This window comes from Seriola dumerili, unplaced genomic scaffold, assembly GCF_002260705.1.
Source record: "Seriola dumerili isolate Sdu_G_001 unplaced genomic scaffold, Sdu_1.0 BDQW01000068.1, whole genome shotgun sequence".
NCBI lineage: Eukaryota > Metazoa > Chordata > Actinopteri > Carangiformes > Carangidae > Seriola > Seriola dumerili.
Window position 1 is genome coordinate 7,847,949 of NW_019174323.1, and position 144,179 is coordinate 7,992,127.

At 39.3% G+C, this 144,179-nt stretch overlaps 5 protein-coding genes across 9 annotated transcripts; 2 read left to right on the top strand and 3 right to left on the bottom strand.

Annotated features, from left to right (window-relative positions):
• The first annotated feature begins 612 nt into the window (after positions 1–612).
• Positions 613–51,541, top strand: adamts14 (ADAM metallopeptidase with thrombospondin type 1 motif 14). Its single transcript, XM_022742540.1, has 22 exons — positions 613–1,022; positions 1,456–1,883; positions 15,105–15,261; positions 19,189–19,385; positions 25,302–25,385; positions 28,397–28,553; positions 30,968–31,073; positions 36,388–36,531; positions 36,716–36,848; positions 37,202–37,315; positions 37,479–37,627; positions 39,033–39,205; positions 39,432–39,565; positions 40,639–40,762; positions 41,055–41,135; positions 44,933–45,096; positions 45,193–45,358; positions 45,910–46,042; positions 46,266–46,473; positions 47,709–47,838; positions 48,941–49,048; positions 49,152–51,541. Exons 1-22 carry the CDS (start codon positions 944–946, stop codon positions 49,712–49,714), a joined length of 3,732 nt encoding a protein of 1,243 aa, XP_022598261.1. The 5' UTR covers positions 613–943; the 3' UTR covers positions 49,715–51,541.
• Positions 51,542–52,236: 695 nt separating this feature from the next.
• On the bottom strand, positions 52,237–55,765 carry LOC111220315 (steroidogenic acute regulatory protein, mitochondrial-like). Its single transcript, XM_022743369.1, has 7 exons — positions 55,702–55,765; positions 55,494–55,601; positions 55,273–55,409; positions 54,998–55,156; positions 54,508–54,692; positions 53,671–53,764; positions 52,237–52,341 (listed from the first exon to the last, which is right to left on the bottom strand). Exons 1-7 carry the CDS (start codon positions 55,763–55,765, stop codon positions 52,237–52,239), a joined length of 852 nt encoding a protein of 283 aa, XP_022599090.1.
• Positions 55,766–74,645: 18,880 nt separating this feature from the next.
• Positions 74,646–85,284, bottom strand: tbata (thymus, brain and testes associated). Of its 2 annotated transcripts, none has more exons than XM_022743354.1 (9): positions 85,237–85,284; positions 80,892–81,118; positions 78,935–79,105; positions 78,729–78,817; positions 77,799–77,948; positions 77,431–77,512; positions 75,924–76,089; positions 75,791–75,831; positions 74,646–75,132 (listed from the first exon to the last, which is right to left on the bottom strand). In XM_022743354.1, exons 2-9 carry the CDS (start codon positions 81,082–81,084, stop codon positions 75,041–75,043), a joined length of 984 nt encoding a protein of 327 aa, XP_022599075.1. In that variant the 5' UTR covers positions 81,085–81,118; positions 85,237–85,284; the 3' UTR covers positions 74,646–75,040. The 2 variants fall into 2 exon arrangements, with proteins under 2 accessions (XP_022599075.1, XP_022599074.1); XM_022743353.1 differs by lacking the exon at positions 85,237–85,284 and adding an exon at positions 81,400–81,446.
• Positions 85,285–91,938: 6,654 nt separating this feature from the next.
• On the top strand, positions 91,939–100,911 carry qrfpr (pyroglutamylated RFamide peptide receptor). Its single transcript, XM_022743441.1, has 6 exons — positions 91,939–92,305; positions 93,787–93,945; positions 97,252–97,313; positions 98,398–98,633; positions 100,306–100,403; positions 100,514–100,911. The coding sequence occupies exons 1-6, from the start codon at positions 91,939–91,941 to the stop codon at positions 100,909–100,911; spliced, it is 1,320 nt and encodes a 439-aa protein (XP_022599162.1).
• A 3,411-nt stretch (positions 100,912–104,322) lies between these two features.
• polr3a (RNA polymerase III subunit A) lies at positions 104,323–127,314 on the bottom strand. Of its 4 annotated transcripts, none has more exons than XM_022743519.1 (32): positions 127,165–127,314; positions 126,590–126,725; positions 125,966–126,103; positions 125,224–125,395; positions 124,937–125,091; positions 124,286–124,525; positions 123,624–123,786; positions 123,105–123,241; positions 122,911–123,014; positions 122,664–122,805; positions 121,878–122,018; positions 121,677–121,746; positions 121,238–121,365; positions 121,020–121,158; positions 119,844–120,008; positions 119,448–119,620; positions 117,731–117,842; positions 115,481–115,599; positions 114,897–115,034; positions 114,084–114,254; positions 111,864–111,977; positions 110,968–111,003; positions 110,519–110,605; positions 110,344–110,426; positions 109,425–109,595; positions 108,860–108,953; positions 108,612–108,704; positions 107,471–107,635; positions 107,055–107,219; positions 105,500–105,631; positions 105,275–105,407; positions 104,323–105,184 (listed from the first exon to the last, which is right to left on the bottom strand). In XM_022743519.1, the coding sequence occupies exons 1-32, from the start codon at positions 127,206–127,208 to the stop codon at positions 105,036–105,038; spliced, it is 4,209 nt and encodes a 1,402-aa protein (XP_022599240.1). In that variant the 5' UTR covers positions 127,209–127,314; the 3' UTR covers positions 104,323–105,035. The 4 variants fall into 4 exon arrangements, with proteins under 4 accessions (XP_022599240.1, XP_022599239.1, XP_022599242.1 ...); XM_022743518.1 differs by having other exon boundaries at positions 121,238–121,383; XM_022743521.1 differs by lacking the exon at positions 110,968–111,003.
• Positions 127,315–144,179: the final 16,865 nt, after the last annotated feature.

The window sequence follows — 144,179 nt, forward strand, 5'->3', positions numbered from 1 at the left end:
AAGTTGATTTCTTTCCAAACAACTCCCACTTTTCTTTAAGCTTCTACATTGAAGACCTTTCACTTCTGCCTCCATTGTTTTATTGCCATGTTATCACTGCCTCATGTGCGTTTGTGGACTAATGTAAACATCTATAAGTTACTGCCGACTACTCTGGCAGAGTTTTCACTCACTTCAAGAGAGTATTAGCTGTGGAGGTGGACTGTTTTTGCAGGATATGATGATATAACGACTCCAGTTTCTTTTTTTGAGTTGAAAAAAAAAAAAATCGCTTGGCTAAATATGTGGTTGTCTAGTGGAGAGAAGGCGCTCCCACTGTTGGCTGGTAGTGGCGTCAAGTTGAGCAGTTGTGAGTCCCGCAGCCGAACCATTGGTGCGTAATGGTGCACGACTGGACGGCAGATGTTTCACCACCGGGACACTCTGTCTCTGCACACTTTATCTGAACCCTTCCGACTTTTTTTTTCCTCAGCGTAGGCGTGCGTTAACTTGCTCTCCTGCCTTTTTTTAAAAAAAAAAAAAAAAAGAAAGAAAAAAAAGTTATCTGAGGAAGGAAAGAGAAGAAGAAGAAGAAGAAGAAGAAGAAGGAGAAGAAGAAAAGAATTGGGCTACCTCTTCAAACCGTCCCGGTTTTTACCGGGGGAGTTGTCGTCATCAGCACCCTAGATATCCCCCCCTTAGCTCCCTAAATGGATGGGGCAGTCTTGGTCTATGTAGTTCAGCACAGGCCAAAAGATTGGAAACAACTTGTGAATATCCGTCAGTTTGGCGTCTAGAGGGAAACGCTCAGAAATGCCCGGTTGCTTTGCTGGAGCTCAACTCTGAGGACATTTCTCCTGCATTTGTGCTCTTTTTTTTTCAGGAGGAAGGACTCTGCTCAAAGTTTACAACAGACAGGAAAACTCAGCGCTGAAGTGGCAGCTCTCACACTGTAGCCCTCGCTATGGATTGTATGTATTTATTGATGTGCTTTTCACTCAGTCACGTATTTTTGGAGCATATTTTCGCTGCAGAAACACATGGTGAGTTATCCATTTATTTTCTTTTTATGCTGTGCTTTTGTCCTGTGTGTGTAGAAATACACTCCAAAGTCTAAATGTGTTTGAATAATGATTAATAAATAAATAAATAAATTATGGTCTATTTTTTTTATTGATAGGTCAACATACAACGGTCTGACAGCTTTACTGTTCTGGATGAACAAAATCAATAAATTGTATTGAACTACTGGATGTCCTGGGATGTCCACAGTATTTATTCCTTATAATGCCTCTGTTTCATAAAGAGAGCTACTTTTATATGTTTAACATAATCATATATGTTTAAAATCCTTTCTATATTGTGCATGTCTTTTTAATCATTCAGCTTACTTTGCTTTATAGTATTTTTCCATCGGAACATGCCTGCCATAGGTCTGTGAATGTGATTCTCACTTGACACTATCTGTCTCATCAGAAAAACTCTCTGGAAAGTTAAGTGAATATGGTCTTATCGTGCCATTCAGCACAGACTCCCATGGCCGGTACATTTCTCACGTGGTCTCTGCTGGAAGTGGAAGTAAAGGTGGTGATGGTGCTGCTGCTGCTGCTGATGCCCCCTCAGACTTTGGCAGTAAAAGAAGGGTGGCCCGCGGTGCCCCCGAGATGCCCTCGGTCACCTCCTCCTCGACTCAGCACTTGTTTTTCAATGTCACTGTGTTTGGGAAAGAACTGCACCTCCGCCTGAGGGCCAACAGGAGGCTGGTGGCCCCAGGGGCTTTTGTGGAATGGCAGGAGGACTTTGAGGAAAAGGCCAAGGAACGTATCCAGGGGTACTGTGTTTTCACTGGGGATGTGAGTGACATGCCGGAGGCGTCGGTGGCTATCAGCAATTGTGACGGACTGGTAAGTCATCAATGTACACTTGAAAATGTGAAGTCCAGTAGAGAGAGATGTAGCAGGAGGAAAGATTCTTTCTTTGTGTCAGACAGAATATGGGGTGTTATGGGTTGGCATGCATTTATTCATATACATTTGCATGCAGTTATTCACATTTATATTTTCAGACTTTAGCTAAAACATGTATAACATCCTTACGTAAGACATACTCCATCTGAAATCCACCTTGTAAATACCAAACAATCAACACTGTGTAGGCTTGAGTGTCAAATCAAGTCAAGTCAAACTTTATTTATGTAGCGCCAAATCATAAGAAGTTGTCTCAGGGCACTTTTCATATAAAGCAGGTCTAAACTTTACTTATTAATCATAGAGACCCAACAATTTCTACCATGAGCAAGCACAAGAGTGATAGCTCTTTGCTGCTGTCACATCAGTAACCATGGATTCTAAATGTGACCAGTCTTTACTGTATTTAAAAAAGTATCAAAGCCTCCACAGAGACTTCTAACCACTCTTGCAGCATAATTTCTATGCTGTCCATCTGTATGCTCAGTGTCCTCCAAACACTCATATTTTTGCCAACAAACAAAAACATTGGTCTGTACACCAGCAGGCACATGTGGCAGTTTGAGTGTCTGGATCCTGATCTTCTATTGGCCAAGAGTTTGTCAGGAATCTAATGACTGGGCTAGAATAGAGCGGGTTGTGAGAGAGAGGTTGTGCATGAGAAGTGACACAAGAACAAGTAGGGTTGGGAAATTGAAGATGAATCCATAATTAAATCTGGTAAGCAAATCTGAATCCTTCCATATTTCTTTCTCTAACAACCGCCCTTTGGCTGAGGATGGCTGTTGACTTGTATATAGCACAAAGCTACACAATAACAAAGTTTCATTTTGTTGATTAAACCCTCATTCATTGCTTTTGCCCTCTTGGGGGCAGTTAAACAAGCACCACACTGATACACTTTATATGGTCATCATGCAGAGTAAGATTAGCATGCATTTGGAGTCATGTTTCCTCCCACACCGCAAATGTAAAATTGTGTTCACTTTCTTTTTAGCTTTTGCTGTTCTTTTGTCTCCATTTACCCCTGAGAAAAATATCTGTACATTTAGCTGCTAACTGCTGTTTTCACTAGCTAGTTTTAGCTTTTCACTACCTATTTTTGCCAGTTGTTTTCACTAGCTACTTTTAGCTTTTCACTACCTATTTTCGCCAGTTGTTTTCACTACCTAGTTTTAGCTTTTCACTACCTATTTTTGCTAGTTGTTTTCACTAGCTAGTGAAACAAGCTAGTGAAAACAGCTGAGGACGGATGTTCTCAGACACTGTTGAGGGCAGTGAGAGAGAGCTAAAATCGTGTTGTGTGCTGTAAAACCAAAGCTGAGCTGAAAGATGCTAAAATGCTCTGTAGAGCGTCAGACATGGGTAATAATTCTCTGTGCATTCAGCTACATGAGTTATAATTAGTAATTTCATCAGTTGTCAATATTGAAATATTGGTTAAAGCAGCTTTAAAGAACTAATATTTATTATCTACAACTGATGTATGGTAACTTCCGTCAGTGACGTTGTCATTTCAGTTGGTGAAAGCGACAGTCAGCCATGGCTGAAAATCAGGAACTTGCTATATGAATGTTTTGTAAATTGCTCTTCCAGAGGTAAAAGATTCTTTATGAGACTTGGTTTTCATCTGCGCTTAGTGAAATTCTAGTGTTTTGCCAACCTTGAATCTACTCAGACATTGACTCTGCTATCAAAACCCAACCCTAGGATGCAGAATTAACTAAAATATGAGTGTTTGGAACATATGAGCATATGAATGGACAGTGGATACTTAGACGATATTAGAGGACTGGTTTGAAAAGGTTGTATAAACATTTTCACTCTATATATTGGAGTAAAGGTCTCATTCAATGAAACCAACTTAAACCCAAGTTGATGTTTGGCTCCATCCTCAGTGAAGAAGCAAACTTTAAACGGCGCTTATTTCATGAATTATCAGGGTAAAATCAATTCAAAATCAATGACCACAGTTCCAGCATACCCATCCAGAGCATGCGCGTCTTCCTCCTCTACCACCATGTATTCATCATTCCGCCCTAATGCAGTCCATTGGTGTCACCTCTGGCTTTAAAACCGTGCTGCGCTGTGACTGTGCAGACCGATGGGAGGTGAGCTGAGCCACTAATGGATGTTTGCAGTCAAGCAAATTAGAGTGAATTTTCAAACGCACATGTGACATTTGAATTGGAGTCAGCTCTCTGAACTGTTCTGACAGAAATAACGTGTGGAATGAGAGTGCAGATAACCTTCTGACCCGGCAGCTCCAAATGAGACAGAAACACACACTTTCACTTTTCCAAATTGTCACGCACTCTGACATTTCAAGTAAGAAAGCTCAAGTCTTTGATTGAAGTCTGTATTTATCACCAATTAAAACATTTTTAACAAACCCATAATTTTATTTCTATGCCGCTTGATGTGTTTGTTTGATCAGTACAGCTTTTTATGTTCATCAGCAGAACACACACATACTGTCATAATTTTTCTGTATTAACACAACAAAGCAGGCTGAAGCTGAGAAAACTAGTCATTTCATTCTTCTCAATGTCATAACAGGGAGTTGTGTGTGGACAAAGCCATGCTGTGCTTGCTTACAAAGTAATTTCCTGAAAGGCAACTGTGTGTGCCCTTCAGTGACTTAGGGCCAGAAGTGACGCACTGCAGAACAAAGCTGTATTCACCTACAAACATGATATGAGAGATTTAATGCATTCTTTCTTACAAACCTAAGTGCACAAAAGATGGCTGTCTTCATCTCAGCGTTCTTGAATTTTAAACAAAGCCTAACGCTAAAAGCTATAATGGTTCAGGAATTATGACTTTGTCTGATAACTTTGGGTCTTAATGCCGCATTCACGCCATATGCGTGGGTAGAGATGGGAAAGACACTCATGTTTATGACTCCTGACTGATGTTGATGTCATTGGAGAAGTCGAGATGAACAGTCCTGACGATGTACACCCAGCTCATACTAATGCAGTCAATGTATAATCTTCACGATAGGAGGATTAATTGAAAGATAGCCATATCATACTTATTTATTCTTAAGTGTACCTTATTAACTGGCAACTGAGTGTAGGTTTATTCCCGATAAACGATTGAGATTGGCATGACGTGAAGCATCGATGTTTGTTTAGTTTTCAGGGACTTCCGTATCATGTAGTAGGTAAGATGGACGTATTGGAGCTGTCAGATAAATCCTCTGTTCATAGTTGTAATTATGAATTGGATGTTGACATAATTGCTATTTACAAATAGGAATCTGGTAATTATGGTAACTCTTGACATGAAAATAGCATTATTCAGGCTCTTATGGGTAGCCTATTTTAGTATTTGGAGCCAGCTCACATAGTAGTCTCAAAAGCAAAGCTGAAATATGTGTAAGGTAAAAGCCAGTAGTATTGTTCAATTATTCAGGAGAATCCATCATTGCTATGTTATTGAATAAAGCCATGAATATATGGCTGTATATGTTTCACTCTGCACAACAAGATACTGAAAGCAACCGATCATGTGCCCCAATTTGTAGTGTAACAATGGAAACAAAGACAATATTGACGAAATGAGACACTGGATCAATGACCAGTCACACCATCCGAAATCAGGCAGCAAATTAATTGTGTCACAGCAATCTTCTTTACAATTTAAATCCCAGCAAAAGCCAAAAGATAAACCAAAGGTTAATTGGGCATATTGGAAGTCTAGAACCAGATGTCTGAGATCCATCTCTATACATGTGTAGGTAAGGCTTGGTTACGTTCGTCCTCTGAAGCATGTTATCTGACATTTCTTGGGATTTGCTTCCCCATATGGCACTCATTGTGTTGTTTCAATTATGTTAGATGCTTGAAGTATGACAGAATGGTGTGATATGTATTTCCTTCAAAGGTTTGTTCAAACAAATCATCAAATTTTGTTGTCAGTTTTCAGCAATTTTTACCCGTAGTAAAAGGCAGTTTCCAGGTTACATTTCTGTCATTGAGGTGTGAGCATTATGTAGTGTTTCGGGGACATTGTGTCCAGAAAGACGTGCTGCTGTTGACCTTTTGCAAATGTCAGATTTCAAAGCTTTACGAGCATCAGGAACAACACTGCATTCACCTCTATTTTACTGCGTTGGTGGCAGAAGTCTCAGACTAGGCAAGCAAAACCACAACTATCCGCAAAGATACCTAGATCGCACTCAACGCACGCGTGGAAAGATGTTTTCTTGTGATTTGGGCTAACTCTTCCTTTAAGCTGCAACTACACAGACAGAAATATCATCCATGCATTTCCTTGCATCAAAGCCAACGTAAACATAGACGTGTCTGTGCCTGCAGGGGTGTTTTGGGAGCATTTGAAGGTGCTCAGACAGCTCGCAGGCAAATTATTTAGTCTGAAGTGTCTGCTTGATGTTGAGGCGCACGGAGGAGATCATGTCTGATGAAAGGAGTTTGAAAGGAATAAGAACGTGAATCATTTGCTGAGGTTTCCGCATGCGGGCCAAATCTCTGCGATGGACTGTACTGTATACCTACGTACCACCCGCACTACATCTTCAAAAGTATGTTTGATGGGATCCCTTATAGAAAACAGAAACATATTGTAATGGAGCATTTCAGCAGATTTACTGTATATCACAGCTGCATAGAATTTTTTTTTATTTTTTATTATTCCCATAACGACATACAGACTTGAAGAACACTCCTGCAGTCATCACAGCTCTTAACCGTGCTTCGATACAGCTGAATTTCCATGATAAGCTTTGCTATCTGTGTGTCCTCCGCAGAGGCCCTGCTCCCACAGAGATGATTCCCAAATACTGAGGCATGACATCACCAGTAACAGATTATGTTAACTTTCTGCCATGTGCCCGGAGGTGCAGGATTTATGGCATTCCAAGCACATGACAGATAATACATGCATATGGTGAAGCTGCAAATGAATCTAATATCTTTATTGGGCCTCACAGCACTGCCAGGCTGTCAGCTGAGGTTGCAATGAAAGTGGATAGAAAATGACTTGACTTACACTTTCAGTTTCATTTTTGATACAATTCATGTTTAATTGACCAACTTGTCAGCGTTTGAAATATCTTTTTCCTCTCCGGCTGTAGCTCCTGCTAGATGGCAACAGCTGCGCGCCCCAGACCGGCATGAACTATTGTTGCGGAGCGATGAGTGATGGCTATGATTATACCGGAGCTCCTCATGTGTTGGGAATTAGCGCAGATGACGGGCTGATTGAATTACATGTGTGATGGAAACACGAGTGCCTGATAACCGCAGTCGGAAGAGCGCTATTTCTGTGTCCATCGGTTAAATAGAGAGAGAGCCACCTAGCAACAGTCAACAGTCAGTCAGCTTACTTTTTTTGGGGGGGTGGGGATGGGGGGGTGCAGTTTTCCATCCATCGGAGATGGAAAATGCTTGCATAAATTGTTCTATTCATGAATGTTTGCAGGAATTCTGTACAGGGCTGGTCCCACTCCAGTATTCCGGTATCCTCTGGTGTTCCAGTACTCCGCTGGCACAGAGGTGAAGTCACTAAATTAAGCGCTCCATCAGCGGAAGCCCGACATCTCAGCCAATAATGTGATTTATTTCCTCTCAGTCTAATACTGATTTGCAACAGGTACTGTACGTCTGTTTCATTCAAACACTGAGATACAGGACATGCACACACAATATACACAATATTGAGAATCACTAGTCACGACTAGTACAACAACTGCTGCAACTTCTACAACGACCACTACTACTACGACAACATTACAACAACTTTTTCCTCTAGGACTTACCTAGTAACTACCTCTACTACTACCACTACTTCTAGTAGTGCATCTTTCTTCTACAGCATTACAGAGCAAGAACTACTTTTTCTTCTTTTGCTACTGCTGTACTGTTACTTCAACAGCTTCTGCTATTTCCACTATTACCACTGCTAATATTACAATTACTTCTTTTTCTGCCACTACTGTTAGTGATACATGGAGTGGCATGCAAGCCATGCAAGCAGCGGTTGACCAGCTAAAGATAGAAATATACATCAATTAGAATGATACCAAAGTAGAAACGATATCTCTCCTTACAGTGTTGTGTCCCATTTGCGCGTTTGCATGTCATCTTGTAATTTACTGCCCTCTTCTCACTACAGCTAGGTTGACTACCATCTATCGTTTCTGTCATTTTCATGGGCGGGGCCATGTCCTGTTGACAAAATCTGGGTCTAATCAAGGAAAGGGTGGAGCAACATTTTTTTTGCACATTTGCAAACGTACGCTGTGGCAAATCCTCGGATCTTTGACGGGTGACTAGCTACAGCTACGGTGTGCTTGTCAAGCTGCCTCTCGACTCAGCTTCCACTGTTCTGACATCAGTTGTGATGTTGGGCGCACTCTTACACACATGCACAGATGTATGTGGAATGTATGTTAGAAAAAAAAACAAAACGATTTCAACAGTGTTATCTCCTGAAGCGTTTACGAGGTAGCAGTAGCATCTAAATTAACAAATTACACCATGAGTTATCATCTTAAATCACCTCAATCTAACCAGTCACCTCGGTCAACATGTGTGATAACGAAGAGATAAGGAATACTACTACTACTAGGAATCTTCCTCTTCTTCTACTACTACTGCTGCTACAATCTCCCCCTCTGCTACCACTTCTTCTACAACCCAGCTACTACTACTGATGATAATAATAATAACAATAATCATCATCATCATCATCATCAGCATCATCTATCCTTTTAAACAGAATAGTTTTTGTATAAAAAGCAATTACCCATTCATAGTAGCCTGATAATCCACTACTTCAATAAAGTGCTCTACTTCATGGCTAATTTATTGTTTTTTTTTCTTCTTTGGTATCAGTCCCATGCAGATGAGGGGCAGTGATTAGAAGCCCAATTTTCTCTTCATAATCCTCATTTTGATCTCCAGCTATGCATGCCCTTTGTGGCCCAGCACAGTGAGATGTGAAAGCTGATAATAAGGAATCAAGTAGTAATCCCCTGCTCCCACAACCTGTCTCATACGATTATTTCAAACCCACGACTCTGCTGAGCCATGATTTACTCCCCTGGCTTATTGATCTTCCTGCTTGTACCACACATGCTTTTATCTAACATCAGCAATAAGAAGCATCTGCATGTCTTGTGTCTCGTACATGGATATTATATCAGAAGTCTCATTTTCTTCCACTCTGAGAAATCTTGTGCCTAAAGTTCATAATAGTAAACCGTGTGACCTCGCAAAAATTAGAGTGCATACCTTGAGCTCAGTGGCTGACAGTGGATTACCTTTTTTACTCTCTCCCTCCTCTGTCCCTCGTTTACGGATCAACAAAGAGCGTGCCTGGGACCCAAATGACATGTTTCTAAACAATCCGCCACAAATTACAGGTTAAGCTCCTGGAATGATGGCTGGACTTTGATTTCCTTGCACGTTGCAGCTCAACCATCCGTGGCCTGTGGCACTTGTTCCTATTTTTAGATTGTGTTTGTCCATCATGTACCTCCATCAGATTACCTCAGGAGATGATGTAAATAGACCACCATGTTTGATGTGTATCCCCGCAACTTAATGCCAGTGGTATGCTGTGACATTGTTTTTGTTTGCCACTTACATACATTTATTCATGTGCTGAGTGTTGTGAAGAAAAAGTACTTCTTCTTGGCTGTTTTTGTTCTACTCACTTTTATATTTCCCCATTCAAATCGCTCTGAACCTTGTTCTTTACTGCAACAGTCCAGATGAAAGAACATTTGAGTTGATAGCATGTTGACACACTCATCTGAGACACCTTCATTTATTACCATGCACTCATAGCTTGAGGAGCAGCAGCAAGTGGTTCAGGCCAGTGCTCTCATGTCCTTTTTTGCCCTGGGGTCTTGCCTTTCAGGCTGCATACTGGCTGTCCTATCTTATTGCTGGAGGTTGTCGGGGTAGTATGCATCCTGAAATGACCTAAAGACACCAGTCAGGGCTGAAAAAGTGTCTGTTTTTTTTTTAAGGTTAAAAACATCACTTAATCTATATTTGAATTTAAAGTTGCCATTGTTAAAAAAAAGATACTTAAACTGAACATCAGTAAAGAATAAGATTGAAAAGCATTATGCTCATAGTAGTAAAAATCAGCAAGTATCAGATAACAAAAAATGATTTTAAGTAGGGTTATGATGAAAAGGTGAGAATATAGCATTTCTAGTGTTTGTTACACTTCCAATATTATGGAAATTAGAATAACCAATAATCGTGTAATTTCTTATTTAGTCACTTAATTAAAACACACATGCAGTGAACTCATATTTGCCCTCAGTATATGTGGGTGTCTGGGCTTAATTAACTTAAATGGTTTTTAGTGATTTAGTATTTCTTTTTTGTTTACTTCATTGAACACCCCCCAATTTCTGAAACCAAAGCTACACCCTTTATCTGTGAGCGTATTCATGCATAACATATTTCTTTAATTTGAAAACTTCCTGCAGTGAAGTGATTTCTCCCCTGCTCCCACCTCATTTGTTCTTTGTCTCAATGTTTATGCTGCACTGAGCAGGTGACAGTCTCCAGCTGCTAGTTTGCAGAGCAGAAAGAAGTCTCCCTGAAATTACATACAGTAAATATCCACCTTCAAAGTTGCTCTTACCAATGTGTGGAATTTAGTGCACTGGTGAGCTTAAGGGTTAGCTATATTTGCCCCTTTTTTTTTTTTTTTTTTTTGTACGGTGTCATTGATGCTGCTGGATGCCTCACTGCCTTGACTTCAGAGCGTTTTTCAATGCAGAGGCAGGAGGAGCTGGCTGTAACCTCACGCTGATGTACATTTTATCCGCCACTAAGCGCTGCAGCGATTTTTATAATGATCCCAGTTGCATGCACGCTCACATCACATCACCAGCTGTCATGATCCAAATGAGAAAAGCGCTTGAGTTAATAACAAGAGTCTACAGCCATGCTGATGGCTCTGTGAGGTGCTTTGAGCTAAATGCTAATGTGAGAGTGGCAACAATGACGATGTTAATGTTTAGCACGTATAATGTTTACCATGTTCACCATCTTACTTTAGCATAGTAACATTTGCTAATTAGCCCTAAACACAGAGTTCAGCTGAGGCATCTGTTTGTCATTAGTTTTGCTGGTATTTTGGTATAAGTAAATGTCTGTTGACCGGTTGGGATTAAGGGATCACCAGTGTTATTGCAATTCATCCGGAGTCGACTATAAATGTATGTACCAAATCTCATGATAATCCGCCTGATAGTTGTTGAGATATTTCAGTCTGGACCGAAGTGGTGGATCAGCTGATCGCCCGACATTACCATCCCTGAAGTCACGCCACTAACACGGCTAAAAATACAGATACTATGTTCATGTGTGTCACCTTCAAAAGCGTGGGTACTTTTTGCCGCCCTGGGTTTTGCCTCTCAGGCTACAAACAAAGCTTTCCCAACTGTTTGATTAATGCAGTCTGCAGACATTACTTGGGGCTGAAAAATGTATGTTTTGATTTACAGGTGACAATGTATCTATAATGTTTACCTAAAAGATGTGATTTTAAATCAATGAAACGGTCCATTGAAGTTCCTGGGGCCCAAGCTGATGTTGTCAAAAATGCTTATTTTGTCAGACCATCAGTTCACAACCCAAAGATATTCAATTTATAGTGATATGATACAGAGAGAAGAAGCAAATCCTCAAATTTGAGGGGTTGGAATGCGCAAATGTCATGACATTTTTCTTGATAAATTACATTTCATGATTCATTTTCTGTTAATCGATTAACCTTGTTTCAGTTCTAAATCAGTGCTAGGGCGGAGCTCTTGACGTAGTTATTGATTTTAGGTCATAGATGCAAATACATAATCATTTTCAGGTCTTTATTACTTATTACTTACGGATGAAGCCGTTAATAAGACAGAAATGAACCTTCAATCTAATAACTTTGTGCCTCCTCCCCCACATCTGACAGCAAACCTACGTCCTTGCCTAGCCCAGACTTTACCATGCCGCGTACATATGTTTACATTTGGTTCCTCTGTAGGCCCTTCCAGATGCGGCTGCTCTCTCTCCCCTCACAGACAGACCCGGCTTCACTTTCCACCCACTGCTGAAATAAGAGACCACAGAGGAAGTATTCTAGCATGTCTTACTTGGCATTTCCTGGTCAGGGGCTGGACAGATTCTTTCACTCCTCTTTGCCCTCACTGTCATATGTCTACCCTTAAGTTCATGGCTCTTGTGTTGTCAGTCCAGAGCAACGGCTTGCTGAGGATTTTCTTTCTTTCTTCCCAGGCACAATGTTCTCTTTGCTGCACTGTATTTAGATTTCTTTTTGCAGCTGTAAATACACACATTCTTGCCAAAATCTTGTTGGTGTGCCTTCTTCATGAGTATAATGATAGGCTGGATGGATTTTTTTTTTTTTTTCTCAGTGAGGAGCAGGAATATGAGAAATGTCATTTGCAGCGTGCTGTGTGTTCAGACAGCACATTTTGTGCTCATTAACCTTAATGAAACAAGATGGTGACACAAAAGAAATGTGTCAACTACTTTTGCTCCACACTGGTCACATTGGGTTATGTGTTCTTCCTTAATTAACAAGTACAAGTTATTACTTACATGTTAATTAATTAGCACCTCTGGATATTTTGGTGCACTTGGTCTCAGTTGGGCACAGTTCATGGTACTGTGACAGGAAACATGATTGCACAATGTTCCCTGGATGCATTTGAGCACCATCGCACCATTTCTCCACCAAGACGCTCCATAACTACATTTTCACGAAAGTACCCAAAGAAGGAAAATGTGTTACAAACATGTGGCCTTTCTTTGTGTCTCCGTGGGTTTCCTCTTTGCATGTCTTGTGACTTTCCTCCCACTGGAGACATGTAGGTTCGGTTAAGTGGTGTGGATGTAAAATGTCTGTCCATGTGTCACCCGTGTAATAGACTGGTGATCTGTTTGAAGCGCGCCCTGTCGCTCCCCCAGTGTGGGAGCTGTGATCATCTCTGCCCTCCCGTGACCGAACAAATGAAAAGGCAGAAGGCGCACACACTAATGGATGGTGGTAGAAACTTTCTACAAAGGCTAATATAGCATACACACACAGGCTATAACAGGGAGCAGAGGTGGCATGTGTGATTTTCCATTAACCCGGCGTACAAAGCAGAGAGATACAGTATGTCATGTCCAGTCGGCCATAGACTGTGTTGGACATCATCTTCCAGCACTCTCACTTACATAAGCAATTATACAACTTGGAGGGAAAAGTTTTATGTGCAAGAATGTATACTTAAAGAAGTATGTGGCCACTTGGGGGCAGCAGGAAAAAGTTTGGAACACAACACTGACATATTATCACCTTTAAAGTTAGCAAACGTTTTTGTGTTTACAACATCCAGCAGTTATTGAGCGACATTATCATTCATTTGAAGTTGTGTTTGTGTCCACCCTGTGAAAGTGAGTGGAATATTTGCTGTCTTTTAGCTCTGTTTTTGGTCTCTACCAACTCCTGTTTGGCTCTTTAGCTGCTAAAAGCTCCGCTGTGTGCACCAGCTGGTTGCTAACTGTGTCTGTCTGTTGTTTGGTGCTGAGAAGGCGATGTACAGTGGGTTTTTCAGAGCTTTTTTGCTGCAGCTGCTGTGGTTGAATATGATGGTTGGAGAGTGTGAACCAGAGTGAACCAGAAGAGAAAAGTTGTGGGCGGGACAGATAAACAATGAGCTGAAACTCGCTATGAAGCTCCTCTTTCACTTTGCCACATTGTTTTTTCACATTGTCAATTGATTCGTTGTTATTATAAAATTATCAATTTGAGTCGCTTTAACTTTTTTCTAGTAGATGACGGTGAACACTGACCATAGACCTAATATTGCTCACAACATTACCCAGTAGGATTATCTGCTAAACTACTACTGTTGTGTTGATGTAAATCAAATACATGTGACACAAAATCACACAAATCACAGACGTTTGGTCATTGCCAAACATGTTTGCAGAAGGCAGAAAAAAACAGAAGTAGAAAAATGCCAAAAATATGTGTCGGGAGAAATTCAACTTAACTTAATTGCTTGATTACACTGTAATAATGAGGCTCATCAATGGGGCTGCAAGAGTCACCAAAAAAGAAAGGACTACTAACAGTATGTCAGCTTTGCACAATATGTTTTTACATTTTCAAAATATAACGTTATGCTTGTGCTGAATCAATGCAGATTGGTTTAATATCTGAAATACCTTAAACCGTACTGTTCATAGATGCTTATATCATGATGTTTCACATTAAGTATACAAGAGACAAGCCTGAAAAAGAGGATGTTGACTATTTGGAAATCAATGTGTGTAAATATCAGCCGCATCCTCTGCCACAGTAACATATATTATTAAGTGTCAAACCACATGCCATTATGTCAAAGAAAAAAACTATTTAACTGCAGTGTTTCTTGCATTTCATGTGACATTTTAGTGAATTATAGTGTTTTTTTCTGTGATATTTCCAGTGAAGTCACAGCTGAATTGTTGTAGTTATGAAAATCAGCAGTAAATGTCGGCATATGGTCACTGCATCACTATATGAAAGAGTACAAGGCCCTCATTACATAGCTGCCACTGGCATTCAACAACCATTCAGTGAGGAATCCACCTTAGAGGGAGCAGACATGACAGTTTTTCCTCACCCTTATTCAGTGTGACTAAAAGAAATGTTGAGTTTTTGAATTAGGGGATTCTGAGAAGTGTCAGAGATCGCTAATTGAAGGGGACCATGCCAGGAAGTTTGAGAGAAAGTGAGTACGTTAGAAAGTAAAATTTAAAACTTCAATATAGGCTTTGAACATGGCAGATTGATATCAGAGCTTGTGAGAGTATCCAATCGAAGGGTTAAGTCTGAATTCATCAAAAAAAAAAAAACATAAAGCAGATGGAAACGTACGGTTGAATTGAGACATTGCTACTCATCATCTCGTTCAGGGTGAAATCACGGTGACACTCAATAAATCTTGGTGAAGGTCTTGAAGGGCCCCAAATTGTGTCTACCTGCGTCATTCCCCATAGCCAGCCCTTCTCTAAATCCTCCAATTGATCAGGCACACTATAATTACTGGCTCCAGTGGAATTACTGTCCTTTGAAGGAGGAGGGGTGCACTAATTTGAAGCCCTCTTTTTCCAGGCAGGTCTGATCCGGACTGATAATGGGGAGTTTTTCATCGAGCCCCTTGAGAAGGGCCAGCAGGACGTGGAAGTGAAGGGGCGTGTCCACGTGGTCTACCGCAGGTCGGCCATCAAGCGGGAGACGGGCCAGCGGCGGCAGGACCTCCACAATGAAGGTAGGCAAGGAGAGGGAGTGTGACGTCAGTGGAAACAGAAAGCACTGTGTGGGTTTGTGTGTGTGTGTGCGTGTGTGTGTGTGTGTGTGTGTGTGTGTGTGTGTGTGTGTGTAGCAAGAATTATTTCATAGATGGATAGATATAATAGAGTGCAGCTTCACTGTCAATTAGGAGGGAAATCTGTCCTCAGATCACACATTAAAGGCACAACAGCATTAAAGAAATAGAACATTGCACCACTGCATTTAAAGCACCAGTGGTTTTGCATGTTTTTGCCCATTTATTTAATTCATACTTTACACCACAGCAGAAAATGAAGTTCAAATGTAATTGCTATCATTTCTATATGATATGAAAATATAAGCATATTAGCATATAAGAATTTCTCCTAAAAATGAAAATGAATATGAACTGTCTAATAATTGTTCATTTAGGTTTCATTATAGTAATGAGGTACAACATGTTTTTTGTTTGTTTTTTGACACTTAAATAGATTCTAACTTAATATGATAATAATAATTAATAATAAAAATGAAAATAGTGGAGCATTTAGATGTTTTTTCAGGAGTTGGTGGAGAGAGAAACCAGAGCTAAAGGTAGAGTAAATATTGGACTTAAATTCTTCAGATGGCCAGAGACATGACTCCAGATGGATGCTGATGTTGCTCTGTGTGTGCTGGCCATCCAAATAGAAAACTATTTGTAAACACGTTCTCAACTTTAGAAGGTGATAAAACTGTATGTCAAAGTTGTAATCACAGCTTATTTTGCTGCCCACAGGTTGCAAAATATATTAAAAAAAACACAACCGCAGCAGCAGGTTTAAGAACAGCAGCAGCTGTTCCCCTGCTGAACTACAACCTCAGACTATGAGCCTAACTATATCATGATGTTTATTTTCTTATTTATCTGTACTTATGACCCTGCTACATACATTCTATTCCACAGTTTCATCCTAACCCATGATATTATCATTTATTTATATTTCTCGGCCATTTAATTATACGTTTGATTGTTACAATGCACTTTTGTTTTACATGTACTTTGTGCAATGGCAACAAAGAACAAAGATCTAATATAAAATAGACATTGATTTACACACTGAAATGAAATGAATGGAAACCTAAAGACACACCAGTAGAGTCGCTTAACCCTGCAGCGTTTGGTGTGTCTCTTTAAAGGCTCATTTATGCTTCCTTTTACGTACAAAAATCGATGCGTACGCTTTAAACGTTATAACCGTCACTGACCACACGGTGAGGTTAAACAATGCATCCACTAGAGGGCGCCAGCTCAAATCCAGTTCCCGTCCAATCTCCGTCCAGCTGTTCTGTAGTAGTTGTCTATCCCTGTGCCCCAGCGAGGTATCATCATATACTGTATATGTTTATAATTTCTCACCAACTCGCACAATCTTTCCTCAAAAAGTTCTGCCATTTTCCAAAGTTTTCTTCTTCGCTGTGTTTTGCTGGTCTGGCTTGACCTGTGGGCTACACTGCTCGACACCGCCCCCACGGTTTCTGGTGGTACTGCTACTTTTGGTCCATATCCATAAGCTTCCAGGATACGGGCAGAAATACACACGAAATGAACGGACAGTGTACGGACAGAAGGCTCCGTCCGTATCCGTATGCGTATCTGGCGTAGAGCATAAAAGAGCCTTAACTCTGCAGCTTTTAAAAACCCTATCACTGCTCTACGTGCATTAGCACATGAGGCAGTGCTCACTAAACCACCTGGTGAAGTGAAGGAATGCTGGGCTCCAGTGGTAGTACTGGGGGGAGCCAGTGTGGAGAGAGAGGGGGGTGGGGGTGGGTGGGCTGGGTGGGGGGTGGGGGGGGTGACCTTTCCTTCACAGTCAAACGACCAAACTCCATCATGAATTCCTCTTCTGCTCCTTCCTTGCTACAACAATAGCTTGAGCATCTGGTGGAAGATTTTCGCTATACACACTAATTCACTCACATTTCCCATTGTCTGCAACTGGTAAAAACCTGATGTATGGGTGTTTTCATTTTGCTCCACAGCCGTCTCGCTCTCGTAGATCCCGCGCAACAATTTTAATCAAGTCTCTCATTCACATTTTCCAAGTAATTTTTTTTTTTTTTTTTTTTTTTTTACCGCCATTGTGAAATCCGTTTTGCTCATTTTTGTCTTTACAGGCTACATTCTTCTATAAAGTAATGCAGCTGTCTGATGTTGGATCTGCATCCAGCTTGTGAAAAGCTTTGACTAATGTTGCCATATTTACCTTTTCCATTCCTATACCTGTGAATAGTAAAACAATACCTTGAGTCACTGGCTCACTCTTGTAAGATGTTATTCTGAGAGGAAAGCTTTAGTGTCCTGTATGTGCGGTGTTGCTCAGACTGTTACGCCTTTGTTTGTTTTGTGTTTTTTTTTTTTTTTTTTGTCTGTCAGATATTTTTCCTTCACAGTACTGTTCATTCAGGCTTAAAACAGGTGATGGGGCTTTTTCCACACTAGCTAACAGTCTGTAGAATAATCTTCCCACAGCAAGTCAAAATTTCACATGAAGTGAAATGACATTTTACGCTCCATCAATCTCATTTACAGTCTTTATCCATGCTTCAATCATTGTTATATAAGAATATGTGGTATTAATTTCAGTTATAGCTTTGCAAACAATTATTTTGTTTATTGCTTATGAAAAATAGTTCAGTCTTTGCAGTTATTGTAATTTGCTCTACCGTAACTGTTGCTAATGGACCTATGTTGTCACTCTGTGCAGGACAACATGTTGTGCATTTATTTAGAATAAATAGCTTTTCAGGAGATTTACTTGGAGCCAGCTGATATAATGGGTTTTTACAAAACACGGCATTTATATTTGTTTTCATTTTTCTGCACTCTATTTCTGAAAAAGCCTTGTTCAGTGGATTTTCTGGTATGCATAAGATAATCTGTCATGTCTCCATTTGTATCTGGGACGTTTGAATCAGTACCGTCTTTACAAAAGATTGCAATAATTCATATCTTCCAGCAACACACCAGGCTTTTATGATGCATGAATGTTTGAACAAGGCAATTTACTGCCAGACATGTTCTTCCTACGATTACATGTGAGCATATTATTACCCCCATCAAAGAGATTATGCATGGGTTTGTTTATGTGTTCGGTTATTCATGTAACAGAACGTCACAAATTTGCAACAGATTTTAATGAAAATCTGGTCTGCTGATAATAATTGCTGCATGTATCTCATAAAGGTCTATTACTGTGCGTGTTTTCATGCAGATCCAGGTGTAGACTACACATTTTTAAAACATCGTGACTGTGCAGCTTTGGCAGTGATGCACTCTCTCTGAGTGCTTTCTATTTATTGCCCCTGTGGTGTTTGTTTCACATGATAGTGATTCAATTTACATTTTATCAAGTGTGTGTTCCAAACTTGTGACATGGCCTGAATGTGTAGAATCCAAATTCACACAGTTTAAATCTTTTTTTTTTTTTTTTTTTTTTTTTTTTTTGTGTGTGTGTGTGTGTGTGTTTTCATATCTGACATACAAAGCCACAGATGCTTTATGACATGAATGAATTGTTTGGAATTGGTGTGACCCATTTGGGATTCACTCTCTGAATGCGCACAAAGTTTGGCTGAATGTGGAGCGGAGAAGAAATAGACCTCTGACTCTCTAGGCCAACGATTTATGAGTCTGAGGGGAGGATTTTGACTGGAGGTCGAGTAGCTTAGAAAATATAGAGTCTGCAGCCCAGTCACAAATCCCAAAGGACTCCCCCTGCTCATCCTGGGACTCAAAGACAGAATTTTGTTTTTATGTAGAGTTTGATGCTGAAATATAATCACTGCACAGAAGCCGAAATAAGAGAAGAAATATCATACATGCGTCATGGGTCCCGCAGTCTCTTCATTGACTTGTTTATGTGCTGGTCATATTTTGCAGTTGCAGACTTTGGGATCGCAGACCTCCCCGCGGCTCTGGATCTTGTCGAGCATAAACTGTCTGAGTCTGAGCGCAAGAGGAGGCACGCGAAGAAAGATGACTACAACATCGAGGTGCTGCTGGCGGTGGACGACTCTGTGGTGCGCTTCCACGGCAAGGAGCATGTGCAGAATTACGTTCTCACACTCATGAACATAGTAAGTCTGTATGATTTTGGTAGAAAATGCTCATCAAGTACTCACCACCTGCTGCCTGTTTCCAACATGAAATATTATCTATCTATTATTTTCAGTATTGATTAATCTGCAGATTATTTGGTCTATGAAATCATAAAATTGGTCATAAAATTGTATTCTGTATATCTATAAATACCAATCACAACTTCATTAAGTCTAAGGTGAGTCCAAAAATCGAAAGATATTTAAATTGCTGTGAGATAATACAAAGAAAGTCACTTTTGCTTGGAAAATGAACTAATTATCAAATAGTTGCAGATTCATTTCCTTGACATTGCAGCTGTATAAATATCCTTGTGGCTGAGTTTGTCGATCTTTGTCTGTTTTTATTTACCTGTTGAGATATTTTCGCCTCCTTGTCCTCCCTGACATCAGACCTTGCCACACTTCTCCCCAGACCCCCGCTTTCTTTAGCTGTTTATGGATTACCACTGAGATGAGGGGGAAAAAAGAAACTCTCAGCTCATTCATTACGGGTTCCACCAGCTCCTACCACCCTAATCTACTTACTGGGCCCAAATCCCCCAAGTCAGATTTTCACAGGGTGCTGGTTTCACTCTGTAACAGTTACCATTTGGACCCTGCATGGTGGTCTGATTAGCTGCACTAGACCAATTAGAAAGTTGACTGGGAGCAGTGCTGGGCAGTCATGGAAACCAGTGCCAGAAGTCCGCTTGCACTGCCAAGCTCTGCTTACATGGAGTGATGTGTTTATTTAATTAGGATATTACATTCACATTCTATCCCCAAATGTCTTCAGCAGGGAGAAATGTCTGATTTTTAATGACCATTGGTGATTATATATTATACTATGAAGTGGCTGTGAGAGCGCGTTCTATAATTGTCAGTCCTCCTAAGTTTTTTAGGCAGTTACAAGTGTTTCAGACCACTTGCAGGAAAATGATTTGAGGAAATCCTTAGAGATTAAATTGAATGAGCAAAGAAGTGGAATCAAGTAAAATTATATCCATATAACCTCATTTATGCTGAGTAAAATATGATGAGAGAAATGTGCAACTCCCAGAAAGAAAGGTGCAGTTTAAACAAACGAGGGTCAAAACTCTTTAGTTCCACTCGTAAGCCACAGGCTTGCTGTGTCTGAAAGAGCTCTGCCCACTCAAATCCCTCTGAATCCCTGCTCCGTGGCTGCAGAATGTGTAGTACCACCTGGAGAAACTCTCCCTGAGGGATTGATTACTGAACATCCTGTCTGCGCGAAGCCAAGGTGACTGCTGAGGTGCCTGCCGCACAATGGCCGTGTTGTTTGAGCGCCGACCAGGTTTTGTCCACATCGATGTGATGCTGTACACAAGCCAGTGACACCTAGCGCCTGTAGCCCACAGCTGCTTCTCTCATTTTCAGCCACAACAGTCCCAATCCAGCTCTCCGTGTGCTCCTCCTGGTTTTGTAATTATCCCTGTATATGTGGGGTTAACCCATCCCTCAGCAGGACTCACCAAAAAGCTTTTCAAAGGTTCAATGCATAAACCTGAGTCCTGTCAGGAGAGAAATTTTTACTTCTGTGTTTACAAAACTTGCCACGCAACTTTTATGATGCTATTTTTTGATGCTTTCCTAATTTGTCCAAACAGCTTCTCTGTTTCAGGTCCGACATGTATATAGGTCAGCATGGACCAGTCTAGGAATTTGAGTTCCTAACAAATCTGGGAGAATTTGGGGTCACTCGAGTGCTCTTTACAGCATTTATTGACCTGAAAAGGCTCCTGTGAATGGAATATTTGCTTAAATGCCTTGGGTGTAACCCTGCTTCCCAGAGCAAATTTAGACTTAAGCCAAGATAGCCTTTCTTTAGTGGCAGTGCTTTTGTTCTACATGGTCATAATTTTTCCCCCAGAGAAAGCTAACTGACGCACACTTGTGGGTGTTTTAGCGAAGAAGTAGCACTCTGTTATTTTGTTTGCTATAGCTGAACCTTCCAGACATGTCAGTCTCTTATGAGCTTGTATAAGAACGGATACTGAAAGAGTCTTGAAGATAACATTTTGAGATTTGACAGTATCACTTTTCATATTAAAGGTCCCATATTGTTCTGTAACTTTGTGATGTCACAACTATACAGTCACTGCCCTCAACTATGTCCCCAGCACGTCCCACCTGGACCCACCAGGATTTGTTTTTGTTTTTGTGTTTACCCGAAATCTGCTACATTTTTATTCAGTCACTCAGAAAGCAGTCAGCCAATCAGAAGAGAGGCTCCAAAGCTCTGAGGCCTGTATGTTCATATTGGTGTCAGGGTTGTTATTTTCATAAAGCACAGCAATACTTGATCTGTTTGCATATGCTTTCATCATTAGCAGCAGGAGAGACTTAAGCTTTCAGACAGAAATAACATCACAGCTGTTGGGTGGCCCTGCTGCCTCATTAATGAATACATTGGACTTCACCTCAGGGCTCTTGTGAATCGTCCAGCCACACCAATTAATCGATGACCTTTGGTAGATCAGCGTTGCATGTTATTGACAGGATGAGAGGTGATCAACGGAAAAGTGATACACAACAGTATGATCAGTTTGATTTTACACTAATATTGTTAAGCGTGTAGAATTCATTTATTGTAGCCATTTGCAGCTTGTAATGCGAGTAACCTTTATTTCCACTGTACCTTTGGTATAAGAAATGCTATTAAAGGAACATATTTTGAATTAAAACACCCAATTTGTTACTCAAGTTGAGTAACAAATGTGTAAAGATTTTTTTTGAATATGGCATTGACTGTTGATATTACGCTGAATGGGAGGCTGTTCGTAATGTTGTAGCTGCTACAGTGAAAGAATGATGTTCCTTTGGTTTTAGCCTGGATCAAATACATATACATAGGTTTTACCTCCAGATTTTGGGCTTTAAAGATCAGAGGTGAGGGAGACAAACGGTAGAAAGGTTGAAGAGTGATGAAAAGCGCCTGAATCATGTGGGTAAAGTTGTGGAGCTGTCATATAACATATTGATTCGTGAGTTTTAGAGGGGCTGGTTTACAGATTTGTTTTTTAGCTTTGGAGAGAGCCATGCTATTTGTTTTCCCTTGTCTGCTGTCTTTGTACTAAGCCAAGCTCACCATATTTCGATATATTATGATACAGACATGAGAGTGGTCTGAACGTCTAACTGTATTCTGTAAATATGCTAATTGATTGGATAATGCCATTCAGTCTTTAAAAGCAGGAAGCCTCTGGTACGTGGATATTGTTAAGACTTTATACATAACACACGGTTTGGTATCCTCAATATAACAGTGGTGACCATGAGGCAGTGTAGTGAATAGAACTGAACCCTGTGGGACCCCACACAAAATAAGGAAAGGAAGAAACAGAATTACCAGCAGCCACTTTAAACACCTTGTTGAATAAGAAAACCAATTTAACGTAGTTCCATTTACACCCACCTAGCGCTCTCTTGTCTGACGAGTAAAATGGCATCATCGGGGGCATCGATGGCTGCACTTAAAGCCAGTGATATTAAAATGATGTGACGATCACAGTCTGCACTCGTAAGGACGTAATTTGTGACAAGCGGCACTGCACTGTTGGTGAAAGCCAGATGGAAATTTGATGGAGAGATGGAAAAAAAAATGATAAGAGTATCTGTATGGAAGTTTTTTTTGTAATTGCTATATTTATCAGTGCAGTTCAGTCAGTTGTCCTGTCTAATGTTAAAGGCTCAGTTTAGCCAAAACACAAAGGAACACACATTTATCCCTCACTTACCTCATTTTTGGGTAAAAAAAAAAAAAGAAACTAAAATGTGCATGGTTACACCACGGAGGTGTTGAACGGTAAGATCTCTGTAACTTTATTATGATGTAACATTCATGTATTTTATGGCCACCAGTTTAAATTATTTCAACTTCTTTTTTGAGAAATCATGTTTTATCTGTTATTTTGGCATAGCTAGCTGCTCTAAATACTATAATACCCATGAGCCCCATCTACCATTGTTCTGGAGCAGAAGAGGTGTGAATTAGAGCAGCAGTGAATTCAAAACCCTGAGTTGTTTCAGATGGGAACTAAACACAGTGTCATTGTTGCTGAATTCATCCAAAATTAACTCAGAATACAAAAGTGAAATCATTTAAGATGCAAATTATATTATCAATTTTTTATAACGGCACAATCTTTAGCTTCAGATGGCTGTTAGCTGTACAGCAAAAAGATGCTCTGTGATTGAATCTTGCCAAATTCCCCCAAAGTTTTTAAGTACTTATCTCCAAAATTCAGGTGTTTTCAAATACAGTTTTTTATTATGTTTTGTAGTGTGAGAGTTTTATGCTGATGTAAGCTTTGGCAGGGACGCAATTGTGAGTCAGGTAACATTGTCTGTGAAAGAAATGAATGGTACTTTTACTTCTGGAACCAGGCTCTCCTTCCACTCACAGGGATAACTGAGAAAATATATGGAATTTTTGTAATTGTGGTGAACTGACCCTTTAATAGTTAAATAGTTTTAACTTGGTAGGAAGTTGCAGAAGAAAGCTGAGCTGATATGATAAGAGTGATTTATAAAACCTAAGTAGATGAGGGTAATATAATGCTGCATAAAAGATGAAGATGACGATAAATAATACAAAGATGTGGGATAAAATTATTTTCTTTGATGACATGCCAAGTTAAATATGAGTTTGTCACACTCACAGCATCAAACCCACATGCCTTAAATTGCCAGCTGTAAAACATATGTTTCCTCTCAGTAACAAGTTCACAAGTCACGTGGAGTTATGTGAGGGTGGTTTGTGAAGCTAAGTGACCATGTTTACCAGTCCAGAGTGGCCCCGGTCTGTTTGTCACGTTGTTAATTACAATCCATAACCAACACGTCCCAACTGAATGACCTGCTGATTTATGGGGAGAGAAATATTCACCCTTTATTTTCCTCTGAACTTTACTTTTCAACCGCAAAGCGAAGCAGCTGATTGACTTTATGGGGCCGACATGTAGAGACTATTTGATGAAAATAAAACACACTCGTGGGAATTGGACTTGGGATTTGAATGGGATCCTAGCCTGGCCCTGGGTTAAGCATTTACATACCGCAGCATTATTATAAAGCCAAATAGCAATTGACACATTTCTGGGTCAGGCTTCGTTGCCATTGCATAATAACATTGGTTTCATTGGATGGTTGCCAATATCTTAACAACATATTTCATCATGATTCCAAGCTTGTTATAAGAGATGAAAAAAAAAAAAAACCCTCCCCCATGGTTAGGCGGCTGCTCCTGAGGCACTGCACCTCACAAATAAAATCTCTGACCACATGACCAAGAACATCATTTATCTTCTCTTAAAAGCTGCAAGCAAGTAAAATACTGATCCCCAAACAGCATCGGTGCTCAGTTTGGGGGAAAACTGTATCCACCAATGTCTCCGTTACGTCTCTTATCTTCTCTGTGCCCTTGGCAACCCTTTGGCTGTTGTGGTAAACATGAGCTCACAGTCTGCAGTTTGACAATGTCGCTGGACAGATTTGTGAGAAGCAACCTTTAATTTTCTTGCTTTTCAAACATTTTGAAGCCATTATTCAGTATTCTTCAGTACGTCATTACTAATAAACCGCCATTTATTTCTTGGCACTGTATCCCTTGGAATCTTGTTCGTTAGAAAGTTAGAAATGAACCCAAAGACCCCACACTAAGTTTAGGTTTTTTTTAGTTGCAGCACTATATTTTTCTTCCCACAGACTTTGGCTGCAGTTTGTTTGTGTTAATGCTCTGCCTTGAGGATAGCCATTGTGCTTGATTGTGTTACTGGCCTGTACGTGCTCTGCAAGCTCAATACTGTGAGACGTTTTCAGTCACCTTCATTAAATGTACTGTGTTCCTTTCATCTCTCAGATCAGTGATAGATACTGTTCATTTCCTTTCAGGTTGATGAAATCTACCATGATGAATCTTTGGGCACCAACATCAACATTGTCCTTGTCCGCATGATCATGGTCGGGTACCGCCAGGTGAGCTATGTCACACATTGTTATTTTCTATATGTGAAAATACAATTGCAAATATTCTTCAAGCTAAAGACATTTGGTGCAGGACTGGGTTTGAAACCAGACATAATTCCATATGTTGCCTGCCACTGTCGATTCAGTGATCTCAACAATGATCGAAACCTATACAATATTACACTGCTGTTACTGCCGCCCACCACTGAATAGAAAAATAATAGAACATCACACACTACATCAACCAATGAAAAAGATGTCAGTATACTGAATCAGGGCCTGAAGAAGGATACAATAACCCTCCACCCCTTCAAAATAAAAGGTTTAATGTTGACAGGAACAACTAACTAACCATTTATGACAATTAAAATGACTCAAATAAAGAATAATACTACAACCAACAATACATAATTGAAATAAATACTACTGTTTTGATACAGTGTAATTCATATGAACAGTACAAAAATCATATTTTTAACACAAGGTATGGTGTGATGTGATGATGAAACGTGTTAATTAGTGACCCTTGAAGGTGCTGATAGGGGGATTTTGTTAACAAGCTAGCTGTTACCCCCCTGGTTTCAGTCTCTGCGCTAAAATAAGCTAACCAGCTGCTGGCTGTAGCTTCATTGGTATCAACAGTGGTGTCAATCTTCTCATCTAATCTCATCTTGTTGGCCAAAATGTCCAACTATTCCTCTAAGACTGTTTCACATAGTGTGCTTACATGCAAGTAACTGGGTTACAGTTGGCTTTCTACAGTAATTTGAATTTTTTAATGTCATGTATATGAGAAACCAAGCGTCAGATAAAAGGGTAGGAGATTAGAGAAACCTGAGCTACTTTTTTTCTGTAGAAAGACAATTTCTTGTCCATGTATATATGTATGTGGATTTCTAATCTGCCTTTTATATATGAGCATGTGAATGACAAAGATTTAAGACGGAGGGGAAGTGTCACTGTGGAAGGAGGGCAGCAGAATTAAAAGAAAAGATCATTACATATTGCGATACATGGACCTAATTATTCAGAATGGCCTGCTGTCTTGTGTGCATGCTAATGCACTGAATGATTTGATGACCACTACAAAACCCAGGAGCTAACTTACCAAAAAAATGATTTGTTATATATCTGAATTATGTTGGGTGTATCTGTGGTTAAACTAAGACATAAAAATAAAAAGAGAGAGCTCACATTTTTAATGTATTCATGGGGCCCTCTGGTTGGTAACGCGCCTTTGCAGCGTGTGCTTTGATTACGCCTTGAGCTAGAATCTGTTCTGCACTCGCCGTTTGATTGACAGGTGCAATTTTGGAAGCACCACTGTAAGAAAATCAACAACACCGAAGATGATGCTAAAAAAAAAAAAAAATCCCAACATATTTAATCTCAGTGCCAAAGACCTGTCAGGTGAACTTTAGGTGAGAAGCTGAGAGGTGCATAATACATAATACTGAAAACACCGCTCAGTGCTGCATACATACTGTACGTTAGCTCAGTCAGCAGGGACTGATACTCTGCTTATGAAATAGACAAATGAAATGTAATACAGAGCACAAACATACTGAAAAAGTCCCATCCGGCTTTTATTACCATTTTATTACCTCAATGCTTGTCATTTCTAATTGTTTGCTGGTGATCATAGTAAAAAACATGCACAGTATTTGCATTTTATTGTACCGTATGTATAGACGAATTTGCTTTTCCCTTCCAACATTGCTGCAAAAGTTACTAACCATTCTACACACGGCGACAGACACCACATTATTTGCTGTACTCATGTGTCCATCTTTCCTCAAGTGACTTTTAATCCACATAACTGACTGATGCTGCCCGGAGACTTTGCATTTGGCCCGTCCTGTCTGGTTGCCAAAGCAGAGAGCTTCTGTTTACACAGCACCAATTAGATGAGCTCAAACATGTTGAGTGTGTCACCAGCCCTGCTTGCAGCACACACTGGGAGAAGACAGCTTTCTTTTTCTCCTGGCCTCATCTGCGTATGAACAGTGTTGTTGTTGTCAGTCACCACTCTCATTTCATCCTCGACTGAGTTTTGTTGTCCAGTTGGATCTGACAGAACAGAAGAATAATTCCATTTCCACTTTTTATTTGTTCTGCTGTTTCTAGCAGAACAGTTTCCACTTGGAAATCATCTGTCTGCAATCGTTATTCAGCTGTGACACCCCATGCCAGTTTGAGAAAGAACACACACACGTGGCAGGTTTTTATGTTCAAAATGCAAATCGGGTACTTTTGGGAACACGTCGAGCAGAAGAGAAACAAGGTCTGCTCACTGTGTCATTTTTGAAATTGAGGTTATACACACACACATATCTGAATGAAGTGCCATTCAAATTGAAATGAGGACTTCATTTCACTTGTAATGGTGGTGCCAATCAGCCGGCCTCTCATCACAAAACCACTGGGCAGTTCAAAGAAAGAGGAATTTTAAACCCTTTTGATGTACAAACCATTAATTTATCTATAATTACTGGAAATAATCCAGTGATACCCAAGCAACATAGATGTGATGATGACTAATCAAGCAGCACAATGACAATAATTACTGGCTAATATAAAAATAGTTTTTTATTCTAAGATTTTATTGAGCTAACACATGTTTTTGAAAAGGCACAGGAGCTATGTTCAATACAAATGAGAGCTTTCACACTTTCTACATTACAAATTTCTTATTTTAATTAAATTTCTAAGCTTTCAGTAAAACTATTAAGTTATAAATAATCTATTCTCAGTCTGTTGTCTTCGTCACAGTCATGAGCATAAAGAGGAATAAGGGGGGAAAGGTTTTGATGAATTCAGTATGGTTTTCAGCTGTACTGCTCCAGTATGTCAGACAGTTGGTATGACTTCAATGTAAGAGTGAATGTGAGAGTCCATGCACACCTATAGTGATGGTGTAATGGTGAGAGGTCGCGCTCTTTCACCTTACCAAGAGCGTTGCCTCACCTATTCACAGTTGGAGTGATAAAACATTCTCCCCGCTCCTTGTTTTTCTGCAGTCCATAAGCCTGATCGAGCGTGGCAACCCATCCCGCAGCCTGGAGCAGGTGTGTCGATGGGCCAACACGCAGCAGCGCCGTGACCCAGAACATGCGGAGTACCACGACCACGCCATCTTCCTCACAAGGCAAGATTTTGGTCCCGCAGGTATGCAAGGTACTGTATTTTTCTCGATCGAGGCCTGTGCAGACTGAGTGCTGATATCTGCTTCCCATTCACAAAGGGGTTGGCTTCAAGTCTTGCCCAGGTAAGGTCAATGGAAACTTAAAAGTGGAGGCTGCACCTGCAGGTCACGAACCCAATTCTGCCAACGGTGATCTCACAGGAACATAATTACAGAGTAGCCCTCCACAACCTTGCTGACTTGACATTGATGCCACCCTGGATATGAAAAATTGAGATTGATATTGCTTGAAGAAGGTTTTTGGCATGTAGAGAAAAAACAGAAATGTTTGTTAGATTGTCATTTACATGAACTAACTGTTGTTTTTTAGTTCAGTATGAACTTTTTCTTCACTCATGAACAATCAGTAGATATTTCTCAATCCTAATAATACATGTATGCAATCAGTAGGAGAGGTTTTGTACCATACATGTTGTTCTGTCAGTTTAGCATTTGTCTCATGCTGTATTTCTTCTTTTCAGCCCTTCAAAACAAAATTTGAAGTGAGCAGCCAAACCGCCAGAGAAACTGGGTCCAGAATGAACAAACATCCTCTGTGCTCAAGCTCAGTCTCATAGCATTGACCTGTGTATATTTTTAACTTTTAAAGCACATGTGTCATGTTTAGAGGACGGACCCGAGGCTACCTGGTTTGCTTGTCACACCTTTGGATGTTGCCATAGCTGCACTCATGTTGTGTTCATAACAAGCCCAGTTTCTATGGCACCTTGCACTGTGCTGGGCTGGACTCTATGCTGTGTCTCAGGGTCAAGAGCAGACATCGCACTCTCTTGTCAAAGTTTAGCTGTGAGATGGTAGATTCTATATCCAAATACAGATATTGTGCTGTGGGATATATAGAATAAAATCTGTGTAGTTTATGGTGCAGTTGGAAAACATTCTGAATCTCTTGAGGTGATAACGAGGTTGCCATGTTTACAAATGCACTGTAATCAAATCATATGATTGATTTTAAGTGTTTTTGATCCTTGTCACTGATTTATGTCCTGTGCAGTATGTTCAGTGTTAAACAGAGACCACCTCTCTCCTCACTCATGACATCAGCAATAGAGAAATACATTTTTGAACCCAGCTGCTGCTGCTGAACCTTTTTCGCTTCAATGTGTAAAGCTCCCAGTGGCCTCTTCATGAGAATGTAATCTGCATTCTCCTGAAGTCCTTTTATCTGCCTCTAAGATAAAGGGTCCTGCTCTACAACTGCTTCCATGTTTCACTGTTTCCCTCGCAGCACTAAATACGCCCATCAGCCGCAGAACCATCAACCATGTGGATCAAAAAGACCTTCATAAAGTCATATCACACTCTGCTACGACTGAAATAACATGCTGCAGACATTTCTCTTTTCAGCGCCACCAAAATAACCTGATACATACATGCTTTTCAAGTGTCTTTATCACCGGCTGTCTGTCTGCTGCATTTTCTGCTTTTTACCTGCATGCCAAAAAAAGGTCTTCTGATCAGGTCAGGAAGCATGAAAATTCTCTCAAAGCCCGCCAAAAGAAGGCCGGAACGAGCGTGCTTCTGAACCAAACCGAACGCGCTAAGCTGAATCACTGCACACCTCTTGATCGAGTTATGTTCAATGTTTGTGCTTTGCTTTAAAAGTGGTGTTGTCCTGGGGAAACTGTGTGAAATGTTGTTACGCTGGGCGGATGTCTGCTGGTTAATGATGACAGGCTTCCGAGCTTTCTGTTTACTTTGGGACTTTCTTTATCTATAGAGAGGAGATGTGCAAGACACGAGCTGTCACAAAGGAGCTCCAGGCTTCTTCACACCCCCCTCCATTTATTAAAACTCTATTGTCTGCTTTTCATTAGCGTTAAGCAAAGTACTTTTAAGGTGTTTTAATACAGACAAAAAGGCTATTTGAACTTGCAAGTCCTTGGCACAGCCTGGAGATGTCCTTTATAATCACTGAATGGCGTCTGGCTCTGAATGCAGACTTACTTCAAACATCACTGACACTTCATTACCCTTAATTCAACATGTTTATGTGTTACATCATGCATTGATACTTTCACTTAGTGAAAGCATTGCCCTCTCCTTGAGGGTTTGTTTTTAAGATTTTGAGTATTAAGGTCCTAAAAGCAACCTAGTGAATCAGATCAAAAACAATTCATACATAGAGATATGTCAGTTTATAATTGACAGAGACTAAGTAGAAGTATTATCTGAATTCCAGATTCAGTGTAACAGGCTGTCATGCGCCAAGAAAAGACTGAGACCTTCACAATGACTGCAATGACGTCATATATAGCTCTCTAAGTTCAATAATTTCACATCGAGAGATAATTTTCCACCCCGATCATCAGCACTGCATGAGAATGTCACGACCTTCATCCTGATACTTCATTATTGGGGCTGTGTGGTCTTTTCTGTTGCCCAGGTTATGCTCCAGTGACGGGGATGTGCCACCCATTGAGAAGCTGCACTCTGAACCATGAGGATGGCTTCTCCTCCGCCTTTGTGGTTGCTCATGAAACCGGCCATGTGTGAGTAATGGCATGATGATGAAAGGACCAGTGGAGTCTCTTAGGATCTTACCTGCATCCAATTAAGCTGATAGTTTTGCATGGTAACTGTAGTCTGTAATCAAAGCCAGAGTCCTTTAGCGTGGCTCTGTTGTCTCAACAAAACAAAGCATCAGGTTGCCTCAGCATGGGCATGCAGGTACTCAGCCAGACAACATGAGCTTATTCAGCTTTGTTGTTGTAAAAACAGCGCACTAAGTGCATGTATAAATATCACATATGAAAATGTGTATGCAGGCATGTACATAAAAAGGCATGAACTAGCATATATTTGTCATGTATATGCATATACACTCAGTGTCCACTTTATAAGGTACACCTGTACAGTTAAATGCAATCCAATATAGCTGCTCTACCATTATATACATCTACTTTTACAATGCCTATAATGTTTAGTTTTTGTTGACAGTGTCATAGTGTTATTAATTATAGGTCTTAGCACTGAGGTCATTGCTAGTGGCTGAAGTGTACTGGACTGCATAATATTGAGAGCTATTTCTAATATCTTGTTCCTCTCATGAACAAAAAATTAGAGACACTCTTCAATATAATGTAGTCCACCTTTAACTATGAATACAGCAAGTGCTTATTGGGGTTGGGGAATCAAACCTCTATACATTTTGAATATCCACTGGAATAAGTCAGTAGCATCAAGTATCAAAACTGTCAATTTCTGAAAGGTGGCTTTGAATGCTTGGTCATATTCTTATGGTAGTTTCATATTTACTGTACATAAATGAAAATGGTATTGGTTTACTCATCTCAATTCACGGCTAGAAAGCGAATAAATATACAGTACCTGTCATAAGTTTGGACACAATTTCCCATTCAAACTTTTGGTACTGTATTTCCCAATATTAAACCTATTCCTGTAAGTCTTAGAGAAAGTAGTTTGTAACCAACTTTTTCAGGTCTTGGTCAACAATGATCTTTTTGATATAGTATATAGTATATAAAGTTCCAGTCTGTTTTTTTTTTTGACCGAGGCACAGCACTGAACTGCTCTACTCAGGGTGTCTCCTCATCTGCTCCATTGACTTATGGTGTTCCTCAGGGTTCAATCCGTGGTCCTATTATTTTGTCCCTCTATATTCTTTCCCTTCGCTCCTTAATTAGTCGTTTTTATAGTTTTTATGTGGACAATACACAGCTGTACTTCTCATTCACCTATCAGCTATCAAAAGTGGATGTCAATCAACTTCCTCCTGACAAAACAGAAGTCCTCATTATAGGCCCTGAGAGTAGCTCTGATAAATACAGCAGTATGTTGGTCCATTAGCAGCAAATATTAAGCATTAAGCAAAAAAGTCATTTTTGACCAACACATTAAGTTTATGTTGCACGTGAAATAAGTGCAAAGTATCTATCTAGTAATCTGTACTATCCTTTCAAGATCTGGAAAGAAATCATTTATGTTTTTGTTTCCTAACGTCTTGGCCTCTCTACATTGACTGCCCATTGACTTCAGAATTGATTTCAAAATTCTCTTCATCACACGGGCTGGCCACACCTTACATAGCTGAATTGTTGCGTTCCCTGGCCACAATGAGATCACTGAGTTCTCTCAGGTCTTCTAACCCAGGGCCCTTTGGCTTTCCCGAAAACTAGGCTAAAAGGCAAGTAACAACAGTTGTAGCTTCCACCCTCCAGAACTGTCTTCGCAAAGTCAGTGGATATCTTTAAGAAACTGTTAAAAACTCACTTGTGGTGTTCTATATTTTTCTGTTTGAAACAACTATTAAAATTATTTTCTCTAAGTAAAGCCCATGAGGAAATGTATTTAGTTCCACCTTTGTCCAGCTCTGTGGTTGATTATTTAAGTGTAGTGTAATAACGGGCTGCGTTCTCTCTGTCCATGAGCTTGTGGAGCTGCAGTCTGACTCATTACCAGCTTCTTCCTGCAGTTGTAAACCAGAGTTATCATGTGTAACTACTGCTTTTCACTTCAACTTCACTTATTCTCCTCTAATGGGGCTTACAAAGTAACTTCTGTGAACTCTGCCTCTCGCTGTGGCACAAATATCGAAAATGGACAGACAGACCTGATTGACCATCACATCACACAAAAGAAGTGAAGAACAGGTCACTCACCTCTTCATCCTGCTACCAGTGAAAAAAGTGAGCAGTTACCATGCTATTTCTGTTGATGCTCAGAGACCTGGTCAACAAGCATGACTAACTCAGTGATTGAATTCAATTCAACTGGATGACATCAACACTCTAATGGTGTTTGTTCACCAAGTACATCTGAGTGCTTTTTAAATTGTTTTCAACCCTCAGACTGACTGGCTGAGACACACAGTTGAAATGCACACCATAAATCTCTGTCAAAACAGCCTTGAAAGAAAACACCTGGAACTTCTGTACCATCTGATAGAAATGATGGCTGACAAAAGTCCAGGAGGTCAAGAATTTTTTTATCAAGGTTAAAGGGAAGCCACAATTGGAACAAGTCTGAATAAAAGTTGGATTGTAAAAATATAATAATCCGCATTTTAGTGGATGATCAGCTTTTTTCTTTGCATCTTTCTCTCCTTAGAAGCGTATCCTTGCAACAAACTGTGGTGAACAGTAAGAAACAGAACAACTTGTTGATTGGAACTGGGAACAAAAATCAGGGTTAAAATCAGTGTAAAAGTGATCTACTCTGATCTACTCTGTCACCACAGCCTAATTTATCAGAATATGAAAACAGAGTGAAAATAAAGAACAAGAGATAATGGACATTGTGTTACTTGCAGAAACTATGAATCGAAGCATTGCTAAAATCAAGACAATACTTTATTAGAAATACTAGACATGAAATATCTGATTGATATGATGAGGAGTCACATTGCTAAATGAATCTTATTCTTCAGTAAGGGGGAAGATGTGCACACCCAGTACTTTTGCTGAATGTCTGAATTTGTCTGAATGCACTTTATTGAAATTCTCTTTGAAAGGAAAATGTCTTATCTCTTTCGCTTATTCATCCAAAAACCTAAATCAGCAAACTGGCTCAGACCCTTTGTCCAGGCGGTCATTTAAGAAAAATGCAGGATGTTTGAATGCTGTGTTGTACAATCAGATGAACACACTCTTACCTTTCTACCTCCTCCATCAAATTATTGCAGGTGTCTTGTGTGATGTGTCTTGCAAATATGTAACCTCAACCTAACCTAAAAGCTAGTAGTGGAATTATTCTCAGTAAGGGAATGACGTTCTGAAGGGCATTGCACCTTTGGAAACCCCTGTGGAAAAATTATACTTTTTATTTTTTATTTGATTTCAGAAACAGCCAGATCTGAGCAGCTGTCCTTCCATATTAACCAATTTAATTTCAAATGTCTCCCTGTCATATGAGGCATGAATTTCACTTCACAGATCAATTCATCACACAAACTCTAAGCATTTTCTAAGATATGTTTGGTCTTCTTTTGGTATGTAAGGTCTGTTCTCGGTTACAGTTGTGGCTGGTGGAAAATTGTAGAGTCCTGAGTTGAAACCAGACCTGACCAGCTGTCTGTCTCCTCATGTCTACGTGGGTTTCCTCTGTGTGCTCTGGCTTCCTCAGTCCAAACACATGCAGTAGGTTAGGTGAAATGAACACTATTAATTCCCAGTAGGTGTGAATACTCCGCGTCCTTCCACAGGCGATAGACTGGCAACCTCTCTGTGCTGTTCTCTCCCTCTTGCCCTGGGCATGCTGGGATAAGCTTCAGCTTTTCTTGGCCCTGAGGAGGATGAGAGAGAGCAGAGGTTTGATGGGTGGATACACACAAGAAAGGGAATCCCACACTTTTTCATTGAAGTACAAAAGTTAAAAAGGCCTTTATTACACCTGTAATCACTGATAACATGATAACATGCAATACACTGATTTCCAGTTAGTTTATTGACTATAATCAGTCATTTTTCTTTATATATTAAGTTATATTAACAATGGATCTACCTCAAGGTGAAAGTATTTACTTAAAGGTAGCGAATCATCACTTGACTCATCAGCTCTGTGTTTCAGCATTTTTTTGCTCATTATTTTTATTTCACCGCCTGCAACTTTTGATGTGGCCGCAGCATCCGGCAGCTGTTTACAGCGAAAAAGCTTTTAAAGAAGCGCCAAATGGCAGGCAAAGTAGGTGACTTGCTTTTGAACATACACAGTTGCCAAATTATTAGGTACTTATGTACGAACTTTGAGAACTTGTGTGTTGTCAGATCCCTTTGGGATGACAGATGACACATCATAACACATCCTAGCCCCCTGTAGACAGCATTTCAGTTCACTGTCACTACAAAGAAGCGACAGATGCCAGCGGCGCCACAGAGAGCCGAAGTCCTGCCCCCGCTCTTGTTCCTCTAGCTTCTGTAGCTCAGTGGGCTTTCTCGTTGAGGTGGTCTTTGATTAGTCTCTGTGAACACATGAAGCATGTTCCTGGGGTTTTCTGTCCATATATGCTAAAATACATGAGCACTTATTCTAAGGCCAAGTAACATCTAAACTTGAATCATTTCACCAAAGAAAAAAGTTATGTTGGCATTCAATAACTACAGCCTCCATGATCCTGCGAGCTCAACCTGAATGTGTATGGGAATTATTATGGAAATTTCACTGTGTTAGAGTTGTTTCACCAACAGATCTATAAGTGATAGAAGCCTTTTGCCTAATTACATCCTAGCACCCTGTAGACAACAGTTTAATTTATTTCCACACAAAGAAATGACAGATGCTAGTAACACTAAGGAGAGCTAAAATCCTGCCTGTCTGGCCTGTTCTATCAGCCTCAGTCGGCGGCTAACTTAGCGTAGCTCAAAGACAGGACACAGGGGGAACAGTGTCCAAGAGATCCACCCAACAGCGCCTCTAAAGTTCAATACTTAACTCACTGTATCTCAACAAAACAACATTTGGCTGTTTTACACAATATTATGAGCCCAGCTATTTCTTGGCCCAAAACCAGTTGCCAGGCAACCTGTGGAGACTCCAGGAGGTTATTGGTTCCAGCCATGTTTTTGTCTTTAGTAAAATGTTTTTGTCTCAGTGCATCCATCATTAATGATGTCTTCACAAAAAAAAAATACAATAGAATATAAAAGAATAAGCATTCAATACCAACTTTAAGTAGGTGACAGTTTTTGATGGACACACTTCGATCAGTGCTCAAAAGGCCTTGAGAGCCTTTTTGTTTTTTTGGTAGTTGTTTGCTGTGACTTTGCTGGTCGTTATTTGCTTATACTGCATGCACCTCCTGTTCAGTAAACCTGTTTTTTTTTTTTGTTTTTTGTTTTTAACCAAAAGGCTAGGTATGGAGCATGATGGCCAGGGAAACCGCTGTGCTGATGAGACAAGTATGGGGAGCATCATGGCGCCACTTGTCCAAGCAGCTTTCCACCGCTATCACTGGTCACGTTGCAGCAAGCAGGAGCTCAATCGATACATCCAGTACATTCTGCTTCTACGATTCCCTAATTTCTCATCTTCTCTTGACCCCTTACGGGTGTAATGCTGCACATCTTATGTGTAAAGCAGCTCAATATGTTATTGATTTTTTTTTTTAGAACTTCTTCTTATTTTGTCCAAATATCCCACATTATGGCACATTCTATTATTCTCATCTTTTCCTCAGCTCCTATGACTGCCTGCTGGATGATCCCTTTGAACACAAGTGGCCCAAGCTTCCCGAGCTCCCTGGAATAAATTATTCAATGGATGAGCAGTGCCGCTTTGACTTTGGTGTTGGCTATAAAATGTGCACTGCTGTAAGTCTCTTTCTCCTCTTTAATCGCCAAAATATTGATTTGAGTCCCTTGCAAGTCAGCAGGAATCCTGAAGCCCCTGTGCATAAATTAACATTCAATACATGACACGGCATTACAAGAGATAAAAAGTAATATGAATATCTTTACATGTGAGATTTTGTCAAGGCTCAAGGGAGACATGCTACTATAGGAAGTCAAGAATCCAAAGGGAACTAAAAAAAAAGCATACACCTCTTTTCGGGTTTAGCTCAGCGTGAGGGTGGATTCTCCTCCAGCAGCATGACAAAGCTGAATAAATGAGTTTGTTTCCAACAAGAATAACTCAAGATCAAATTTGCTGTTTCCTTGTTTAGTTTCGAACCTATGATCCTTGCAAGCAGCTGTGGTGCAGTCACCCTGACAACCAGTACTTTTGTAAAACTAAAAAAGGACCTCCAGTGGATGGAACTGAATGTGCACCAGGAAAGGTGGGAAACGTCTCTGAATCTGATTTGAATTATAAGTTTTATTGTAGAATGATTGCAAAGTGGAGCTTTCTGAAGATAGAAAGTAGAGAGAAAATGATTTCTGATAAGGCTTTTCTTTTCTCCTGTCTTTGTTGTGTTTTTTTTTTTTTTTTTTTTTTTACAGTGGTGTTTCAAGGGACATTGCATCTGGAGATCCAGTCAGCAGCCTCAGGGCCACGATGGAAGTTGGGGCTCCTGGTCAAAGTTTGGCTCTTGCTCCAGAACTTGCGGAGGTGGCATTCGCTCCCGCAGCAGACAGTGCAACAACCCTCCGTGAGTACTGATTCTGGGTGGCATTAGGAGCGCACACTGAAACAAAATCCACTACCTATTCAGTAGCCAAATAGTTTTTATGATCTGTGAGCTCATCCAACAGATGACGATATACTGTAAAAGCGTGACTGCAGAGCTGGATAGCACAACCAGTTTCTGATCCAGCATGGGCTCACTTGAAAGTGTTCAAGAGTGTGAGCTCTGCCATTTGGTTTCTTTTTTTATACTTTAATACTTTAATGACATGACATTTTCACTTAACATTTTCCATTTTTTTTTAGTTCTTCCCCCGAGTACGTAATGAAACATTTATCTTAATTCAAGACCTTTCCAGAGTTGTGGTATTTGGAAAGTAAATGGGAACAAAATTATAACGCCACACAGGAAGTTGTGTGTTATTTACAATTAGTAATAATTTAATATAAGAATAGTTCATTTGTATAGCAAATCATTTGTGAAGAGAAATGACAGAATGCAACCAAAAAGGAAGTTGTTACCATTCAGCATGGGTTTCTTAATTCCGCTGAAGCACAATGGTCTCTCACAGTGCAATACACAAAGGGAGTGGATTAGTTGCTCATGGCTAGAAGAAAATAACACCCTCAAAAAGCTTAGAAAACAAAACAGAAGTATTAAATTTGCAGAAAAATATTTAGTGTTCTTTTTATGCAGGCATATTGGCAGGGCAATTCGGATTTCTTGTATACTTTCTACGAGAGTAGTATTATTATATAAGACATACCGTATATATTAGAATGTAGTATGTGTCCAGCCTTTATCACAGACGTATTATTGACATGTGGCTGTAGGAAAACACAGGTGCACATAATAAAATCACTGTTGGCTGAGTTCCATGTAGCTGTTTCCGTTTCAGACTCCTTGCATTGCTGGCTCGCTTCCACAACTGGCCTGTGTTACTGTGACACTTGAATACAACAGAGCCATTGTTTGGTGCTGCGTAGTAACACCTGTGACAAGTCAAAATCTCTGCTTTGTACACTTAATTAACTTTCACCTTCAAAATCAGCATCCCAAACCAGACCTTCAAAATATAAGGGAGGAGGAGAGACACAGTTGGGTTATTAAAGCTTACATTGCCACTGAAATGGCAGCGTTTTTATGATTTTTGTAAAAACTTGAATATAATATCAATTACTTTATTAATTAATTAAATTAAATTAAATTACTTTATTTCAGCTCTATTTCACTGTAACAACACAGATTGTCTTTATCCAGTTTATCTCCTTTATAAATTTGGGCTTTTGGAGTCTGGGTACATTTGCTCTATCTCATAAAGTTTCCATACTCTTTCATTGCCTGTGTTGGAAGGACAGCCTGTGAAACTTTGAGAATACCATGATGGAAAACATTTTTAAGGCATCATTTTGTGTTTGTCCTTGATCAGACCTGCCTACGGTGGTCGAGATTGCCCCGGCTCAGCTTTTGACTACCAGATGTGTAACACCGAGGAGTGTGCTGGCCCTTACGAGGACTTCCGTGCTCAGCAATGTATCCAGAGGAGCAACAAATACCACAAAAACATAAAGCACACCTGGCTGCCATATGAGCACCCAGATGGTAAGTCTATGAAGTGTAAAGCAAAGTTGGCTCCCTCTTTCAGAGGTGAGTGTAAAAGTTTCTCGCAAAGTGAACAGATGATATTTGCAGGAACAACTGCTTGCACGCACATTCAGACTGAGGTGGGTGTTTTCTGTCCACTGTGTCCCGTCACGTGTGCTGATGTTTTTTATCAGATTCGGAAGATATTTGGATGAACCCAGGTGTGTGTTTTTTGTGTTTTCAGAGGGTCGTAAGTGTGAACTGAGCTGTAAGTCAAAGGAAACAGGAGAGGTGGTGTTCATGAACCAGGTGATGCATGATGGGACCCGCTGCAGCTATGAAGACCCCTTCAGCGTGTGCGCTCGGGGAGAGTGTCTGGTAAGTTTTTACTAAAACTGTGTGCACCCACAACACAAATCTTGGCATCTTTAAGACATACAAAACACTATGTTTAATCCAGAACCTATGAATATGCAGATATTTTTCATTTAAAAAATTGAACATGTCTTAAACTCAGATTTAAGGTTCAGCACAGAGAAACTTTCGTCCTTCAGCAGATGAATGTTAAAGCAGCTTTTTACTGTCAAACTCACATCATTCTGTAACAATGCAACAAGTAAAGTAACATTAAACAAAACACACTGGTTGACTGGAGGAGGACTTTAAATGTCACATTTTATTCTAAGTGACAAAATAATAATTAATTTTGATAATTTAATTATCACCTCAGTGTACAGGTGGACATTTTGTAAATGGCATTTACATGGTAAAAACACATCAAAATATAATTTCAGCTTTTGATAACACAAATCTCATTGTTAACATTTAAATACTGCATTTAAACTACAAAATAAATCTGATTTGCAAGTGCAATATTTTTATGTTTCATTAAACACACAGTGGTGCCTGTCTATGCCAGTGTTATGCCAGAGACAACATCTTTTAGTTTATTTAGTTTACCATCATTTAGTTTATGAGATTTAGAGAATATTATATATTATATAATGTATTTATAAACTAATAATAAATAGCACTTCACAAGAAGCTTAGAGAGGAAATGCTATTTTACCATAGTGCCTTAACCTTAACTAGAGTGCACTTTGATGATGAAAATAGTGGCCTAGAAAGAGTTACACAGATATTTGATTACTAAACTGTAAATAACTGTGAAGGAAACACTACACACACAGAGACATTATTTTGTCTCAATATTCACCTTGGGCATAAAGTTGTGACTTTCACTGCTGTAGCGCAGTCACTCAGTGTTTTGGCGGCACTGTTATGTCTGCCTGTGTTTCCAATATGCATCATCCTACACGAGGCTCCGAACCAGATGTATGCTGCGATTTCCCATGGCATCATTGTCCCAGCAGAGTAATCTCAGTCTGTATAAAAGCCAGAGGCAGTGTTGCCCTGATTTGATTGACTGTCCCCCCCCCCCCCCCTCACAGCATGTTGGCTGCGACAAGGAGGTCGGCTCCTACAAACAAGAGGACAAATGTGGAGTGTGTGAGGGGGACAACTCGCATTGTCGCACCGTGAAGCTGACACTCACCAAGACGCCCAAAAAGAACGGTAATTATGTACTATGTGGAGAGAAATCAGCTGCTCTGCTTCAAAGGAGTCATTATATTACATGGCTGTCATCATTTAAGCTCAAAGCCACTCATCCAGAGGCCTTAAATACATCTCCTAAGGCTTCTAAGATTGACCACTGTCTATATTCCACACTGTCATCAAACAAAGGACTAAACTTTCTGTCTCAGTGTCTTGATTCAGAAATAATTGGCTGCTATTACACCCCAGAGTAAGTACCCGCTGTTTCAGCCTCCCAACTGTATCATGCTCTGTCTCTTTGCCTTGTTAGGAATGCTGAAAATGTTCGACATCCCAATAGGAGCCCGCCACATTGTTATAGAAGAGAACGAGACCTCTCCTCATATAATTGGTGAGTGTGTCTTACATCCTTCTCCAGACGTGGAAACACATGAAACTGTTGGTACTAAGAAAAAGAATTGGTTTGCAAGATTTTCACAATTTTTTCACAATTTTGTTTTCAAAATGTTACACATTTCTTGTCTGTGAATGTGTGTGCGCCAACACACTACCCAACAGTGGACTTTCTAATTGTCACACTCACTAACAGTGGACTGCCAACAGGGGACTCACAGTTTTTCACCACATAACACCCCACCTCTCTCTCTCTCTCTCTCTCTCTCTCTCTCTCTCTCTCTCTCTCTCTCTCTCTCTCTCTCTCTCCCTCTCTCTCAAAAGCTCCAAAAGAAAGAGTAAAACAGTGCTTAACTAAATAGCTTGGCATGTTAGAGGACTGCTTGGAGGTTCTGAGTTTCGGTTTGATGAGGCTCAGTGAAGTCCAAAGTGAAGACTCAAAGGCTCTAATAAATGCAGCAATCATGAGTCTGGCCCATTGGCCCAGGCTGCTAAAGGATTGTTTCGAAGTTTTTAGGTTGTGGGATCAGTTCTCAGTTAAATTAGTGGATTTTTGTTGTCTGACTTCCAAAGAACCGGCTCAAGGAGTTGGAGGACTACTGAGAAGTTTTGAGGTCAAGGGCTTGATCATTGTGATGCTCACTATGATCAAACCATTGAAGTCAATGTCAATAACAAATACTGGTCAAGTGTCTTTTTACAATTGGCTCAGAGTGTTTGGAATTTTTGTGGATGTGGGTTTGAGCCTCCAACAAGTCCAACACCCCAAAGATTCAAATGCTCTACGAAATACAGCTCAGAAATGCCTGACCAAATGTCTCAGGGTGTCTGACGATTGCTTTAAAGTTTCTGAGATTGTGGGTTCAAGTGTCTCAGACCAAATAACTCAGTGTGTTAGAGGGCTGCTTCAAAGTTGTGAGGATGCCGACCCCTCTCCACCACCCAACAGAAAGATAGAAGCAGTGGATTGAAATGTGGAGCTGTGACAAAGTTTTTCAAAAAGTTAAAAGATTTTTGCAACTATAATAAAACACTAGTACTGAAGTAGCCACTACTATATTAGCTTACTACATTAATAACCTCTAGGTACCCTCTTTGTTAGGTTGACATGTAGGGTTGCAAGTCACCTCTTGACAGTTTTTAAAAGAAAAGTACAAAAGCAGTTTTGCGGTTATGTTGTGAAAGAAGACCTGAAATAAAAGTGTTGTATTTCTGTTTTGTTTTCTTGAAATTACTAGAAATAGTGGTCCATACTTGGTGGGTGTAGTGTGATAGTCCACTGTTGGTAAGGTAGGAATGTGTGTGTGTATGTGTGTGTGTGTGTGTGTGTGTGTGTGTGTGTGTGTGTGTGTGTGTGTGTGTGTGTGAGAGAGAGAGAGAGAGAGAGACCGCATCACATGATTGTATTTGCTGGGTTATTTACCTTGTCAGACTGGCTGCATAATTTCATTGATTGTTTCAGACCAGAGCACAGGGTCACCAAGTTCAACTTCTTTATTCAATAAAGAAGAACATTAAAGGGTCAGTTCACCCAAAACACACTCAAAAATACTAACAGCTTTGGCTTCATTTGTAATTGAAAAAAATTCAGCAGCAGCATAGAAGAAACACTCATACAAACAGATTTGTTCTTAAGTGGCATGTACAAGTTTATGAAGTTAAGACAGTTTGGGGAATCAGACTTTGAACACATACAAGCAAGCGTCACAGAAAAAATAATTAAGATTAAATTAAGAAAATGTTCATGCATTAGGCACATTGTGCTGGTTACTTTGGAAATACATAGACTCCACTGTAAACAGTTTTCATTGGTACTACTTTATAATGAAGTTGTGAAGCTGAATTCGCAACATGCTGTTAAATGCAGAAATAAAGAATGGGCTATAACTCCCTATTTACTATATAGTGTACTATATTTACTGTCTATAATTTTATTTGACCTATCTGAGTGTCGGCTTCAAAAATTGCATGTAGCGTCCATGGCATGTGTAATACTTTCAGTTAACAATCCCACAATGCAATGCATCGCATGTAATAGAAGTGAAATTAGGGGGAGTATTAAACGAGTTGACAATGAGGTGAATTCAGAACCAGCCAATGTGCTATTTAGGTGCAGCAGTGACTTGTTCTGCCCTCTTCTGGCACCTTATAGATTTTTTATACAATCTTTATACATTAAACTTTATACAATCCAAACTACTTATGGTAAAAGTAATAATATAAAAATATATTATAATAATGAAAAGCTGGTATGCATGCAGCCCAAGATAAAAAATAATACATTTGTGGATGCAATTGTGAAGTGCACATTGTTTCAACAACAGTATATGACATGAATAATAAATGAAACCGACACTATAATCTGAAACCAACTGAAGATAAATCTCGTCAAAGACTTATATTCCAAAGTAGATATCTCACATCGTCTTTGAGGTCTGCACAGACAACCACAGGGTGAATACATTAAAAGAATACTGCACTAAAACTCTATCTCATGTCTATCAAATAATCACCCTATGTCGGCTTAAGAACATAGAAACGTGTCAACCCTCTCCTGAAATTTCCTTGCTGTTGATCATGTTCAGTATGTTTTGCTAAATACACAATTTTACACTACCCTCATACAGTATAGAAGTTTGCACTTTTTAGGCAAAGTGATGATTTTTTGGAACAAAGTGAACATAAAAATCAGTGGTGAAGAATAGAAGTATGCTGCAGAGGAGTCCACTGTCTGAAATCCACTGTGACTGCTGTGACTGCTCTGGCTACATCTGCTTTCTTCTGCAAGCAACTCTTCAGAGCCAGCTTTCAAGCATAAAGGGCATATTTGATGCCCCAAAAAAATACTTTCAGTAGAGTATTCCTATAACAGATTAAACAGAATGCCAGCCCAGGACACAAGGTTATACATAATTAACATACAGCACATATAGCTAGAAGGGATCTCCCCTGTGGTGTTACGACTTTTCACACAGTTTTCACACAGCGATGTTGTCAGAAACGTCCTTCACTTTTACACTTCACACGCTGTTCAATACAGGCTTTTATGACACCCCTCCTACTGTAAAGGAGAAATCAATTAGCATGTTGTGCAGTGTCATATAATCCATGAGCGTCATCATCAATGTGACAACTTTTTTTTTTTAACTAGGAACACTACAAAGATAGTCATCACTTATTTCTCCTGGTAGAGTATTACAGATGTCAGTGCAGTTATCACAGATGATGAGTCACATCACAGGTGCTATTGTAGTGATGTGAAAAGAAAGAAAGTGGGTCCTGTTAATTGCTTTCAATTTGAGCTGCATGTAGATGATTAGATGGAACAATGTGTGTGAGAAAGGCTTCTTACGTACACTAAGTGCAATTTTGCACAGTGAAGCAGAATGTCTCCAGGTATGTGAAAGGATGACAGACTCATATCTTTCTGCTTACAATAGCTCTCTGTGCAACTGAAGAGGGCGAGTCAAGATCACCGTGGCGTTCAGCCAAACCCTTCCTCTCTTCTCTTTTTCTCCACTCTTTTCCTTTCTGGCTTTTATTAGCTCATGGGACGAAGAGATGACACACAACTTGGGAGGAATTACTGTTGGCTAACCACAACGCCAAACATCTCAAAATACATACTGACACGATCCCCTTCTTAAAGGAAAATCTTTGGCGAGGGATGGGTTGATCCTGAATTTCTGTTCAATTTTTGAGATTTTTAATGAATGAAACTAAAAACTACATGGTGTGCACACATTCTTTCCCACCACACATGCATAAAATGCTTTCTCTCTTCATCACTGACAGCTGTGAAGAATCAAGTTACTGGAAACTTCATACTGAATGCAAAAAGTGAAGACGCTGAATCAAAGACCTTCATTGAAAATGGTTTACAGTGGGAGTACTCCATGGATGGCGAGAAGGAGACCCTGAAAACAACCGGTCCTCTGCATGAAGGCATTGTAGTTCTGGTGAGTGAGATTGGATCATCCATTGTCACTTATTGTTTTCCCAAAATTCATTGTGTCATCATCTGTGTAATAAACTTTTTTCTCTCTTCGTTGCAGGTCATTCCCCAGGAGGAGGACACAAAAGTCAGCTTGACATATAAGTATATCATACATGAGGACCTATTACCGCTTATTACCAACAACAATGTGCTTCTGGCTGAACTGGACACCTATGAGTGGGCACTGAAGAGCTGGTCTCAGTGCTCCAAACCTTGTGGGGGAGGTCAGTGAGTGTATGTGTAAAAAAAAAAAAAAAAATGTGAAAAGCAATTACAGCTACAATGTGCATTTAGATGACAGCAAAGATGAATCTAGTCAGGTGATTGTGTCAGGTGAAGTTTTTTGAATGCAATCGATGAATCTATTAGTAGATTCACAGGATATAAATTGGCAACAACACTGACAATCATTTAAATCATTTTGCCAAGTGTCAAATGACAAAGATTTGCTATTTCCAGTTTTTTCAATTTTTCAATTTAATTTTTTTTCTTTAAATTTTTTTTCTCTGGTTAAAATTTTTATAAATCCAATAAATTTAGATATTTGACTGTTGGACAGACAAAACAAACAGTTTCCTCTAAATTGAAATTGGCTTTTGTCTTTTGTTTTTTTTTACTATATTTTGACATGTTACACATCAATAAATGCATTGATGAATGGAATAAATGATAAAGAACGGAAGGCAACAGTACATGTTGAGAAACGTTTGAGTTTCAGTTTTCTCTATTTATGATCTCACTGGAATATTCATTATATCCATCCTCTCTCCCTCAGGCATACAGTACACAAAATATGGATGCAGGAGAAAGAGTGACAGCCGTTTGGTGCATCGTAACTTTTGTGAAACCAGCAAAAAGCCTAAACCCATCCGCAAACGCTGCAATGTGCAAGAGTGCAGCCAGCCCACGTAAGTGACCTCGAGTTATAGATGGTACATCCATGGCTTTATATTTCATTAGGTAACGCAGCATGAAAAGTGGTAATAGTAGCTTTGCCTCCATATTTCCATCTTGTCATACTTCATGCCAATTTTAGAGGCAATATAGGTACTAACTTTGAATAATGGAGGGGAAAAAAAGCTCAATTGTTGCAACATGGAAACCTTTTAAAAGAGCCTGCTGTGCTGACAGGTGGGTGGTGGAAGAGTGGAGCCCCTGTAGCAAGACCTGCGGGAAGCTCGGCTACCAGACCAGGCTGGTGCAGTGCATGCAGGCGCTCCACAATGGCACCAACAGACTTGTCCACAGCAAACACTGCACTGAGAACCGTCCCGAGACTAGGAGAGCGTGTAACCACACCACATGCCCCGCCCAGTGGAGGACAGGGGCGTGGTCACAGGTGAGTGAGTTCTTAGGGTCAAACTTGACTTAGTTTAGCTAACTTAGATTTACAAAATTAAAACAGATAGGAGCATACAAACTAGTACGTAGGTAGAGATCAGTTCCTAAATATTTACACCTAGTACCTGCCAGGTATAACTGTTGTGTAGCTAACTGAACTAGCCAACTGGCAGCTAATGTTAGCTTGCTCATACATGTTTTGTTTGGACTGAAGAATAGAAGACGTGCTGTATGTCACCAGGCTCTTGATTTAAATTGTGTAAACTGGAAAAACTTATGAGATTTCACAGAAAGAAATCACCACATAGCATTGTTCAGGTTAGCTTAGCATTAATCAGATATTTCCCTCTCCCTCTTAACTGCCTGACTCCATGTTTTTAATGTGAATAAAGCTAAGTCATGTCTACATTTACAAAAGCCTGGCAGTTAAGTTTAATATATCTTGCCCCTGAAAACTGTTGGCTTTTATGTCATTTAAGTTTTCTAACATGTAATGCTGTTTTACCTTGGTACATGAAGAACCAATTATTTATGTTTTTATTGAAAAAGAAAAAAAAAGAGAAAGAAATTAAGCATTTTTATTTTGAATTTTTAAAAACAAATAAAAATAAACAAAATAGAATGTATAATATAAAACCTTTATGGAAAAGTTTTTGCAACATGCAGTTTTTTCCATTTCTCATGTTTAACTTGTACTCCTGCAAAGATGATTTTGTTTATTGGAAACTACAGAGGTCATTGTCTTCTTGCAGCAGGAAAAAACAAAACCACTTGTACACAGAGAGCCAGAATGAATATAGATTTAAACTGATCCTTTTCTCATAAAAAAAAAAAAAAAAAAAATCCAGGTCCTTTTAAGTCAAAAGGACGACCCAAAAAGAAAACGAGCATATGCCAAATACAGTATATGCCAAGTCTTGAAAGTATAGAAGGATGTAAAGACTTTCTGTTGAAGGGGGTATGAATATTCTGGCATAAAACAAAAGGACCGTCTTCGTTGCTCTTGGGGTAAACATGTCATGGGCCTCTACATGATCAAACAGCTTGGATGCATGTGTCAAGATTAAACTGGCACATGTGGTAGACCCTGACTGTGGCTGTCACGAGTTTGGAAGCTTAAATAAATATATACTGAACTGCTACTACACTGCAGTAAGAGTTTAATACATTTCCTATATCTTTAACGTGTGTGTGTGTGTGTGTGTGTGTGTGTGTGTGGTGGTTGTGTGTTAGTGCTCAGTGACCTGTGGCGAAGGAATCCAACAAAGGCAGGTGGTTTGCAAGGCCAGCGACAACACCATCGGAGAATGCGAGGGCGAGAAGCCGGAAACAATCCTTATTTGTGAACTAAGTCCTTGTCCAGGTGAGATACATGTACAGGTCATTAGGAAACAGTTGATCAATTCACCAGCGGACCAGTTTTCTTACATGCACCTCTAAAGAAACTGGGTCTGTGTGATCGAGTCATTTCCGTTCTGTGATGGATGCAGGAAGACTGACTGTAAAGAACTGGCACAAACATTTATATGTTTCTATGGACGACTGTGTGGGTGGTTCATGTGCATCCTGCACATTTAGTCACAATCCCCTGAGAACAGATTTCAAGCAGGGCCAAATGAGGATACTTCACTTAGTATATAATGTTCTTGTGACTCAAAGGTAATCTCACAGCCAGATCAAACTGAACAAGTGGTCACACAATAACAGCCTCATGAACATGAGCAGGATTTAGCCAGAACTAACAGTTTGAAATTGCAGATTTTATCCACAGAGAAACAATAAACCTATGTCAGCAATCTCAAAAATTGGCACAACAAGCCCAAATTGTAGGCAAAAATGTTTTATCACCCTGGGACACCATTTACATAAACATTATGTCACTGACTACATTTTCTGCTTCCACGGTGAATCACACCAGCTGTTCGAACTGCACTTTGTCCAAGATCTTGGTTACTCCGTCTGAATACCCTTTTTATTTAATACTTTTATTTACCATTTCCCTTTTCTGTTTCTGTAACGTTTGTCCTTTTTTATTGATGTACAGCATTTTGTGTCTTTGAAATGTTCGATACAAATAAACTTTACCTAATTACTTAATGTACTAAAGGACAAAGAGCTCTCAAAAGGGAACTTTCTTAAGTGAAAGATATTTCAGCTTCTTTGTCAAAACATTTCTACATTGATGCCCTCTTGCAGCTTTTACCATGTTGTTCCCCTTTCAAAGACCTGAGTGCCACCTTGTTTCCTCCCTGTGCAGGCAAGTGAGTGGAAAATGGAGTGGTTATTGTCAAAAACATGGTGTCCAGGTGTGTTCTGTAAATAGCACCAGGCTTTATTAAAGGTCTCTTAACAACACAGCTCTTGTTCCTACAGTTGCAAGAGGTTGTCAAGAGTTTTTCTTGGTTCTTATGGCTCCTGTTTAACATCTTTAGCCTCATTTTGTCCTGTCTTTGCTGTTATACCAGGACAGCCAGTGTCTTCTCTCACTGTTGAAACAATGGGGAACTCTACAATACAAGATGAAGCTATACACCAAAGGGTTCCTGAAAACCCTGTCCACAAAATCTCTTCAAGTAAGTCAATATGTAATTAGTTTCAGGAATCAGTATTAAACTTACAGTAGAAGTGTTTTTTCTTCTGCTCTGCTCTCAGTAATGTCTTCTCTCTTATTACTAGATGAGCCATGTCTTGGGGATAAATCGATTTTCTGTCAAATGGAGGTTCTTGCCCGTTATTGTTCCATCCCTGGATATAATAAGCTTTGTTGTGAGTCTTGCAACAAGAAAGAAAACCTCGCCACTCATGCTCCTGACCTCCAGAACACAGTGGCCTCAGTAGAACCTGAGCCCTCTTTTCCTTCTCAGCCTTCATCACCCATGGCTGCTCTACCCACTACGACCCAGAGCCCGCCCCAAACCACTAAAGCCATCAGCAGACGGCTACGGTCCACTGCCCCAGTGCCAACCACTGTGACCGCTGCTGAAGCCTCGCCATCCACAGGTGCTGCTCTGCCCCAGGTTCCCACCAGCAACCCCTTCCTCACAGCTGGGAAGGGAGACTCAGACCCGGGGCCTCTTCTACCTCCAGGGCCGCCACGGCCCACAGCAGACTCCAGTGGAGGTGCCTCTAAAGAGCACAGTCCAAACAGCACTTTAGGCCCAGTCGCTGCCAGGTCAAGAAGGGACGATTTAGGATCCGAGAGGGACTCGACTCACAGAACCCTGTCAGCTCAGAAATAATGAACAGTGAGCGATGTTGTGAACGTGCTGCTCAGTGAGACGGTCTCATACATCAGCTCACCCTTTGCAGCATCTGATAGACTTGCAGTTTTGCTGCAGATATTTTCTTTTGTTTTTTTTTGTTTGTTTTTGAAGAATTTTTTTTTCCATGCCAGTGAACTGACCAGCGATGGTTACCTCATCAAATCTCCAGAGTGACCTGCGTCGCTCTGCCCTCTGTGCTTCAAAAACGAAATGGAAGAAAAAAAAAAAAAGTTGTCAAAACGAAGGTGCTGTAAACTAAAACGACTACAAGACGTGTTCAAAATGTGATGACTGCATTGCTACATTCATGTTTTTATCTGTGTACAGTTGTGTAAGCCTGTTTTTTCAAGTGCATTAGAACTACTATTGAACTGGTATTGTGAACATGAGGAAAGGTCAAAGGCTATGGTTGCAAACCACCTGCCACTGTTGGCCATGGAGGTGCACGTGTCCCTATGGAGTCTTGAGTGTGCCGACAAAATATCTGTAGACCTTGGGAGTGTTCAGTTAGAATCAATTCATAAATTGATGTATTTTTAAAAACAATTTTATCTTTGCTAATTAGATTAAAATTGAAAGGTCTTAAAGGTCTGTTGAATAGTAAAATTTAATTGCAAAAATTATTTTAAAAAAGGTTTTTACATTTTATTTTCGGTCTTTACATTTGCTAATGAGAATTCATCCACAGAGAAGACTTCATCCACCTGTTCTTGTTTTGAGTTGAAGGTCACAGCACAATGCTTTACATAACAGCTGGCTAATCAGGGCGCAGATGAAACTTTAAATGCACAGACAAACCAGGCAAATTAAAGCTGACATCTTTCAGGATATTGTGATGGTAATTTTTCACCATTTCCTACATTTTCTTTCAGACCAAACAAATGTAACAACATAAAATAATTGTCAGATTGAGCTATATTGAAAATAATTGTTTTTGTGGTGAACAGTTGGCCACAGTGTCTTCACAGACTTCTCTTGTCACTGACCGGCTGAATCGCTGCACAGTAGTGCTAGGTGAATGTAGCAACAACCTTTTTTTTTTTTTTTTTTTTTTTACATTTTTAGCTTTCTAAAACCTGCTTCCGGTCTTTACACTTAACTAAGCTAGCCGGCTTCTCATTTAAGAGACACACATGAGAGTGGTATCGATCTTGTCATCTAATTCTCAGGTATTTCGCAAATGTTGTCATTTTTTGTATCATTCAAATGCTAATTTGATTAATTAATTAATAATAGTTTTCAAATAATTGATCAGTTTTTAAATTGATTATAATAAAACACTAGTTAAATCTATAATTATTCCGTCGGCACACTCCAGGCTTCATAGTCATCATTCCTGGCAGGGAGTTTCATGGCATCTCTGTCCCCGGTGCTCTTTTTTTGTTGTCCACATCCAACGTACTGGTGAATATCCTCACTGATAAGCAGTGAGGATAATCCCCACTGTAGCATGCCCCCTGTCTGCCTTTGTGGAAGTCAGTTACTTACGCTTTAAAAACAAAAAAGATTTTAAAAAAACAAAACAAAAAAAAACACATTATGATATTTTTTGTAACTGATATATTTTTCAGATAATAATGTATATAGTGTAAATTTCAAGTTATGAAAAGTTGTGTTTTGCAATTGGAAAATACAGGTGATGCTGTAAGTCTACAGACTGTGGTTGGTCATACTGTTACACCATTCCTGCATTGCAGTTTGTAACATCATTATGTTTATTGTATAGTTCTTGTATATACCTACGTGAATGAAAGCTTTAAATGTTAATATTTATTGAATTTTTAAGTGGTATGGAGAACAAAGTAAAAGACATTTGAAAGAACTAAGATTCTCGTTATTTCACGTTCATCTACTGTTTTTTTAATAATTGTTTCATTAAAATTGAGCTTTTTCTTAATTGGCTTCCGTTCAGAGGTGAACATGCACAACTATGTGAAGAAACAATTGTATAGTATATAATAGTTACTGTAATTGAGTGTCCCTCAAGGTCAGAACAAGACCTTCCATTCACAGATTTTTATAGTCTAAATTGAGTCATAGATTTATTATATGTGAACTGAGGCACATGTTATCTAGTGTTGCTATTGATGTGGTATTCAAAATATTTACAATGATGAAAGCATGAAAATGAATTAGGAAAAAATATGCACATTTAAGTACTTTATTAATTTTGTCCAGTCATATGCAGAGTGCATCTAGTCATGTGTGATTACTCCTAATCATGAAATCATAATGAAGTTTGAGTGGCACACTTGACATTAATTCCTATTATAAGCCAGCTTCCTTCTGCCAGGCTGGCCCTGGCTGCTGTCATTGGTCCCCGCCAGCTCTGCTCTGCAGAGCGTTGCAGCAGAGCTTCTCCTCCAGGCAGCATTTCTCTGCTCCCGCTGAAAGGGCAGCGTTCTGCCGAGCTGCCAGGCTGTCACCACGCCTCCATCACCCAGTCTTCCCCTGTGATGACAGGGTGCTGCTGCTGTGTGGGTGTCACACAGACTCAGTCAGCCCAGGGTGGCGCCCGCTGTGAGATGTCTGCGCAGGTGTCGAGTGAAATCCAGCTGTGCACGGGGCAAAGCCTGATTGACAATGGACTTTGGCAGCCAGCCCTGAGAACAAAGTGATCTCAGTTCAGTCCTGGTAAACAAAGGAGCTTGTGTATCAGCAAGTTGGCCTTGTGCTGTACATTAAATATTACTGTTCATATGCAAATAGAGTTCCCTATAGACAATATGCATTTATGTAAGTCAAGCAAATTAGTACGCAGTATTACAGTATGCTCATACCAGTAACAGTAATGCCGCACTAAAAACAGTTACATGAAAATGAAATAAGAAATAATATTGACAATCAGAAAAATAGCTGTTTGACAAAATAATATTGATTCAAGGCCCAGTTACTAGATTTTTCTCAGCCTTTCAGCCACATATTTCGATCTTCATCAGTGGATGGAGTTTGTTTAGTTGTCACTCACTGTTCTCAATTTGACAACTGAGCTATCTCCATGACAAAAGAGCAAACTCCATCAGCTGATGAAGACCATGACATCCAGGTGATAACTCCAACAAAACAAAGCTAGTAAGTGAACCACTGGAGGCTGAGACATCTTGACTGTAAGTCCCTTAAGATATGAAGTTCAAGAATGAATTTTCATGCTTAGGAATAGAGCATGAAAGAAAAGGTGGGGCAAAAAAGATAAAAAAAAAGCTGTATACTACAAAAAATGCCACTTAGGTTTTACAATAATCTATCAGGACATAATGTATGTATATATACCTACAGTATATACACATACATTGTTCAAATAATGCATATGTTCTATGAGTTAAGGGATTTCCAACAGCTACATCTAGCTCCACAAAGCCAGCACTTTATTCACTGTAAACCACCAGCTCCTCATTCATCACTTGCCTCACTGTTGCTGGCTGATTGTGCTGTTTACTCACTCCTCCTCAGGTCTGGTTCCTTATCTCAGTTGCCAGTGTACTTAATTATGACTGTATATTATTTTTCTGTAGCTACTCCTTATCTCAAAATTGAGTACTTTCATATCACAGTGAATTGTGTCTGCTGGGTTCCGTTCTGTTAATCCTGGGAGAACACGAACAAGGGCTTGATGTTTACCGAGAGCATCTTAAAGAGCAGATTCTGATCAAATATTTAGAAGCATCTCAACAGTGATCATTTTAATGAGTCATGTCCCAGACCGAAAACTACAGATCTACATCACATATTGACTGTGTGTGGTAATGTTATGTTTTTGCGTTGTTCGTTTATTTGCCACAGCAGAAAATGGCAAATCTAAGAAATTTACTGCTCACCGAATAAAAGCCTGGCAGAAGTGATGGAGTTTAGAAACAACACAGCAAATGAATATTGCACACACTGGAGGCTGCAGATGCTTTTCCTTTTCCTGTTTCCTGTACGAATGAATTTACCTTCACGTCCATATTAAGCAGCCATGTGAAGTGACTTCTTCTTGTGTCTCCGTCCAGAGCCTGTATGATGATGCAGCCTGGTCCATCCTCAGCTCTGTAAACATGCAAACAAACTCATTAGCTCATTAGCATTCAACCAAGTATTGATAATATATTATTATGGATTAGTTGATTGTCTATTAGAATATGGACAAATAAGAACATCCATCATCTTTTTGTGTTCATCAATGTATAGAAATTAATTAAAATTTACCATGTCCTAATGTTAGATACATCATACATACATAGAAGTATGACTCTAGGGACTACCATTGCTGATATGTTAGCATGCTCATTTTAGCTTTTTGCTCCAGGCACCATTCTAGCTAACAGCCTCAAAGAGCTGCTACGACAGCCATAGACTTCTAGTCTTTATTGGCAAAACTGCAGAAATTTAAGTTTAGTCAACCAAGTATCACTTCAAATAAAACATCTTAAAAAAATGTTTTATTCGAATCTATTGTTCTCTTCCTCTCTCATCATATCCTTCAAACTCTTCAAACTGTGACCTCTAGCTTATAAAACATTTTTATCTAACACACAAGATATGACTGCAGACATTTAAGGCCACTGATATTGTGCTTCCATGCAGTGTAAATTACCACAGACTGTCATAAATAATTAAAATATCAGCACAAATAATAACACTGGATTTGTTGCTGTAGAATCAAAGATTTTCCTGTTTTTCCATTTTGTTCTGGCATCTTATCATCTGAAAGACTGACATTACCTTACACAGACACTACAGTAAGAGAAAAAATTGAATGAAGCCTTTGAATATGCAGATGATCCTCCTACCTCACGAAGCCCGCCTGAGGTGGGAACGAGTCCAGTTGAATCGCTGCTCCTCCAAGATAAACTCTGGACTTTTGTTTGCAACTATGTCTGACACTCAGGAAATCCCTCTGGCCAATCAGATTTCCTGCTGTCTCTGCTGAAACCTCGTGAGTGACAATCGTTTCAGGTCCAATGTGCTTCAGAACCTACAAGAGACAAAACAAATGTCAAATCAGTTTGAAAAGCATCACTTGGATTGCAGGACAGAATTGCAACTACAGTTCTTGCTGCAAATACATAGCATGATGTCAATGAATTATGGCTTTGAGAGGAAATGTGCAGACAACTAGACCTTCATGAAGTAAATGAAGAAGTCTACACTGAGCTTATATAACTGAATATTCTCTAAAACTAGGCATAGTATGAGGTATTTGTATAGGTCTCACAGCTAATGAAATATCCAATTATTTGCAGCAGCCTCTTGTGAATTGTTGAAAGGTCAGCAGCTCACTTTGATATGCTGTATGCCTGGATTCCACTTGTGCATCTCCTCCACTCTGACAAACAGCAGGTCGTAGAGCTCATCTACACCGGCCTCCAGGACCGCCTCCAGCCGGAAGACTTTCCTGGCACCCGGCATCACTTTGCTACAGATCACATCCCCATTGTTCTGGACAGGAGCAAGAAATGAACAGACATTTATAATTGACAAAACGGTCACTCTAGGCCGGCTTAGTTCAGAGGAAGTGAACTTTGGAGAAGGTGCTTTAATCAGTCTGACAGTACCTCTGTGATCTCGACCTTCCATTCTTCTTTGTCCTGCAACATGCTGAGAGCCTTCCTCATTGCTTCTTGGCCTTGTTGTACATAGAACAGCTGATCTTCTTTCATTGGCACGGGCTTTGCATCTTCTGGTCTGGGCTCTACAAAATGTTCTTCATAGTTATATTTCAACAACTACATGGAAAAAAATATAATGAAGCCAACAGAATGATGTTTTTTTTTACCATTATAATTTAAACCAGCATGTGTTCTCATGTGATGCTGGATTTGTCCCCATGGCTGCAGGTGTGTGATCTCCTGGCCTATCACTGCCACAGCTGTGCGTTGAAGTCCTGCATGATTGAACAGTTATGAGATGCATTAAAAAAAAAACTCAGGAGGCAGGATCGCTGCATTTGCATAGAAAAAGAAACAAATAGAAAAGTTGTTTACCTGCCATACTCCTCAGATGTGGGTAGGAGATTCCACAGCAGAGCTTTACAACAGCATGCAGCATACTGGCTGTCTTCGGCAGTGACAGCAAAGTAGCAGAGTGAGACTCTGGTCTTTATATGGCCTGTGAAGGACGCTCTGCTGAGATAAGGGCCAGAAAAGAAGATACGAACTGTTCTGAAATCTGTTTTGAAGGCCACACATGACAAGAAGTTTAGTAACTAAAACAGAACATTGGATGCAAAGCAGAGAGGGAGATCTAACAGTAAAACCTCTGACAATTTACTGTGATTGTATGAATTTTAAATAACAATGTTGAAACATATGTGGAAGTCTACAGAAACAGCACTGAAGAGAAGGTTTCTACCAAGTGCTACAAACTAATGACAAATGATGATCAAGTTTCTGAATAGCTAGTTAATGTTAAAATTAGTTAAAATAAAAAAAAAACACATCATAGTACTGGGAGGCGTTAAAATGTCAAATAACATCATAGCATAGTAAGGCTTAAAAATGTCAAAAATGTCATAGTATAGTATGGCATAAAAATGTCAAAAACTGCATTGTATAATAACACCTGAAAATGTCAAAAAACGTCATCGTATAGTAATGCACAAAATGGCCAAATGTCAGTTAACCTAATGTGTGCATCTCTGGATTGCAGGAGGTAGCCAGAGAAAACCCATTATATCATAAGGCATGAAAATGTCAAAAAAAGCCAAGTATTATAAGGCATAACAATGTCAAAGAACGTCATAGTATACTAAGGCATAAACATGTTAAAAAACGTCATAATATACTAAGGCAATAAAATTTTCAAAAAAGTAAGTATAGTAGTAAGTAGTATAGTATGGTATGGAAATGTTGTAAAAAAGTCATAGTATAGTATGGCATAAAATGTCATAGTATAGTAAGGCATAAAAAGTCATAAAAACGTCATAGTATAGTAAGGCATAAAAAGTCAAAAAACATCATAGTATAGTAAGGCATAAAAAGTAATAAAAAAAATCATTGTATAGTAAGGCATAAAACATCATAGTATAGTAAGGGTTAAAAAGTCATAAAAACGTCATAGTATAGTAAGGCATAAAAAGTAAAAAAAAACATCATTGTATAGTAAGGCATAAAATGCCAAAAAACGTCATAGTATAGTAAGGTATAAAAACGTCAAAAAACTTCATATTATAGTAAGGTATAAAAGTAACNNNNAGTAAAGGTATGGAAATGCAAAAAACGTCATAATATACTAAGGCAATAAAATTTTCAAAAAAACGTCATAGTATAGTAAGGTATGGAAATGTCAAAAAAAAGTCACAGTATAGTAAGGCATAAAAATGTCAAAAAATGTCATAGTATAGTAAGGAATGGAAATGTCATAAAAATGTCATAGTATAGTAAGGCATAAAATGTCATAGTATAATAAAGCATAAAAAGTCATAAAAACATCATAGTATAGTAAGGCATAAAAGTCGTAAAAACGTCACAGTATAGTAAGGCATATCAATGTCAAAAAACGTCATTATATCATAAGGCATAAAAATGTCAAAAAAAGCCAAGTATTATAAGGCATAACAATGTCAAAAAACCTCATAGTATCATAAGGCATAAAAATGTAAAAAAAGTAAGTATAGTAGTAAGTAGTATAGTATGGTATGGAANAAAATTTTCAAAAAAACGTCATAGTATAGTAAGGTATGGAAATGTCAAAAAAAAAGTCACAGTATAGTAAGGCATAAAAATGTCAAAAAATGTCATAGTATAGTAAGGAATGGAAATGTCATAAAAATGTCATAGTATAGTAAGGCATAAAATGTCATAGTATAATAAGGCATAAAAAGTCATAAAAACATCATAGTATAGTAAGGCATAAAAGGTCAAAAAACATCATAGTATAGTAAGGCATAAAAAGTAAAAAAAAACATCATTGTATAGTAAGGCATAAAATGCCAAAAAACGTCATACTATAGTAAGGTATAAAAACGTCAAAAAACTTCATATTATAGTAAGGCATAAAATACCAAAAAACGTCATAGTATAGTAAGGCATAAAAACGTCATTAAAACCTCATAGTATAATAAGGCATGAAATGTCATAAAAACTTCATATTATAGTAAGGCATAAAACGTCAAAAAACATCATAGTATAGTAAGGCATAAAAGTCGTAAAAACGTCACAGTATAGTAAGGCATATCAATGTCAAAAAACGTCATTATATCATAAGGCATAAAAATGTCAAAAAAAAAATGTCATAGTACAGCATGGCATAAAAATGTCAAAAAAACGTCATAGTATAGTAAGGCATTAAGATGTTAAAAAAAACGTCATAATATACTAAGGCGTAACAATATCACAAAACAGCATTGTATCATAAGGCATAAAAATGTCATAGTATAGTAAGGCATAAAAAGTCGAAAAAACAACATAGCATAGTAAGGCATAATAAGTCATGGTATAGTAAGGCATAAAAAGTCGTAAAAATGTTATAGTATACTAAGGCATTAAAATGTCAAAAAACGTCTTTGTATCATAAGGCATAAAAATGTGAATAAAAACGTCATAGTATAGTAAGGCATAAAAAGTCGTGAAAATGTTATAGTATACTATGGCATAAAAAAATTTAAAAAAAACATCATAGTACAGCATGGCAAAAAACTCTATATTGTAGTAAAGCATTCAAATGTAAAAAAAATGTCACAGTATCATAAGGCATAAAAATGTTTTAAAAAAGTAATAGTACAGAATTATNTACTAAGGCAATAAAATTTTCAAAAAAACGTCATAGTATAGTAAGGTATGGAAATGTCAAAAAAAAAGTCACAGTATAGTAAGGCATAAAAATGTAGAAAAAAAAATGTCATAGTACAGCATGGCATAAAAATGTCAAAAAAACGTGATAGTATAGTAAGCCATTAAAATGTTAAAAAAAAACATCATAGTATACTAAGGCATAACAATATCACAAAACAGCATTGTATCATAAGGCATAAAAATGTCAAAAAATGTCATAGTATAGTATGGTATGGAAATGTCAAAAAAGTCACAGTATGGTAAGGCATAAAAATGTCAAAAAAACGTGATAGTATAGTAAGCCATTAAAATGTTAAAAAAAAACATCATAGTATACTAAGGCATAAACATGTTAAAAAACGTCATAATATACTAAGGCAATAAAATTTTCAAAAAAGTAAGTATAGTAGTAAGTAGTATAGTATGGTATGGAAATGTCAAAAAAGTCACAGTATGGTAAGGCATAAAAATGTCAAAAAAACGTGATAGTATAGTAAGCCATTAAAATGTTAAAAAAAAACATCATAGTATACTAAGGCATAAACATGTTAAAAAACGTCATAATATACTAAGGCAATAAAATTTTCAAAAAAGTAAGTATAGTAGTAAGTAGTATAGTATGGTATGGAAATGTCAAAAAAGTCACAGTATGGTAAGGCATAAAAATGTCAAAAAAACGTGATAGTATAGTAAGCCATTAAAATGTTAAAAAAAAACATCATAGTATACTAAGGCATAAACATGTTAAAAAACGTCATAATATACTAAGGCAATAAAATTTTCAAAAAAGTAAGTATAGTAGTAAGTAGTATAGTATGGTATGGAAATGTCAAAAAAGTCACAGTATGGTAAGGCATAAAAATGTCAAAAAAACGTGATAGTATAGTAAGCCATTAAAATGTTAAAAAAAAACATCATAGTATACTAAGGCATAAACATGTTAAAAAACGTCATAATATACTAAGGCAATAAAATTTTCAAAAAAGTAAGTATAGTAGTAAGTAGTATAGTATGGTATGGAAATGTCAAAAAAAGTCACAGTATGGTAAGGCATAAAAATGTCAACAAATGTCATAGTATAGTAAGGCATAAAACATCATAGTATGGGAAGGCATAAAACATCATAGTATGGGAAGGCATAAAACATCATAGTATGGGAAGGCATAAAACATCATAGTATGGGAAGGCATAAAACATCATAGTATGGGAAGGCATAAAACATCATAGTATGGGAAGGCATAAAACATCATAGTATGGGAAGGCATAAAACATCATAGTATGGGAAGGCATAAAACATCATAGTATGGGAAGGCATAAAACATCATAGTATGGGAAGGCATAAAACATCATAGTATGGGAAGGCATAAAACATCATAGTATGGGAAGGCATAAAACATCATAGTATGGGAAGGCATAAAACATCATAGTATGGGAAGGCATAAAACATCATAGTATGGGAAGGCATAAAACATCATAGTATGGGAAGGCATAAAACATCATAGTATGGGAAGGCATAAAACATCATAGTATGGGAAGGCATAAAACATCATAGTATGGGAAGGCATAAAACATCATAGTATGGGAAGGCATAAAACATCATAGTATGGGAAGGCATAAAACATCATAGTATGGGAAGGCATAAAACATCATAGTATGGGAAGGCATAAAACATCATAGTATGGGAAGGCATAAAACATCATAGTATGGGAAGGCATAAAACATCATAGTATGGGAAGGCATAAAACATCATAGTATGGGAAGGCATAAAACATCATAGTATGGGAAGGCATAAAACATCATAGTATGGGAAGGCATAAAACATCATAGTATGGGAAGGCATAAAACATCATAGTATGGGAAGGCATAAAACATCATAGTATGGGAAGGCATAAAACATCATAGTATGGGAAGGCATAAAACATCATAGTATGGGAAGGCATAAAACATCATAGTATGGGAAGGCATAAAACATCATAGTATGGGAAGGCATAAAACATCATAGTATGGGAAGGCATAAAACATCATAGTATGGGAAGGCATAAAACATCATAGTATGGGAAGGCATAAAACATCATAGTATGGGAAGGCATAAAACATCATAGTATGGGAAGGCATAAAACATCATAGTATGGGAAGGCATAAAACATCATAGTATGGGAAGGCATAAAACATCATAGTATGGGAAGGCATAAAACATCATAGTATGGGAAGGCATAAAACATCATAGTATGGGAAGGCATAAAACATCATAGTATGGGAAGGCATAAAACATCATAGTATGGGAAGGCATAAAACATCATAGTATGGGAAGGCATAAAACATCATAGTATGGGAAGGCATAAAACATCATAGTATGGGAAGGCATAAAACATCATAGTATGGGAAGGCATAAAACATCATAGTATGGGAAGGCATAAAACATCATAGTATGGGAAGGCATAAAACATCATAGTATGGGAAGGCATAAAACATCATAGTATGGGAAGGCATAAAACATCATAGTATGGGAAGGCATAAAACATCATAGTATGGGAAGGCATAAAACATCATAGTATGGGAAGGCATAAAACATCATAGTATGGGAAGGCATAAAACATCATAGTATGGGAAGGCATAAAACATCATAGTATGGGAAGGCATAAAACATCATAGTATGGGAAGGCATAAAACATCATAGTATGGGAAGGCATAAAACATCATAGTATGGGAAGGCATAAAACATCATAGTATGGGAAGGCATAAAACATCATAGTATGGGAAGGCATAAAACATCATAGTATGGGAAGGCATAAAACATCATAGTATGGGAAGGCATAAAACATCATAGTATGGGAAGGCATAAAACATCATAGTATGGGAAGGCATAAAACATCATAGTATGGGAAGGCATAAAACATCATAGTATGGGAAGGCATAAAACATCATAGTATGGGAAGGCATAAAACATCATAGTATGGGAAGGCATAAAACATCATAGTATGGGAAGGCATAAAACATCATAGTATGGGAAGGCATAAAACATCATAGTATGGGAAGGCATAAAACATCATAGTATGGGAAGGCATAAAACATCATAGTATGGGAAGGCATAAAACATCATAGTATGGGAAGGCATAAAACATCATAGTATGGGAAGGCATAAAACATCATAGTATGGGAAGGCATAAAACATCATAGTATGGGAAGGCATAAAACATCATAGTATGGGAAGGCATAAAACATCATAGTATGGGAAGGCATAAAACATCATAGTATGGGAAGGCATAAAACATCATAGTATGGGAAGGCATAAAACATCATAGTATGGGAAGGCATAAAACATCATAGTATGGGAAGGCATAAAACATCATAGTATGGGAAGGCATAAAACATCATAGTATGGGAAGGCATAAAACATCATAGTATGGGAAGGCATAAAACATCATAGTATGGGAAGGCATAAAACATCATAGTATGGGAAGGCATAAAACATCATAGTATGGGAAGGCATAAAACATCATAGTATGGGAAGGCATAAAACATCATAGTATGGGAAGGCATAAAACATCATAGTATGGGAAGGCATAAAACATCATAGTATGGGAAGGCATAAAACATCATAGTATGGGAAGGCATAAAACATCATAGTATGGGAAGGCATAAAACATCATAGTATGGGAAGGCATAAAACATCATAGTATGGGAAGGCATAAAACATCATAGTATGGGAAGGCATAAAACATCATAGTATGGGAAGGCATAAAACATCATAGTATGGGAAGGCATAAAACATCATAGTATGGGAAGGCATAAAACATCATAGTATGGGAAGGCATAAAACATCATAGTATGGGAAGGCATAAAACATCATAGTATGGGAAGGCATAAAACATCATAGTATGGGAAGGCATAAAACATCATAGTATGGGAAGGCATAAAACATCATAGTATGGGAAGGCATAAAACATCATAGTATGGGAAGGCATAAAACATCATAGTATGGGAAGGCATAAAACATCATAGTATGGGAAGGCATAAAACATCATAGTATGGGAAGGCATAAAACATCATAGTATGGGAAGGCATAAAACATCATAGTATGGGAAGGCATAAAACATCATAGTATGGGAAGGCATAAAACATCATAGTATGGGAAGGCATAAAACATCATAGTATGGGAAGGCATAAAACATCATAGTATGGGAAGGCATAAAACATCATAGTATGGGAAGGCATAAAACATCATAGTATGGGAAGGCATAAAACATCATAGTATGGGAAGGCATAAAACATCATAGTATGGGAAGGCATAAAACATCATAGTATGGGAAGGCATAAAACATCATAGTATGGGAAGGCATAAAACATCATAGTATGGGAAGGCATAAAACATCATAGTATGGGAAGGCATAAAACATCATAGTATGGGAAGGCATAAAACATCATAGTATAGTAAGGCATAAAAGGATAAAAAAACATCATAGTATTATAGTGAGGCATAAAAATGTCAAAAAACGTTCTTGTATCATAAGGCATAAAAATGTCAAAAAAATGTCATAGTAATTGTTAGGTACAAAATGTCAAAAAACAGCATAGTATAGTAAGGCATAAAGATGTAAACAAACATTCATTGTATAGTAAGGTATAAAAATAAAAAAAAACGTCATAGTATAGTCAGGCAAAAAGGCAGTTAGAATTGCCAATTAACCTAATGTGCATGTGTTTGGACTGGGAGGAAGCTGGAGTATCCGGAGAAAACCCATGTAGGCACGAGGAGAACAGGAAATCTCCACACAGAAAGGCCCCAGGCCCAGGGTTCAATCCCAGGCCTTTCTCACTGAGAGGCACCAGTTGTAACCACTGGGCCACCATGCCATCCCATAAATTAATCATTGTGTGAGAGGGTGAAGGGTAAACACAACACTGGAGGCATGAAGGTGATAAGTTACGCTAAATCAATAGCACAAATAATTAATTTCAAAGCATGAATTAATAAATCATGTGCACAGAAAAGCAAAGAAATAACCTTCTTGGCAGAGGAAATTACTATGGTCAAATAAATGAAATGTCAAAAATGTACAGGTTTTATATTCAGCTCACTAAAGACACTTGCACTAATTGGCAGCAGCCACAGGATGCTAGAGAATTCTGTCCTGAGGGAATTTGAAGAAATTTCACTTCATTTTAGCCAGAGCCCTGAAATGTTACCTTGAGAGACAGCAAAGATTAGAGCTGCTTTTTAAGGACAACTGTCACTCTGATAAACTGCAGTGGATGATGTGAAAAGATGCAAATGAACTAATGGTTACACTACTTTACAACAGACCAATCAGCCACTGGAATAATAGGTTGTGTAATAGAAATGAACAGAGTGAATATAATGTTGTTAAAACAGAAAGAATAATTTCTATTCATATGATTTTGCACATCATTCTTTATAATCGTCCTCACAACACATGCAGTCTTCTAAATGCTAATGATGGGGTTTACATGATAGTAAAAACACAGTATAGCTGTTGGGCTCTGCTCTGCTCAACCAATGAGCAAAAAATCACTGCACACTAGGTAGTCCGAAAGCTAATCACATGTCAGAGAGGTTGTAGACCGAGATCATAAATGACATGCAGGCTGCACAAGTCACACACTTGTGCCTGCAGATGTTTGACACAGGAAATGAGAACACGGTCAAAGAGAGGGGGATGTTAATCCTCAAATGCTGCATATCCTTTCCCTCTGATGATATGCATGAGTTGCTCAGAGAGATCAGAGGAAATATTTGGTTAGTAGCCATGTCTATGTGAATAATTATGATCCTAAGCACAAAGGTTTATCATTTAATTAAGCCATTTTGCATTAATTTGTCTGTTTATTCATTCATCCCTCTCTGAATAAACAGAGCAAAGGCTGGTTACACAAACACAATAATGGCTTATCATTTCTTTCATTTTTTCATTCGTTCATTCATTCATTCAGTCATTCATTCATTCGTTCATTCATTTATTCATTCAGTAATTCATTCATCTCCAAAGTGACTACTTTTGAAAGTCATAGCAAGTGGCCATATCTGTGGAAGCTGTGATCCCCTGTTTATCATTTTATTTCGGTGTGCATTAATTTGTTTTTCACTCACTCACCTACTCACTCACTCACTAGGTGTAGTCGCCATGTACGCCTATGTGTAAATTCTGATCCCTTGACACTGTAATCTTTGGAATCTGGGGAGAAAAAACAAAACGTCTCTTCTTTCAACAGCTCCTGCTCACTTTGGCAGAGCTCCACCTTTCTCTCTTCGTATGATATCAGTTACATTAGTGAGGTCTGTGTTGTGTGTGTGTATATATATATATATGTCTTCGTGTGTGAAGGAGAGTTACTGTCATATCTGTGAAATATTTGGTGGAGGGCCAGTGCTGCTGATAGAGCACCAGCAAACAGCTGCCTCTTATCGCCTGAAGCTAACAGGTGTCCTTGTGAGAAGGATTCATGACGTGAATGCTGAACTTCACCTGCTGACCAGGCCAGCTGACCTCAAACTGCGGTCACACCACCAGGGACGAGACATGGCAAGGACTTACTGTATTTGAGAATAGCAAGGAAGTGTTTGTGGCCTCTGATGCCACTACGGTGCACAGCATGAACGTGCTAATTATTCCCAAAATGGGCCTTCATTGTAATTTGTGTGATGAAGTGTGTATCAAGCAAGAAATGTGTGCTGTCTATGAAGTGCTGGTCAACTGTCACAGAAATGCATATCTTGAAATGTCACAATTTTTCAAATTCAGTTTACTTCATTTTATAACACAAAATACGAGTCTCAGTGTGCATCTTGTGACATATAACTCATAACCTGCCAGACATAACTATTTTATGGCCAACAGAGCTTTCTTATGTTGCACTAGTCATACACGTTACATAACACACTGAGAACAAAACAACAGATGTTATAACAGGAAATGAAAAAAGTGAAGAAAATAAAAAATAAAATGGAACAACAAGTAAAAGAACAAAATAATGTTAAAAAAAAAATAACATTAAGTTTAATCAAAAGCAATACCAGTTGTGTTTATAACATTTATTTTAAAATAACAAGGGCAAAGACACATTGTGGATTCATTCTGAAAACAATCAAAAGACCGGTGTTGACCTCAGAGTTCAGGTGGGTTTGTACAGCAAATGTATTTTGATCCATAACTATTTAATAATGTAAATGATCATCAACCTTTATTTCACTTCTAAAGCCCATTGAGGAAATATCCTCATTTACATTTGTGGAGTTAAAAACAGAGTTAAATAACAGCAGATAAAACCATAATTGTAAGAATGAATTAATTCAGCAGTTTCATGAATAAAACATAAATCAACAGAAATTCTTCAGAGGAAAATAAAGTACACAGAGCAGCAAGGTAGAGTTCTGCTTACATAGACTAAACAAGGAGCATTATTTAGTAGCGAATGTGCAAAACATTTGTCCTTGTTTGGACTCGGGCTAAAGTTTTTCTTTTAAGAGACCTGAGAAAAGGCCATTACAGTATTCCAACCACCTGTAAGTAAAGGCACTGGCTTCACCATGTGTTGCACATAATTAAACGTGGGACAAAGTATCTGTTGTGTGTTTTTGTGGTCAGTGTGTGTCTCTCTGTGGTCGTCGTTCCAACAAGAAATGTGACTTCAAACAGAGGGTCTAGTCCAGGGGCCCCTGGTCTGTTCAATAATCCATCCATGTGCATACTGAGTGATATGTAAAAGGAGTGAGAATGAATGCTGAGAGACAAGGCTACAGTCTGCCTTTAGTTTATTGAGAGCTTAAAACAAGAGGTGCAGTGTGACCTTTTGCTGTGTTTCACTAGTTGTGAGCTGTTTATTTATGTACATGCCATTAGCAGCTGAAACAATACGTAAATTCATCTCGTGTTCGGTAATTCTCTTGTTAACATCAATAAGTTAGACACGCCTACGCACACATTATGGGAGAACTCATTATCAAAGCAAGTAAGTAAGTAAGTAGGGAAGAATGATTACACAACATTAATAGAAAGGTTGAAAGGTATCGTTGATGCTGTATGTTGAGCCCAAGGACAAAGCAAATGCATGCGAGTCAAACCAATCGGTAGCTTCCTTACAGAAAACACAGTATTTATTGAATGTTCCATTTCACACCAAAGATCATAACATTTTATACAAGGCAGTCTCTCTCTCTCTCTCTCTCTCTCTCTCTCTCTCTGTCTCTCTCTCTCTCTGTCTCTCTCTCTCTCTTTCTTATCTCTCACTCTCTCATGCATCACACTATAGCACTGTTTATTCTTGTGTTGTACTTCAGCAACAGTATTTTTTGTTGAGGAGAAATGCAGGTATAAGGATTACTAACGATACATTTGGTGAATAATTAAAAAGGAAAAGTGACTGATTATGAGTGGTGGAGAGATATTTTTTTGTGTTCATGGTTTCAATAAGGTTCAATGGTGCTCTCGCTCAATCGCTCTATTGTCATTATAATGTTACAGTATGTATCAGAGAACCCTTTATACAAACATACAAAACACAAGAAAAGTGACAACAAGAAAAACAGAAGCAAGTACAGTTACATAATAATAATAATAATAACAATAATAATAATAATAATAAACTAAATTTATACAGCACTTTTCTCAGCAAGGTTACTAAGTGCTTTACAGAAAGAAAAAGGGGAAATTAAAACAGCAAATAAAAACAAAAGAAAACCAAACACATCATAAAACAGAAGTAAGCTACACGAAAATATAAATTATGTGTATCGTTGGAAAATAAAACACAAAAAAATGTCTTGGCAATCCAATAGCTGTTTAGACATTCCACGCAAAACCACAACCTCATGATGGAGCTACAGGAAGAATGTCTTTACTCAATTAATTTTGTGCCAATCACTACAGCCTAAAAGTCCAAAACCTTATCGACTGGACATTTGTAAGATCTTCTGGCTTCACCTGTACTGCACAGAGTTTTTTTTTTATCATGGACCCAGTTCATTATACTGATCATTATATTGTTCTGATTTATGGGTGAGTTTGTGTTGAAAAGTGAAGGGCTCAGACTACATCCCTGCCTCGCTCCATGTCCTTGTAAAATTCAAGTTACTTTCTGTTCACTGCATGTTCATTATAAGTTTTACTTTTCTTTTTTTTGCTCATTTATATTCATTATTCATTACAAATGAAACTGACCTGACATGAGTTGATTAAGGTGCAGTATAATTTACCCACTTTAAACACATTCCTCTGTAAATTTTAGGGAACTGATATCTTCTTATGTGTATAGAGTTTTTTTTTTTTTTGCTGTATTTTAATCTTTTTGCTTAATATTCTGTCTGAATCACTTGCTTTTATTCCTTTAAGAGCCTCAAGTTTTGCCTTTTGCTCAAATTAAAGTAATGGAAAAATTTAGTAGGTTGTGATAATCGTTAACTATTTTGACAAGCTTCTGTTGTTTGTGCTGGGCTCTTGGGTTTCAGTGTCATTGTTTAAAGATATGCAAACAGCACTTTGAAGTGATCAGTTCATATCTCTCCATCTTGAAGCCTTAGCTGCTCTGAACATGTTTTGCATAGTGAGTCTGAGTGATCCCAGAAGGGATATGGAGTGCTCTGTTAAACACTGTTTACAGATAAGCAGTTGTTTCTTGATGGAGGCATGTGAACTCACCTGCTGCGTTTCTTAATAAAAAAGAAAATCTTGTGTTCCAGGTTTTTTGAGTTTGTTAAACCAGCAGCCTTCTTTACTTTCTCCTTGTTTACATTTAGATTTATTACTTATAATTAATATGTTATTGTCTCCTACAAATTACATTTCCAACTGTAACAAAAAATAGATTTGTCATGTACTTGATACATTTCATACAATACATTGTCACAATTATTCTGTCACAATTATTCTGACCTTTGTCTGCAGTGCAGACAAAGGTCAGTGGTTCAATTTTGGTCTTGGTCATGACAAAAGAAAATCTTTCCTGTTTTTACAGTTTTAATAAAAGAGCTAAAACGTCTTCTCTTGGCATTCAGGTCGCTGCAGAGCACCTTGATTATGATGCCGATCCCTCTGCTGGGGTTGATGTAGTTTCCACTAATAGGTGATATAATGCTTTTATCCTAAATGTCAGGACAGGATCCTTCTCTCATTAACATCTTCAACAGCTTTAGGTTGTTTCTGTCAGCTTTATTGTGTCTACTTTTCTTTCTGCTCTTCGGTGGGTAATGTATGGGTGCTATGGGTAAGGTATGGTTTGTTGGTTTGTTGCTGCTATATGCTTTCCAGTCCTCCACAGCGAATGTACACTGAACAAAATATAAATACAACACTTATCTTTACTTCCATTTTACATGAGTCGAAATAAAAGATCTAAGACTTTCTCTATAAACACAAAAGATACACACACACACACACACACACACACACAAACACACACACACACAAACACACACACACACACATCCGGCAACTTTGCACAGCCATTGAAGAGGAGTGGCCCAGAATTTCATGGGCCACAATTAACGACCGCTTTGCGTTCACAAAGCCAAAATCATGTTTTGAGAGGTCACCGTGACCTTGACCTTTAACCTTTAACCGCCAAAATCCAATCAGTTCATCCTTGAGTCCAGACGAATGTTTGTACCAAATTTGAAAAAGTTCCCTCAAGGCACACCTGTGCAGTAATCAAGCTGTGTAATCAACATCTTGATATGCAGCACCTGTCAGGTTTGTTTCAGACAGATGAAGACAAAAATAGACTTACACACAGTTTCTGACTTCTTTAATATTTCCAGCTGGCTCATCTTACAACAAGAATCATACTACGGTGGAAAGGAGGTTGCTGCGGTTGCTGCAGCCCCCTTGCTGGCCAGGGATGAACACAGTGGAAATATTTTACCTTATTAAATCATTTCTGATGAAAAATCATCTCAACAGTTTCTGTTCAGATGTGCGAGGATGCGTTTTTCTGTAGTGGTTCATGTATGGAAAAAATGTGGTGAATTTGAAGGATAAGCATATGTGTGGCTTTCTTCCTCAGTAATGTCACTGTGCCTTTACCCCAGCTAAAGGTTTGGAGGAGCCACTAAACATAACTGGCCACAGAAAATTACTGGTGCAGAAAATGACATAAAATAGCATATTTCTTAAATAGTCCAGAGAAAAAGGGTCTATGGAAAAAAGGGAAATAACATCCTGCAGTGACAGTGAGGCGGCATATGTTATCTGTGCATCCACAGGTACATTTAAGAAGGATTTACATTGGTTTTTATGCTGCCTGGAGGGGTTTCTCCTTTAAATCCCATCATTTTTTATTTTGTTGAATCTCTGTTTCCTCATGTGGACACAGTACAGCAGCTAACCAACTGTCAAATGTGGACAGGCAGATAATAAAAAATGAGATTCAGACACTAATGAGATTTTCACCTATTAGTGCCATCATGACCTCATAATGTCACGGCTCTGCTGTCGGTTGATCTGTTCGAAGGAGAGAAAGGTTGTGTGGCAGCCTTGTGTCTTGTATTCCACAGGTACAGACTGGGTGCTGTATATTCATTGCATGTGTGAAAGCATCATTTGTCCCTCAGCTCAGGCCTGTGTCCTTGAGGAGCTCAGTGAAGACTCATTTCCTCCTGGTTTAATGTGCGTGTGGTCGTAGAAATGGCTGTGATGGACATATTATCTCTCCACATTCCTGGTTCGGTCTCTGTGGAAACAAATGGTTGGCATCAGCTGATAGAGTTCCTACAAGCGAGTCACCCCTCCTCCTCTCTCTCCACACTGGAAAACTGTCTTTGTCATCCAGATAACTGAATAATGGGTCATTTCAGCCAGAACTATGATTGATATAATTAGTGGATTCATGCCCAGTTGGGCTTCAGCCTTTTTTGGTTTCCCTTGTATTATTCTGTCTTGATGATAATATTCCTAAGGTTGGGCAGGCATTATTCATTATTTATTTTGTGTTACCTCTCACTTCCACACTTTGTTCTGCTGCTAATGATGAGGATTTTCAGATCCTTTTGTGAATTAGTTTTGTTGGAGCAATTAAAGAATTCGATTCCTCAGCGCATCGCAACATATGTGAGCACACAGAAAGCAGTGACCGGAGTTGGCTGATGATTTTGTCTCGGCTCGCAGAGGCAGTTTTGGGGATGTGTGTTCTGGCCGCGATGTGAAAGGTAGGGAGAGTAGCTATGGTAACCCTTGTTGTAGTGCACAGTTTACAAGGCCTGGGCCCTCACATGCTTTTAAACCCTCTCATAGTAAAGATGATGGGGGCAGGAAGCGTAATTATTGTCAAGGCACTTGCCATCGGAAGGATCCTGGTCCGGGTACTGTTTTGAGGTCTAAAAATAAACAGAAATCTTTCTCACCTAATCCTGCCCCGGTTTGTTCCAGTATTCACATACTCTCCACTGGCATATCATGATCTTACTGACATTCACGCTCTCCCTCTTTGTCCTGGCTGTAAAAACCAGGCAGCTAGGGTTCAGGGTTAGGGTTGAAACCCAAAGCTCGTTTCAATTATATCATTGGTATTGATCATTCTTGTGGCAGAATAAATTGAGAATCAAGCAGCAACTCATTATCAATTATCAAAATTAGTAATATATTGTTTTAAAACCAAAGATTCACAACATACTGATTAGGTAGAGTTAACATGTTCTCACCCTGAGACATAGCAAGTTCATTGCAGTTTTATAAATAATTTTTGTGTGTGTGTGTGTGTGTGTGGTTTTGCTCAACTGCAAGTCAACTGACCCAAATTTCTGACATGCCAGAAATCCACTGGAAATAAACAGATGTTGTGATCCCTCTCAGACTCAATGTCAAATGACAGCTGAATCCCATGAAAAGAGCAAAACCGAAACTTACCTGACCCAACTAACAAATACTTCTGATATATCTTGTTCTTTTGCGCCTTGGTTGTTGACAAAAAACTCTGAAAAACACATAATTGAAAACCCAATGTCACGCTGGGAGACATGTTGCTTCTGGTGTAGTTATACTAATTAGCACACAAAATGTCTAAAAAATCTGCAGCTGAAAATAGTTCCTATAACAAATGATCACCATTTTCTCCTGTGCCCATGACCTGTTTTAAAGGCTGACCTATTTTCTCATTCAGCTTCTTATTATTATACTTTATGTTGGTGATGTGTTCCTGTTGGAACACACACATTTCTGCCACAGTTGGAGTTATTTTTACTTGATTAATATTAAGGATATTTCACATGAGAGAAAGAAGGTGGTGTCAGGAAGAAAGAAAGAAAGAAAGAAAGACACAAAAAAATAAAGACTTTCTTTTATGTCTTGAGTGAATGGGCTTAGGGCCACAGACAGGATGAGAGAACAGAGGCCAGCCTTTAATCTACACCAGTGACTACACAAGCTAAAGTTTAGGGGCCATGTCTTGGAATTTGTTGACCACATCTCTGTGTTGCTCTCAAAACTTTCGTGCCATATAGAAATGATCAACAGTGTTTCCTGGAGCATCTGAATACTGAGTGGTCTCAGGACTGTCCCCATCTGGATCAGACCAAACACATGCTGCTCTGCAATTTGGCTTCATGCGTGGCTTTAATCACACTGCTGCAGCTGTCCAGCTATAGCAGAGGAGGTATGAGCTGAGTGTTGAAGCTTTAAAAGAAAAAAAAAAAAAAAAGGTCAACTACATAATACTGGCTGAAAAACATTCAACAGAGAAAAACCCACACTCTCACTTTAAATATTTATTCTAATCATTATTGGTAGAGGATTTAAGTTTTTCAAAATGTATCTTTTCAAAGTTTTGACTTTGAAAATTTCTGGTCCATCAAGAAGCTGAAAGTGATTTGACATGTTTTCCAGACTATCACCTGCTTGCTCAGTATCAGCTCCATCCTGGTGCCCAATGTTTGATTTTTTTTTTTTTTTTTTGCCAGTTTAAGAACTTCCCACTTTTGTCTTTTCTGTCATTTTCTGCATTGTCAAAGTTCATTAAATTAAAAATATATATACCAGTGTGGCACCATTACTTAGGTGTGAAAATCTTAAAATATCATTATCTAGATTTGTATCGTTCACTGACAGTAACACAAATTTGAGAAACCAGGCCACCCCCCTTTATTGAACTACTTGCTCAAATAGAGGCGTATTTATATTCCAGTCATGCCTCACCATACTGGTGCAACAGAACTGTTATAATATGATCACAGATTTGAAAGAATTTCTCTCTCACTCACAGAGGGTTGCCCAGTAGCATCAGGAAACAGCTGGGCCAGGCTGACGCTGGTTTTCTCTGACATCCTCTCTCCATCTCATCTCTCCATTAACTGATCAGAAATGTTGTCCACACTGGAGGCCCACACCTCTCCTATACAGCACATTCTATAAGGCACTTTGAGTGGACCCTATTCTTTAGGGGTTGCAACAGTGATGTCGAGAGTGTCGAGAATGTTTTGACTTATGCTTTTAAATTCTACAGCACTTTATCTTTTTTATGACCACGCTGCCTGGTTGGTTTGGCTGACCGTCCATTAGTACCATTAGGCTATGACATCGCTGATATTGCGTGACTCCTGCTGCCATGATAGGTTACGCAATATTATATAATCTTTTAATGCCTGAATGTGAAAGCTGAAAGAAAGTGACAGCAAACTTTTATAATTTGGAGAAAATGTTAAAACATATTGGAAACCCACTGTGTAAACAACATCCTTCCGCATTATCAGTGAGTTTTGCAATATTTTTCATTTATAATATACTTTTTTATAATATGCTAGTTCACTTTCCTGCAGAGCAAGAACATTTCCTGCACCTTTTCTATATTGTAATTAAAGATTGCTTTGTAGTGCGTTACAGTAACTCAGCTAGGTAAGTACATTTACTCAGCTATAAGTGGCTAACTTGAACATTTCCATTTTGCTTATAAACCTACTTCACTACATATCCAGGGGAACTACTGTGCTTTTACCTCCAGTAGATTTATTTGACAGCTATTGTTACTAATTACTCTGCTATAGTAACATAACAGTATGTAAAGTAGTTAGAATTAGCTCCACCTCAACTACAACAACTATCTAAAGCTACTCACAAATTAATACATCATTTTGATATTTTAAGTACATTTTGCTAATAACACTCTTGGGTTCTTTGACCCATGTAGAGTTCTGAATGGGACTTTTACTCCTTATGCAGTATTTTTTCATTGTGGTATTGCAACTTTTACTTAAGTAATGTATCTGAATACTACTTCTCCCGCTGCAGTAGCTACAGTACTTTTCATAATCTGTGTAAAAAGGAAAAAATCAGCAGCTTATATGTCATCCTTTGTTGACGGGCGTCACTTCTCTCCACCTGTTTGCTCGGCTGTGCACTGATTTGCTTTCACACCTGACTTTTTAAACACGTCAACACCCCGAACTGACTGGCACCATCTTCGAAATCTTGTTGTCTCATCTCCGTCGCATTACAACATCCATTATTTCCTACAGACACTGGTGTTAACTTGTTTCATATCCTGACAGTTTGATGTACTGGTTTTCTTCTGTGGCATTTACATTGTTTAAAGAAACCGCCCAAGCAGTAGTATCACAGTCTGAGTCACTTTTGTAAATAATATCTGATACTGTGACATTTCTGTCTTCTGTCTGCTACTGCAAAATCTTGATTAAGCAGAGCACAACCTGACCTGTCACATCTTTGACCTACTCTTGTACTGTAGGTGTGCTGCTAAAGCCTTGGACCTTTTATCCACAATAGGCGGGCAAGAGAGAGAAGGAATAGAATCTTATTCATACAGAATGATGTCAATATGGACCATGCATTATTTATGAATTCAAGCTCAAATAATCAATTTCTCTGGCCAACCCAGCCATATAAGTATACCCCTGGGCACTGGTGTCATCAACTCTTTTAAAAGGAAAGAGGCTAATCTGGTCTGCTGCAGACGTATGTGCAGTTAGGAAGGGACACTAACAATAGCACCAGTCGGAACGAGAAGTGCCACTGTGTCGCTAAGCATCTTCAACTTCATATGCTCCCACTGTTTCATCATTGGAGAAAGTAACCCCATTTATCACTAGTTTTATTTTAGATATTAAATGTCGAGGGGTCAAAGTCGATAAAACTTGAAACAAGTTACTGTAAAACAGAGACACATGAACAAAACATAACTGTGCCCCAGATTTTAGCATTTTTAACTTTATATTTGCATGCACAAAAAAATATTATATCCAATATAATATAATATCCAATTTTTATTTCTCCTTAAACAAGAGACTGCACTTGTTTTCTCAGTTATGAAACATGATCCTTCAGTAGGATATACATATTATGTAACATCACCCACAGCATCATTTCCCACTGTAACATCTACAGTATATTGTATTAATGAAGTGCAAATGAAAACTAATCTGGTGAACTCCTCTTACTAAATTGGCTTGTCTTTCTAAGAATCATCTACGAAGCAAATACACTATAGACAACCTGAGACATGGGTATATCATGGGAGCAATAATCAAGGGAACCGACAGTTTCTCATAATACCGAAACCACAGCACAGCTATCACCGTGATGAAAATCGGAGAACTCTATACACTCTCTGTGTGCTGAAGTGGATGATCTTGAAGATGATCCGGAGCTCCTGCATGGACTTCAAGGACCTCTGCACCACCAATCCGTTCTGCAAAAGAACACTCATATCAGACTCATACAAAGACAGTCATTTTACATTTGCTACAGGTCCGTCTGTTCTATTCAGAAAAAAGCTGAAATGAAAGCAGATTATGTAAAGAGCCTCTGAATGCCCGTTCCTTCTTGTAGCTTGTTGTCTATTATTGGTGGCCACCTGATAGACGTGCATAGACATAATGTGCAGAAAGACATTGACAACAGAGGTAACATATCATCTATGTACACTTTTATCCATGAATATACAATACAGAGAACTACTGTAGAGAGAGACTCTATACCATAATGCTTTGTCATTATTGTGAAAAGCTGAATTGATATATATTATATACTACACTACCAAAAACATACAATTCATTTTTTCATAATCTTTTTTTTCCTTTAAGTATCTGCTTTAAATATCATATTAATCCACGGCCTTTCTGCTGAAGAACAATTCAAAGACACCCATGTAATGAAGGACAAACCAAGATAAATCCACCGAAGGAAAAAAACGAACGAAACTACAATTAGTGCTTTACAGTTGTCTGCCCGCCAAATGCCTGTTTTGTGAGGTCACAGTGACCTTGACCTTTAAGGGAAAAAAACTGGTCTGGTGCATTAATAAATAACAAACACAGAATGGAAAAAGTAGCACACCAGTTAGTTACCTGGTTTGTCGTCACTGAAAGTTCGGTTCATTCTGTATGAGCTGCGGAGGTGAATAAAAATGTTGAACATGTTAAGCTGGAAAAATTTCTGAACAGAAAAAAAGGAGATGAAAATTTGAGAAATCAACCTGACCACGTTCTCCGTGGTTTCCTCCACCCCTGGTCGAACGATGGACCGTGCACTGACGGGGATGCACCAGGATGAAAAGCCTGGAGCTGCTGGAACTTGTGCTGACGATGGCCAGAGAGGTCAACACCATCCAGGGCTTGCTTAATCATCCCCATCACCAGGTCTTTCTCTGAGGGTACACCACATTACATAACACCATATCATCAGCAGTGCTTTTTTTCCACCACAGCAATTACACGCTTTCAGTGGTCAACTGAAAGTGATTAACTGATGCAATTAAAAAGCAATTTATGGACTAATTAAACCTATCTAAAAACTAAAATGGGAACTGTAAATACTAAAGCAGCAAATGAATGACTTGTGTAATGAAATGTGATAGGAAGATACAACAGCAAAATTAAAACCGTTGTATTCAGCAAGTAAACTGAAGATTGCATTAATTGTTCATCACTCTAAAAAGTAAGAACTGAAAAAGAATTAATGACTGGCACAGATAACGATCAGCTTTATAAGCAATAGCAGCAGGATTGAAATGTACATTTAATCAACTACATTGTTTTCAAAGGCTTTCCTTAATTAAATGATTGTAATTAACCAATAGAAAGTTTTTAATTCTTCCATTGGCACATTCCAGACTATACAGAGCACAGCTATGTCTCCTTCTCAGAGACATAACTAAGTCAAATCTGAAAACACAGATATGATACACATATATATTTTTATTCGGTGTGACTTACACTTTCAAAGGATATCATTATTCTGATGGAAATTGCAACTAAACATCCTTAAATCTGCTTAGAAATCACAGGAAAAAGACGATTCTTAGAAGTCCAGACCTTGGCTGAGAATCGTCATGTTTTTAAGTTTTCTTCAGTATCAAAGTAATCCAGTGACAGTTCTCTTTACGCCCATGGGTACATGGCAAACAAGAATTGATAATAGCTAATTTGGCATACTTTTAATGGTGCTAACTTGCCAAAGTGTAAAAAAAAAAAATAGGCTAAAGAAATGCGGCTCAAGACTATATGGTCTACGATTATATGTAATGTACCTCCTGTTTACATCCTCCACCAAATAGAAGTAAAAGGGTAATAACAGTAACAAAATCCAAATATTACCTTGATTCATGATGAATAAATATCTATGAATATTTACTAATTACTGAATACCATCGAAATTTTCTAATCTAATGAAAGCATTTCTTCTGCATTATGGGAAATGTAGTATTCACTGTTTTTGGCACTTGATGGAGTTTGATATATTCTACTAACACATTATTTAAGACAGTTTTAAGAAATGTATCACATCTCTGAAAAAAAAATACAGTTTATGTCAAATTTATTGTGCTGGTTGAAGTGACTGCATCATCATAGACACTGCCAGTTTTCTTCCCACCTTATGAATATATTATTTTTATGCATGTAATAACAAGAATAATGTCTCAAAATGAATCTATGTTAACGATTTAGCATGTAACACCTCTCAATCCATGTGGAATGCAGCATTTTACCTCTTTGGCCTGCGAGCAGAAGCCACTGTTGGACTGCAGACAGGGAATCAGTCTGCAGGATCTGACACAGTAGCTCCAACACCTGACAAGAGAGCAGTCGACCATTACAACATTAGCTTGCATATCACATAAATTAATAATCTCCTTATTAGTCAATTTCTCAAGAGGCCTGGTGACTGAGCTGAGCTGGGGAGTATTTTGCAACAGCAAAGCAAAAGCTGTTCTCTGGAGAATTTCTATTATGTTGGAAATCTTCTTCAGATCTGCCGCTACCCCTTCATCTCTGGAATGCAATATTACATGGCTGTAAGTTACACTTTTTTTTACAAACTGTGAAGGAGCTTAAGACCAGCGGAGGAGTATTTCACCATGAGTTCTTGATCATGGAAGGGCTGAGGATAAATGAGGCGCTGGGAATGGGATCTGCGCTGGTAAGACGTGGAGGATGGAGGGATGATTCTCCCTGTTTCAGCTGAATATTGGGTCTTCCGACGGACAAGTTCTTCCTCTGGTTGGTCCTGGAAGACATTGACACAATCATACTCTTCAGTAGAAAAACCATAGAAACTGAACTTGAAAATATGTCCCAGTATAACCATTTAAAAAAAGTTAGGAAATGAGGAACCATATGGCATTAATGCACAAAACACAGCCACACAAGCTCTGTGAAGGTATAGTCAGGCACATTGGTGCTTTGAGCTAAATCTTGAGATCTTGTTAACATGTTTACAACATGCAGATTCTTAGAAAGAATAAGATTTGCCATTCCCACAAGTTAGTTCTTCAGTTCATGCTTTAGCAATGGTTTTGAGGAAGCATAGGTAAGCCCACACATAATTTTTACTCTCAATCATGCCTCACTAGCCCTGACCACGACCCTGATGATATCGAACCAGAACATAAAGCATTTGATTGGTTGAGCTTGTTGTTGGTTTCTGCTCAACCTGGGAAGAAGTGTTACCATTGAGAATCAATTCAAGGCAAAAAACAAACAAACAAAAAAATGTCATCTTGGAATGGCAGGGTTTTTGTTTATCATTTGTCCAACACTGCTATACTGTCAATGTGTCATTATCGGGCACTGAAAAGCCATAATCCAAAGGGTTATTGGTCACAGTGCATCGGTATGTCACACCAACTTTGGTCCCAAAAGATGCTACATATTGTTAAAAATTCAGTTTCAGCCAAGCTCTTTTGATAACATGTAATATAAAACAGTAGCTGTGGGTGAAGTGAACTGTGCCATTAAGTAACCCTGGACAGATTCAAGATTTCAGCAATTACAGCAAAACATGCACCTCTTTTTTGTCCTTTTGTGCTTGAGAAGACAAACTGATTTTTGCAGCAAATTCTTTAAGTTCATCCCTCCAGGCCTCTGAAAATAGTGCTGTGAAGTAAATAGATAAAAAGAAAAAATCACTCTCATTATTCTGAAGCTGAAAGGGATTCTTTGAAAGCAAAGCTTTAGAAAAGTAATGAGAAGCATGCGTGCATGTAAACATACCTGATTTGTTTTTGCAACTACTGACTCCATTGAGATTCTGAGCAAGCGGAAAAGCAAAAGATGGGTGAGCTGCTTTCCTCAGGCCGTGGCTCTTGAGAAGCGGATGAGGAAACAATGATGAGGTGACAAACCAATCATCTCTCACCATGCAAACGGGTCTGCCATTGAGTCCTGTGGAAACAACAGTATTCACAGTTCACGCACACATGAAGTCAAGTGCTCAGATGCATGAGACAATCAAACGAATGCCCTGAAGAGATGAAGCCAGTAAAATCCCTGCTGAGACTAAAGGTGACAATTTCTTGAGAACCTCAGGGATGAAATCTACTTTTCTGCCAATAATGCAGTCATCCCTTTCATGTACCATCTTGCTATTCCAGGTGCCCATACAGCTGCTCATGAAATATTTCATATGTATGTACTAACTCATCTCAGGAAGGGCTGCTTCCACACCAACAACCAGAAGTATCCTGTTAATGGCCTAATTTTTTAAAGCACAGCTGCTATGAGACTTTAAGCTAAATGAATGCATTAGATGTAGCTCTGACAAGTTATCTCCTGCACTCAGATTTAATGAGTGCATAAACAGATAATTGTTATTCAGTGTATCACGATTAGACATTTTGTTATTATCTGAAAAAACTGAGGTAGTGAGGGTCTGCACGTGGAGGTGGTAACAATTTTCTGATTGCAACAGAAATCCATGACAGAGGAATAATATTACTTCGGTGAGGCAGAACAAGCTGTAAACACAAAATTATCACCTTAACATATTAATATACACAGGGCAACATATGCATTTTAGCTCTGTTTTGGTTTGCACTAACTCCTGAGAGACATAGCTGTTATTTTTGCAGCTTTCTTCACCAGCTGCGAATCTTTGTCTGTCTGCCATTTGGTTCAGGGCAGGGAGCGAATAGCGGCTTTATCAGAGGTTTGGATTGCAATTAAATTTTGTTCAGACATTCATGGTATCTAGAGGGTGAATTCTAATGACTTTGCTGATCCTGTGACTTTCCCTCTAGTGTCAGCAGTTTGATATGAATTTTTTTATAAATGTCCATGACATCCACAGGATGATTCCACCTGGGTTTTTCCTCTTGTGCCACTAGTGAATTATCTTATCATCTACTCAATGGATTGGAAAAACAGCCATTCATGGTTTCCTGGTGATGTATCCTAACACCTTTAGTGATCTCATTACATCACGTAATCGGCAGGTTGATATTTTTGGTTGACACTAAAATATCAAATGACAAATATTGGATGGATTGCTGTGAAATGTGGTACAGGCATTCATGGTCACCAGAAGATGAATTGTAATAATTTTGATTCTCCTGTTCTTTCATCTGGTGTCACCATATGGTCAACTTTTCAATCTGTCCAGTATTTTTGGTTTATGATGATATATTTGCTAAAATGATGGAATTCCAATCAGCCTCAGCTTTACTTCGTGTTTATTGGAATTAAGTTGTCAAAAGCTCATAGTGCCACTGTGACAATGTGCAGCCTCACAGAGGCTGGAGGATCTTGGTGTTGTTTCCCTGAAAACAGCTGAGAACAATGAGACTGAACCGACACAGTAAAGCTACAGGCTGTAAAACAAAAACCCAATGAGACAGACAGATGCTAAAAATGCTCTGTAAAGCTGAGGGGAACTGACCAGTCTGGTGGAAATTCTTTGTGGGATTAGTGCAGCTTTATTAAGAAGAGCTTCTAAATGGATTTACAATACTAGTAATAGTCAGAGTCAGAAAAAGTACTCTCCCTTCCTCTTTTAACCATGTTCCACATAATAAATCAGTAATAAATAATAAATATGCTGGCATTTGGTGAATACGAATGATGTCTGCAATATAGGGAAGCATATGGTAAGACTTGATTCAACTTTTAATCAATTTGATGTAAAAAATAAATACATAAATAAATAATCAGGGGGTTATCCCTGCCCACTCACCTTGAATATGCCTCACCCTGTGTGGATGAGGGTTGTGCCGGGAGAAGAATGAGTGATGACTCAAAGAACCAAAACGTGGACTGCTCTTCGTCAGCATCTTGGTAAATTCAGGGGTCAATGGCACCTGAGTAGTTTGACTTTGACTCCTCTTCCCTGTTGCTCCCCAGGAGTCCGGACTTTGAACTATCGACATATCTCTGATTGAAAGCTGGAGGTTTTATTTAAATCTAAAGGAGTGAGAGAACAATCAAAAAGTAAAGTTCCTCCATGAAGTGATGCGTTAGAAATACAGAACGTTTAATATTTAAGGCTCTTATGCACATGCTAAAAATCATTTGAAAACTAAAACCTAGCAGGAGACAAGACAGAGACACTCAAACTTGATTCCCCCCAAGAATTTAAAGTTTGAATTTCAAATTTGACCAAAATGTATGTTTAGTGTTCTACCAGGGCAAAGAATTGAAACTATTTAAATATGGAGAAATATAATTCTGAAGAACCACTTTACCTCCGAAAGCAGCCTGCAGCCTCAAAACCTCTGGTACTTAATGCTCTGTGTTGCTTGTGTTGCTAAGAAACCTGAACTAAACAAAAAACAATGGCATCTGTGCCCGAGTGACTGGCATTCTGAACCAGTTCATTTAGACAGGGTTATCAAATGCAAAGCAGCTGGGATTTAACTATTTTGTGATGTTTAATTAAAGAACTGCTGAAGAGCACAAAATGAGGTTGATGGAACTAAGAATGTCAACATGAACATTTATGAGTGAGGAGCCTCACACCACATTGGCTATTAGTTTACCGGTTTGCTGCAGTATCTAATGTGGCATATGGATGTGTGTGCTGTTTTATCCTTTCAAAACTAATTATAATATAAAATATGACTTTAGGTTTCATGGATATTCATGGGAACCTATAATCAAAATTTGAAAACCACATAGGGATCTCTTCAAAATATGATATTCTTCAGGACTATCAGGATTGGTGGCAGAAAATTATCCATTAAGAAAGTGGCCAAAAACTGACAGGGGAAATATGATAAAACAACATCCACAACTCCATCTGACAGTTCATTTAGATAAGCTCCACTCAACAGAGATAATGAGGAGCAAATGCATTCAAAAGAAGATCATTATCATTCATCAAGAAAAATTATTTGTGACACACACAGCACATGTTTAAACTTCAGTAGAAGTTTATGCTTGCCCTATGACATTACCAGAATTTCAGTAGAGTCAGTACCTATCTATCTATCTATCTATCTATCTATCTATCTATCTATCTATCTATCTATCTATCTATCTATCTATCTACACAGTAATAAAGATTGAACTAACAAGGCTTTTGAAAGCGAATTAAGCATTATTAGTGTTTAAACCGAAAGCTGGACTGAAGGTTAACAAGAATAATACATGGCAACAAGCCACAACAATGGACTGAAGGACGTTTTTATAAATGTCAGAAACAATGCTTGAATCAAACTCAATACATGAAAACATGGGGCGGGAACGCCACATCCGTGATCTGCCTCAGCCTGATCTGCCCGGATATTTCCTCAGTATTACTTCTAATGTCACCTATACCCCTGTGGTTCATCAGGAATACAACCAGACTACTGGTGGAACATTGCTGTTCATTCCCAGACTCATTTTATGATTTATTTAATTATATAACTCAAACAGCAGGTAATTATTAAAAACTACAACAAAATGAGCAAAGGTTACACAAACTGCACAGGAGGCGATTAGCTTTGCTTGGCTTGGTGCCAAAAAGTACCCATGTAAAAAAAAAAGCAACAATTTGTGATTTTAGGGAAGGCTGTAACTGTTCCTTGGACCTTTTTGCTGCCTTCAAATGGAACTTGTGAGCTCGTGGTTATGACATGAGAAGTTGTGTACATGCGCTTGGTGTTCAAGTGGCTAAGTCGTGAGAACACCGCTACTAGGCAACGGCGACATGGACACCGAACAACTCCTCATGTTTTCTTGTTATTTTTGCTTCTTTCCAAGAAACGCTGATGTACTTTGTATTTCAACATCATGCAGAAGAACAAGAAATGAGACAACAAAGGTAATGAGTATCTACTCAATGTAGCTACTGTTACTGCTCACTCACAATAAACACTAGCTGATCAAACATAATTTGATTTGGAACAATGATGCATCAGCTCCTGAAAATGAAGTATGCAGGGAGATATACATTTAACAAACTTTACCCCATTTAAAGGCAGCATTTGTCATTCCTGAGAAATGTATGATGACTACTGTGACCTGTGGCTCCTTAGTCACATTGCACTCAAAAATCTATCTTTTGAGTTTTGTTATTGAAGGTGAAGAGTGGCAGTAATCACTGTGAACTCAAACAGTTGTCGACAGCCAACCAACACTGGTATTGCGATAGGTTTTTAATTGGTTCAAAAGTCACACAAATCAACAAGCCTTTCACTTTAAACCAAAGCAGTGCTACTTGCCAATAAGAAAGCCAAAGTCCGTGTGATGTACTCTCCAAAAAAGCATTCATTCATTCATGAGGTAAGAAGACTCACAGACTGTACATTAAGCTGATTGGTAGCTTTTTTTTACATTATAGCCTGAAACCCCCTAAAATATGTCTTTGGATACAGGTTTTCCAGGATACTGAAGCATTCAAAACCCACATCATTTCTGCAGTTCTGACTGGAACTCCATTTGGCTTTGACAGAATTGGCAGAAAACATTACGCATTAAGGAAGTGGGTCACGTCTTTGAAATGCTTTTCTCCGAATCAAAATCAAAATTACACAGTAGGGTCCTCATTGTACACATGTGCAGTGTTCTGTGGTTGATGTGTTTTTTTGCTCGGCCCCCGGAAAACCTCTTACAACTATACATTTTGTTGTTCTAATATATGTCCTTCATTTCCTCTGAGGTGGTAAAATCAGTGACCTCGGATTTAGTGTAAGAAAACAATAAGTGTAAGAAAAAAAGGTCAATATAAAATACGGTCTCCATTGGAGAAACTGGACTAAATAACAAATATTTCTACTTACTTTTATTGGTCAAAATAACAGGCACCCTGCTGTGATCTAAATATAGGCTATAATATAAAAACATCACAATTTTTAAATATTTATTTATTTATTTATCTATTTTTGTTCGTTTGTTTTTTTAATCAGGTGAATTTCCCTATAAATCTGGGAACTTATTTTCCATTTAGAATGATAATGTCCTTGCAGCTAAAACTAAGACAGAAAGCAAAAATCTTGTTGAAAGAAAAAGAGAGAACCGACAGTTTGGTCTTATTTTTTTTTAGTATACAAAATCAAAGCATTAATTTCTGTAGGCAGTTACTTTTGGATATTTGGGCACAGACAACAATATAGAAACATCCAGTAACAGATATGAACCAATTATACAGTTCATACAGTTTAAGTAATAGTACAGTTAAAAATAATGGAAAAAACAAATGTTTTCTGTCCTTGTTGTGCATCTTTTCTAAATGCAACTGTCCCATCTGTACTTGTCTCTTTTCTGCTCCCAAATTAGCTCATAGTTCCTTTTTTGCCTCGATAAGCTGTAAGGTCATTGACGTCAGTGTCTGATACATTATCATCATTGTGTGTCTGCTGCAGTACAACAGTTATAAACAGAAGCATTCCTCCTATTGCTCAAAAACAGAAGTATTGAATAAACATTGATATTAGACATTAGCCAGATTTAAAAATAAATAAATAAAAAGCTACTGTACTGATCTAATCACATGAAGCAAGCCACATGATTGTTCCTGTTTTGGCTCCCTAGTCGTAATACAAAAAAATAAAATAAATAAAAAATATAGAATTACCGCTTCACAGTTGTATGCCTCCGCCACTGAGACTAGTTTCAGGTAACATCCCTGCTTATCCAGAGTCATATAAAATATTAACCATTTGTGTAAAAATTTTGTTATAATTGCTGAAAGAGGATTGTGAATTCTTGACTAAAAATACAAATCAACCACAAATGATTAATGTTTTCCAACTCTTGACTTGTTTTTCAGCTCTATGTACAAGGTTTTTCAAATCCAAACATGAGATTCTTTAATGCAGCTCCCCTTCAGCGATAATTCTTCTTCCCTCGCAGCTTGGATGTTTATAACTCAGTGAAATGCGCATAATTTCAAGGCAATATTTGACTTCGACTTTTCCTTTGAAAATGGTGACTAGGATGTTGCAATCGTGCTTCTCTCATTTAAGAGTAAACTTTCAACGAAGTCCAGGAAAAGAGAACACATTACTCCCGTTCTAACATCCCTTGACTGGCAACCTGTGAGTTAAATATTGATTTTACCAATAACATTTAAGGCACATCACTCTCGCCCTACATACCCTTTAAGCCGCTGCACAGCCCAAGATCCTCAGACAGACAGTTCTTTGGTTTGTCCAAATAGAATGAAAAGCCTTTTCAGTCCCACATTTCACAATGAAAAACATCTGTAAATCATTTCCTAAATGGACTTTTATTGGACTGAACTTGACCAAGTCACTTTTTTGGTATTTGTCATTTTATCAGGTAAGTATATAAAGAAACGACAAATACATGTTTTCTACCTCCTATTTTTATTGTTTCACTACTTTTTAATCACTTTTCTTGTAAATTATTTATCATTTATAACTTTAAAAAAAAAAAAAGTTCTATGAAATATAAAGTTATATCATAATTGTCAGCTTCCTGGAGATGCCTGTATAGTTAGTTGAATTTTTCACCATCACAAAATCCCAGCACAACAAAACAACTAAAAAAGTGATATTTTTATGCATTGCACATGTCAGCCAGGAATCAATACAAAACAAACAACAAGATAAAGTGCAGGATAAAGCAGCTTTCTAGACATTTGGTGAGGCTCAAGTTTTTCTGCATGCAGTGGCAGTTATAGCTCTTAATATTCGATTAATTTAGCAATTTAAACAGCACATATTTTTAACTTGTGACCTCCAACAGCTTATTGGCATCTAAAAATGAATGCATCAGTCCTTACCCATCTGAATCAAATGTGCACTGTGAAAGACAGGCCTTGTTATGTCTGCTGTGGTGAACAGAGCACATAAAACTGGTGCCTCCTCTCACCTTTTCTCTTCGTTTGTATTCATGTATTCAGCCCAGGTGAACAATATTTCCATTTACTTAACTGTTGGGTTGAATAAAGAGAGGTTGCTCTGCTGTACCTTCAGTTCAGATTATTACTGTAAAGCTCATTCAGTTCCAAAATACATACAGCTCTGGGACTTTTCTATCAGCCTTTTCCTGTGTGTGTTTTTTTTTTTTTTTATGCCACTTTTATGTTACCTGCATTTCCTGAGCTGCTCAGTACATCAAATTTATCAGGAAGAAACTATTTCTAGATTAAGCTTCCATCCATTCATCCATCCATTAGCTGTACCACATATCCTTTGAGGGTCGTTTGGGGGGGTGGGTGGGTGGGGGGGTGGGGTTGCCAAAGAGCACTATCAAGGTTTTTTTTTTTTGTCAGTACAAATATATGTTATAAAATTATGTGTTACATGATAATATCTTTTTCGACCCCCAGTATCAATGAGGGTCACTTGCAGTATATTTAGTTTTAATTTAATCCTTATTGACATTGTTGGCTCTGTTGTTGTTTCAGTCCCGCTGTGTTCTCTTTACAGTTTTATTCAGTTTTTAACTTTTGTAATCATGCCTTACACAAAAGGAACCAAAAGTACAAACACATTGTCTGCTTTACACTCTGTTTTAAATACTACAACACTACAACAATTGACAACAAATACTACAAAAACTCTCACTACTCACTCTTTCCTACATTACCCACTTTGTTCAAGAATTAAATCTTGCAATCAATGGGAAAACACAAACTGCAAAACACACCGGAATAGGGCACCACACACACGCATGCGCACACACACACACACACACACAGCCAACACACACACACACACACACACACACACACACACACACACACTGAAAACACTTGAAACTGAACACCAATCAGTCTGATCCTCAGCACTACATATAGACCTAAATGGTAAGCTTTTGTGAGAACTTTGCAAACATGGGAGCAGTGAGAGGGAGAGGAAGGGCAAAGGCAAGAACAAAGAAGACCTTGCAATAGACGGACACATATTTCAGATGACATTAGGGACACTCTGGTGGACCGTGTCATAAATCATTGCCTGACACTGAGGGAGGCTGAGCAGATTATTTCAAAAGTTAAAAACTGTATAAAATTGTAAAGAAAACAGAGTGGACCTGAAACAACAACAGAGCCAACATTGTCAGTAAGGATTACATTACAGTTTTTCACTTTTGCAAAAACACAGTTCCTGAAACTAGGGCCCCGTTTGTCAAGGCTCCATACACACAAACCAAAACCATATACACAAAATACAAAACATCTTACATCTCTTGCAAAAGCAAGCACTACATCAAAAACTAAATAAAATCTTCTAAAAACAATACTTCAGCTTCCAAACTTTACACACAAACACCAAATATATACTACATCTTTCCACGCCAACTGCACACAACTGTGCTAAATATGTAATATTTCTACTTTTCTAATGATATATGCTGAGTATAAAAACATTATTACTGTATGTTTTTTGACATTTCTCATTTGTAGCACGCTGTAAATATGAACACAAATGCAATGGGGAAACAAAATCTCTTTATTCTCAATAGTGAACTGAAGATGACATGAACATACTGTACTGTAAAATACAGTGGGCCTATACAGTTTTGCAATTACTGTCTATCCTGTCTCTGATGTCATCTGTAAGAATTGTCCTATTTCCTCTGACCCGTCTTCTCACCACTCTCTGTCCTCTTTCTCTTCTTGCTCCTTCTCCTCCTCCTATTTCTCCTCTTGCTCTTCCTCATCTAACTAGAACACCTCTTCCTCTAATTCTTTCTCCAAAATTGTCCTCCATTGTTTTGCACACCAAAGAGCAAACCTGACTCATATTTATGGTGATCACGCTCTGATTTCGGTGTGAGCTGATTGTTTACATGTGTCTTCACGTGTGCATTCTGAGTTAAGGCAAAACACTGCGTGTATGAAAAGTGCTGTACAAATAAAGTTTGACTGACAGCCCAACCTCAGTTGCTACACGGTACCATCCATATTACGGACATTTAGACTGGAGAACAGGTATGGCTTCAACTTTCTACTAGACTGTATCTTTGTAGTTGCTGTACATCCTTCTGGATCAATACAATGTAGTCAAACTATATTAGGCCTGTGCCTTTGCTGTGAAGTACAGTACATGCAATACAGTTTCTATGTGACTGTGTAAAGTACAGACAGTAAAGTGTGTAAAAAAAAAAGGACCTAACCAATGACATCATGTTCTTGCATTTTCAACAGAACTGCCAGATGACCTCTTCAGGGTGGAAGCCAACATCTGTTCACCCGTGAAAAGGAACTGGCCATTGCTAATCTAGTGCTGGCAAACAGCACCATCCACTTACATCAACTATGAAAGCAAATCATCACAGATCAAACAATATCCCATAATACCAATAGTATCAGAACACTGACACTGCATCTTGTGTCAACACCAATACAATAAATACGCCACTACACCAATACAATGAAGGAGCTGTACAGGGTTCCACATTGTTAGAGCCAAAGACCTTTGCGATAATGACAGTAGATTGTGGGGTGTTGCCAATGGATACCATCAGACAAAGCAATATGTGACCAAGGCACTAGTGCCCCCATTCTGGGGATGTTGTCTGTGGGGGCATCTGCCAAACTGAGCCAACCCACCCCCGGCCTCATCCTTGTGTGAAAATGTAGACAATGTAATCCTTACACCACAGTTACTTTACACCATATTCACCATATGCAGCTGCACAGCCTCCTGAGTCTGTTTTCATTGATGAGGCAGGCTTCAGTCTGGGGAAAACCAGGTGTTGGGGCCGAAATATTATATGACAAAGAGCCATTGTAAATGTCCCTGGGCAGCACGGGGAAAATATCACCTTGTGTGTCATCTGCAAGGAGTCCTCCATCGCCATGCCGCCCTAGGGACCTACAATACAGCACGTATTATCGCATTTCTTGATGCACTACATAATGTCGTTATATAGGATGGACCAGAACAGCGCAGGTTTGTTGTTGTCTGGGACTGCTTCACCAACCAAGATAGACAACAAACCAAAACGAGTGTAAATGGTTTCATTATTTCAGTGCTCTATCAGTAATTCTTGCGCAACCAATCTTCAACCTGGAGCTCATTGATTACTGTGCTGTGCAAAAAACTGCTTGGAAAAGAAGTTGACAGCTAGATGTATTTATAACAACCCCAGCATTAGCAGCAGCACCCCTTAAGCATTCAGTATAGACAATTCTCATGAGAGAATGTCACTCTGGGATTTTACACTCTTTTTAGCAGTCTTGGACAGAACTTGGATCCCAAACTAGACCCTGAAAGCAGAACCGTCAGAACTATCAAATCGCCCAAATAGGAAGCTTGCCAACAAGAGAGAGGCAGTCAGACCAGAAAAAAAAATCCAGAGGACTAAGATAGACAGGAAACAGGTCATAAACACTAACTGGAACACTTTGGTAACATGTACTGTCTGGCAGATAATAACTGTTATCTGCCCTCTATATATACACCGATGTTGAATGACGCGTGTCTGGGAGGACAGGTTCAAGTACGAAGCAGGAGCAGGAAAACTCCGCAGTGGCGGTTGTTGGACAGGTGATGAATGCTGCTAGAACTTACTCTGAAGTGACTGGAGATGCTGTTACGCAGATTAATCAGATAAAACCAGTGGCAAGAGGGAGGAGATAAGGACAGAGGAACTGTCACCATGACACACCACCTTGAAGGACGTAACCCATCATTCACACTTAATATCTTTATACAGCTTGGTGTACAGCCAGGTTGCATGAAATCAGCATAAATATGTCATCACTGTGTATAAAATCTGTCATTTAACAACACATCGCTATGCCCAAATTATGTGTCTAAGGTCATGGCTATAAAAAATTGAATATCATTCAATTTAATGGAACCAAAGAGAGGCGGCATATAGTTCTTTTCAACTTGAACTGTGTAATTGGAACGTGATAGCAGGGTTTAGGGCATGAGAGCTCACTTTTACAGTCAGTTTTTAGGGAATGACGTGATCCAAGGCTAAACTCAGCTTCTATTCACAAAGTTGTTCAATGAAAGCCTGATTGGCGGTGTTTGTACTCAAAAAACCGGGCAGAGAAATGGACTTTGAGAAATCTGTTTAATGCAGTCTCTCTGGGGTTTGCACTTTACTTTAATTGAATGTCTCAGCGCCATCACAATGACTGGGGTTGAGTCACACAGTAATCTTTAGAAGAACACGCAAGACAAAGGCAAATTGTTATTTTACAGTGGAAATCAAACAGATTCAACAGAATATATCTTACAGGAAAGTGGGCTGTAATGATAACGCTCCCCTGTGACATTTATAGATCAAAGAAAATTGCAAGCATTTATCCTTGTGCGGCCTTTGAGCAGGACACTATTATTCAAAAATTTATATAATTCCATATTTTGGGACGAATGTGTTATTTAACACCACATTTTGGGATTTAGTGGTGGTTTATTAAAATCATAGTGTATTAAAGCTGTAATGTGTGTTTTTTTTATTTGCACTGCTTTTTAAGAATGACAATTTTTGATTTTATTTTTTTACAGTGGCCCTGAGAGCTCAACGCACTGCAACTTAACAAAACAGAAAACATCTTCAATTTGACAACATATGCACTGCAAATACATACAACACAGGGCAAAAGTAAATGCTGAACATAATGTATTAGTAGCCCAGGTAGAGAACAGTCATAAAGAGTAGTGTAATACACAATCTGAAATTCTGTAATTACAGTACAGTTACTGATCTCTGTTAACTTGGTGGCTTGTTTGCTGTCTCACTGGTGGGTGGTTTCTGTGACCAAAGACTCCTTCGTTGTTGTCAATCTCTGTCACCCCATCGATATGTGTTTACCCCAACCTGCATCCAACCTTATCCCTAACCCCGGCTAGTCGTCTTCTGAGATTCTTAAACTGATCTCACCCTAACCCCAACCATTTATCACAAACCCATGACCTTACCTAACCCAAGAAGGCGGTGTTACAGAGAAACAGGGGAAACGGTGGACACTGTTGTTTCACTGCTGCTCCTTCTGGAGAGCTGTGTGCAGTCACCGAGGGCTGCTTGTCAAACCACAATGTCTCTTCTTCTGCCTTTCTATTTCAATAAGAGTTGAATACAAAAGATGCAACATGTAGTTGTGGAAGATTTGGGAGAGTTTAAAGGCACCTTTAACAGACCTGGGCTGAGTAGTAAGTAAGTAAGTGAATAAAGTCATGTAACTTATTTTTGCTGCCGAGTAATTAGTAAAGCATTACTTTTTCAATGAGTAATGTGTAATAAGAGATTGAAATCCAGATTCAAACAAAGGCCAATTTATGGTTAAAGTCGTCATGCCGCTGGTCATACCAGACCAAATGAGGCTGTAGCAGCAGAACCCCTGAGTGTAATTAATTATGCAAGGCTGTGTGTTATTGCAATTGAACTTTTTTTTATTTGTAGGAGGAATAATGTGTAATTCCTTTTGTCAAAAGAGACACAGTCTTGCTTTAAGACACAATTGCCAAAAAGACTGAAGCACTGTTATCACATTTATTTCCTAAATTGCAATAACAAGGTATTGTATAATGATTTACATAATGTGTATTTTGTTTTTGTGTTTCCTCTATAGGCTATCAAATATAAATAGATTTAAAACGTCCCTCTATAAGTCATCATATCATTACTGTCCATATATGGTCTACACACACACACTCACACACGCTCACACACTACGCTCAGACACAAGGAGCAACAGCTGCAGCAGCGACAGCAGCAGGTTTTGCTGGATGAAGGAAGCAGAGCGGCACTTGTGGGTGAACGAGAAGGTTTCAGCTTTAAACCTCCAGTGTTTTTTTTTTTTGTTTGTTTGTTTTGTTTTACTTCTGCGTGCGAATAAGTTCGTCTGAGGTTTGAAGACACGTATCAGGATGGCAGCAGCTTCGACAGATTCGGGGCAGGGGACCGCTAAAATAACTCCTGAAGTGCTTCAGGAGATGCTCCAGCTCTACAACCTGAGCCGCCAGGAGTTCATCAACACTTACAACATCCAGCCGCTCGTCTACATCCCCGAGTTGCCGTACAGCGCTAAGACCACCTTCGTGATCATGTACGTGGTTATTTTCGTCCTGGCTCTGGCTGGAAATAGTTTGGTCATCTACATAGTTGTGAAGAAACGGGCGATACAAACGGCGACAGATATTTTTATTTGCTCTCTGGCGGTCAGCGACCTGCTCATCACTTTCTTCTGCATACCTTTTACTTTGCTGCAGAACATCTCTTCTGAATGGTTCGGGGGTGAGTTTGAAACCTGAAAACTTACATTTCCTACTTTTTAAGACCATCTCAGGAATAACAATCATCATCGACATGAAGAAGGATTCGAATTTAGAAAAATTAAGGCAACTGCTGATAGAAGTAAGAACAGGATCTGGAAAGTCTAATAGTTGCATTAATTGCACAGCGCATCAGTTTAACTGAGCAAATAATTTAAATAATAATGATGCAGGCTATGAAATTAAAGAAGTCCGTCATTTACTCATAGTAAGCAATGGAAGCCAATAAACGCCAAACAAACAAAGCAGTGAAGACAATTAAACCCAGCTAATTATGTCAACCAGAGTGCAAGCACAGCATTGATCCCTTCAAGGAATGATCTTTCAAGGAGACCCCAGGTAGCTGCAGCAGGTGGTAATACCTTCAAATAAATGACAGATTGAGCACAGGGGGTACAGGAAAGAAAGAAAGAAAAGCAGAGCATTTCTGTGTCAGGAGAGGAACAAAGTGAGCTGCCCCTGGTTCTAACCTGCCAGCTGTTCATACTGTAAAACTGTAAGACTCCATACTGTAAGACTGGACTCTGAGGTGAGGAAAGGAGGTGGGGTGTAAAATATATATCCACAGGACAAAGATTAGTAAATCTATTGATGAGCAGATTTTTTTAGCTTTTGCAATAGCCAGCACAAACTTTAAATAATGGAGTGGTTGCTGAGTTTGTGATTCTTATGTCTGACTTTGCCGAGGGTGGAGACTATATATTGCAATAAAATGCAATTATAACCTAATGCAATTCTATGCAGTACTCCTGCAAAAACCTGCAAGTCAGGGGTGTTGATTAAACTCTCTGTGCCTCTTATTTGAGGTGCTGGTATCTCACTGTATAATGCATTGTTACTGTTGTGTATTATTGAATTTCATAAAATTTTAAAGGACACCTGATAATGTACAACCACTCTATGAGAACATAAAAGGCACTGAGAGTCAACAGAAACTGGGCATTATTTGCTCTACACGTGGAATATAATTGTATGGCTATTAAAGTCATTATATTCATCAGTTTGCAAAATTGTGTTCACACCTGATACCAATAAGGGCACTTCATAGAAGTGTAGCTGATGGCTGACAGTCAGTGTATCATAGCAATAGAAGTCCAGCTTGAAGCATGTGCTCCCATTAAAATACGGTCATAATTAGTTCATGGTGAATCAGGGTCAACCTGGCATGTGGGTCTTACCTACAGTGCACATTTTCACCTGGGTTTCAGCTCTGTGCTTCATTAGCTGTGAAATATGTGTGATCACTGCGTTCAAGTATAATCAGAGATGGTCGTGTTGTCACTTCAATTAAACCCTGCAGGGGAATGAAAAGGATGAGGAAGAGCTTGCCTCCCTTTCCAGTCTCTGACCAAACAATAGGAGTGATGTGAACTTTAATAAATATGTATGTTTTCTGCTGTATCTCAGTACCTCACTGTTTCATCCTTCTGTTTATCCCTGCAGGGGTTCTGGTTTGCAAGACAGTTCCTTTTGTACAGACTACAGCCATAGTGACAGGCATCCTCACAATGACCTGCATTGCCATTGAGAGGTACCAGGGGATTGTCTTTCCCCTGAAAATGAGGAGACAATACTCGTCCAAAAGAGCATACAAGATGCTAGGTATTCCATGTTTGCAAGAGTGGCTCATTATGTAAGAGTGTATGTGTTTGTGTGATCAAGGAAACCTTTGTTCTGTGAACAAGTTAAAGGCTGCACTGATTCATAAAAAGTAACATTTCTAACAGTTACACCACATTTCAGGGTGAGATCCTTTGCAAGCCTCTGTGACCTATAGTTACCCGTAACATCCTTCTACGGCAGCTCACAGTGCCCAAAATTTCTAACTCCAGCTCAAAGTGTCCAAAACTAACTGGTTGTTCCTACTTCCTGAGACATTAAAGGATCTATCTGTAAATTTTGCTATTGCTACTTAGCCAATGTTAGCACTTACAGCTATTTACTTATCAGTCTAGAAGAAATGTTCCGAGTTCAGCATCAAACTAATTCCTTTACTCACCATGAGCTGTCTCCAGTGGTGTAACGCAACTGCAATGTTAACTCTTGTTTCTATCACATCTTTTCTTCCTCTGAAGTTAGCATGCTAACCAGTTATCCCTGTCCCATCCTGTCCCGTCACTTTCCGATAGCGACTCACTGCCGCCTCAAATCTGCCCTGAAGATTATAAAGACAACGATGGCCAAAGCTATGCTCCCAGAAAGAAACCACGTTCAGCGGCAGAGAGAACTTAACAAATAAAAGAAAATAAAGTCAGTAGCAGACAACAAATGACAACAATGACAGAAAGTTTTGAACTGAAAGTCATCTGTGATGGCTCCGCGACAACCCTCTCTGCTGCGACTGCAACATATACAATCTAATAACCTCCATAAATCTAACCACATGTAGTTATGTTTATATAGTGCAGAAGTAGAAATTCTAAATTCCCTAGTTTAAGAAGGAACATATTCTTTTGTCTATGGAGTCCCTGATCTGCCACTATAGTGGATATACTGTATCACAAGCCTTAAAGGTCAGCTGACTCATGTAGCAGCAGGTACTTATTAGATAGATAGATAGATAGCACAGACCAAGCCTTTTTGACCAGTTTTTCCAGTCTCTTTGTGTTCATGTCGGACATGCTGCTGACCTGAGCTCCCTGAGGAAAAAGAGCCGGCTCTGCCCCTTCCGGTAGATGGCATCTGTGTTCAGGGACCAATCCAGTTTACTGTCCAGGTGCACACCTAGGTATTTATAAGTGTGCACCCACCTCAATGTCCTTCCCTTGAATGTTGACTGGCTGAAGGGTGGGCCTAGACTTCTGAAAGTCAATGACCATCTCCTTGGTCTTGGAGGTGTTCAGAAGGAGGCAGTTCTTGTCACTCCATTCACTGAAGGCCATCATCAGATCCCTGTACTCCTCTTCCTGCCTGTTCCTGATATACGCCACAATAGCTGTGTCATCTGAGTATTTCTGGATATGGCAGGACTCAGAGTTGTATTTAAAGTCCGCCGTATACAGGGTGAACAGGAATGGAGCTAGAACAGTCACCCGTGCTGCTCATCACTGTCCCTGAGACACAGTTACCCAGCTTGACCTACTGTGGTCGTCTTGTCAGGTAATCCACAATCCAGGATGTGAAGCAGGGATCCACCCCCATGCATGTTTAACCTCTAGTGCATGTTTAACCTGTGGCCTCAAAAGGTGGAGAAGAAGCTGCTCCAGGGTCTTCATGATGTGTGATGTGAGGGCCACCAGACTGTAGTAATTTATCTCAGCCGGTCGCCCTACTTTAGGTACCGGAAAAAGACATGATGTTTTCCACAGGACAGGGACCCTCCCTGTTTGTAGACTTAAATTGGAGATCCTCAAGAGAGGCTCAGCCAGCTGGGCTGCACAGTCCTTTAACAGCCTCGGGCACCCACCATCCGGGCCCGTTGCTTTTCCATGATGTAGCCACTTGAGGTCCACCTTCACCTCCTCCGCTTTAAAGGACAGGAGACTTAACCCCAGTGTGGAGGGAGTTGCAGCTGCAGTGTCAGGTTGTGGAGGAGATGTTGTAGGAGAAGCTGCAGCTGAAGCAGTGGGACAGAGAACAGGTGAGGCTGCGTCAAATCTGTTGTAAAACAGGTGTAACTCATTGGCCTTGTCCACATCACCTGGTGTTGCCTGGCTGGCTGAGATGGTCAGTGATGGTCCTCATCCCCTTCCACACCTCTCTGGTGTTGTTGTGCTGCAGCTTGAATCTCCTCTTCAGCTCATCTAGCACAAACCTGAGCTTCTTTCCCTGTCTACACCCCTGAAGGCCTCCTTTTTCTGGTTGAGGAGGGTCTTGATGTTACTGGTGATCGAGGGTTAGTTGTTTGGAAAGCAGTGTATAGTCCTTGCTTGTATTACAGTGTCCATCCAGAAATGAATGTAGTCCGTGGTACATTCAACCATTCTATCAAGGTCAGGGTCCTTGCTTTTATCATTTTCCTGAGACTTTAACAGTACATTCCAATCTGTGCACTCAAAACAATCCTTTAGAGACTCACTGGCCTCCGGGGTCCAGTTCCTGAATGAGCAGGTGGTTGCAGCCTGCCTTAGTACACAGGGCTTGTAGGAAGGCTGAAGAAAAACCAGATTATGATCTGATCTGCCAAGTGGTGGTAGAGCTGAAGCTGTGTAGGCCTCCTTGACATTTGCATACAACAGATCACGTGTCTTATTTTCCCTTGTGGGACATTGAACATACTGAGTGAAGCCAGTCAGGTGAGAGGTGAGATTGACATGGTTAAAATCCCCCCAATATTGCAATGACTGCATCAGGGTGCAGGGTCTGTACTCTCACAACAGTCTCGTGAATTACGTCACATGCGACTGCAGACTCTGCTAAGTAGATACACTGTCATCAACATATATGTTGGCAGATATGCAAAAAGAAGTGGCAGCACATACAGTAAATATTGCACAGGCTACAATATATTTATACAATACATGAAGTGCTACTGTTGTTTTGAATCTATAACATCATTATTGGTCTTAAAACTTCTTTCAAGCTCTACTTAAATATGAGTAAAATAAAACCAAATTGTCTGTTTGAAAAATATAAGCTCCTAAATCATTGTTCCTTCATCTGAGATGGTGAGTTAAAACATTTATGTATGTGTATTTGGTAAGTGAAAAGGTTAGTTAGTGCTGATATATCAGGTAAGAAAAGACCAAAGCACTGAAATTAAGTTTAATTACATGAATAAACTTTGAGAAGTGTGGCATGCTGTGGTAAATCAGAGCATTGTGGTCTCACACTGTCGAAGCTGAAATCAAAGAAATGTACTGGTGACTTGGCAGGTGCTGTATTTATCAAACTGTATACCGTGTATTAATAAGAGTTTTATTTTCAGACTGTATCTGTTTGTATAACACACCTCTCTGCATCCTGCAGGGCTTGTATGGATTGCCTCAGTGATTGTGGGTTCACCAATGCTGTTTGTGCAACAGTTACAGGTAAGTGGTGCTTTTCAAAGCAACCCATCACAAAATTAATTTCAATAGCTTCCTTCAGCTGTCACTGCAAAAGCAAAAATCACACTCCTGTTGTGCAAGTCAATATTAGAAAAGCGATTCAGCTCAGAAGAGCGGAGAACTGTAAATATCGAGAGTGATTACCATAGACGACTGCATCTTAAAGCACTTAAGGAAAATAAATCCGTATTTTGACATATAGTATTTATGAAAACAGGGGAATTCACAGATTGGATGAAACAGAGTGATGCAGAGAGTAATGTTCCCATCCATCTACACAGATACCTTGATACCTGGTAGCAATTCCAGTGGACACAAGTTCAGGAAGGCTGTTCAGCATCCTATTTTTTACTTTCAGTCCTCCAACCCTGTCCTAAAATGCACCTTAAACTTCCACAGTTTCTGGATGTCATGGACTACACATACTGTAACTAGTGAAAAGAAGAGACTCTCGCACTGAGTGGCTGACAACTGCTTAGTAGCCTACCTCACCAGCTAATTTGCATTCTGTATACACTACAGTCGAGCAAAATGCTGTCAATAATGTATAGTGTCACAAAACACTGGTATAGTCAATGCCATTCTTTTTGAATTGATAAGCAGTGAATAAGGCATTGGTGCACTGCAATAAGGCTTAGTTTTGGGGATACAGAATAAACCAGGTGATGTCAAAGGAGCACAGTAACAGGAACAAGTGGTAACTTTCAAGGCACAGAACTTTTGTTCAGTCGTAATTTCTGAACACCTCACCACCTGAATCAAAAACACAATCAGAAATTAAGGTTTTTAATACACAAGTGAAACAGTTGCTCAATTGGCAACATACTAGCAACTACTGGTTGGTTGTGGATGCAAGTAGAGGGGACAGCATGACCCTCCCATGTGTTATGTCCTCCCCGAGGTAATACACGAGTTAGCACTGACAAGGACTGTAGCCCAGGCTGTGCATGGTTATAAAATATGCAAAAATAAATTTTTCAAAAAAGAGCAGTCTAAGACTCAGAGCTACTTTATCTGCCTTGAATGGTCTTCAAGGACTAAAGCTTTTTCTTCCCGCCTCTCCCAGGTGAAGTACGACTTCTTGTACGATCATTACCACGTTTGCTGTCAGGAGAGTTGGCGCTCTCTGACTCACAGGCAGGTGTACACCACCTTCATCATGGTGGCCCTTTTCCTGCTCCCTTTGGCAGCCATGCTGTTCCTCTACACGCGTATTGGCATCGAGTTGTGGATCCGCAAGAGGGTGGGCGACTCCTCAGTCCTCAACACCATGAACCACAGGGAGATCAGTAAGATCTCAAGGTAAGTTAGACAGCAGAGTACTAGCAGTACTTGTTCAACGTTTATTTGCTTTAACTGTTCAAGGTAAGACAACTAAAAAGTTAAGTGCAGGTCCTCTGACCCTTGTGTGTAGGTACCCTGAATTACCAGTCGGAGTTGCAACAACAAAAAGCATGATCCCTCACTGGTTTGCCACCGACAGCCACTGCTGTTCAATGCACAACCAAGTCAAAAATACCAGTGGCAGGAATTTCAGAGATATTTTATCTATACGACCAAAAGATGTGTTGGTTAGAAAACATATTTAAGTGGTAACAATGCACAAATGTAAAATGTGTATAAGCTTAAACGTTTAATTGTTGCCTACCCGTGTTTATATTTAGTAATAAGGCAAGAGGTAAGAAAAAGGAGGTTATGGTTAGGGTAGGGAAAAATCTTTGCCTTTACGGTTAAACTCAAACATAGACAGCTTGGACACCTATCCATCCAGTTTGACCTTGTGTTTGCTACATTTTTACTTTGCTACTGAATGTAAACATCTGTAGTTTTAGGCTGTTGAAGGTCAGAACTGGAGTTTTTCTGGAGCGGACAGGTGACAGACAGATGTCACCACGTTGATGTCGGTCACTAAAGGGCGACATAAATTGGAAGTGTCTAGATGCTTTTCAGAAAAGCTGTAATTTCATCACAGGCACGTCTAATGACAGCAGTCCCTGCAGTGCAGCCAGCGTGTATTGTACTTATTGTATGTACTGTATTGTCACATTCATCTGCTTTAAAACAAACACACAACATGATTTAGTGACATCACAACTACTTTCAAAGCCAATCACAGTTCAATATGCAACGTACCGAAGTGTGATGTAGAAACTGGAAGACATATTGTGTGTAGAAGTTAAACTTAACATGTTCATAGATTATGTATTTTTCAATGACGAAGGAGTAAATGTGATTTTAAGAATTTCCAATTTGGTAATTCAACTCTTTTGTGGAAAACCAACATTTTATTATTATTCAAAGCACAGTGTTTTTTATGTCATTAAACTGCTCTATGGTGGCATTTAAGGCAACACAAAGTTGCTTCACAGTAAAAGCCTTCAAGGAGCTGTTGTGTTTGCATTAACACAATGTTAAATTGCCCAGTAATGTAGTCTGGTAACTTGGTGCTTGGTTGAGATATAGTAGGGGAAACAAGGCGGAGAATCACAAATGGTTTGTTGTTTCTTTGTCGGAAACAACAAGCAGAGTGGGAATTGGATTTGATAAGCTCAACAATAACCAACGCTTGTCACCAAGAACATAAAAATGAGTTGTTTCGAGCTGTCTAGAAAAAAAAAAAAAACAATGTTTAATTTTTTTCTGCCGTTGACACACATATTAGAGGAAACACATGGCTGTTTTCTCACTCCCCAGGCCAACAGTGGGACTCAGAACAGGAGTACATGGGTACTGGCCTCTCCAAATTGGGTAAAACAAGGGAAAATTGGTTGCAGTCCATTCAGGTGTGTGATTGCCAGAGTCATATTTTTCCTACTGACTCACAGCTGTAGCTCATTGGCATACTTTAATGAAAGAATGCCATCGTTAGTGTTGCTAGTTATATCTGTTCTTTTCCTGCTGTAACAAGTAACCATGTCTGCAGTAGAAAAGACACAGATCTGTTTTCTTTACTTTTTCTTTTGACCTTCCACAGGAAAAAGAAAAGAGCCGTTAAAATGATGATCACCATCGTTCTGTTATTCACCATCTGCTGGGCACCATTCCACACAGTCCATATGCTGTTTGAGTACTGTAAGTATTGCAGGAGTCCATATGAATTTTAATGGGAAATGGAAATAGCTCAAGTCTTTGTGTAGTTCATCGGTTTCACTATGACCCTCTGTCTGTGTGTAATTGTCCAGATGACCTGGAAAACAAATATGACGGAGTCACGGTAAACATGATCATCGCCATCGTTCAGGCCATCGGGTTCTTCAACAGCTTCAACAATCCCATAGTGTATGCCTTCATGAACGAGAACTTCAAGAAGAGCTGCGTCTCCACCCTTTCCCACTGCATCAGAAAACCGAACCAGCAGGGCGGTGCTGCGGTGGCGCCCAAACTGAGCGTGCAGTTCATCAAACCCCAAAGCAGAGAAGCCTTCCTGGACGCAGATGAAGGCAATAGCTCGAAGCAACACTCAGCAGAGAAAGGCCCTTCAAGTTCGTCGCATGGAGAAAGCTCCCTGGAAATAATAGGAGAAAAAATCTCCACCATCCAAACAGAGCTCGCTGCAAACAGCTCCACGCAAGTCAAATGAGGAGGAAGTGGCTCATAGTTCAAGGTGTTTAGCTGTTGGACTCGACCCTCCTGTTTGCTGTCAGTCACTGGCAAATGACAGTAAAAGCTGTAGGTGTATCCGATGTGAAATTTTGTGTCTCACAGTTGCGGTTCAAACAAAAAACCAACAGCTTGAAAACATATCTGCAGTGCCAGAGAGTGTTTTTCTTTTCATCCTGGTCAGGAGTACAGCAGGGAAGGAAACGAAGGAATTCCAAAAAAAGAGGCAGTTTTCCTGTGAAGACTGCAATGGGTGCTATCAGGACACAGCGGTCAGCAGTGATACACCACCTCTGGATCGAGAAATCGTTTCCGTTGACATGTCTTTGACATCTGCAGGTTGCTCAGCCTCCCTCAGGGAGCAGTTAATGATGATGTCAGAGGGAAACGTTACACTGCGGTATTATGGTGGGAACTGCTTGGATATGACAACAAAGAGGACATTAGACATTACACAGCCACGCCTTTAGCAGCAAAAGACAAGCAAATGTCAGCTATACAGCATGGAACTCAGTTCAGGCTAATTCAATCATTTTTTTCTTTTTTTTTTTATTACTTCTGAAATCCTTTGGAGATCAGACATCACCTCTTTGTAAAACTCCAATCTGATAATGACGCAAACCCTCGTTGTTAGGAGAGCAAATCCTGCTTTGCACTTTTCTTTCTTTTTCTTTCAGTTTTATTATTTCATGTAATGTGTGGAAAACTATTTTAACTTTATACTGCCAAACCGAGTAGTTAGATCAACAGACAGCCATGCAAGCACAGCCCTTTAACTGTTTTTTTTTTTTTTTTTTAAGGGACAGGCTGAAATAGAGGACTACATGCCTCAATCTTTGAAACAGAGTTAAATGTTCAGCCTTTTTTTTTTAGACCAAACCCAATCACATACAAAACACGTCATTCATTATTTTGATGCTAGAGTGAATCAGATTCACTCCCCTGTACCCTAAATTAGTGAAGCTTTTTGATGTTAGATATGAGACACGGTTTAACATGACTCTGGTTTATACATTCATTTAGTCATGACAAGATGAATCAAAGCCACTTTTAGAGAATTTGTAGGTCTGAACCTTTAAATGCAGCCCCAGCACAACACCAGCACACACACACACACACACACACACACACACACACACACACACACACACACACACACACACACACACACACACACACACACACACACGACAAAAATTGGTTTTACAACTAATGTGTTTGCTTAATGTTGCTGTGGGATATTTCTGTAATGTTGATGTCTAAATGCAGCTTAAGTGAATGTTATCATCTCTTTGGTGTATATTTAATGTCAGTTCTGTAATGATATGTTCGGTACCAACAGCTTGGCTTTTATTCACAGTTCTGTGCAGACTTTGAAGATGTTGCATTGAAAATGAAATTGTCATTAATTTAAAAAACTTTTTTTTTTTTTTTTAATGCAGCTCTATTCTCTGCTTGTGTCACACAAGTATTATCCTTTAACGACTGTGTCAGTGGCATTTCTTAGAGATTCTTTCTCACATGCAAAAACAGGATTTTGTTGCCAATGTGGTCACAATCTTTTTTTATTTTAAATTTTACATCAAATAAAAAGATCTATTACAACTTGGTTCTTTTATAGTTTAATAAGAAAATGTTAGCTTGTAGTAAATTCCAACATCTGGCTGCCACATCGGCTGTGGGACATGAGACCTATTTAAGAACAGATAACAGTGGTTTGGCAAAACTGCTAATGCACTATTCCAATTACTCAGCAGAAAATGTACCGAAAATGTACCAAAACTGCCACAAAACGTTCACGTTGCAGAGAGATGCACTGGGTAAGAGCTGTGTCAGTGTCTATGAGGTTAATCAATTAAACAACAAACGCTGTCAGACAAATCAAATGTCTGCAGCTACTAAACACACAAGAGTTAACCAGTACTACATGTATGACAGTATGATCTTAAAGGGATACTGCATCTAAAATCTTTTCAGTGTCAAATACCCCTGTTGACTTGAAATATGAAAGTTTATGACTTGCTCCTTTGTGGAAGACGGCAGTTACAATGGATTCCAGTAGTGACCCAAAAAGAAAAGAACAACACACTTTTTTCACTGCCCCAATAAAGGTGTTTATATTTAAGCTTGTAACCATCTGGGACCATCTGAATGATGAGAAATGATCGGGGAATCTGACCCATATAGCCTGCCGCAGACAACAAATGCCGGGAAGTCAAACAAATTGTCTTGAATGCTGTCTTTGGCAACGACTGTGACCCTTTCTGAGGTAAGGTTGAAAAATGAAAAACAAGACTGACGCGTTGTCCCAGTTCCATACTATACACTGATTCCAAGCAGGTTTTATATATTTTATATATTGTGTTCTGTGGCTAAATGGAGCCGAAACACACAATCGAAAAAATAAGTTAACCGTGGGTGGGTGGCAGCTCCAAAAAAATACACGCTTATTACACACAAAAATTTAATAAATCCTAGGAAAAATATTCTGATTTGCAGTACATCTTCCCATGGGGAAGTGTGTCCAAACTTTTGACTGGTGAAGTTTAAGTTGCAGTCTGACTAACATCTGATCGTATACAAAGTATGTTGATTTTGTTGTAGGCTAACTGCTAACAGAGTATGCTTTAGTGTTGAGTAGGTAGTATTGATTTGGGACACAGCTCAAATCAACAGCCACCACTCTGTAGTTAGGTGCAGTGGTGAGCTGAGCTAATAGCTAACACTAGCATGGCAACATGCTGATTAGCAGGTATGTTTACCGTGTGAATCATTTTCATTTAGCGTTAGTATGCTTAAAGTTGCTCTTAACACAAAGTACAGCTGAGGATGATGGGAATGTCAGTTTTGCAGCTCTTCAGTGAACAAATGATCAAAAGTATTGAACTGAAATTTTGACTTGATGATGCAGCTAGAGTGTCAGACACACCTTTAAGATCTGTAGCAAATTTCCATCAGTTAATTGTTGAGATATCTCACCCTGAACAACAAACGTCTCCCGGAGGCGCTAAACTTTATCCTTTAGTGGCTAAAGGATAAGTTAAAGGATCACCAAAGTCAGAGGGACTCAACATCTGGGGACCGTGGACGTCTGTACAAAATTTCATTGCAATCCATCCAATAATTGTTGGGTTTGTTGAGTACCAAAGTGGTGGAAACCACTGATCAATTAACTGCTAGCATGGCTTAAAAATATCAAGAGGTCATGTCTGACAAATTTAGAATTCTGTCTTCGGCAAAGGTTGATCCATGAAAGAAAAATGTCTTGAAACGTGATGTTACTGCTTTACAGAACTTGATTGGCCAACAGGGTGTGCTACCATAAACAATTCAGGCCTTCAATTGGTCAATCACTGTAGAATAATTATTTTCCCATGTTTTTCTTTGTCATTAATTTATTACATTATATACATTATAACATTACTATATGAATATGCTTCATACAGGATGGAACTGTGGAACATGTTTATCTTATATGAAAAAAAAATGTTTCAGAAACACTCCTGAAGTGGGTTTTGCAGCGTGAATGAAAAGTCTTTTGACAGATAGAAGCTGACGAATAGATACTAACAAAGTTTATATAATGATGCAAAACTAAGTGCCAAATCAATTCTGCTTCATGATTAAGAAGTAATGTTTCTAGAGTCTGCTGCACATGTAATTGGGTTACATTATGCATGCAAAACAATGCCAAAACTGTTCAGTGCCATGGCACTGAGGGAACATAAGATTATGTAACATCCTAATAACAGCGGAGAAACACCATTTTAGAAACAAGTAAAAAAAAAAAAAAAGAGCAAGATAAGCAGCAAAGAACAAGTCTTTAAAGCATCTAACGATTCAAAACGAAACAATAAGCAATTATACCATCTCTTACATGCTAACAAATTTGCTTTGCAGCGTCTGTGGCATCAAGAAAAAGCTCACGCCAAAAAGAAGAAGACACAATCCCACTTTCTGTAGATCCCCAAAATTGAAATGATCTGACACTTGTGCAGGCACTTCTGTATATGCTGAAGATAATCTTAAAATAGTCTCATAGCAGGCTCTGGAAAAAAAAACAAAAAAACCCTCCAAACAACTTTGCTGTTTCTCTCTTCGATGCTATGTGATCAGAGGTATATGGAAGTCTGCGCTGTCAAAGAGGAGAGGCCTTTTGACTGGAGAGGGATCCTTGTCAGCCTTGTGTAGGAGTTTAAAGAGTCCTGTTCCGATATTCATTGGAATCCCCATGATGATGCACTCAGACACCCCTGAAACAGGAACACAGGAAATGTTAAGACCCCAGTTAAGACATAAAGAGTAAAGTTCATTTTCAATACAGAGATGAAGTATCAGTTTACCGCAGACGGAGTCCTTTTGTCCGAAGTAGGCGGCATCAAAAAGATGATCAGCTGTTTTCTCGAAGGAGGCCAGCATGAGGACGCTCTCCTTCATTTTGGCTAAACCGAACCTGGTGATTCCCAGTATCTCCCCCTTTATGGACAGAAGACAGTGTGCACTCATGTGAAACACTTCTTTAAATAGACAAAAGACACACACTACGAGGACCGATCATGGTTTCATACCTTATAGGACATGAGATCTGCGAGAAGCATGACATGACGCCGGTCAATGCTCATTCCATGGTTGACCATGGTGTACTGAATCTCATTGATGATGGTGGACCTAGCAGCCTCGATACCCAAGGTCCTTTCAACCTAGAGAAATACACAGAAAAGCTTGTTTGAAGAAAGCTGAGGTTATTCTATATTCTACTGTAATAATCAAGACTGACTTGTAACTATTCAAAGTAGAGATGTGGTTAAATAAAAAAAAAATTTTCCCCATGCATACTGAGCCCCTCGCTTCCACCCGTGAAAATCAAGATTAATGTTTAACACTCAGGAGTGGATGTATTTGAAAATGCAGGCCTTACTTTGCAACAATGAAGATAAAATCGACTGTCAACCTCCACGCACATGGGTAAATACTTCTTTGTCCGTGTAGCCACTGATGTAAATCGCGTGTCATAAAAAATTCTTCTTCTTTTGTCAGAACCCGGGAATAAAATTGTGAGCAGATTTCAGAGTACCTTGACATCAGTGAAGCAGTCCAAAAAAACAAACAAAAAGCATTTACCTGACTTTGGTTTAACGGCTGCATTTCTGACCTGCTATGAATGAATTACTTTTATATTTGTTCAAAAGAAAACAGTCAACCATTCTCTGAAACACAAAACAAGTCACGCAGGGATCAGAGAGACCGACTCTTTTCTTACGAGATGATGATAGTTCGGCATAATTTCGGTGTTGAAAATCGAAAGAGGCTGCACAAGTAGAGGTTTGGATGGTCTTTCTATTATTCAGGGTTCCAACAAAGTTAAATGTAAGACCTTTTAAGACCTTTTTAATATGACATTAAATGCACTTCCAGGCCTGTTTCACCATCATACTGGCAAAAGTATGAAAGTTTTAAAGATGGTCTAAAAAGTATTTGGTAACATATCAGTTTTCTGCAGTTCTTCCCTGCAGTATATAATTGCTAATGAAATAATTAATTAAATTAACGCAACCTTGAGCTGGACAAGCAGCAGAACATGGAAGAATGGATGAACAAACAGTTCAAAGTTCAAACTCTCAGTGGTTCCGTGAAACAAACAACTGGAAGTCGTGCCCATAATTTGTGACATGGCAAGGTATCATGTGGACACAATTTAATATCATTAACTACAGCCAAAAAAGGCACTAAAGTTGAATCAGCACCTCTCCAAAATAGTTTGAACAAACCTTCTAACATTCATGAAGTTAGGCTTAACTACAGGGCTAATCTGCTAACAGCAATAGTTTTAGGTTCTAGGTGTACCAAATAAATTGGAACTTGCACCTAGAGACAAGCTAAGCTAATTATTAAAAATAGAAAAATATAGAGTCGGCCACTGACTGAACTGAAATCACCGTTGCCTACATTTCAGTCATGGGTTTCGGTGTCAGGGCGATCCTTGCAGAGCAGGTACACAATCTGACAGAGATGCCAGTCTGGTCTCTTCATGTGACAGATGTAGGGCAGATGTGGAGCCCAAACAATGCAGGGCTCGAATCCAAGCTACAGCGCCACAGGCTTTAAGTCTCGCTCGACTGATACCTCATATGTGTTGTTTGAAGTGGTCCTGCTTCCGTTCACTCCGTGTGTAGCCATGACCGCTCGCAGGTTGTCCCCCTCCACCAGGAGTTTGTATTTGTTCTTGCCGCTCTGTTCATCAATGTGAATGACAGCTCGGGCAACCTCTGGTATTCCTTGAACCACCACCTTCCGAGTGAGAAACGCAATGTTAAAAAAGTTTAAAAAAAAAAAAAGAAAAAAGAAGATGGATCAGAGTAGAGATAGAACACTAAACCATGATGAGACCACGCAGGAGGGAACTGTAAGATTTTGTTTACTTACAATCTCTGTCTAACTTTTGAAATATCAATAAGGTGTAAAATAAATAATGTAAGAGAAGAGAAAAATAGAAAAAAATATATAAGCCAATATCAGTATATCATGCACCAGATTCTCACCTTAGGAAGCTCCTCTTTTAATGACTGCAACACATAGTACATAGAGCTTTTGTTGTTCTCTCGTGGAGACACACACACCACTGCCTCGCCGTGCACAGCAATGTCTCCTGGTTTCACTCGCAGCTTAGACATGCAGATAGAGTAACGCACAGTTTCTGCATTTACCTGAGAGACGAAAAAAAAATATATATATACGTATATATCAGAGGCCAGGCTTCCATTGTTATTCTTACCACACAACACAAGACCTATAACGTAGCACTTCATTACCTACAGACACTAAATGTGAAAGCACTTCCAAGATTTTCTCAAGTCAGTTGCTTTAAAGGAATAGTTCTGACAACAGTCTGTGCAAATGTAAAAAGATCTGCCTAACAGCACCTCTAAAGATCACAAAAATGATGCATTGTGCTTACACATTTTTGTAAGGATTAAACAAACAAGAGATAATGTTTTTGTTAGTGGAACTTTAAAGATTTTTTTTCAACCTTCGGACAGAGACAGGCGAGCCGAACATTTCCAGTCTCTGTGTCAAGCTAAGCTGAGCAGCTGCTGGCAATAGCTTCGTATTTACTGTAAAGCTGAAGAGTGTATTTACTCTCTGTCGACCTGTTCCTTTAAAGACATCACCATTAAGTGACCTGACTGAGAGCGAGTAGAATGAGACCACAAGCAGGAAACAACAAACGGGTCTCTTGGTGAGGTTTGACTTTTTTTGATAAGACTATTAAAATCTGTGACCTGCTGAAATGTAGTTTTATAGCAACAGCTTTTAATTACTAACGGAAATAAAGTGTTACTTCCAGTTTCAAAAATCACATAGTGTTGCTTTAAAGGATTGTTGTAACTTTCTAATATCATAACTAAACTAATTTTCATAGTTTTGGCCATCGTTCCTTGTCTTAATAACATCGTATTCACCAAGTTAATTGTGGAAAAGTCTGGGAGACTCTTGTATCCCAGCAATTACTTTGCGGAATGCAATGTTATCACTGATACAAAAGGAAGACCAAAACCACAAAAATAAGACCCAAGTTGTAACAAACCAGAATGAATCTTTAATGAATCTAGGTGAGGAGGAGGACACACTTGAAATATTCACACACTGTGTCAGTAGCAAAGAAAAAGAAAGTTGTAGTACCTCCAGTCGCAACAGCCTTATTCTCTCCAGTGACAGTTTCACCAGGATGAAACAGTCATCCGGTAGGAAAACCTCTTCAATGTATTCAGAAATCTGTAGAGGACAGCAAGAGAGTTTTTTTTTTTTAATTCAATTTGTTCACATCTTAAACAGTTACTTTTGAAACTACTGGTATCCTTTAGTCCTTTACTTCTATCTTATAGCAGAGATTTATTGATAAAAGGTAAAAATGTAGCAGGTTGGATTACCTCTCCAAGAAGAGTTTTCTCAATCCTCCCCTTCACCAGCCTCGCAAAGTCAGCGTCGTCTTCCACATCCAAATGGGCCGTAATTATCGGGGTGCTGAGCGGTGAGTAAAAGGCTTTCAATGGCTTATTCATAGCAAATTGGGGATGTATTCATTACTGTGACACATTTGTGTGGCCCAGCAGAGCTCATTCTGCTAAATGCACTAATTCGGTGTCTAAACCATGGACCAACATTATACTTCAATCAAAGTGGCTTAGGCCTGCGGAGCTGCAAAACTCCTTTTAAAGAAGAAAAAAAACAAAACAAACAAAAAAAAAAAAAAAAACAGCAGTGATGTCTAGAAGCAAATATTAAACAGAAAAAGTGCTTCCATCCAATCGAGGAGGGAGTGGTTATGAATGAGTTCTTGTCCCATCTGGCAGTGATAATTTCCAATGAATTTCATGATGAAATGATGAGACAAAGCCGGTACTCGCCTTTGAAGGATGAAACGGCTTATTATTTTTTTCTTCTGCAGAAATCACAGAGGGAACTAAGCAACATCTCTATGATTACATATCATACCTGATGTTCTTGGAGGCATTGATGATCTCTTTGATGCGAGGCACCCCCAGAGTGATGTTCATTGATGCTACGCCAGCAAAGTGGAAGGTTTTCAGGGTCATCTGCGTACCAGGCTCTCCAATGCTCTGGGCACACAGGGCCCCTACAGCTGACCCCGGCTCCATCTGAGCTCTACATGAGTAAACACATGATAAGAAAAGTCTCCGAGGTGAGTCAACTGTCATTAAACTGACTCAGCTTTCATTAAAAGTGAAACTTAGCAGTTATCACACAAAAATGGACATCATGTACGACTCTCAGTGTAGATGAGTGTTCATGTGGGAAAAAACATGTCAATCACAACATAAAAATCTGCTACTTCTACAAGCAATTCTGGGCTCATTAATTTTGTTTTTCATATGAAAAAAGGAAATTTATTGGTCTGAAAAAAAAGTGATTTAAAAAAAGAAATCATAAAAGAAAATGGGGGAAAATCTGACAGTCAGCAACAATACACATAAATAGATTGTTTTTAGCCATGCTAGCGGCATGAATCATAGAATGCCAGTGTCAGTTGGTCGAGACTGAAATATCTCAACAAATATTGCATTGATTGTCATGAAATTTGGCATCCAGAAGTGGTCTCAAAATTTTGGACTGCACTGTGTAAATACATGGTTCTCAGAGGAGGAAGCTTACAGAATTTGACGAAGTAAGTGGTCGGAAAAAATTAGTCCTTTGCTACCACAACCTTACTCTTAGTCTTGTTTTTACTTACTTTGGAGGGACTTTGGTGCATTATTAGCCACTTAAATTTTTTCTCAATTTTTCTCTTAATTAAATATTACCAGAGGCACATTTTGAGCTGTCTATGTCACACAAATGGGTATTGCATAAAAACAATGAGGCTGAGAAAAGCACTAGGACATGAGCCTTGTACCTCATGTATTTGTCTCTGCAGGTTTCAAGGAACTTCTCTAGCTGGGTGGGGGTAATGCGGTCCAGCTGATAGAGAACTTTTGGCTACAATACAAAGTAGAAAGACAAGCAGTTAGTTTCAGGTATAGCTGAGCTTAGGCATTGCTGAATGCAGCGCATTAATCGGCAGTGTTTACCTCGCTTGTTCCGTTGTCGTTGATGCCGTACTTGTCTCTGGTCTTCTTAATCCTTTCTGAGATGCTCTTAATAAACTTCTTTATCTCCTACAGTTGAGGGGAGAAAATCATTTTCAGATGACTAGTCCAAGGGCTCATTAGGATGTTTAAGAACAAACAATTAATACCAAAGTGTATGCTGTTTGACACATGATACATTATCATGCAGTTGTTAGATACCACAGAAAACAGGTAAGACGTGGGCAATGCAACCTCCCATAAAACCCACTGGGTAATATCAGAGAGCAGTAAGATGTCAGAGTGTGAATCTAAGCACATTGACGAAGGCTCTTTTATTGTACAAGGGCAACAATGAGATTATTAAATAAGTTATTAATCTGTTCCAAATCTTGCTAGCACACCATTCACAATTCAGTTAAAACATAATCCAACATGCTCGGTCACGATACCTCCAGGTACTTCTCTGAGCCTGTGTCAGTTAACTCCTTCACAAGAGGGGGGGAAAGGGTCACATGTATTACTGCCAGCGCACCAATTAACTGCCTGTAACTGGCTTTGAGTTCATATAATGACAGTATTTATCTGTACTCTTTAAACAAAAACAAATGACATTTTCACATCACTTGCCATGTTATTCCTCTTCCTGTTTATAGCTCACTGTTGTAAGCCGATAAAGACACATTGAGTCAAAGGATACTCTTTAAATCATGTTTTCTTATGGACTTGGTATGAGGTAACATTGTAACACCACCATGATTTTCTCTCTGCACAATTAACCTGACTTTTAATAAGTTATCAGCCCACACGTAAAAGGAAGAAAGAAAGCTGTTTTCGTAAAAACTAGAAAAAAAAAAAAGTTGACAATTGTAGCGCTGTGAAGACCTACCTAACTAAATCTTTATAAAAGTTTTCAGTTTCCTGCCCTTGTGTAATTTTATTCTGAAATACAGATGGACATACAGGTGTTTTGCCACAACAGAGATTTTTCAGGTCAATTTCTTTCTGGTGTATCCAACTCCTGTACTCGCTGAAATCTCTGTTGTGTTTCTTGCTGCAGTGCAGGCAACTTCTGCACTGCCCAAAACAATGGACTGTAGTTTTATCACTTGATATTATCAAGAACCCTAAGAGAGAAACGTCCATCATCTTCGAATATATTAAATTATACACTTTTCTGTTTGAATACTAGAAAATATAATCATTCTCCTTGTTACTTATTTTCGCACCTGCATTTCTTCAATGGGAACTAAAGGAACAAAAGTCAGAAGTGCGTCTCTTAAGAAAACAAATAAATTACAGAAGAAATAAAACTTTCACAGACAGCACCGTGCTGTGATGAGGTTACCTCCAAGTAGCTGTCTCTGCAGCACAAGAAGTCAGCTCTCTTCATGATAGCATCCGCAGTGAGGACCAGCTCGTTTTGACTGAGTGCAGGCTCATCTTGACATGTGTAGACTGCCTGGAGGGGGACGGAGAGGAGAAAAAGGGCAATAATAGGGAGCCAACACAACTGAAGCATTCATTCACAGGTCAGCAGTTCCTGATAGCTCGCTCACTTGACACCCTGATAGATCAGGAGCTCCTGATAAATCCTCCTTATTGCATCTGAAATTACTTTAATGTGAACCCAAAGAGAAAATGAACTGCCGACTGGAACAGAAAGGTCCATCATACTCAGTCTGATCTCCATTAATGATATGCTGCTTTTGTTAACATATAAATCACTATATTTAGTTGAACTATTACATTTACTCAGATCAGTCATGATCTTTTGGTAGATGGATGGTAATTGCCTTAGTGTCGACTGATACACACATAATAATAATGCAATTAATGGTAGTAATACTAATAATAATGATAATAACTGCTGGTGTTTTACTATGATCAATCTCCTTTATTATTCTTCGATGCTATCTGTAAAGCACCTTCATTTGCCTTGCCGATAGCAACAGAGGGTTTTCCTGGAGATTTCGGGGAACAATCTTCTGCCATCAATTGTCACACTCACTGTTTTATACGACTGACAGACTGCTAATCACACAGTAATAACAAGAAGATACAGAAATGCCTCGGGTTCCATAGTCAATCTATTCTTGATTACAGTTATAAAAATTCCCATTCTTTTGGTTGTGACCGTATAAATTTGTGCTACAGTCACAAACTGATAAGAATGTGTGAATAGAGAAAAATGCTTTCTGTTGATCAGAGGATGATAATTGATTGGAGGTTGTTTTACTGCTGTGTTCACAAATATCAGTGACATAAATAAGTCTTCACCAGCTCCAGAAAACATTAAGAACTTGATGTAGTTGTTGTCTACAGTATTTTAAGACGTGTCGGTTAATTTGGAAGTGATAGATGTTCTAATTCTGCAGGTCTTTGGTTTCAGAGATTGTGCCTTTAAGGCAACGAAAAAGTAGCACAGTAGAGTAGAGTAAATATGAGAAAAGACCTGAGGGTGAACAACCTTTTAACCAGAAAATCTATTCTAAACTACTAATTAAATTGCTCAGCCAACATGATCACTCTCGTGCAGACAAAATAAATTTTGACCTCCTATAATTTAATTTAATTACCTGCAACATGATTTGACAACAAAACCTGAATTTGCTGTAATTTTAACCATTCAGTGTGTTTTCACATGAGGAGATTCTGTGGTAATGAGCTGCCTCTGTGGCTGCCAGTAGGCTTCTCGCAGTGGGAGAATATTCACACTGGTGTTTATTCTCTCAAAGCCCCAGCACATAAAAGTGTTTCAAATATTTAAAAGACTTCCCTAAGGCTAAACTGAGCCAATGCTGTGAGACAGAGAAGCTTGTTTTTCTTCCAATGTATGGTCATGGTATCGGTCAGGGCTGATGCCACACGATGTTCTGTTGCCGGTTTTGTTTCATTGAAGTTGATATTGTTGAAACTGATTAAAGCCCAAACAATGTGTAAGAAGATACTTGAGGAGTAAAAAATTTCAGATAAAGATACAGTAAATCGTAATATACTCATCGCCAAGAGGTACTCCAGCAAGTGGTTTACTGTTCTTCTTACTTCTTCTTATTCTTAATCCCTTCCAGCCTAAACACTCGTATGGCAGATTAATTTATTTAAGCTTTATCTATCCAGACAAAGTTGGCTGAGGCTACATAAATGAAGCAACAAGGCTTCTTCCTCTTACATGAAATCACTCCACAAAGTCAACTGATTACCTTCTGGTAAGCCAACTCTCCAGATTAGTTTGTTTGTTTTTTTACTGATAGCCAACAGACTAAACATTAGCATACCTAACACTAAGTAGTATGAAGTGCACATTCAATGTCTATGAAGGTTGAGACACAGACATAAAGACCAAACAAAACAGGAAGGAAAGGAATTACTGAAGTGCAATATGACAGCAGTAACATGAAGGGTTATGTAAAGTTTATGTGAGAACCACATTAAGATAAATGAATTTTTTTTGGCTTTCATGTTTGTTGGTGTGTACGTGTGAGAGTGTTTAAGAGTGAATAAGAGACCTGAAGAAAAAAATAATACCAGACAAAAAGAAAGAAATTGCCAAGCTGATTTAACTCACTCGGATGTTGTCCAGGACCCTCTTAAACTCCAGCGGCTCATCCTTTCCCTCCATTGCAGCGGGGTCCAGACCGTCGCCGCCATAAATAAACTGAATGATGTCGCCGGTGGAGCTGCGTACTGTCAGGTCGTACTGCGAGCACAAATCCTCCAAGGACTTCACCAATCGCCTCTGTCCAAACACAGGCAGGGAATAAATATCACAGTGACACATATACGACAGACACAAGAGAGAAAAAAAAACAAACCAAAAAAAAACCCAATCAAGGTATATGTCTGAAAACACATCTGAGATGAAACCCTGGCTAACTCCTATAAAAATGTTCCAGCGTTAAGACTTATATTATATTATATTTAATTTTCATACCGTTCCATGTAGTGCTAAAACGCTTGGTTGATAAATTGAAAGACAAATGAAGTTGGAATCAGAATTGTATAATTTATAAAGTAATTTATAATGCAAAAGTTCTCAGTGTCTTTTTATGTTTTTAAATTGAATGTCTCTGGGTTTTGGACTGTTGGCTGGAGGTCTCCTCGGGCTCTCAGAATTTGTGATGTGGAATTTGGGTATTTCTTAGACAAAATGATTAATGGATTAATTAAAAAACAAAATCAACATAAATACTGAAAATAAAATAGTTACTTTAAAATAGCTGCATAAATGCACACCACAACTCTACTGGACTAACAATGAAGACCTTCAAGGCTAAAAGCAGATAGGCACACACACTTTGATTCAGCCCTGTGGTATCATAATGGCAACAGGAGCAGTGCTGGTGGTGGTGGTGGTGGTGGTGGGGGGCTCAGGTATTACCTGCATGTATCCAGTCTCTGCTGTTTTCACAGCAGTGTCCACCAGGCCCTCCCGTCCAGCCATGGTGTGGAAGAAGAACTCTGTGGGTGTCAGGCCTGAATAGAAGCTGTCGGCCACAAAGCCTTTAGCAGCAGGCAGCTGTAGAAAAAGCACCATTCCATTAAGGAGGCTTCTGAGTATTCTAGAAACGTGTGAAAGGCCTATTCTTTTTATTGTTGTGGTCTCGGTTCAATGTTCTTATCCCATTCTTTGTTATTCTTCTACATATGATCCTTGGGGAAGCAGAGATATGAATAAAGACAAAACAGTAATCGAATGTATTGATGTTTTTTGATTCAGCACTTCAGAGCTGATGAGAAAGTGTGAGACCCGGAAGTGACACATGGTTACAATCAAAATTAAAAAAAAAGAAAGAAAAAAAATCAATTAAAACAGGAGACGCTGGCCTCAAAGTATGTTTTTGCTATTAACAATAGCTCAAATAACCATTGTACATCCCTGCAAACAAATCCAGAGTACAGCATGTAGGTTTCCCTTTGACGAACATACAGCAAAATAATGAAAATAAATCAATTGGACCTTACCTTTGAATGCTTTTCAAAGTGAGGCAGGGAACGATTCTCAAAACCATCAGGTACTCGCGAGCCACTTATGGCCTGCTGGCCCACACAGGCAATCATCTGAGAGATATTAATGAAGGATCCTGTGTGTAAGCAGAGGAGACGATGGAAAAGGTGACACACAGTACACACACGAAAAAATAATAATAATAATGCTAACACAAGAAGTAGAACACACACAAAGATTCCCAATTAAGAATCAATTTTAGCAGAAGAGCAGTGATGATTTATTTGTTGTGTTAGATGCAAAATAGGTTGTTTTTTTTTTTTTTAACAGAAGCAGAAACCAGTTCACTTGGATTTTGTCATCCCCACACACACACACCTATTTATAAGTTGGGGGACAACTTGTTTCCTGGATAATTATGGTTCTTTCCCTACCAGGACCTGCTCCAAAAAGGTGTCAAGTAATAATTGAAAGTGAAGAGAACAGTTGGGCAAATGCATAAATGAGCTGCTGAATGCCTCTAACAATAACCAATTAAAGTGTAGAGTGGTTGTGACACAAATTAGTTTTAACTGATTTTTGTTTTTATTCTGCTCACAATCAATTAACACAGACTAATTCAGACAGCACCCAGACAGATTATTGGTGCTGAAAGGATTAGCTAATCAATATACTAAAAGGCAGTTAAGAATCAAATCGTTTTTCATTTATCTAGCAACAGAGCTTCACCATTTTCAGTTCCTCAAATGTGAAGATTTGGTGACTGTGTTTTTATACCATTATAGATTAATATGAAATTATTTATTGAAATGAAATTATTATAATTTTTCCTGTCTTTCTTGTTTTTATTGACATACAATGCAACAAAGGTTCCCTGTATGGAATTGTGCCGGGGAAGTTGTGATTATACGTTACTGTATGCATCTTAACCACCACGACACCGCCACATTGACAACTTAAGTTTTTGGACTGTTGGTTGGACAAAAAAAAAAAAAAACATAACCTTGGCTTGGGAAAATTTTAAAGGGTGTTTTTCACCATTTTCCAACATTTTCTAGACAAAACAATTTATTAATTGATGGGAAAAAAAAAAAAAAAAAAAAATGACTTCATTGTGTGAGATTGTCACGTGACAGTCCCCCAAAGATGATGATGTATTATCAAGGGCAAATCGTACGCATGCCACCTAGTTGCAGTTTTCTTTTGTTATTCTAAACTACTACAATTTAGTCAATGTGTTATTCCATTTTGAGGCTGCCACTGAAAAACAATTTGAGATATTTTTTTGTGTACTTTGCCCCAACACCCGACTAAACCGTTACCACAACACTGACGGCATATTTCTTTATACTGCATCATTTGTTTTCTTTGAGTTAAGAAGATTTATTTGTACAGGCAGCTGATAATGACAGATAACTTCTGTTCTTACTATAAAAGGTTTTCGTGTCATCGCTAACTGTCTGAGGCAGAAGTGATTTGCCGTTTTCTTATTTTGGTGTCTACACATGTAGAACACTGATATCAGAGAACAGGGGTCAGATGATGAGTAACCCAAAGTTCTCTTTGATTTCTTGTGTTTACTTCAGTGTCTCACTTTGAGGACTGCTGAGGTTATCAGAAAGCGGGGGTTAGAGGATAAGTAACCTCAAGTTTTGTTGGCAGAAAAAAGGACTTATTATAATTCTGACTGTTATCTTTTGCTTGCTCAGCCATACTGATACCGATCACACTCAAACTTTACATATCCAAAGATTTCTCTAGTTTTTTCCTCTACTTTTGAGAGAGAAAGTTTGTCCTTTCTCAGTCTAGATATCTACAGCTGGTAGCGCTTATAAGCCGAACAAAATTAGACTATCCTGATTTCTCTGACTCTCTACTCAGGCCTTTCTTCTTTCTGTTCCTGTGTCAGACCTTTTTTCTCTGTTAATTCCCTCATTTGTCACTTTTTTTTTTTTTTTAACACAACACTAGAAAGAACTAAAAAAAAATGAAAACATGGCCTAGTATAGATCAGTGAGGGCTCACACTGGCTGTTCTACAGGAAGAAAGTGTTATCCCTCATGCAGGACTCTCCATATCTTTATTTTCCCTCAGTAGTATTTAGGGAAAGAGTATTGTACTGTAGCCTGTAATGTTGTTGACAATCTTTTTATCTCCTGCTGTGGTTCATTCATTGCCTTTGCATTCAAACAAGATTTTATCTAAGAATATAAAGAATCAAAGTAAGATCTTAATTGTTAGTTAAGTTACCTTTCCAGCTAGCTTACCTTTGGAGCCACAAAGAGCCATGATGAGAGGGCTGTTGCTCTTGTCCAGCTCCCTGAGGCAGGCGCTGCCAGCTCGGTCTCTGATGACAGACAGCTCTCTCAAAATGAGAGCCTATTGACAAACACACATAAAATAAAATAACCTTGGCTGTTGATAAACATACATTAAGTAAAGGTCAAACCACAAGGATAAAGGCTTTGTTCGTAAACATGTCTGTAGCCTTCTGAAAGAGCTGTGCCTCTATTACTGCAAATCCATAGCGACTGTGATGTGACCAACTGAGAGGTGACCCCTCCTGCAACCCCTTTTTAATACTTTTTTCTTCCCTTATGGAGAGCATAAAGCCATGGTCAGCCATTCATATCATACGAGCATTTGTGAAATATCTACAATAATCGCTTTAAATCTCAAGTTTGGAGGGATATAAAGGGCGGAAATGGACTGATGAAAGGAAAAGCGCAAAACCAAAAAGGTAATTGAATCCTTAACGAGCAGTACTCGATTATGGTAATGCATCAACAAACTTGCAATCTGTGACCTCATGAATTTTGAGCAGATGAAATACAGCATTCAATAAAAAATCTGAAATATTTATGGAAATTCTTTGCATATATTGATTGGTGTAGAAACACAACTATTGAGGACATCTGGTTTTAGGCAGAGCAAGAAGATTTCAAGGAAATACATTAAAATGTAAATTACTTCCCGGAGCAGGGGATTATGGATCTTGCTCTGTTTTTTGTTTTTTTTAACCTCCAAACTTCAAGTTTATTGTTATAACAGCTTTCTAGACATCTATTAGAACTGGGTTTTGTGTTTTCTTTCTACATTACATAAAGGATTTGTTTGAATACTAATTCAATTCAAATATTTTAACAGGTGCTAATGGCTTTATTTCTTCACACATATGGTAGGAAAAGTTGTCAAAAGGTGAAATGTTTCAAATATATACAGTTTATTACAGCATTATTGCATAGGTGTGTTAGTGAGATGCTACCGCAGCAATGGTGGCTCATTAAATGCATACAGTTTGGTCAGATTAATAACAGTGTATATACTTCTGAGATGTAGCCAGTGTGTCCGTCTGCTCAAGATGAGAGACTGACCCATACTGGATTTTTAAGCAATTGCTGATATCAATATTTAAGAGTTTAAAAACTAAAATAATGACATATCAGCATATTTCCTTTTTATATGAACACATAACATAAACAAACATTTTTGATGAGACATTTGGTCATTAAAGAATTGAGTGCGACATTTTACAAATTGAATAATCAACATGTCAATGCTTTCAGGTGGACACACCATGTAATACCAACTTAAGACTGACTTGGTGTCATTTCTAACATCAGCTTGTTCTTTTAGCACCACAGCTAAGCTCAGCTGTTGCTTAACTTCATTGCTTGTCAACTAATTTAACTAATCACCAATTAATTCATAAATTCACAAATTCATTTTCCACTCCAGGCTTACTTCTTAATAACATCTGTTAGTCTCTTTTGAATTTTCAATGAAAGTGAGTCATCCACACCTCTGGTGACTCAGCACTAGTCTGGATTTTCAGTAAATGTTGTGGGGGTGGGAAGTGTCATGTGGTGCAGTGTGCATGCGGCTGATTGAATAAGAGGTTGCAATGAGGATCCAGATAATTTAAATTTAAATTCACCTGGATGGGTATATATTCCATGTGTGAATATGTGCTGTCACACCTACCTCCAGGGTCTCCTCCGCTGTGCAGCCCGGCTGCTGCTGCAACTTGCCCGTCTGCAAAGCTTCGATGTATTCGTCACACTTCTGGTAGCCGTCATCCAGCAGGTCCTGTTTGGCCTTCAGCAGACCCTGGCCCGGTGTCACGTCACCAATTCCAATAGAAAAGCCTCGGTTGGCTGAGGGTTGGGGGTTCAAAAATATTAACTTAAAGTTACATTCAGTATTGCTATAGATCATCCAGCATCCAGTCTGTAGAAGTGAAAATAACTACTACTCTAGTTCCAAACTACAATAGAGAGTCACTGATTCTATAACAACTTTTTTAGGTTTATTTCTGCAGCGATTGACAGATATCTCACTTATGAGATACATGTTGTGAAAGCCCTGGAGACAACTTACAAAGATACACTGGAGCCAGTCTTGCCAGGCGGGACATGGCATTGGCAGCCTCCAGCTGTCCCCAGTCTCTCAGCAGGATGTAGAAGATGTTGTTCTTGGAGCCGGATCCCAAGGTGCCCTTGTCCATGCTGCCACACATAAGCTCACTGTTGTGGATCACCACGACTGAGAAGGTGACAAGGGAAATGTGACAGGTATTGACGCCATTAGGTCCCAGAAGAGAAACACGACCAAGGTGAACTAGAATTACCACTTTGCAGTTGAATGCCTCCACCAACAAGTCAGGCTGCAGTTTAAATCCATGTCTGCCCAGACTTGTATAATATAGTGGAGTGGAGCCTTAAAGGGATTTTAGGGATATACATAAATAAAATTGATGTGACTTGACTTTGTTGTTCTTGTTCTGCTTTACGTCTACTGTATTAATTTGTAAGTTCACTGACAGAACCAATAAAACAGTAAAATCCTTGTCTGTTTTTACATGTTTGGCCGATAAAGCTGATTCCAGAGCTGTTCAATCACCACAGTTTCAAGGTGGGCACCCAAGGTTAGTGTCACAGGTATGACCAAAAATGTGCATTATGAGGGTTAGACCACCAAAATCTAATCAGTTCATCCTTAGTTAATGCCAAATTTGAAGAATGGCGTTCATGAAAATGGGACAGACGGGACAGAAAACATGAAAACACAATGCCTCAGGCCACAGCTGTCACAGCGTGGTGCATGCCAGCAGACACCTCAGGCACCTGCTGATGTTTGAGAGTAGTAATGAAGGCTGGAACACATTCAACTAATAATCATTGGAGGGAACACTAAGCTAGTTTTTGGGAGAAGGAAAAAGGATTTGAAGGAATTATAATGACAAAGCTAAGGAAAAAAATAGGCTGATCCTCTTAAGAAGAAGAACATTACATACAGTCCTCCTATTATCATTTAAATGAATTTTTGTTTTACATATGTGGAATGTATTTGTTAACTGTAACCCATTATTTGTAAAGTGATATTACTTTCATATTGATCAAACAACCCTGCTCTTGTGTCTGAGTGTGCACGAGTTTCTGCAGCTGTACACTGCTGCAAAAAAATAGAGATCACAATCACCTGAAAATAACATCAAACATCACAACAACATTTAAATGTATATGTCCAGTGGACATTTTTACTAAAGAAACTCACATGAGTCATTATGACAGAGATCCTCTCCCTTGCCACAGTACTGTTTGCCCTTGGTCCGCAGGTTGGCCTTGACTGGACATTCCTTACTTGGCTTCAGAATGAGGCTGAAAATCTGTTTGCCTGTCCAGAGAGCCATGGGCTGATGGGGACACAGAAAAACATGAGTGGCAGGTCACAAACACAGAGTTATGTAACAGGCTCACCACAGAGTGGAGTACCTTCATTATAGCCGGTCGGGGGAGAGAGACCCTGATTTTTTCATCTTTGCCCACCAGGATCGCGGCAACTATCTGACAGGCTTTTGATCTGTCAAAGAAGGTGTCCTTCAGCGTCAAGAGGTAGGCCCCTAGGAGGTAGAAGTGTGCTACAAGATTAATGGAAAAATGAATATAGTCGATTTTCAAATATGGCTGAAGTGCTCCCCCATCAGGTACAGAATAATTTAAAAAACCACATTCAAATATTTTACGTTGAATTATGTTATTAAAGCTCTTAGTGAATATTTTCTTATACCATTAGAGACCTCTCTTCCACATTTAACATCACATTAGGCTTTTCCAGGTATACGTATGTTCTGGAAATGAAAGTTTTCCCTTTCATCATGGATAAATGAGCAAACGAGCACTGTGAATGGCTGCCACACATCATGGCGCTGACCTGTCAGAAAGTCCTGAATAGCAGCAATCAGAGGTTCGCCATTTCTCGGAGTAACAAGATTAGCTTTTGTCTGGAAGAAAAGATAACAATTTGTGTCAGACTGCAGTCAATGAACAATGCAGTCCCAGAAGGCAGCTTTTCAATGCTGAACGTCAACACTGACAGGTGCCTGTACACTACATGTGTTGTCAAGATGCGTACCCCCATCAGGACCAGGGCTTCAGCTTTGGCTTCTTCAGTCTGAGGTAGATGAAGGTTCATTTCGTCACCGTCAAAGTCGGCATTGTAGGGGGTGCACACACACTCATTGAATCTAAACGTCCTGTGAGGTTTTACTCTGGCCTGTGTATTTAGGAAGAGGAAAAAAAAAAAAAAAAACAGTCTCATACATAAAGAAGCAACTAAACAGATCAGAGTGAAAAGAAAATGAAAACTAAATTCAACTTGGCAAGTTTCACTACATTCAGATCAGTTTATCAAAACTCTGGTACACTAACTTGTTTAGCTCAGTTTACTGGGACTAATGATAGCACTTAGGTGCAGAAAATTATTATAATTACTATAATCATAACTATCTATTTTGTTCCAATCTGTTACAGATTGCTGTCAGACACCTGTGCCTCATCAGTGCACAGCACAATTATTTTTGTTCAGTAGATTAAGTTCTGATGGGAGCAAAAAAGTGCAAAGATTATTTTACTTCAATTTCTCTGTAAGAAACTTTTTCTTTAATGTTTGTCCATCTTTCCTGTTCAATAGATAAAAGCTGTGACGTTTGTACTCAGCAGAGACAATGAAAATTGCTTTTGTGGAGGATTAACAGCAAGTATTAAGATGTGCACCAACTAAACCGCAGTTAATCAGACATTGTAAACAACTTAGATTAATAAAATTAAAGCTCAGATATTCTTCCTGTGTTGGTAGGCACACAATGTCCCTTTCTCCAAACCACTTTCATTGGAGTTGTAGGTCAAAAACTAAACTTACAATGTGGGCCATGATGCTGAGTTTGTGCAAAGAGGGTTGTCGATTGAAGAGGACGATGTCTCCGTCTATAAGGTGCCTTTCAACCACATCACCGAACCTCAGCTCCTGAGCGATCTTCTCACGGTTTCCGTATTTCAAAAACCTGACACACAGAGGGGATTCATTTTTTTTTTTTTTTTTTTTTTTTGTGGTGAACTAAATCAGCTAAATACTGGTTTTAATTCGCCACAGAAAGAGACAGACTCACCTTTTCATCTGTGTGTGACGATTCTGAATGAAGTTGGCTCCAGGGTGAACTTCGGGACCGTTGCGAACAAGTTTTCTCATGAGCTCCAGATTGGCCTTGTTCACCTATAACATAGTATCAAATTTTGTTAACCTAAGATCTGGCATGGAGGTGGTTGTTTAGTGTATTTGCTGTAGACATGGAGCTGGGCTTACCCTCTCTGGGTACGTCAGGATTTTGGCCACATGTACTGGGACGGCCACCTCATCGATCCTCAGGTTTGGGTCGGGAGAAATGACAGTTCTGCCAGAGAAGTCCACTCTTTTCCCTGAGAGGTTTCCTCTGAATCGACCTGAGTTATCACAGTAAATACGTCAGTCAGTCCGCAATTCAGAAAGTGCGCCTTGTTTTTGAAATTCAGTTGTACGAGGACAAAATTTTCACTTGCCTAGTGCCAAATTTCCAAATTGCCAAACATGTGTCTTAGGCAGATAAATCAATTGATATTACAACTCACACAGGCTGCCAATATTTGAGACGATAATATTGAAATGACAAGATAAAAATAACTCTCTCCTTGTCTCACGTGCAGTGTGTGAGTGAGTAAGTTTGAAATTAGTATCTACAGAGTTAATTATGTAGAGTGTCCAAATTAAAGAAAAATAAAGTGAAAAAAAAAAAAAAAGAAAACATTTGAATACTGGTGAAATCACAGGTTTTAATATACACTATACCTTGCTTCCCCTTGAGTCTCTGCACAAAACCTCTGGTCCATTTCTTAGGTGCCATGTTGAGGGGGATGCCAGAAAGCTCGCTGTTGATGTAAAGGGCACACTGCAGCTGGAGGAAGTCCCAGTCCTCCATGATCATCTGAGTCTTAGCCCCCGTCATACGATGCTGGATGATTAATAGTTTTGTTAATGTGGGCTGTCGTCATGAAAAGGAGATCTGACAACCGCCTTTCAGATGTCTTAAGAGTTGTAAGGCTGATAATTAAGTGTCAGCTCAAGGCCTCAACAGTCATTCAATAATGACCGAGTGCAGCGTCTTGGTTGAATCTGAATCAGACCACTCAAGAAACAAAGTACTTTGTGTGAGCAGGTTGTAAGTGGAGGAGAGAGATTTCCTCATTTATTGGACCCAGTGTTTGCTCTCTGGCTTCACTGTTAAGGAGTTGTATGCTGTGTAAAATGTGATTCATTCTAGAAATAATTTAATATTTTTCTTTTCTAAAGACTGATTATATCAGTATCTTATGGCCAGCTGGCCCAGAGCACCTCATTATTTCTAAATTAGATCCATCTTTTAGTCTGAAGTTTACTGTCTTCAAACCAGAGGCTTAAGTCTTATAGGAATACTGTATGATAAGTAACCAATGTCAGTGACGGACACCAACCTTTTTGATGACATCATTGAGGAAGATTATCTCCGTGAGCTTCATGGTGAGGTCGTCCTCGTTGGTGCCCGACTTCAGGTCGCTGACCACAGAGGGTCGTATGCAGAGAGGTGGCACCAGGAGGCGGGTGAGGATGAGGTCCGCAGGTTTCCCTGCCTCAGGATTCATCAGAAGCAGGTGAATGTCTTCCTGAGGAATCCTCTTGAACAGGTTCAGCACAACCAATGGGTTCAGGTTTTCCTATAAAAGAAGTGATGTTCAAGGCAAAATGAGGCTAAACACAGGGTTGTACAGCGCTTCTACTTAGGGCTTTTTTTTTTGATAATACTTATTTCCATACCTTAGTTACCATAGTTTTCTTCGTATAGTTAAAAATGCCAAACTTCTCAATGACTGCTGTTAAAAAATTAGTAATTTTTTCTGAATTACATGAGAAAATAAGTCAGCGAACAATGAATAAATCAGAATCCGACCAATCATTCAAAGCCAACTTTAAACACATATTTTGCCAGTAAGCAAAAAATAATTGCAGTTTGATACCCAGCCCGATTTCTGCTGAACTTCCTATTCTTGAAAGGCACTCTCAGTTGCCACATACCACAGCTTGGTATGACACCTACTGCACAGTGTGAAACGGAGTAAAAAGCTCACCTGCGCTCTGCTCAGCAGAGGTTCCACCACTTTGTTGTGCTCGATGGCGATATCAAAGGACTGCAGGAAATCTGACACGAAAGGATCCACCACCTTCTTTGTTGTTTTATATTTCTCATGGATGATCTTAAGCAACCCACACTTTTTCACTGGTCCTGTAAAAGTAAAAGAGACATCGGACTCATCTTTTCCATTTATCACATCAGGATGACTGGCTAAAAAAAAATAAAAAGTTAGTGTCAGAGAGGTAATATAAAAACTACAAAAAAAAAAAAGTATTTTCTCACCATTGAAAGCGGAACAGCTCAGACAGATTGTCCTTTTGCGGCATTTATCAGAGATCTTCTTCTTCAACCCTCGTTTCTGGAGATAGGCCAGGTTAGGCCGTTTCAAGTGATCTGTGAACTGCAGTTTCTCCTCTTTTGTCAGCATTATGCTGGAACATGTCTTGCAAATCATCTGGACACGTGACAAAAGAGAGTTAGAATTAATAGCTTACAATGAGGGAACTGAATCAATGTCTCACACAAATGCTTAAATGATTAAAGTGGAGATTATGGCTGCACTGATATAAACATATGGAAAATAATAAGGTCAAGAATTTACTATATACATAATTAGGATAAAACTATATAAGATTTTTGACTTATTTACTTGTTTAGGAGATTGAAAAGAGTGAGCTTCAGGATACACACGCAATTCTCATTCTGCCTCTTCTAATTTTGATACTCTAGTGACACCTAAAGGAAAAACTATATTGCTGCTTTCTGCACTCCAGATAGAGGCACCTTGATCAAATCATTTTTTGCAAAATCAGTGGTTCTTCCTGCACAGTGTGTGACATTACCCTGAAGGTTGACCTCCATACCGATTATGCTAACCATCTGCTAATTTCTAGCACAATGTGTGAGTTTCCAAGTGACTGATTTTAAAATTATACACCATCTCATTGTTCATCCAGCTACCCTTTAAATGTATTGTGGACACTGTAGTATGTGCCATTTCAAAAACAACGCTAATAACACTTGCCTGTAAGATTCCTATGATGGCTTTGAAATAGCCAACATGAAAACATGGCAGCTCCAGATCCAGGTAGCCATAATGTCCCAAACAATCTGCCAGATTCTTTCCACATGTCAGACATGGTCGATCTTTCTCACTGGTACCCTGCAGGAAACGTGGCGGGGAATGGAGAAGCTCTAAGTGTGAGGGTGGTCAATGGCTGAATGACATTATTCAATATAATCGTAGTGTTTGACAGTTGTTCCTAAATAGGTGGAGATTGGACTATGTCAGTCATATGGTTATCCCTGTGGAGTTATACCTGCACCACTTTGATGCAGTGGTGTGCAACAGGTGATATAAACTCAATTACTTTTTTAACAAAATCTCAAGATTTTAGAGATACAAAACTCTTCATATAATGAACTCCAAGTTCCATAATATTGTGTTTGGTGGCCCAAATAACAGAAATAAAAGCAGAGCTCTGCAAGCAACATCAACTAAATCTTGTTATGACAGAGAGTAGAGATTAGGTGTAGAAGTTCCCCAGGAAATTTAGGCACAAGACAATAGACTATGTGAATAAATAAACAATAGGAAAATAAGAAAGTTAGGAGTGTGGGATGTGGGGTGTTTGTGTCTGTGTCGTACCATACGGTGGTCCAACACTCCATAGGGCAGTGGAGTGTGTTTAGTGTCTTGACTGTACAGATTTTTACTGACCACCTGGATGTGAGCCTGCTGACGCATCTGCTCAGCAGATTTCATCCCAAAGCAGATGTGGCTTCTGTAAACCAACACAAAGAGTAAAAGCAAAGAAAATCACAGGGCTAGCATGTTGAAATTCCAACAACAGGATAAAATCTGCTTTCATGTCATATCAGCAGCACTGCTTGAGCAAACCAACTGCTTGCACTGTTTAAGTATAACTGTTTTGACACGACTATAAGCCATAAGAAGTAATAAGAAGTAGAGTAAACTAAAAAAGAATTCTACTAATCAGACTTTATTATATATACAGAATTTTACATATTTCACACAGCGCACAAGTGAGCTAACGTGTCAGGTGTGAAGGTTAACCCCACTGAATTATTTGGCAGTTTGGTAGCTCTATCCTCCAGTATTCTTTAATATTAATGTATTAAACAACTTGTCAATATAAGTCACGTTGCAAAATGAGTGGCTAACCGACGAGCTAGCAGTGTCCCTCGGTCTGTTATACTCACATTTTCTTAGCCACATCTGTCTCTCTGAACTGCTCCTTCACCATTTTGGCAGCTTCACCTATACAAATAACAACACAGATAATTAAACTGTTATCTTATCCTCATTCCAGCAGGCTAGGCTTCATGTGTAACAAGCACGCTGTCACTTTGCTTCCCCATGTTGTGGAAATGCTAGCAGCCAGCGACATGCAGACGATGAAGTTAGCTTCCGATTCGTAGCTTCCGATTTGGCAGTTAAGGGGAAAGTTAAGGATACTTGATACTGTTTTTTTGTACCTCTTACTGTTGAGAAAGACTGTACACACTTTGGACATAGTCTTAACAGTCTGAAACCGACTTTCAGAATTGTGAAAATTAATGAAAATTAGTTGTCCTCTCTAGATGTGAGTAAAGCAGTGACATCTCCCCTTTTTGCATTTTCAAAAATTTAATAAATGTTTCCCAAGCCTGAAAGTGGGTTTCACTTAAACTAAAATGTCTAACATGCCTTCTCCACAGTAGATATGTGCTCAGTACTGAGTTAAGTTTCCCTTAACTTTCCCCTTAACTGCCAACTCGGAAGCTACGAATCGGAAGCTAACTTCAGTGCACTGACATGCAGTGTGTTGTTAGCATGTGAGCCACGGTAACGCTGCCTTCAGGGTTCGTCAGTTATCTACTAATCTTAGTCCTTAGTCGTCAAGAAGTTGACAGGATGTGGCTTTTGGAGAGCATGGAGGAAAGCTGTGTGATGTCTCCATGCGACAGTAAGACTTTATCTTTAACTAATGAAATATTTGAAACATTAACAATTGCATGTGCGCATCCCTCGTCTTCTGTGACAAAAAGTACTTATGCTAGCGTGATATTAAAGCGCCAAAGAATTATTTTTTCATCGTGTCGTCTACTCGCTGTTACTTTTTCTTTTTTACAGACATCACAGAGTATGCTGAATCTGCTGACAAACCCACGATAACCCGTATTCAGGACCGAATGTGTAGAATTTTCGAGCCACCATAAAGTACCTGAAAGCAGCACAAGTCTATGCACAACAACAGCAAAGAGAAGTGACGGGAGCACGAAGACAATCGGTATCAAGTGAGTGCTGACACCTAACGGCTAAAATTTGTAATATCTCCCAAGGAGTTTGACCAGTGAATAGCCTTTATGCTCAAAGAACATTGACTTAACACATCTCAACTAAAATATTTTCATGGGAAGTTATTTACGTATTTAGCACTCAAGTGTGAATGTATTGTCAACGTCAATGTTTTATGAGTAGGTCGATAGAGTTCAATGGTGGAAGAGGTCTTCTACAGTAAAAGTATCAATACTACAATGTAAAAATACTCCATTACAAGTAAATGCCCTGCATTTAAGTAAAAGTTGCGACAGAATTATTATCAGAACGTACTTCTGCAGAAAGTCAGCCCCTGTGACTGAAATATTAGTCCATTATATACTAGATTGTTACTTCATAATTGCTTCATAATTTTACTGTTGCAGCTGGTCAAAATGAGCCATTTTTAAATACTTTGTATACAGTTTTAGTATATAAAGTCCAGTTTCCAACCAAGGGGTCAGGCCCCCTCCAAAGGGCCACAAGATAAATCTGAAAGGTGATCAATGGGAGGGGAAAGAAGAAAAATCAAATGCCTGTTTCACACATTTCTATTCAAATTTTGGACTAATGTCTTATTGTTGCTTTTTGTGAAATATTTGAGTTTTACTTCTTTGGGCCGCTAACAGTTTTTAAGAAGTTTAGAGGGAAAATGTCTTTTTGGTGAAACTGCTAACAACATATGCATATCTGAAGCCTTAAATAATGGGTACAACTTATTTATTCTTTAACAATGTAATGTACTTGTAAACATCATATGTTGTTTAAATGTACAATCTTAACCGGAAAAGTATAGAAACTACAGCTGACAGATAAATGTAGCTTAGTGGAGTAAAAAGTACAATATTTCTCTCTGAAATGTAAGTACAAGAAGCTCATAATTGTGCAGTACAGGAGCAGTTACTTCCCACCATTGTTAACAGGAATGTAGAAACAACAGCAGGCCGCAGTGACTGAATCTTGTTGCCTGAGCGTGCAATAGCTGATCGCTGCAAAAGAAGTGTTTGGGCAGCGGGATTAACTGTTGTCAGTCTGCATGCCTAGCTATGCTTACGACTCCTGGCCCTTGCTCTATTCTATGCACAGACATGAAGGTGGTATCAGCCTTTGCATCTAACTCTTGGCAAGAAAGCGAGAGTGCATTTCCCAAAAATATCAAACTGTTCCTGGGGGGTGGGGGTTTGATTTCTAGTATTGTGCAGTTTATTTTGAGAGTTGTTTATGCTTAAGGTGAGGATCAGTGAATGAATGTGCAAAGATCTTCTCAGATATAACATATGGATATGCATATGTTTGAGCATGTGTGTAACAGTGAGTTGTTACATCTAATTTTGATTTGCACATGTCAGTTTTTTTCTACCTATATCCACGTTCATATTATTCAGTGGTGAAGTAACCCAATTCCCAAAAAATATCTCCTCGTTTAAATCACAGTAGGCCTATGGATCATGTTGAGTATATTTGCCGCAATCTGCAGTCTGGCCTCTAGATGGCATCAAATGAATTTCCAACAGCTGGAAGTGTAGAGAGAGAGTGGGTGCACAGACTAAACAAATCTGCTGTTTACCTGTGTTGTTTGATACATTGGCATGGAAGCACTGATGGTGACTGATGACTTCCTGATGAGGATTTCCTTCCACAACATGTTTGTGCTGATTAATTGTTCTGTCAACTTACAACCTCCAACAGTGAAAATTGCCTGGCTGAATCTGATTTTCCATTTTCCAATTCTGCTGCCACTTAGGTCTATGAAGGCCTCCCATTAAACATCTAATACAGTCTTCAACGTGGTCTGGGTTCTCTAAATCTGCCTCTCAGGAGGCAATATATCCCCAAAGAGCTTGGTCTCTCTGTAAATCTTTACATCTAGGGAAACATGACCCAAGGTTATATTATATTATCAGTCTGTGCAAATATATGTAAAGAGCAGAAGAAATAATCCTCAAAAACACTTGAGGGACTGCTGCTAACAATGTTTTTGAGCCTGAGAGGCAACTCCGTGATCTTCCGTTAAAGTGCCTCTTGAGCATCTCTGTGTACAAAACTGTATCACATACAGTGGGATAATCGTGCAATCAAGAGCAGACACACACACACACACACACACACACACACACACACACACACACACACACACACACACACACACACTCTCTCTCTCACTCCCTCACTCTGCACACACATTACTCCCTGTGGAGGAATTGAATATCTGAGAATGCTCAGATTGAGGGAAACTAGGTCTCTCTCAGGACTGGGGATTTGGTCACTGTCCCTGTTCGATGCTGTATTAGGTTTAGATTTAGACAAATGCTCTGAGATTAGTTATGTAAAATCTAGGGGGGGGGGGGGAAATCCCCTTCGCTTACTTGTATGTAATGAAGCCCTCAGGGTATGTGATGACCAGCCAATTTCCACCAAATCTGGAGATTAAACAATAATAATAATCGATAGTTGCGATATCTAGATGATTTTTTTCAATTAATAGACTATTTAGTTTAATAAGACAGAAAATGTTGGAAAAGTTCCCAGAGTCCAACATGATGTCTTCATGCTTGTTTTGTTCGACCTACAGTTCCAAATCTAAAAGTATGAAGTTGGAACAAGGGCTTATTTGGATTTTTTTGCTTGGTAGATGAATGAATGAATCAATTATCAAAGTCATTTCTCTGTCAACTGACTTTTTCAGCACGACACTGCAGTACAGATATATGATTAGAGAAGCGCTCCTCTCTCCTCTCCTCATCTAATCAGCGTGGGCGTCCTTTTAAACACCGGCGTGCAACCCAGTGTTTACTCGTCATACCATTTACATGCAAAACGTATTTGTAGATCAATGTGACCACCATCTTTGTGTAATTAACATGAGTAATTACTGTGCTTAATTTACAGAGCCACCCAAGGTTCATAATGGGGCTGCAAAACATTGACCCATGACAATTGATTGATCCCTCCCTCCTTTAAAACCATGCCCCTGCTAATGACTAAGTAATGAGCAGATAGTGTGTAGCTAGGGTGGCTAATACAGCTTTCACTCTACATATACAGATTGGCTGATCCCACTCTGTCCCCGCTCTTCTTCCTCCTCCTCCTCCTCCTCCTCTTGCCATGTTTTCTGCAATGGTGTCAGCTCCTCGCTTAGAGGCCCCTCTCCCTCTTGCCCTACGTGTGTGTGTCTGCATGCATGTTGCGCGCACTGCTCGGTAATCAGCCACACAGACTCGCCTTTGGTGGCTGGAGACTGATTCAATATTCCACTGGGTAATTTATGCAGAACTAATTCTCTACAGGAATGGAAGGGCTTGGAGGGAGGCAGAAAGAGAGAGGGAGAGAAAATGCGGAGAGGAAGAAATCTGTGGTGAAATAATTATCCCCGGTGTCACTGTAGCAACATTCTGTGAAGTTGATGTCAATAAAATATTGAGCTACACAATCCATTTCAATTTCGCCTCAAAAAGATGCTGCAGAGGGTCAGGCGGCTGCAGGAGGAAGGAGCACCGTGCACGTGGGGGAAAAAAAGCATGCATGTCAACACACATGCACGCACTCACACGCGCCGACAACGTTTCCATTAAACGTTACAGCGAGGCGGTGGCTGGCGACGTGTGCTGCTTACAGACTGGCAGGGAAGCACATCATCGCCTGTAGTCATTTAACTTGTCAAAACAGCAGGGCTCCGTGTCTCCTCATATTTGGATTTAGTGGTTTTGAATCACTAGAAATAAAGTGAAAGAGGACGGGATGAAAAATCAAATGAGCGCAGCCTCCCAGGAGAGCCATTGGGTGCACAGTATAGATTATGGTCATTTGTGACGGAAGGGTTTGTAATAAGAGCCCTGTGTCAGAGTGCATTTATGTGTATGTGTATGTATGATGTGAGGGCGGGGATGGAGATGGGCCTCATTGTATTCTTCTCACAATCCGTATTGATCAGCACAACGCGCGTGGAGTTGTATAGCATTGGATTCACGAGACAGTAATGTTTGATCTATGAGCTCTGGTTGGTCATCAGTCAGCACATCCTGTTTGTGGTGTTATTCATCGAGCTGTTTTAATGGATTCAAGTGTACACACACACACACACACACACACACCCAACGCTAAGGGAAAACACGATTCTGTTTTATAAACAGACAGTATTGGACTGTGTAGGGATCATTAATTTAAACTGTACTTGTATTGTAAAGATAAAGATTAGTTTACTTGTCACGAGGAGTACTTATTAGCCTGTGAAAACAAATGTATATTGTAGCTCTCTTTGTAAAGAAAACAACCCTGACGATGTCACCTGGGTTATATCGGATTGGTATGAGACTAGAAATTTATAACAGAGAGCCTCCTTTTCAAAATGGAGACATGGAGTTTGAAAGATATGGAGGGAGATTTCTAATGAAAGAAGCTAGTGAACTGCATTATGGGTTGTAGGATCCTCAAAAACTTCATGCATTTGTTCTGTCTGTGCTGAGAATGAATGCATTCACCTTACTTCTGACAAATACCTTTCATCAGTTATCACATGTGGCATCAAAAGTTGTGAAAATGTAGCCACTGTCATCATTATTGTAAGTAACTTAGTCAATTTTAAAGTTATCATGACTCGCATTGATCCCCGAGTGCATGTCGAGCTGTTAAAGCAGCAAAGAATAAGAGAGAAATAATCAGAGTGATGCATATTCAACATAAAAAATGTATTTTCATCACGTCAGCACAGAGTCCCTATTGGCCACTCATGTTGACTATGAGCAAATTTAAAGATTTACATATTCATAGTTTTACTAATTCACATTCCATTTCAAGAGAGTGTACAGTATATATGTGCCAGTTGCAAATGTGCATCGCTGGGTATTCATAAAGGTATTAAAATGTGGCAGGAATCTCTGTAAAGGCCAGGAGTCCACGTGCTGAATAATGTTTTCGATTCTCTCTGTTTCTCCATGGACACCCCTGCGCTCCTCTCCCAGACATCTCATTATTTTGCATCTTCGTCACTCTTATTAAAGCCATATATCTTAACTTGAGGCCAGTTCCCATCGATGTGCTGGAATACATACATGTCAAAACATTAGCTACGTGTGTGAAACCGGGCTCTGTCCTGCACTCAGGAGAGCCATGTGCAAAATGAATAATTTATCCAAATGAATTATAATACCAACATCTCCCCACCAAGGCTTTTGTCTGAGTGAGATTCCTCCTCACATTTCAGTTCATACAGTTGGCCTTGCATAAACTAGATACCTCTCTGGACAGATTTGCATAGAAACACCCTGCAATGTGGTGAAAAGGGAGCAATTAGGATTCATGACGGCGCCTCCCCTCCGGATGCTCTGCTGCCATGTGAGACGGCAGCAGCTGATTGAAATGGAGGAGCATGGCCTTGTTCATGCGCCTCTGTCTTCCTTCTATCTCTCTGTCCTCCTCGGGGAGGTGGGGGGGAGGAAGAAGCAGGGCTGACTCCAGCCTCCAGGTCTGGACTGGTCCGCTCCCCCCCCCCCCCTGCATCGACCTTTCTCATTGTCATCCACCTCCATAGCACAGATTAGCAGTGGCTCAGGGCTGGTTAGAACTTTTGTAAGGCGCCTGAGGGAAGGAACCTCTCAAGGAGCGGGTTAACAACATCATCAAACACGGTGTGATTAGTAGTTAACGGATGCAGCAGGTCACATTGTGCAGTTGTTTGAAACAGGTGATGGAGTCCTTGCTGTTGGTGTCTAGCTGCTCGGAGCGTGTGGGAGGTGTTTGACACAAACGAGGCTTCCAGCTTGCAGAACCAGGAACAGATGGTGCTGGAAAATGAGGCACCTCTCAGAAGCATTGAAACCCCCTCCAACGACCCTCCCCACACTTCTCTCTCTCCTTCACACACACACTCTGGTTTTTTTTCCCCTCCCTCCTTCTCTCTCTTTCCTCCATAAATGAACCTTCTTTTTTTGCCAAGATTATTTAAGAGCACTTGATATTGCTCTTACAAGTGTCACGTTTTTTTTTTTTTGAGCCATAATCAAACTCCTAAAAAAAAAAAAGAAGCAAAGATGCTGAGGGATGAGAATGTCTTGATTTTCGTCATGGTGGGAACACAGGGTGCTTTGGGTCATCTGCTGGTATGAATTTTTGTTCACCTGGATGGAGCCAGCAGATGGCAGGGTTGGGTCTGGGCCTCTCCAGGGAGAGAGAGCACAGAGCCAAGGAAAAAAAAAAAGAAGACATATTTCTTGAAGCACTCACTCGCTGTGCTCCTTTAATCCACCACAGATAAATGGCAGCATAATGTAAGAGGATATATATATAAGTATTTCAATGCATGTGACATGGCAACTGTTAGGGTCATTTGTCCACTTCTTGGTTATGGTAAAGGGTGAACTGAGTCATAAATAGGTTGTCTAGTATTTCTTGGGCATAATTATGCCCCATATTTCAGCAGTAACAGGAGATAGGAGGCGGGAACTCTGAGGATTCATGAGCTATTTCTACTGTTAGCCTGTGCCATAGGTAACTTAGCCAAAATGTAAAATGTGATAAACATCACAACTGGCCGTTTGCTTAGTCCTGCAACCCATAGCTACTGTTGCTATGCCTGTTTATTGAAAAAAAAAAAAAAAGAAACCTGGAAACTGGTCTTAAATATGCACTGTATTGCACACGAAATTGAATGAAATATTATTTGTCCCTATAGACCTTTTTATAGTTTGAAGGCCTACTACAGAAAAAGATGCACGGATTAGCAACACAGTGGGTGGATTTATGCTTTTATTGATTGGACAGTTGCTGTTCATGGCTGGGGTTTAGTGTGCGAGCCATAATATGTGCTATAAATGATGATTCATAAAATTAAGTATGGCTGACTAAATGAGATCTGGAGTGAACTAAAGCTGCATCCTAATTGCGGCATTAAAGCCCCTACTTGTATCTATTTGTGTGTAATTATATCATTTTTCAAAGATTTTCCTATTTCTTAAGCTTTTGATTGTAGAAACATCAGACAATCTCCATGAAGATTTGTTGTTGTTGTTGTTGTTGTTGTTGTCGTGGTCGTGTGTGTTGTTGTCACCCGGGTCAGGTCTGTAAAAGGGGTATCAGCCTGCAATGTGTCCTGGCACGGTGTCCTCTCTGTTACTACCACTGGGTGTCGATGTCATAAATGCCTCTAGTCTAACATATTGGAGCTTTCACATTGATCTCTTTAGGTTGCTTTGTGATCAGATTAGATTAGAGTTGCATTACTATATTTCTTGCACAGCCGCCTCTATATAGCAATTATATGTATGTGGACACCTCCTGGTCTGTTCCATTAATGACTGTTCTGTTGTTATTTTCTTTCTTAGTATTTCATAGTAATTGTTACAGGGCATTGCTGTAAAAGAGCACGTATGCTCAGTATGTTCTGCGGGTGAAATAAAAATCAGAGTTATTTTGTTCCTTTACTGTTGTAATACAAGATAATGATGATGTGTGAGACTTGGAAATTGGCAGATTATACAGGAACAGTAGGGAGCTGATGAAGAGAGTTTTGTACAGTATCAATAAAGTAGATGTCATTTGTTTGCTTATGTGTTTATTATGCATTTCGTATATCCAGTTGAGACGCTAATGTTGATCAGCTGGAGGCTGTTTCTTCGTCTGTGCAGGAGAGGAAGATGTTAGCCTGTGAATATTACTAATGTTTTTTAAAGGTGTCTTACTGTATAATCCCATGTGGGATAGCGTGACACTCACTCACTGTAAAGGTTTTACAGTTATATTATTCAAATAAACTGCGGTTGCAGATTAGGAAGTGAAATCGCTTGGTGGTTCACATCTTATTGTATAATTGGTTGAATAATGTATGCAATAAGTGAACAACTGCATGTTCATTTGTGCGAACAAGTAGTCATGCAACACCTATAAGTTAGTTATGCTGAGTTATGCTTATGAGAATAAAATGTTTCAGTTTTAAAAAATTTCCTTCCATGAATCCTGGGGCAGCTTTATATGCAAAGATCTCCGAGATTTATTGAACATGTTATTTTGGTTCTGCGAAAAATGTGAGATGAATGTGGCTTTCTTTACGGCCCCGCATTGTGGTTGGCTTCACTCAGCAGACTATGGCTTGCGTTTCATTCCAGTCGTGTTTGCTCCCCTCCTGAGCTCCTGTCTCCTGCAGCAATCTGTCTGAAAAATGCATACATAACATCCTGTGAAAATAGCTTTCTGCGGGGACTCCACTAAAAAGCGGCGCTGCATCAAATGTTCCTGTCATTCTCCACTAGGCCGAGTTGATGGCAAAACATTTGCATACTGCACAATCTGAGTGATCAGAGCTGTGTGAAAGTGTGTGTTTTGTTCTGTGCAGTATCTGTGCGTGTTAGTGCACACCTCTCCTGCTCTCCTATCATTTTGTTTTTCTTTGGCTTATTTTCTGTAAACGGTCAGTTCACTTAAATTGAAAAAAAGACGTATTTTTCTGAGGTGTGTGTGGACTTTTCAGAGTAACCAAGATTGTTTAAAGACTCATCACATACCTGATGAGTTTTTAAAAATCCTTCCTCTCTATTGTATTGTGATGGTGACAGAAAATTCCTACACTTGTATCTCAAAACCTCTGCACGTAAAAGTGAAACCATGTGCTTACCCACGTACCGCAAAAAGTAAGGGAGAAAATATGTGTTTATGTAATTCGGGTGAACTGGCCCTTTAAATAAACACGTTCAACATACCACTGGGAAGGCCTTCTTGAGTTCAACATATGTTATTAGCGCTAACTGGTCTTAGTGAGACCACCGGCTCGTACTATTGACAGTATCAAGCCTGCACATCTTCTGCTTAATTTAGCAGGAGCTTGATAATACACGCTCTAATTAAATCATTTTCTCTAATTCCACCGATGAAAAAAACAACCGCCCAACTGCCGATCCTGTATGCCATTGGCTAAAAAGACAATTAAGGCAGAGAGGAAGGTTATTTCATTACACACTCCTCTCCCTGGTGGAACAGGAGTGTGGTAGATTCGATTCTCTGGCTGTGATTACCCGGCCCTCGGCTATGAGGTAGATGACTATGAATCAATTGTGTTCAAGGGGACTCTCAGTGAGGCGCTGTAGTAGTTAAAGACGAGAGGGAGTCTACGGAAAAAAGCAGCCGGCCTTGGTTAAACAGACCATCAGGTAGTCTCATCGACTACATGCAGCACCTTAAATATTCATGCATACTTAAGGGGGGAAATGAAACCAGCCGCGGTGCTAAAACAAACGCCCCCTTCGCCTCAGTATTTGCCACGGTTAAATGAGCAGTCGCCATGACTGGATGGGAAATGTTTAGTCTTGCTCTGTGTCATCCAATCAGGGTGTAATATGCGCCCAAGACAATACTAATCACGCCAGCCTGCTCCTCATTATTGCTTTACGCAATGCCTGTGAGAGAACTCCCGGGCCATGTCTCTGCCATGTTTAAGACCAGACAACAACGTCTAACGTCGCATTTGCACGGGTGAACGTGCCATGGTCTGTTCCAGGGTGCAAAGTCTGTCTGCTCCTGTGTGTGGCAGCGGGAATTAAAGTTTTGCGGTGCATTGTGTAAAGTGTCGTGTAATGGAAAGTCGTGCTCAGGATGCACTTTATGCAACAGGTTCCTATTGAGTGAGTTGACATTTGAGACTTAAAAGGTGCTTTTACGAGCAGACCTACAAGTAGCATTTTTCACAGTGTGTCCTTCCCTCTATAGTGCCACTCTATAGACCTCGTGCTACCTCTTGACTCATCTATACCCTTGACAAATTTGTAATCCCTGCTGCCCAGCTGGTCCCGGCCTTGTTTTTTGTTTGTTGCTGCCGCCTTGGAATGGATCACTGGCCTGGAGGAGACCTGGATCACATCTTCCTCGCCATCACCACCCCACCTCCCCGAGTGAAGTTCTTTTCTCTGACACATTCAATACCACCCAACACTATTGACCTGACATATTGATGTGAAGGGGGCCTGGCTGCTAACAGGCATCTGGCCGCAGCATATTGAGCAAAGCAGTCAGATAGAAGAGAGGACTGCAGTTCAGGAGAGAAAGTGTACGACAGAAAAACAGCGCGATAGATTCATTTCAGACTCCTGACAATATAAAATGTTAACACTTGCAGTAGATCGGTCAGTCAGTATGCGAGTACTAACAATAGGTGGTGCTAGCCCCCCAGTCATGTTTTGAATGTGTGTGTTCTGATGACACAGAGTGAATGGAAACATGGGCTCCTACACCGGGCGTGGTGAGAAACGACATATTTCTCCCCTATGCTGATGTAGACAGAGGCTAACACTGGAATGAGCCATACCGCCCCCCCAACCGTCTCACACACACAACACACACACACCCACACACACATATATACATACACACATTACCACCAATCCCATCATGCTCTCTCCCTTTTCTCCCTCCCCCATCCCCTTGAGGAATAATAGGGGATTATGTCAAAGCAATTCAATTGTATGAGTGGAGGTAATGAACTCTTCCTTTTATCTATTCATTTGTGCATTAAAGTATTTATTTGTGCCTGTTATCTTTAGATATTAATCAGAAATGTGTGGATAAAACACTTTTGACAACAAACAAATTGACAAGAATTTCAGATCAAGAGGCTTTTTTTCTTCTTTTTTTTTTTTTTACAAAGAAAGGTTTTTGATTGATGTAGCTGTTGCCACTTTTCCCCCTCATTTCTATTAAAAAATGCCGTCTCGGAGGTGGAGATGACACTTAACAGAAAAGTATGTTAATTGTACACACACACACATTGCCCACATGTTTCTCTGTCTGACAATAAAACAGCCACTCCTTGTTTAGAGTTGGCCCTTTTCTATTTAGGTCAGTGGTCTTAAGTCCATTTCATGTTCTGTTGCCTCTACAGTGCCTAAATTGCCCAGCAGGCAGGTGCCATTAGAGCAGTTTGTTTGCAAGGTAAGCAGCTATGAGAAGTGACAGCAGTAGAATTACTAATGCACTTTGGCTGTCATTTCTCTCTGAAAGCCCCTGCAGGGAGGGCCTGATTAAATTGATATTCAACCTCCTGCATGTTGTGGGCCCAGGCTTCATTAGCATAGGGTTTAGATGACACAGAGAGAGGGCTGGCATTAGTGTTGTAGGAAGCTGTTAGACACTGTGCTGTAACTAATTTTCCAATTATAATGGGTGCCTACAATGTAGCGTATTAATGATTCAAATCACATTATTAACAGAGCATGTATGTTTCAAAATCAAGAGAGAATGTGTGAGAAAAGAGGATGCATTTCACACGGTGGTGGTTCACAGGAAGTGTCAGCGCAAATTAGAAGGGATCAAAACAAAAGTGTACCTTGAGCTGCAAGTGTCATGTGATACATAGACGGAAATAGCATCCAAGCAATGTTGACTGCATAATTATTGTGCATGGGCGAGGCAGCGTGCAGAGGTTTGAGTTACGATCTGATCGCACCAGAGTGAAATCATGTGCGTCAACATGAAATTTGGTGACAGATGGATTACTCGACGGGCTAGTTTGTGATGTAGTAGGCCAGTCAACAGCTAACATGCTAGCAAAGCGGGAACATGCTAGCAAAGCGGGAACATGCTAGCGCTAATCATTCACAAAAAGCTGAGAGGTTTTTTCTATTTTCTCTATACTGTGCATCATTCCAATCAATAAAGAGTCATTAAAGGGGAAAATGCTTCCTGAACTAACCTCTTGCAAAGTTCCCACAGTAAATGCAAGAGACACATTTGTGCCATTGATTCCAGTCTCCCATGTCTCAAAAAACTAGTCTATTTTGTGGAGCGTTTTATGCTCTGCCAAAGGAAGGGGTCATTAAAAAAAAATCTCCAGTGCAACTCAGCTAATGAGTTCCAATAGTTTTCTATCACCCGCTCTCCATTCCCTCAAAGGTCAGCGCTGTCAAGTCAGTTTGCTGTTGGTCAAATTCACGTGTCAAAGGTCACCAAAGCTGAACTCAAGGCAAAAAAAAGGAGATTAATTCTCCCCTGTGCGAGTCCACTGATCGTGGCAATTCAATGGAAATAAATCGATTTTTGCCACAAAAATTTGCAAATTTGCAAACATTTTAATGCTGGTGTGTGACAATGTATCATAGCCCAATGTTATCGTGATACCCAAATATGACAATATGCATAATGGAGATGAAAATTGGATTGCAATAGTATCTAAAATGCAAAGTTTTGCTTTATTTGCGTAAATTGTCAGAGGGGGAAAATATTTGAATTTGGGTATGTGGCCAACTGATTTGTTTTGAGACTCAAATTGCACATTCAGAAACATTTTTATTCCCTTACTAGTTTAGGACTAAGGTTAAGGTCTGATTATTTATTTTTCATTAAAGAGATTCTGTTTATTTTCATTTTTCATTACAATCCTTATTTAAAATTAAAAAAGACTTGCCATGTGCAGTAATACAATACAGTAATGCAGCGGGACACCCGTGGCTCACTGACCTCTCTTTAACCTGAGTGGCTGTTTCACCAGCCACACACTGGGACAAGCTGTCTATCAAGTGTGCACTCAGTGGACAAATGCAGTCTGACCCACGCTGCTTTCATGGGTGGACAAAGTGCATGTAAGACTGATGTTGTTTACAGAAGATTTACTGTACTGTTTATCCTCTTCCCTGGCAGCATGTATGTACAGATTGGGAGGATTTATCAAGAAACTGAAGCAAAAAGTAAACCTTTGGGGTGTTAATTTGCATTATGATATGATATTTTATGTAAATTGGCTTACATTCTGTTTGCTTTGTTGATGTATGTTATGTTGTATGGCATGTAAATAATCTTCTTGACAGCATCCTCTTGTGCACATCCCGTAAAACCCTACAAAAAATCCCTAGTGCTCGCTCCAGCGTTTGCAGCATGTTAACATCACAAAACTGTGGTGAGAGCTGTGGTTAGCACTGAGCAAATATTTAAAGTCACTGCTAAAGACATCATCACCACTGCAAATAAATGAATTGAATTCTGCTTATAGCCTCCCCCTTCCTCTTACCTAAATGGATATTTGATCCCTGGGGAACACCTAGTGCTTTGCAATCTGTGCCGGCTTCCTGGTGGCGCTTCCCCATCTCTGTGAGAAGCGAGCACTGACTTTGAAGTCTGTGAAGCTGATGATAAATATGCTAATGTGTCTGGAGGTGACTCGACGTAGCAGATAGCACTGTGAGGGGAAAGTGCCACCCATCGTTCAATATATGGAGAGAAGGAAGCAGGGAGGATGGAGGAGGGAGCGTCGCGTTACTGATAAGCAGTTACAAGGATAAACAACGAGAGTAAAAGAGCACTTGAATGGTTGTTTTGTCTGATTCTGGGCATTGATCTGTGGTTATGTGACTGTCATATGCAAAACAGGCATGTGTGTTTTAAAGGACAAGGACAGTTTGGCCATGCTTGTAGATGAACCCTTGTACAACTGTCTGCGTCAAAGGCGACATCCACACTAATACGTGTTAGTTTTAAAATGCATCGTCTTGGTACCTTTACGGATGGCGGGTTTTTGAGCCCCTGAAACGAGAAAAAACAGAAAACTATGTGACATGAAACAATGATAAAGACGCCCATGTTTGCTCCCCGATTGGGCCTGAAAGAGTACGACTACCAGTGTTGAATGCAACCATTCCGATAACCAATTCCAAACTTTGTCTTTGCTAGCAGCTGTTGTCCAGATAAATTCTGCCTTTTACAACACTACAGCTGCCTTTGCTGTTCCTCGTTCATAGTGTTTTCTGCAACGAACCCTTTTGTCTACACCTGCACGCACATGCCCAGTGCACGTGAATAGTCATGTGATATGTTTTCGGGTGTGTTAGAATGAACAAAGGTTACGGAATTAAAACACTCGTCTGGGTGGAGATTGTGAATGTATTTGTATGGACGAAGCCGTAAACACTGCAGAACATGTAGAGCAGGGGTCAAGGATATATCAGTTAATTACACGAGTTCATTAAATTGACGCTTTAATTGCAGCATGCAAGAATTTCTGGAGGTTGGTTCACTGAACTGTATTGAGAGGCAGGCTGTTTTAAAACCTGTAAAATAATTTTTTTTTTTTTTTTTTTTTTTTTACAACTTTAGTCTTACCTTCATAATTTTGGCCATCACTTTTATTGGATACCCTAAAGATGTACTCGCTAAAGTAAACGCTGAGACCTGAGAACACAATGACATAAATTGTGGGGTGAAGAATCATCCAGTATGGATGTCATTCTCGAGGATACTTGGATGGCAAAACTGTGCAACAATCACAGTAAGGTAGTTCAAAGTTGAACCAGGATGTCGGTCTATAAAATTAAATTTTGGAAGTAATTTTCCCATCCATATTTTCATTCATATCTAAATCAGTTTAAAGGTCTAACATGGGGATTAGTTTAGAACCTGTAAAATCATCTTACTGCTTTTGTTTCTTGCCCCATTGGATTTCTTTTTCATAATGTTGCTGCATTCCCAGACTTCAAACTTACAATGTTATTATTACTGATGGGAATGATTACCCAAGTTACAAAGTTGTAATACATCAAAATTGTCCCTTTTACTAAAATCACAAATCATCTGACCCTTGAAGGGTCCCAACCTTCAAGTTGGGAACGGCTGTTTTAAAACAATCTTCTTAACAGCTGCGTGCGAAGGAACAAAATATATAGCTTTTATCATCACTAAAGTCATATAAGTGCGACATCAGCTCTCAGACGGCCATGAATTATTTAAAAGTGTGAGTGAACCCAATTGAAAGAGATGCATATTTGAAACAGAAAACTTTCACATCAACCCGAGGCTTTAAAAAAAAAAAAGTACATGTGCCAGTTAATGGAATTCTGCAATTCATACATTTCGTGCCTCTGGGGTTTTGTGCGCTCCTACCACTGTTTACTTCCCTGAGTGAGACCTTCTACTTGGCAAATACATGCAAACTGTCTCCTTATGTCTGTAGTGCAGAGCGCGCCGAGCTGCCGTCTCTCAGTCTGAACAGATTTGATACCCTCAAGGTGACAGCAGCAGATCTGTTGCAGGTGTCGAAGGCAACATCAGGGTTGTCAGGAAGCACACGACTCAGATCTCTGAGCAGCTCAGACATATTTAGGATACAGAAAAACAGGTAAACACTCAAAATTCTCCCCACATTTCTGAATAAAATGCTTGGCGAAGATAAATAAAAAGTAGCAGTTTTTGGTGTAAAACCTACTTGCTTTCATCCATTCTGCAGAGAGATCTCATCCCTTATCAGCTTGGGTATCTCAAGGCGGTCTTTGATATTAGTGCCTCAAGAGTAGCTTTCCACTTCAAGTGCGTGCGGACAAGCTGTAGGTGTCACTGTCGACGTGGCTTTGAGCTCCACCAGCCGTGGCTGTTGGGAGTCCAGAGCGCCACCCAGCCCCCTTTTGTAGGAGACGTCGTAAGTCAGATGTTCAGAATGCATGGGGCATTGTCTGCCTGGATGTTCGATGGGCTGGCAGCAAAAGGTGACATCTGGTGACTAATGTGCTCAGATGTGAATGCTGCTCCCTCAGTTCTCTGGGCAGCAGCTGCTCCGCAAAGGCATAAATGAGACAGGGAGAGAGAGAGAGAGAGAGAGAGAGAGAGAGAGAGAGAGAGAGAGACAGCCAGGGAAGGATAGGGGGAAGAGGGGGTGGTCGTCGGGCCGAGGTGGGGGGCAGGGCTCCGGGTTTGAGGCGCGTGTTTGTATGTGAGATGGTGTGCATGTTCCACCACGCCAGCCGTCTGACTCTGAAGGGCTGCGCTTTTGAGGGGGTGGGGTTGGGTATGTCATGGGAAAATCAATGACTTTCTGTCTGATTTTCGAGGAGGTGAAACACGCCGGCCTCCCCCTCGCTCCCTGCTGACTCTCCACGTCCGCCGCGCCACAAAGAGACCACACAGATCCACAACCAGAGCGTGAGTTGATCTGCTCTCGGTTTCCTGCAAACCAAGTGCC

Coding starts and splice junctions, on each gene's coding strand:
- tbata (XM_022743354.1), bottom strand. CDS start 81,084: ATGTCGATAGTTCAAAGTCCGGACTCCTGGGGAGCAACAGGGAAGAGG. Junction 78,818..78,934: donor TAGTTGCAAAAACAAATCAG/GTATGTTTACAT, acceptor TTTACTTCACAG/CACTATTTTCAGAGGCCTGG. Junction 75,133..75,790: donor TTTCAGTGACGACAAACCAG/GTAACTAACTGG, acceptor GTTCTTTTGCAG/AACGGATTGGTGGTGCAGAG.
- LOC111220315 (XM_022743369.1), bottom strand. CDS start 55,765: ATGCTGCATGCTGTTGTAAAGCTCTGCTGTGGAATCTCCTACCCACAT. Junction 55,602..55,701: donor ACATCTGAGGAGTATGGCAG/GTAAACAACTTT, acceptor TCAATCATGCAG/GACTTCAACGCACAGCTGTG. Junction 55,157..55,272: donor GGAAGGTCGAGATCACAGAG/GTACTGTCAGAC, acceptor GCTCCTGTCCAG/AACAATGGGGATGTGATCTG.
- qrfpr (XM_022743441.1), top strand. CDS start 91,939: ATGGCAGCAGCTTCGACAGATTCGGGGCAGGGGACCGCTAAAATAACT. Junction 92,306..93,786: donor CTCTTCTGAATGGTTCGGGG/GTGAGTTTGAAA, acceptor TTATCCCTGCAG/GGGTTCTGGTTTGCAAGACA. Junction 98,634..100,305: donor GAGATCAGTAAGATCTCAAG/GTAAGTTAGACA, acceptor GACCTTCCACAG/GAAAAAGAAAAGAGCCGTTA.
- adamts14 (XM_022742540.1), top strand. CDS start 944: ATGGATTGTATGTATTTATTGATGTGCTTTTCACTCAGTCACGTATTT. Junction 1,884..15,104: donor TCAGCAATTGTGACGGACTG/GTAAGTCATCAA, acceptor CTCTTTTTCCAG/GCAGGTCTGATCCGGACTGA. Junction 25,386..28,396: donor TCATGGTCGGGTACCGCCAG/GTGAGCTATGTC, acceptor GTTTTTCTGCAG/TCCATAAGCCTGATCGAGCG.
- polr3a (XM_022743518.1), bottom strand. CDS start 127,208: ATGGTGAAGGAGCAGTTCAGAGAGACAGATGTGGCTAAGAAAAT. Junction 109,596..110,343: donor TGCAGAGACAAATACATGAG/GTACAAGGCTCA, acceptor TTACTCATGTAG/AGCTCAGATGGAGCCGGGGT. Junction 105,185..105,274: donor ACAAAAGGACTCCGTCTGCG/GTAAACTGATAC, acceptor TTCCTGTTTCAG/GGGTGTCTGAGTGCATCATC.